Source organism: Arctopsyche grandis, chromosome 3 (assembly GCF_051622035.1).
Source record: "Arctopsyche grandis isolate Sample6627 chromosome 3, ASM5162203v2, whole genome shotgun sequence".
In the NCBI taxonomy this organism is placed as follows: Eukaryota; Metazoa; Arthropoda; class Insecta; order Trichoptera; family Hydropsychidae; genus Arctopsyche; species Arctopsyche grandis.
In genome coordinates this window covers 16035560-16179738 of record NC_135357.1, presented here as the reverse complement: position 1 = coordinate 16179738, position 144179 = coordinate 16035560, and the positions used below count along the sequence as shown (strand labels likewise).

Genomic DNA, 144179 nt, shown 5'->3' with positions numbered 1-144179 from the left:
TCTCAATTTCCCAGGTGCTAGATATAATTACTTTCTATTACACTAAGCACAGATTAAAAATCTACCAAGTATGCTATTGATATTAGGAAAAGTTTATATTACATTAATAAATTTGATGCTATGTTATTCTCAATACTATGACAGTAAAAATTGGGTAAAGATTCAGACATACAGAATCGTACATGCAAAAAAAAAATAATACGCTAGCATGCTTAGTCTATGCCGGTGCGATCTTCCAAAAACTAACCCTCTTAAGTGCTATCGGTGATATTTTATCCTTGTATTGACATATGTACATGCGTTTGACAGTGATCGATAACGGTGATTTCTCATATTTGAAGTAATGTAGGAGACACTTGTCGAAATAATAAGATCGTACGAATTAACAATGACTTGAAGAAACGCCCTTTCCAGTTGGTAACCACGAGTACGTGCATGCCGTGCAATTCAATGTGATTGCGCCTTAACGTTTCATTTTTCACAACTATTTACGAACATTTTATTTTCCCATTTTAGATCTTTTATACTTACATTCAATAGATATATTCTTATACTTTCACTCAAAACTAATGAAATCATATGTATACGTTTTTTGTCTAAATTTGATCTTAGATGTGCGACAATGGTTGACGTTGCCTTTTCAAAATCAAGCCGGTAATTGTGAGCGTCGAGACGCTTCCACGTAAATTAACGGCCGGAAAATGGATGCCGCCTTCCCTACTTAGTGCGGTCTGAACCGAATTAATCATGGCGGATTATTTAAAGAGAAAAACAGCACGTAAAAAATAAAATAAAATAAAGGAAACCAATTACGGCCGGTCATTAATAAACAACGGGCAATACCGGGCGAGGTCTCATTGTGTATTCGCGGCAACGATTGTTGGGAGGCCGCCGGCCTCCTCCGCTTTGCGCGGTTGAATAATTGAGCGTAGCGGTCGAGAATAGATAATAGTGAAAGAAAAAAAAGAAAAAGAACAAAAAAAAAAACGAAGAAAAACTTTCCAGCCGTGCAGATAAAGCGCAGTATTAGCCGCGTGGCAGTGAGCGAAGGGGAAACTTTGCGTATGTGTCGGTGTGTGTTTGTCTGTGTGGGTGCGTTTTTATATATGTATATGTACATATATGTATGTACATATAAGTATATATATGAGTGTGTAGGTGGCGCATTTATCTCAATTGCGGGTCGATTATTCCGCGCGGTGTAAGAGTGGGTCGGTAAAAACGACCCATAGAATTTATAGGCCACCTGTATATGAGCGACATTTGAACACTGTTATCCTCCTTTGAGTTGAAAATTTTTATAAAATATAATATTTAAATAATGGGCTCGGATATGTCAACGTATAAAGGTACGCTGCCTATCCAGTTCCGTTTAAAAATTTATCTTATTCTTTTGTATCATGATTCTAATTCTAAATTGACAACGAGTCAATATCATTTTATCAATATTACAATGAGAATACAACTTATTATTATTATTTATTTTTTATTCAATCAATTGTGTATGTACACTTATCTTACAGATCGCTCCAATGAGGGTACAATACAGATCAAGAAATATCAATTTTATAATTAAACACGACAACTATGGTCAAATAATGTACAGAAGTACAATTTACATTGTAAGCATTTATACAAGGAAAATACGATCAACATCCACATAGACATCTACGGAGAAATTTGCAGCATTTATGAAAACAGCGAAACGCTGAATATCTCGAAATTTGAGAGAGATATAGGGACAGGGATGCCAAATTTGCAGAAACCATTTCAATGAAAATCAGATAAGTTGGCAAACTCTGATAGTAAACGAATTAGAATGCATTAAATTTAGCTTGTAAAATAGTTTATATTTACATATGTACCAATAATAATGTATATATATATATATATATATATATATATATATATATATATATATATATATATATATATTCATCAGTTATCCTAATTCGGAACAACATCGGCGGGTATTTCCGCCGTGGTTTGGGTGCAAACTTATAGCTGATGTTCGTGCAAAATGGCTGTCTCATAGAAGATGGAAACGTAGCCAATCATTTTGTGACTATGAGAAATTCCGGACTCTTAGGAAGATCGTGAAACGTGGTGTGAGTGAGCGATATACTGTCTATCTTAATGAGATGGAGAGTGCTATTGCGGTTAATCCTAACCACTTTTTCAGATTTATTAAGAGTAAGCATATTTCACATGGTCTTGAGCATTCATTCTCATTTGGTAATAAAAGTTTTGACGGTCCTGAGATCGCCAATGCTTTTGCTTCATTTTTTAGCTCTGTCTTTGACCAGAGAAAACCATCCCTTAATGCTAGTTTGGCTTCACAAATTGGTACTGAGGGTGTCGGTATAGACATTCCGCGGGTATCGCTGGGAGATGTTAGGATGGCTATTATGAAGCTGAAGGGGTCTGTTGGGCCTGACGGTGTGCCCCCTGACGTATTAAAGGTATGCTGTAATTCGCTTTTAGAGCCTCTTCAGTTTATTTTTAACCTTATTCTTGCTTCTGGTAATTATCCTGAAAAATGGAAATTATCTAGAGTCATTCCTATTCATAAGAGTGGCTCTAAAAATGAGGTTGAAAATTATAGACCTATTGCTATTATCTCGGCTATTCCCAAAATTTTTGACATCATCCTTCACCGTTTGATTCTTGCGCAGTTTAAAAGATTATTGTGTGATGAGCAACATGGTTTTACACCCTGTCGTTCCACTACCACTAATCTCGCCTGCTTCACACATTTGATCATGTCTAAAGTTGACGTTGGTCAGCAAGTTGATGTAGCCTACTTTGACTTTCGTAAAGCCTTTGATCAAGTCAATAATGACGCTCTTTTGATCAGGTTAGCTGAAGTGGGTTTTTCAACGCGTCTTCTTAAACTCTTTGCTTCTTATCTTAGTGATAGGAAGCAATTTGTTAGATATGGTCTTTATGAATCTCCTTCATTTTTTACTCGATCTGGTGTTACTCAGGGGTCCACTTTAGGCCCATTACTATTTACAATTCTTATTAATAACCTCCCTAGAGTTTTATGTAATGCATCATGTCTCTTGTTTGCTGACGACGTTAAATTATTTTTTGCTGTCAAGGATGAGAGGCAAGCCTCTCTCCTTCAAGCTGATATTAACGCTGTCTTGGAGTTCAGTTCTAGTTTAGGCCTTGAACTTAATTTAAACAAATGTGCAATTATGAGCTATGGACGTGCACATTCACTCTATTGTCACGGATATTCCATTAGATCCGTCTTGTTGAAGCGTTTGGAATCTATTGTCGATTTGGGTATCACTTTTGATCCTCAGCTCACCTTTCACAACCATATCAAAAAAGTCGCTGACGTTTCCTTTCGTCGACTTGGATTTGTTTTGAGATATGCAAGATTATTCTCCAATCCTTTGTCTTCTCGCTTGCTTTTCAATTCGCTTGTGAGAAGTAAGCTAGAGTATAATGCGATTGTGTGGAATCCGCATGAAGCAAATTACTCTCTGATGATTGAGAAAGTGCAAAAAGCATTTCTTCGTTTCCTATATAGGAAAGAATATGGGTATTACCCATATCTCTACCCCACTCCTTTCCTTTTGGGCATGCTTGGGTATAATTCCCTTGAACTTCGGAGAAACTTCTCATTAATTCGTTTCGTTCTCCTGCTCTTACGTGGTAATACGTCATACCCGTTGTTGCTGGAGCAGTTGGGGCTTTATGTCCCTATTCACTATGTGCGTGGTAGACATCATCATTTGCTGGCTGTACCTCCTGCCCGCACAGTCCTTTTTCGAATGGCTCCTATTCCAAGAGCTATCCGACTTCTTAATGAAATCGTTGCTGCCGAGACTGAATGTGATATTTTCCACCTTAGTGAGCGTAAATTGTCGGAAATTACTCTAACCCATTTATCTGGTAGTCTGCGCTCATAATTGTTTTCATGATTGATTGTGATTTATGAGTGAAATTTTGATTAACTCTCTTCCATTTGGGCCTTACAGGGATGTTTTGTATTTGTAGTTGTTTCTTACATATTTATTGAAACTGGCTGTAGGTGCAAGGCATTCCTTATGCTATATTTTATTTGATATTTTTACTTTATCTGTTATTATAAATACTATTTTTTATGTATGTAGATGTATTTATGTTTATGTTTAATTGTTATTTTGTTTTTTTTGTTTTTTGTGTTATATTTTTTGACCATTGTGGCGCTTTAGGAATTCCTGTTATGCCACAATGGTCTGTTTAAAATAAATAAATAAATAAATATATATATATATATATATATATATATATATATATATATATATATATATATATATATATATATATATATATATATATATATATATATATATATATATATATATATATATTTACATATGTACCTATATGTATATATTTACATATGTCATATATGTATATATTGTACATACTGTACATATACGTATATATTTATATACAAACTGTACTAATGTACTTTTCAGTACAATATTTACTAAAATGAAATGTTTGAATGCTTTAATGTCGGGGCCTGAAACCCCCCCCCCCCCCATCGATGATTTATAATAATTAATTAGTTTAACAGTCCAAATTATAAATAATCTAAAATATCTTAACTACAATATTATAATCTGTGTATGAAGTATTATTATTATTATTTTTTTACATACAAATATTCCAGGAAGCCCTTCTAGGTAAACCTCAATGCGCCTTCCTGGCCAATTACAAACAATGCAGCATTTTTATTACACAAGTCAATGAATAACGAGACACTGAAAACTCGTAATTAAGGAGATTTATATGAATTGTACATTAATCATACTCGAATAGTGGTGACACAGTAGGTAGGAAGGTTTTTAGCCAATTTAATCGGGAACCGTTTCAACAATAAAAATCTTTTCAATCGAGGTCATCTCATAGGATCAAACCCGGCGCCTCTCAGTGCTAGGTAGAAGCTTAACGACCGAGCTATGCTGCTGGCTAAATTATTATTTTATTTTATTTAAATTGACGCGCATACATAATAATATATAAACAAGAAAGCAACATAGTGAGACAAAAAAATATTAAATACAAATAAAAATATTATATTCCATGTACAGTGGAGCACCACATGGTAATTATTATATATAATATATTATATTTATATTATTATATTATATAAAGTCTCGAAAGCTTGTTAAATTAATTCAAAAGTCTGAAATTCAGTCTAATGAATTTCGGATTATATTAAATAATTAAAATAAAGTGATTGTTCATTTCATAAGCATAATCTTATACGCAAGCAGATGTGTCATACGCATAATAAGACCCACGTGAAGTCTCTTGAGAAGGGTATGTCTGAGTACATGCGTACAGTGGATATCTTGCATCTCCATACATATGTACATATAACGGTATATCACTGCAATATGAAATGGATGTGGTGAACATATGTATGCATAAATATAATTTGGTGTTGGAGAATTATATTATAATATATGTATGAATATGTGTTGAGACATTTCAAAAATGTTTGGTGAGGAGAATTCGACCAATTTGTGATAAATTCGTACATGTACATCATCATCATTTAAAGCCATTCACCATCCACTGCTAGATGAAAGCCTTCCCAACATTATTCAATTCGTCTTTTTTTTGCGTAACTCTCATCCATTTCTCATCCCACACATTTTTGTAATTTCGTCTTCCCATCGTCATCTTTTTATCCTTTCCATACATTCATAGATACATTCCCTCGGGTACAATTCAAGCACTTATTTTATCTACATTTCGTCCATTCTTCTAGCTACACAACCTAATCATTCATTCAATTATATAATATCTTTACTAGTATTGAATGGTCATTAATTCAATCTCTTCTCGTTATGCCAAGCATACAACGTTCCATACTTCTTTGAGTGCATTGGACAGCGGCATTTTTTGATTTAAAAACGGCGTTCATTCGCTCAAATGCACTTAATATTAATTTCACATATCTATGTATTTAAAACATTCATCTCAACTTCGAAAACTCTATTAATATTTTAGATATTTTTATACTAACTTATATTCGTGTAATTCAAAAATTTTGGATAGTAAACATTGATTTTAATATGCACTGAAATTTAATTGAAAGGTGAAAATCTATATTGTTGGCGTTTTAAATATTTTCAATCACGGCTTTACAACACTACATACATTTAAAGTGAGAGCATTTTTTAGTTTAAATTTAAATTGAAAGATAAGCGCTGTAAGTAAACTTTGCAAAAGTTTACCTTGCTTTAATGAAAAAAGAAAATATTGAAAATTAAATTTCAGGTAAAGTTTTTATGGTCGAAATATTATATTTTGAAACGTTTTGGTACTTGAAAATGTATAATACGGTGATTTAATGAAATGTTTTCGTTAAAGTGATAATTTCAACTGTTTTTTCATTTAAATGCGTCGTTTTATATAGCTGTCAATTTTCAAGCAGAAACCATTTCTAATTGAAGAAAAAATATAAGGTTCTATATTTAATACATTGGAATTTAAATTGAAAGTTTGCAACCAAACAATGTTTTTCAATTAAAATTTTAAATACGTTTATCTTCGATGAGCATTTTCGTTCGTTTTCCTACATGATATAAAAAGCCTGAGGTAAAGTGTTGGTGGATGTTTGAACGCATATATTGTACGTATATATTGAGTAAATTCTGCGTATTCGTATGCGAGTGTCAAAGCACTCATTTCAGCGCGCGTTTCAGCATCACATCGTCGAGCATTTCCGGTGACAAGTTGCTCTCGCGCGCGTGACACTCGACTGACAATCGTAATAAGGTAAAAGCGAGCGAAAAAAATGATTTCCCGTCGGAGAAAAACAATTTTACTCATGGTGAAAACTCTCTCTTTTCCTCTATATCTCTCCGCGTCTCGACGGCAGAGCGACGCTCGAAAATTGACGATTTGCGGCGGGGCGGCTCTTAATTCTTCCAAGGACCCTCGAGGATGTCAAATCAAATCTCGAACGGAGATTTATCTTTGGGATTATCTTGTATGCGTTTTGACGTGTGATTGCTTACTATTCATTCCCCGAATCGAACATTCTTTCATCTGGTGATATAATAATAGATATATGTAGTATGTAATGTACATGCCCGGCCTGAGGGCATACATACGGCGCCCCTAGGCAGATTGGTTTTTAGCGCCCCCTCCACCTTGGTTATTTTTAATCAAGAAATTTTATAAACGGTTCATTTTGAAGAAATATATACATATAAAGAAAAAAACAAAATGAAATTTACAAATATTTGTTCAAAATAGGCATGTTAAATCTTCATTCTAATATATGTATATAATAATTTGGAAAGAGACTTTGCATATACATACATACATATGTATGTATGTATGTATGGATGTAAGTATGTAACTTTCGTTCGTCGTCGACAAATTCGATTTTTTTTTTTTTGATTCATAGGCGCCGATTCGATTTTTTTCGATTCAAAGTCCCCGGGGGCAAAGACCAAGGAGGCACAGCCACCGAGGGCGAAGCCCTAGGGGGCGAAGCCTCTGGAGGCGAAGGCTCCGGGGGCGCAGACGCCGGATTCTGGTATACAAATAATTTTGAAAGAGACAGTATATATGTTTGTTTGTTCGTGACAGTTAATTTAATGAAAAAAAAACATATGAGTATTCAAATAAATGTACGAGTATATAAAATAAAACTATTAAAATAAATTTAATTAAATGTTTACTGTTAGATAAGTCATTTTTAAGCGGTTTATAGTACAAATACCGAGCGAAGCCGGGTAAAACCACTAGTATATATTATTAAAAAATGAATAAAATAAAATTTTCCAAATGAATTTGTTATTATGGAACATATTTTAAAAACTACATAAAATTAAATTAGATTAAGATATAATAAAATATTAACGTAAAATAAAATATTCAAACACTATCAAAAAATGTTTTAAATAAAAGTTTCCTGGTTTTTGCTGATGCAAAATTGATTATAGATTTATTTATTTATTTAATACTTCCAATATTTCTTTTAACGTAATTTTTTGGCAGTATTTTACTAATATGAAATTCCAAATAACCATTTGTACCGACTACAGTTTATTATTTTATAGTTTTATTCGTTGATATTTGACTGTTGATTTCTTGCCTTGATCATAAATTATTATATTTTGTAGTCTGTATTGTGAGTATATAAATTAAATTGAATATAGAAGGTTTCATAAGTTTAATGGATGCCAATTTCTTTTTTCACTTTTATAATCAAAAATGAGGGTGCCTCACGGCGCCCCTTGGTTATTTTATTTTATTAATTGAAAAATCAACAGACAGGATGTACAGAGATAGGTATAAAAAACACAAAAAGTAAATAAATAATATATGTAACACCCGAGTCCAATAATAGATTTTTACAAAAATGAAAAAGATAAATATAAGGAAAACAAATTAAAAAGTAAAGAATAAAGGCATGACAAAATATGTAGTACATTGCATAATTAAACTATAGTATTAAAATATTTGGAAAAGGTTATAAGATAGAATATAAGAAGAAATTGAAATTTACAAATATAAAAAACAAATGAAAAAGGTAAATACAAAATAAACAAATGAAATGGAAAGGAATGAAAGCTATAATATGATTAAATAGCACATTACATAACTAAACTAAAGTATAAAAATAATGGAAATATTGGAAAAATAGAATAGAAGAAAAAATGAATCAATCGGTCAAGATTCTCTTGATGTTAGACCTGAATTGATGTAGGGAAATACCAAACAGATCAACCTCATTCAGCTCTCCGTTAAACATACGATAAACGCGCTGCAGATAAAAATATTTTTGGGAATTAGTATTGAAAGGATCAAGTGAAAAGAGTGTAACGCGTCTAGGGTATCGAACTGGGATTCTGAAATTAACCTTATTCAGTAAATCAGAACAATCAAGGAAACCATTTATGAGCTTAAAGAAGAATATAGCATCAGAATGTCGTCGCCTGACAGAAAGATTGTTAAAAGAAAGGATTTTTAAAATGTCGGAAACAGTAGAATGGGTATAGGTAGGAAAAAGGTAGCGTAAGGATTTAATAAATTTAAGTTGAACTTTCTCAATACAATTAATATGGGATAAATAAAAAGGTGACCAGATAATTGAGGCAAATTCAAGGTGAGACCTTACAAAGGAAAAATAAAGTAATTTTAGTACATAAGGATCATTAAAGGGTTTTGTTGAGCGGAGTAGGAATCCAAGAGATTTAAATGCTTTGTTGGTAATAAAAGAAATATGTTCAGAGAAATCTAGTTTATTATTGAGTATTACACCAAGATCCTTAATAGAAGATGACGTGTTAAGGATTGAATGATTTAATTGATATTGATTAGTAATAATTGACTTATTTCTAGTGAAATTTAAAATAGAGCATTTTTCTAGATTAATAAAAAGATCATTATTTAAACAATATATAGAGAATCTATCTAGATCTTCTTGTATCTTATGACAATCGTCTATGGTGTATATAGGTTTGTAAATTTTTAAATCATCAGCGTAAAGAAGTATAAAGGAATGTTTGAAGATGTATGAGATATCATTAATATAGAGTAAAAAGAATAAGGGACCTAAATGCGACCCTTGTGGGACACCGGAAGGAATATGTCTAAGTGATGATCTAAAACCATTGAGAATTATGATTTGGTGACGATTTAGTATATACGAAGAGATCCAACGAAATAAATTTCCTCGGATTCCAAGGGACCAAAGTTTATTGAGTAAAAGGTTGTGATTGATTTTATCAAAAGCTTTAGAGAAATCCGTATAAACGACGTCTATTTGGATTCGTTTGTCCATATAAGATGTGAGAGTACTAGTGAAATTAAGCAGGTTAGTCTCTACCGATCTCCCCTTAAAAAAACCATGTTGTTCAGGTATAATGTAGTTTTTGAAATTGGAGAAAAGGAAATTATAGATAATTTTTTCAAAGATTTTACTAATGACAGATAGTTTAGATATAGGACGGTAATTCTCAATAAGATTCTTATCACCTTTTTTAAAAATAGGGGTGATGTAAGATAATTTCCAATAGTCAGGAAATTTACCGTTCGACATAGAAAGATTGAAAAGGATTGTTATGGGAAGAGATAATGGGACAGCACATTTAACAAGGAAAAAAGAAGGCAAACCATCACAACCCGCACCAAGATTAACATTGAGAGAGTTGATGTGACTGAGTACAGTAGATAAGTCAAAATGAAAAGTAGATAAGTTACAAGAAGAAGTATCTGTATTAGAGATAGAAAGGTTAATGGTAGAATCACTATTGAAAGTGGAGTCAAAATAGTCAGCAAAAATGGTACAGATTTCAGAACCATGTGAAGCCGACTTATTTCCATAATACATTACGGAAGGATATGAAGAGGAGGTATTTTTTTTTGAATTTATATATGACCAAAATGATTTGGGATTAGTTTTAATATTATTTTGAATAAGAGAAATATAATTTCTAAAGCAGATTAAAGAATATTTTTTAATTCGAGCTCTTAATAGTGAAAAACTTTGATAATCTAAGGGATTTGAATAAATTTTAAATTTTTTATGGAATTTGTTTTTTTCTTTTATTATTTTAATAAGAGACGATGTAAACCAAGGGGGATATTTGGTACGCTTAGATTTAAGAGTAAAAGGGACGTGGCATTCAATAATATTTTGTAAGGTATCGTAAAATTTTTTACAAGCTAAATCAATATTTAAATTGGACAAAAGTGAATTCCAATTGATATCGCTTAAAATTGGAATAATTGTAGCATAGTCAGCTTTTCTAAAGAGGAAAGTTTTATTATAATTATAATTCAAGGGTGAAGATTTGTTGTAAATTATTGAGATGCAAAAGGATAAATGATGAGAATCTTCATGGATTAGCGTAGAGTCAGCACGAGAAATATATAAGGGGAAACTACTAATAGCTAGGTCAAGAATACGATTATTAGTATTTGACAAATAATTGTATTGATAAAGTTTATTATAAGATAAGAATTGAGTAAAGGAAAGGGAAGAAAAATTAATACAATTGGAAGGAAATAGATGCAGATTTGAGTCGTATTTTGTCCAATCAATAGTGGGAAGATTGTAATCACCGAGTAAAATGAATCGATCCTCTGGATAAATGGTTATTAGATCAGATACTTTATTTAAATGGGTAACTAATAGAGTTTGGTGAGAATTACCAGGAGGAATATAGACAGTACAGATATTTAGTTTAAAAAATTTAGTGGTAATAGTAATCCAAAGGTCTTCTGTGGAAGTTAACCAATTATTTTGAATGACAGAGGGTAGATTATTTTTCACAGCTATGATTACACCACCACCAAATATTTGGTTATGAAGAGAATAATCTCTGTCACGTCGAAACACCTGATATCTGGCATCAAAAAACTCACTATTATTGAATGAGTCATTTAGCCAAGTTTCTGATAGACAGATAATATCATAATTATTAACTAATACATTTTGAAGAAAAGAGTCAGATTTAGTTCGGAGACCTCTGACATTTTGATAATAAATGACAAGACGATTAGAAGACATTGTAAAAAAGGAAGTAGATAGAGCACGTACTGATATAAATATAAATATCCATATGCATAAATGAAAATAGATATATGCATATAAACATACACATAACTGCATACACAGATAAAGATATGGAATTATTAAGCAAACCATCCTTGGTGATACCAGTTGAAATGCAAAGGTATACATGGACACAAATATAAAAACGAACTCGTACCTTTTTTAGTTTATGAGTAAAATATATGTAAATAGCATAGTTATATAGTAATAATAAAAATAATAAATTATATAGCCATACGTACATAATTGTTTGCACATACATTATAATATGTGATGCAGACCAGTAGACAATAAATGCATAGATAATTATTAGGTTATTAAAATTTAATATTGCACTTAGTCATTTGATTTTGCAAAGATCTGATTCTTTTGAGATTTGTATGATATTGGAGCTCGCACTTTTTCTAATCATGATCTTGCAATCTTTAACCCACAAGTAGGCGTAGTTATATTCAGTTTTCAATTGGCGTGCTCGCTTCAATAATAATTTATTCGTTGGTGTAAGGTGATCCGTTACGTATAGGGTGGTGGGCGGGCCTGGAATATTGATGTCGTTGGTGGTGATGCCGCGGCGGGCGCGCACGGCCGCCATCAGCAGGTCCTTACGACGGCGCTGAGTGAACCGTACGACCACTGATGACGTGCGCACACTCACATCGCTGTTGCCCTCTCGCTGTTGCTGTTGCTGTGAACCTGCAACGCCCTGGGACGGGTACGGCCGCACACGGTGTATGGTGTCAATATCTGTGTCGCACAATTTGTGACCCACGACAGCACATAAGTCATATAATATAGACACTAGATTTTCACCCTTTTTCATAGGTATGCCGGATATTTCTACATTGTTTTTTCTAGAGAATTGATCTTGCAGATTGTTTTCTTGTTTCAGTTCAACAATAGTATTTTGCGCCTCAATTAAACCTTTATTTACATCAGAAAAGCAGGAAATTTTCTTTTCAGCAGTGGTTAGTCTCCCATCAAATTCATCAGACTTAGCCTCTATTGTGAATAATTTATTGTTTATGTCTGTGATTACAGATTTTATGTTTTCAAACTCATTTTTCATGGTATTAAAGTCTGCTCGAAAGCATTTAATTTCATTAAGTATATCAAATAAAGATGGCTGAGGACTGATGACTGAATCTTGAGAACTGAGCATTAGTGATGAGGACTGAGACGGCGGAAGGGGGTTAGGATGGATACGGCAAGAAACGCATCGCCATTTTTCCTTATTCTTTGACGTCATTTTTTTGTATTTTGTTTCCGAAATCCCCACACAATCATGGTGGAAAGGTTCTTCACAAAGCTCGCACAGCACATAATTAGTCAACAACACAACACTTTTGCATTTATAGCAAATCATTGTTAAGTATTATTAGTTATTAGCGTCACAATTTATAATTTAAATAAGAGAATATTCTCAAAATTTCGCACAAAAATATGTATGAAATAAATAGTTTTTTGTTTAACAATGTTGCATTATGCTGTAATATTGTAAATATGCTCTGGGTTCGAGAGTTAATATATAATTTCAGAAATCAGTTTGATCACGTTCGTTGCCAAACGAATATTATTTGAAGAAACAAAAGAACTTTTTTTTTTTTTTTTTTTTTTTTTCTTCTTCTTTTTTTTTTTTTTTTTTTCAAGTGAAAATTATCTTTAAAATATAACCTTAGAAATCAGTTTAACCACTGTATTTAATCACAATTGCAAAAATTTTAATCAAAAATTAAAGCAACACCAATAACTCTACACAATATGCAAAGCACGACACCATTAACCGACAATATTTACGAAAAAAGCATCCAAATAGCGGACGAGCAAAACAACGAACCAGCTAGTTATTATGCTACCTAGCAACTTATGGCGCCACATTAGGCACGTGCCTAATCTGCTGCCCTTTTGAGCCAAAAAAGAAAAGTATTTCGAATTTGAACTATGGCTCGGGGCGGAATTGAAAAGTTTTGTGTTCTTATTTAGTGATCAGGACGTGCTTGTGCGCTTCTGAGGTGATCTTTGCCCCGTGGCGGTCTCCTCAGGGTTAAGACACATGTCAAAAGCACAACGTTGAAGGCTCGCAGCAGGCTTTGCCGTCATAAAAGTTCTGGGATGCATTGAAATTTTATGCACCGCATGCAGTCAGTACTTGCAGCGCTGTTTCAATTTTCAATCTCGGTAATAGCTTTCCTGCGGTGCGGCCCATTTCTTTCAGAGGAGTGTGCTTAAAATCGATAGGGCGCGGTCCTGATGTGGTTCCAGATTTTTAGACGACAATTGATTAGCATACTTTTCATCTCCTCTCATTTAAGCGACTGTTGAAACTATTGAATTTATCAAATTATGCAAATCTGCTGATAGACTACAAATGTAACATCCCACCGAATTGCAATGAGTTCATAAGTTCAATGCTTTTTAACGACTACTTCATATTAGGGCTCGATATATTCATGATGTTAAATTCATTTAAGGTAGGGGTTTGGATATGAAATTGAGAGTATGGAGTGCTTATGAGCCGTTATATTTGAAAGTGGTGGAAGTCCAACTTTCAGTTCGAAAAAAGCTATTTCTATTTTACTTAATTTACAAATTGTTATCACTTATTTTAATACGATATGTCCAGAATCTCGAAACACTTGAAAAAACGCATTACAGGCCACCAGTATTTTTAAATATTGAAACACGAAAAACATTATATTTAATGTTTTGCGAGATATTTATCGTAATGAAGAATACGCAAATTTCACAATATAACGGCTCATATACACATGTATATGTTTCAATCCAAGTGTATGTACATTCCGTTCGTTAATAAATATATTAATTTGTTCATACACGAACAAATCTGGTCCGCTATGGTATACACAAAATAGCAAATTGAGAAGCGAACTAGTACATATATTTATGCACAAACTATCAGGCATACGTTTAAGTATTCTCAATCGTTTCTTCCATTCTCTATGTGTGTATATTTACCCTGGGTTGCAATATTTACAAAAAATAGTGGAATTATAGCAAAGTTTTAATGTGATTTTCACAGGATATTCCTATTAAATATTTGGCATTTTGAAATCTCAAATATTTTACAGCTTAAAAGTTTAGACAGCTAAAAGTTTCATGCGAGGCTATTTGAAGATAGCTTTTTATTTTTGGCATTTAGCTAAAATCAATGGTTCGTGTATGAACAAACTGCTATGATCATGAACAAACACTTCGACTGTAACATATATATCTTAAACAAAAAATGTATGTATGTGATAAATCTCCTTTTTTTTAAATTAACTGAAATCATCAAAATAAAGTCATTTTCTCAAATTATCAAAATAAAGTCAAGTTAGGGGGCGAAAGAAGGCGGAACATTCGGGCGGGAGTTTTATTTTGTTTGTATATATATATATATATATATATATATATATATATATATATATATATATACATATATATATATATATATATATATATATATATTATATATATATATATATATATATATATATATATATATATATATATATATATATATATATATACATATATATTTCAATAAGTTCATAGAAATTAGGTAGCCATATTTAACCATACAAACAAGGTTTTGCAAACTACCTGAAAAGGGTTAATAAATCCTATTTAATAAACATTCTGTGCCCCGTTTATTGCTCGTTTGATAGTATAAAGTATGTATATAGTTAAAGGTTTTGAAAAATTTATAAATTTATGGTAAATGTGTAATTGCGATGTTTGTAGACAAGGTCAAAGATGTGTTTCTGAAGTTTTGCTATTTTATTCACAACCTTTTACGCTTTTATGTCGATACATTTTCCTATACGAATATTTCTATTTCGGATATATTGAATCTGTATTCTTTTAAGCGTGAGAAAAAAATGGTTAAAGTAAAATTTATGAGTGCTCCGCGAAGATCGGGTTGGAAATCCCTGCACTGCGGCATGCGGCCCGTTCTCTCTCTCCGGGGTCAGATGGACCCCTCATTCCGGTTGAATTATTCACGGAGACAGCGCGTGACTGGTGATGTTGTTGCTTGAATATACTGGATTTCTATCACGCTTGTTTAACCCCCCACTCGCCGAATTAACAGCGTAATATTATATGCAGATCTACATACATATACATATTAATAAATATTTAATTATTTATTAATGACTACCGTGGGAATTATTTTAGGAACTTTCACATTAAATTATGCAATAACATAATATTGTAAATATAATATTCAGAATTGTAATAAATGCTTTAGACTTGTGTGTAGAAAATACACGGGGCTATATTTAGGACACTTATAAGCGAGTAGGTACTTTACAAACTTTGTTCATAAATGCCTACGAGGTAGCTCTTAAATCATTGAAGGTTTTGGTTTTGCAAAAACTTTGTATATATGTACTTTGTACAAACAAATGTATTGATTTGACCCACAAAAAAAAATCCATATTTGTTTGTTAGTATGTACATGTGTATCTATTTAAATGTGATTTGCAAATATAGTATGAAAAGTAGTGTAAAATTATTTTGTCTACGTAATCATCATCATCTACAGCCGTTCACCATCTACTGCTGGATGAAGGTCTCTCCAACACGCTTCCAGTCTTTTCTCTTTTGCACAACTCTCATCCATCTCACCCCATACATTTTTCTAATTTCGTCTACCCATATTCCCCGCGGTATTCTTTTGCATTATCTCTAGTACTTCTTCTGTCCACCTTTCGTCCATTATTCTGGCCACGTGGTCCGCCCATTGCCAATTCAATCTCTTCACTATATCCACTATTGTCGTATCTTCTCACCCACGTATGCCGTTTCCTGTCTTCGGTAAAAAGATCTTCGATCAATGTGTTTTGCCAGTGATGTCGTATGTATGTGAAACTTGAACATTGAACGCCAAGTTGTTACACTAAGTCCAATGCACTCAAAGAAGTATGGAGTGTTTTATGCTGTTTTAATGTTTATGTAATATAATTTATGTAATATAATATATGTTTTGAGCTTTTGGAATCTGATACATTTGCTCTGAAAAAGACGTTGTATTTAAATTTGGTTTCCGTATGGAGATGTTGACATGTGTTTGTTCTTTGAAACAATCCCTTGGAAAAAATTATGTTGAGTTGAATAAGGCATTAAATAATTCATAAATATCTACATATGTGTGTACATAATTTACAAAACTCAATACACCATGTCAAAAATGATGTAATTTACTCATATGTGTATACAAGCGCTTTTCATATGTATGTGTTTTAACAACACCGTTACATATTTTAAGTACGAAATATAGTTCCATCTTAAACTTATATTTAAATGACCGAAAATAAAGCCTTCAGACGTTCCATTTTATAAAGTAAAAATATAATAACATTTTTTTGTATTCTTTAGTAGGTAGCAAAATATGTACATACATTTCACATACATGAATTGATTCAACAAGAAAATAGACCAATGTGTGCTTAAGTCTACTTACTTACATCTATTCAAATAATAGTTTTAAAAAATAAAATGCAAAAAAAAACTCTTCATCGTTACAAAGAATATTTTCAATAGTCGATAAAAGCTTCGAGAGAAAAATTTAAAAATTGTATTTATATATGCATGCATGTTGGGAAAAGTTGAACTTTCTGTATTTGAAATGAAGTATCAAAAAGCTTTCTTTTTTCTTTTCTTTATTTTTTTTTTAAATTATATTTTCTTATTATGACATTACGGCTTGCCCCTGAACGACATCTATTTATGTATGGTATATATATTTATACATGATAAAATTTGAAAACATTTTTAAATAGTGGTGACAAATGGTCGGAAGGATGGTATTGTCTATGTTGAGGAACGGTTTCAACAATGAAATCTGATATTGACAAACTCTGATGGGCAGTGATCAACTTGAGAGTTACAAATATCCAAGTGTGACCAGCAGCACTGCAGAAATACTCTAACTAAATTAAAGTTAGTTTTATTAGTTATTTTTTAAAGCAAACGCTGGATTTTAACTCGAAAAGCACTAATATTTAATAGATTGTGACCCATATATGTATGTATTTACTATTTTCGTTGCATTTTCAAAATGCAATCATACAAATTGTATGACAAATAGAGTGACATACGTTGAGGCTTATTAGCGCTACTGTCATGGTACATATGTATGTATGTTGAAATGAAAAATCAGTTTTGCAATATCGTTCCTCTAACACTGCTGGTTTGTTCGAATTATTTATTAATTTCGTTCGCATAACCGAATTGAAAATCCCAAACCCGAAGCGTTGCGGTCGCTTATGTGAACGAATTTCTGCCGCATTCCCATTAGACCGTCTCTATTGAAAACAGTGCAGTGCCTTATGCATTTTGGATGCACAATCTTGAAGCGAACCAATTTCATACGATATGCGGTTTCGCTAAAGTATCGGATTATCGTTGTATGTAGTTGCAAAGTTATTGAATTAACCTTTCGATGCGCAGTTTTGCGGTGCGGCTGTCACTCGCAGCTGTAGATTTTCTTTCGAGTGCATGCGCAACACAAGATAATGTACATATGCTAATTCTGGATACAATGTAAAAACCAGCATTGCATATCTTCAAATGTAATACGAAGGAAAATTTGCGCTATGTACAAAGGGATGAAAAATAAATTGAATATTGAAGAGGCTGTTTTACCAATGGAACAAGAACGAATATACACACGCACATACTCACATACATATGTATGTATATGTATATATATATATATTTTTTCATTTTCACGCATTAAAAATAATATTTATGATTCAATTCCACTCGGTCGTGATGTAGTGCATTACTTATGGTACATACCTGTTTGCGCCGCTCATACGTATTTCGCAAAAAAAATGTATAAACCAACTTTCTTTTGATATATTATCATAATTTAATGAAAAATGCGATAATACTGAATTATTTTATATTGCGAATTTCACATATTAGTCTAGTCATGGAGTGGTTTTAATAGAATTCGTGATATTGTAATTGAATCGAATCTAATTTGTAATTGAAATCGAATAAATGAATTTTTCCCGTCTAAAATTGATGGTTAACTCTCTTAGTAATTTAATCCACGTACATTATGTACATATGTACATTATACATACATACATCATTAATAAGATGTATGTATGTATAATGTACATATATATGTTCAAATGGCTGAAATTTCGTATTTATATAAATGAAAGTCTAAGTTGCGTTTAATTAGTATTGCATAATGTTGAATTCATTCTAGTCTATTGAAATATTTAAAGTTTAAACTATTCTCTAAATATTTAAACAAGTCTATTGAAAATATTTAAAGAATAGTCAGTATACAAGTAATAGTTAATATACAAGTAATAGTTAATATACAAGAATAGTTAGTAATATGTACATTAAATAATTTTAAAATAGCTGTTTTAAAATTATTTAAAGAAACATTAAGTTAGAGTTCATAAAAGTTTTGTTGATAGAAATAGTCCAATTATCTGCAGCTATTGATATATTTCTTTAATTTTTCTTACGAGTATATCACATTTACTGGTATTCAAACGAGTTGCTATACATACATATGTAGATAAAAATGCTAATGTATAGAATATATTTTATTTTATATATATATTGTATATCAGGAAGGCTCGTCAAGAAGACCCCAATGCGCCTTCCGAGACAAACAATGCAGCATTTTTATTACATAAATCACTGTATTTCGAGAAGCTGAAGAACACAAAATTAACTAATTAATTAATTAATCCATTGAGACATCTATAGATTTTAGATTTGTACATAATTTTTACATTGAATACAGAAGATTAGTGACAGCGGGTAGGATGATTTTTTTCCAATTTTTTAGGAACCGTTTCCACAATGATCAGATAAAATTAGCAAACTATGATAAGAAACAATCGATTTGGAGCCACCAATATCCAAGTCTAACCAGCAGAATAGTGGGATCGAACCCAATAATCACTTGGCGCAAAAAATTCACGCTACCGCTGAGTCATACATGCACATATATAATTGAATACACATGTGCCTATAAATTGACAAAAACAATGCCTTTATGGATCATGTTTCATTCGTTTGAAATTTGCCTTTTTCAGTCAATTATATTCTGAGTTTTGTGGAAAATTTAATGAATGTAATTTGATGGAGGGTGACATTTTTGGGAAAATTAAGCAAAACCTTTACGTTAATAATTTGGCGTATGAAAAATATTGTGTGGCAAAAACAATACATTCAAATATTAATAAGATAGAAGACAATTCAATTTCAGCTTGATGTAATGCTTCCTACAATTTCTATACCTTAGAATTACATATAGAGTTATTAGCATAAAACAAGGTCTCAATATTTGAACACCGACAAATCTGACAGTCGTTTCAAACACTTCCAACTCACTTCACGAGAAAATGATTTTTGGAGTATCTCTATTGCTATAAAACTTTATTTCACCATTAAATTAAAGTAAAAATTACGAACTTGAATTGTCAGCGAGAATATAAGTCATGTTGGATAAATGAACAGGCAACATAGATCAGTGGCCGAGTATAATGGCATCACCTGAGGGGTCATGGGTTCATCAATTCCTGGCCCGGGTTTGCTGGCCAAACCTAAGATGTAGGAACATTTGTCGGTGTTCAAATATGTATGTATGTGGCTCCAGGTGGATCGTTTCCTAACAGAATTTGTCAATTTATCTGATTTCATTATTGAAACGGTTCCAAACAAATTAGCAATCCACCCTTAATTATCACCAATATGTGAATAATGATAATGTGAATAATGAACTTCAAATGCATAATAATAATGTTTATAAATTTATATAAGTACATACATATGTAAAAATTTCTCCATAGGTAATGTAACTATGGTAGATATAAAAATATATAAATACATATATGAATCATGCCTGATAGCATTTCATTAGATGATAAAATAGTAGAAGTAGTAAATAATAATAATAATTATTATAAGGAGAAATAAAGAGACGTATGAAATTAGGATGGATTGCATTTGGACGAATGAATGAAGAAAACGATATTCGATCAATACGTTTTGCCAGCGATGATGTATGGATGTGAAACTTGGACATTGAACGCCAAGATGCTACACAAAGTCCGATGCATTCAAGAAAGTATGGAACGCTGAATGCTTGGCATAACAAGGAAAGACAGGAAACGGAATACGTGGGTGAAAAGTATGACAAGAGTAGTGGATATAGTCTTCATTGAAATGGCAATGGGTGGGCCACGTGACTAGAAGAATGGACGAAAGGTGGACAAAAAAAGTACTAGAACGGTATCCGAGAGAATACAAAAGGGTAAAAGGAAGACCGCAGGGAAGATGGGTAGACGACATTAGGAAAATATGTGGGGTGAGATGGATGAGAGTTGCGCAAAACAGAGATGCTGAGTGGCTGTAGATGATGGTGATGATGATATAGTATCTATATATTTATAAATCAATTTATAGTACGTGAATATGTGTTGTTTTTCATTTAAAAATTAAACTATAAGACCGGGCTTTTATGATAGCTGTGTATTTTATTCGATGTATTCGATTATAGATTAAGACATATAACCAAATCTTTTATAATAAGTAGATATGTAAATAGAATCTTTTGTGTTTTTCACACTTGATACACTCTTTTAATGTTCGCCCATTTGCACCGTTTGCATCTGTCAGTCGAACGAAGGTGTCGTTTTTTGCCGTCAACCCTCAAATTTCCCGGGCACAAAGGACCCCGACCGATGATTGAGCGCGTTCTCTACCCAAAACTCACCCCCGTTTTCGGTCCACCCCGTGCCAAATTATTTCATTTATTACGGGCCACCCTAGCGATCCATCAACGGGAATTCAATTAATACCTTAAAAATATCGCCATCTTCACATCTTTTTGTTTCGGCCATGCGTTTCAAAAGCGAAATAATAATTAAACGTCAACGTGGTCATAATGAGAGTCTGGAGATTTTTCCGCTAATTTGCGTTCCCTCGTTTTGTCTGTGCGAAAAATGAATTCGGCGACCGATGAAATTTGGCGCGACACGAACTTGACCCTTTCGACACTATACATAGTGTGTAAACAACATATATTTTATGTAGTTGTGAGTATAATTTTTCTCGCATTTTCTCGCTATACATGTCCAACGTTAAACTAAGATGATTTATGTGGCGACAAATAATTTCTTTTAGTAGCGTCTAGTACATTTTCGCAATAGCTATTTTGTCGCATGCTCCTGTTTTTATTTTTTTGTTGAACGTCTTATCGAATTATTTTCCTCATTTATTTACCCAGAACTCTTCAGTCATGAAATTTCACATGGTAATTTTTTATATCTATCATTTCAATATACTAATTTAACGTACATTTGTAAGTACATATTAAAAATGGGCTCACATTTTTATATTGATTTTCTTATTATATAAGATTTATTGAAAACTTTTTACTGAATGAGAAAATTTGAACACCGAACAAATTACATAGAACCTAATGATTCTGTGACATGTGACGTTGAAGGAAATATATGGTTACATATAAATCAGTGATGCGAAATTGGAACCAATTGAAGTCTTACATTACATATATACATACATACATACATAAGTACATACATATACCCGTATTTTATGAAAATAAATTTTATCGACATAAAATTAATGCAGACAAGTTCGAATAGAATTTGAAAATATAATAAATACGGAACGAAGAAGCTTACAGTCACAAAACAAATCTTCAGAAATATTCAAAAACATTGCTGTAATTCTCCAAAGGAGTCTTCAAAATATCTCGGGAAACTGCGAGCGAGGAAACCCCCACACAAATGGAAACGGTTTTCCACCAATTCCATCATTTTATTTATCATAATAATTCTCCACGAGGTGTATTTAGATCGAGAAGATTATATCTCGAATGATAGTCATTTGCAATCCCTTTTATGATAACTAGTAATCGAAGAGTTTTCACGCAAGGCTTAACGTATCAATCGCGAACGCGCGGTTCGATGATTTCTCATCGGAAATACCCGGATTATGAGTAGATGATTATGGTGAGATAGTGCGCAGTGTTTCGAACGAGAATGATCCTAGGATACAATGGATTTAACCCCTAGTAGATCTCTCTAAATTATCGTGTCTGCTGTTGCATGAGGATATCGTGTATTGCGATTTCTCTCGACACAGCATTCGCATAAATATTGGTGAATTTCGATATTGTCGTAATCATTCGGCGTGGTTATTAAAATTCAGCGCTGGAACATTTCAGAAGACTATTTCAGGGGATGCACGCCATTTTATAGTCAAAACGATCGTTTACTGTATCGTTAAAGTGAACGTTTGAATGGTGTCGTTGCGCATATCATCGATTACAATTTATGGAATGTATAATATTACGTACAATGTATTTTATTATATGATACTTGTATTATAGGGCTTAGTGTTTGACTTAAGAATCAATTTAGTTTTTATTTCATTTCATATTTTTGTTACCTAATTCATAAACTATATAGACTGTTTGGTTTGTGTTTAAATATTATATTTATGTTTGTATATTTAATAGCAATTCATTTATTATTAATTAATTCTATTCGAATAGTCAAAAAATATTCTTTTAGCAATATAATAGCATTCGATGGAAAATGCATGCCATTTATTTACAGATACATCATATTATGATACTAAAGTTAGTAATGATATTAATTTATTCTTTTTATTGTGAATTTTTATAATGTACGTTGTACATACATATGTACATGTATATGTTTCAGTCGAAGTTTATTTTCAGTTGTTATACATATGTGCTATGTGTATATTCCAACTGACGTTTTAGGTCATTCATATTCGAATACAATTCAATTGTATTCGAATATGAATATAATTTCGAAATATAATTTCAACAATGTGCGCCAGTTGTAACGTAACAGTTGACATTTGATAGTTGTAATGTTTTTACTCATACTTTAAAATTCAATAATGCGTTAATATTTGCTAGGTATTTTGAATGATGGTAATGAGAATCGTATTGCGATTACTCTAAGAGTGTGTTCAAAACAAAAATGTGACGTCTAACTCAATTTAATAGTCGAATAGCGTTTTCACGAAAACCTAACCACGCCATCCTAATCTGGTACCAATTTATAGTAGAGCTGATTTTTCAGCTGTAATATACGTTGATTAGTGGGAATGTAGATATGTAATTCACTATATGAATCAGTTTCGCGTGGGTCCAACAAGTCAAACTATGTATAATTACTACATACAACTGAAAATACACTTCAATTAAACGGTAGTTGGTACCAGGTTAGATGAAATATATTCCAACTAGTCAAAATATATCACAACTGGAAGATGCACTTCAACTGTAATATACTGTACATACATTTCTGTAAAGTATATTACAGACGTTGCTTTTTATAGGAATTCACAAATTTATTTTGTTATCCTCGTTTATCGAAAATGTTTGCCTCCTCTAATTGCACTCCAATAATCAAAATTAGTCATTTAAAATTATATTTCACCTTTTGTGTTGAATGTCGAAATCATTGAAAAATTTTCTCGTATTATTTAACATACTTCAGACATTCACAAGTTTGAACCGATAGAAATTTGTGCAGATCGGGTGAAATCTGTATGTACCTGATTCTTACAAATACAATGTAAAGCTCCTTCAATTTTCTTTTTGAAGAAATGTAAAATGTAAATAAACGAAATTTTTTGCATTGCGAAACGATTTTATTTATTTTTTATAAAATATATACAAAAAAAATGTATACAAAAAAGGCTTTACATCAAAGAATCGATATGCCAGCTTTCATACGTTTTGTTTACACGAGGACGACACTCTCGTGCCAAGCATTTTCTCTTTATTTTTTGGTTATATACTGTGTACGGGGTTACTCGCACACCTACACAGATTCGTATACATTTATATTGTTCCGACTCTACGAAGGTACGGTATGTAGATGCGGCTACGGGCTACGGAGCAGTTGCCAAGTCGCTCTCACGGCGAGCAGACGCGTCGCTACCGATACGCTCGTACGCTGAACGCGCGTAACTTACGCGATTTTTCAAACTTCTAAAAAATATGTCACAACCTTTCGTCAAAATCTGCACAATATTCGCGAACATTATGCTCGCGGAAGGTAGTAGAAAAGCGGTCGAAAGTTAACTTTGACGATGCATCATCACGTTAAGAAACCATCACCGACGTCATTGAAGAGGTCAAAAGATCCTGCGAAGCAGCTGCGACATCCACCAAAAGTCATACAAGTCAACAGGGATGTTGCAACGATGGTCGATGAAGTTTCGCAGCAGAACGACATGCAAGATCTCAATAATAGCGACGAGCTGTCTTGGACACCCGAAAACGAGGTACCGCCACCTTTCAGACCCAGGACTTTTAGCGACGGGTTTTTGAGAAACAGCAGCGAAGAACTACTTCTGGGTGTTGGATGTGATGCTTGTGGCCAGCCTCCGTCACCTAGATACCGCTATCAAGAACATTGGAGTAAGAATTTTCCTTCGTTCAATAACATAGATCTTTTATGCAATTGTAATTCCAACTTGGCACAAACGTTGGCCCAAGACAAGAGCGACAATAAGCTGATCTGCGATTTGGATCGCAACAAGTTCAGACACTCTTATGTCAAAACTAATAATTCCTATCATAGAAGCTTGGATAGGAAGCATGTGAAGACGAAAAGTGCGAGCGTGGTCAGCTTTCTACCAAGGAACGTTTCATACGTAGATCCAAACTCTTCTTTAGTAAAAAAGATTAAAAAAAATTTATCGTCTTTGAAAAAGATTGGAGGAGATGCTTCAGCGAGAAAGAGTAATCATGGAGTACCTTTGAACGAAATGCCTCAAGAGCACCCTCAGCAAAAATACGATAGTTTAGCGAGGCGTTTGAAGAACGCAGATCGATCTTACAACAATCAAGCGTGCATTTTTTCGTCATCGGATTTTTCACACGGAATACAGACATCCGATTTCGTTAATTGCAACATATCTAGCAATTTCGAATATCCCATTGAGGCGGTCCACAAGCAAAATCAAAAAACCTCTGAAGAAGAGTGCAAAAAGCAAGCGAGCACGATGTTGAGTGAAAGCAGCAGGCCTAAAAATACGCCGAGGAGAATCATGTCGTACAGCGACATTTGGAAAGAGGGGATGATGTCCGGCTATAATGGATCTAATGAACCCTTTTTCACCGGATACGAAGGCAGAGGACCCACGATTGAGACTATAGAAGGCGGCTATATTTGCAGGGGTAGCAGAGGCGGCAGTTTCAAAAGGAACGAAGAATTGGAACGCGATATGATAATGCTGGAGACAAAACAAAACTTGGCCGGTTATCATCATTGCTTGTGCGAAAATCACACGAGGTGTATGGATAAGTCTCACACCACACCGTTCTTTCACACACAGGTGAGCTTTCAATATTTAATAGGGGCTAGTATAGGGGTACCATAACTTAATATAATTGCGCTCAATGCGGTCGTTAATTTGGCTAACGACTTCTTAACTAACTTTTCGGCAAATTCGAAGTTAATTTAAAATTTTTGAACGTTTGTTAAAATTCACACATTTTAAATATTTTAAAGTTTCTTTCGAGCGTAACTTATTTTCGGACTAAACTGAGGGAAACGCTCTGGAAAAAGTTTCACTTCTAGGAGAAATTCCCCCAAAGTTTGCCAATGCAAAAAAAGAGGGTAATTCTGCATCATAATCGCATACATATGTATATATTTAATATTAATAATTTTTTTATTTATTTTGCAAAACGCTTTACTGCTACATATGTATGTATGTATATATGAAGTATGTATGTACGTACATTTACATTTTAAATTATAAATACATATGTATATGTACATATACATATACCTCCATTGAAAACATGCTCTTTTATATTAACTTTTTTTAATTTTTATGCTAATCTACATAGTATGTATGTATATATTTATTTATTTGAGAATACTTATAGTAAGAATATTTATAATAAAGGTAGCAAAGTCGATAGACCCAAGGGATTTGATAAAACATACAGAAGTACAGAAATAAAAATATCAAACAAGATAATAAAACAAATAAAAAGCAAAATAAAAATAAAAATCACAAACAAAGAAAACCGAAAAGTACATATTAACAACTCAAAATAGACGAAATAAAATAAATAAGAGAAAATACAGACGATAAACTTACTATAAGACCCAGTTATTTTAAAGAAATCATTAAGTTTATTTTAAAAAGGTTTAAGTTACAAGAATTTACTAATTCATTGGATATACTTCAATTGGCAAAATCGGCTTAAAATGGTAAATCGGCAAAATTTTGCCATCGCCACCGGTAAATTTTTAAATTTACCGGTATTTACCGTTAACTATTTTATCGCGAATTAAGTACATATACAGGCATTTCATTGCATAATATTACATTAAAAAGCAATGCAAATGGCGTATTGTGGATTAGGTTGTCTGGAATTGGTTTAATCTAATCCACGATTTTTTTCTTTTCCCGGTAACAACCGGTGTACCGGTAGTAGGAAAAATCATTTACCGTTTACCAGTTTATGAAATTTGACGGTAAATTGCAATCCCTAGATAGACTATTCCAAACTTTAACCAACTTTATAATTTATTTAAATTACTTATGTACGAATTTAGAATTTGGAAGAATTTGTGATTCGTATTATTATAATCATATTATATTACTTTATAATTATTTTCGAAAACTTTATGAGTAAGCTTTGAACCAATTGCATCCGATTGTCTCATATTGACGTGTGCGAGTAAAATAAATCCATTTATTAAAAAAAAATGTCAATAATAAAAGCAGTGTTTTGATGCCAAACTCCATTTTTGAAATTGACAAATCTTTTGGTGTTTTTCTTATACATGTATATTTATGTGTGTACTAGTACATATATATGTTTTTATTTTATTATATAAGTATTTATTATATATATTTTTTAAATATTCATGCATAATTATTTTTTTTTTATTTATTTTCAATAGAAACGATGATGACAACTTATTCGACGTTTCATTTTATAATAATTTTAGCATATTAACTCCTACCCTTTGTTTTACTAAAGTGAATTTGAACAGCTCGATTATTCTTATTTTTTTTAATTAAAAATAAATTCAATGGGTTGAAAGCAAAATACAATACAACCGAACATAATGTATTGAAAATGGAATTGAAATTCGTTTAAAACGGACAATTTTCCCGCGTCACGTCACTTGCACATTTTTAACCCATCGACTCGCTAATTGCTTCCGTTGAAAACTTTTATTCATGGCAGAGCTGGCTGAGAGCAAAGTCAAAAAAACGAAAACTTTTTTTAGTATAATATAAATACATAAATACATATATGTATATCTACAGCTTAGTCATATCGGCAACTATTGATTGATGGAGCCCGCAACTCCATTATATTGATGAAATATTAACGAAACACTCAAAATTCCCGTCGGGTCGGTTCATTATTTATTATTAACGTTCGCGCGGATTAACGACGAGCCGTCGAAACGCGGTAATTGGTTAACGCCGAGTCGTTAACTTATTTAATTTCGTCGAGTGTTTCACTGAAATAAACCCGAACTAGAGGTTGAATTAGCATCCCTTAGATGTGCCGGTGAGGGAGAGCGAGCCTTGATTGTATCAGTGTTCCCCGAAGTCGTATCGATGGTTCATCTCTCGTAGAAAATTGCAGACTCTTTTTCTGAAAAAGCAACCGGACGGCGACTCGGAAATCCGATTGGAAAACCGAGACGTATCCGCTGAAAGCCTGAAACACAGAATAAACAAGTGTTTGATCCAAATGCACGGAAAATAGTTGGTATACTGAAAACACTCCTTTGAACTATCTATCTACGAAGAATTTTATATGTGAACTTCGTCCATTTTGTACAAGATGATGCCGTGAAATACCTATGTACGTATGTACATATATGTATATTGAATTTAAACATGAAAATTACAATATTCTGTGGTTATAAGAATTCTTCAATATACATACGCACTTTATATTATCATATAAAAATTCATTCGAGATGAGGTATTTTTCTGGTTTGGTGTCTTACCGTATATAACGCTATGAATTCGAAATGAATCTTCCAATGGAAGCGTATATTTTTCTAGACCAACAACTCATTTTCTTTTAAAATCAATTTTTGATTTTATAGTATTAAAAAAAAATTCCCATCCTGCGTTGAAACTAAAATATCGATTGAATGTATGAATACAATAATTTGAATCTTAAATAGGAAAAACCAAAATTCATCGGCTAATTTGATGTAAGTTAATTTTTTATAAACAATGGACAAAATTTAATTGGAATTCCTTCAGACAAATTGTAATTAACGTTTCAATATGTAAAATGTAAACGTTTATTATTTCATATTAATCTGTTTAAAATGAAAACTTGTGTAATACTATATTACATATGATATGTACATATAGTGTTTGTCTAAGATTTTTATGTGCCAATTTTAGTGCTACCATACATACATATTTTATTATGATTCATTATGTATGAAAATATGTGGGAAAATATATTTTTTTCATTTTTTAGTTACGGATTTATGCATGTGTGTAATTTGAAATTCATTTTTTTTATTTCAATTCATCTTTTCGACCAATCAATTTCGGTTTAACGCATAAAATACGTAATTACATTTATTTGTGGAGGGTAAAAATCTCTCTTTGTTAATTAATTACCAACCCGTGATTAATCTGTACAAATAATGTAACGAGCATGAATAATAAATGAATTTCGGAAGATGATATAACATTGTGTTATAATGTACGATTATACCTACATATATATGTATATATGTACATATATATATATATATATATATATATATATATATATATATATATATATACATATATATATATATATATATATATATATATATATATATATATATATATATATATATATATGTATATACGCGCTTATACTTCATATGTATATATATATATATATATATATATATATATATATATATATATATATATATATATATATACATATGAAGTATAAGCGCGTACGTCTCAATAAACATTTTTCATAGACGATGACAAGGCGAAAGCGTATGTATGGGGTCTTGTGACCGCGGCTCTAAATCAATCATGCTATTATATGGGTATTTGAGATATTTTTGCCGTGTCATTTCGTAATTTGGCTCTCAGATAATCCTACGACACGTTTACGACACTCGGTCCGGCTATAATTTAACGGATTGTCATTGTTTTGAGCTTAAATTACGGCGGTTGCACACGACAGTATAGCCGGATGATATTGGACATTGTATCTTTTGTGGGGGGTTTCTTTATTTCCCATAGGAATTTTTTAGTATCGCTTTAGCTTTACGATCGTTAACCTCGTTTTTCCCTCGCACTATTTTGTGTACTAACAATCTTTATAATGCTCTATGAAGTGTGTCGAACGATGCTGCGCTTTAGTACACGAAACATAAAATTAGCAATAGTAAAGAATAGCGGTAACTAGCCTTTTTCTGCTTGCCTGCTAAAAATCTAAAAATGGAGGTTGAAAAGGGTTTTGTGCCGTATAAAAATCATTACTTACTACTTAATACAGCAACACTTAACCTTTAAGTCAAGGACCAATACTGAAATAAATTAATTGCTTTATCATTTTTACAAACGACAAATGCTTTTCTAGAAATTTTTATTTTTATTTTTTAACACATTGATGCGGGAAACGGAGATCACAGTCTTCAGCGAATTGTTGCTTGACAGCGGGAGACTGCAATCTCCGTTTTTGTACCCATGATCTCCGACTGTGATTTCCGTGGACAGCGGTAGGTAACCAACCTTTTTTTATATAAACAATTTTTGAAGTGAGAAAAAAAGGTTGATTGGCCTAGTCAAAAAAATTTAATTATTTTATTAAATTTTAAAAAATTTTTAAAATTTTTAAAATTTTTTAACACTTTCAATGCTGAGCTAGAATCTGTTGTTTTCGTGCTATACTGATATTTTATAAAATAGCTCTGTCTCACAAATGTTTTGACAGTGGGGGGTCCCAGTGTCCCCTTCAGAAGGATATTTGTCCCAGTTTTCCATAGATATTATTTAAAAATATATCTTTCCGATAATATATAATTAAGTGGGTTTGCACAAGAAGCAGATGGTTATCACTCCTTCCAGCAATTACAAGGATACTAAGTATAATATGTGGGAGGCGTTGAAAGACTTTTTGTTGAAAGAAGAAAATGCTCCAAAAACGATAATTGATTTCTCTAAAAATCCTTTCTCAGAATTTTACACCATGTTTGTACACAGTCAAATTTTTTATTTGAAAAGCAAATTAAAAAGCTTGAGAAGGCTATTATAACTACAATAGAAGTAAAACATATTTTAGAAGATACAAAAAAACAATTAATGGAAAGATTAACTAGTAAATACATAGGTTTACAAGCAAAACAAACATACAACAAACTGAAGAAATGCAAAGAAATTACGATAAAACAATTAAAAGTGTTTGACGAAGAAGTGGATAATTTCTTTAAACTTGGAATTAAATATTTGGAACAGTGGTTTGTTCCAATCACGAAATATGCGTCACGGCAAAGGCGTCCAGGCGTCGGCGATGCACAAAACGTAATTCGTAATTCGTAATCACTTCGTAATTTGTCATTCTTAATTTCTAATTCCTGCATCAATTTCTTTCCGAAACCAGTCGTTTCAATTTCTTTAACTTTATTTTTATTCGTGTTTCAATTCCTTTTCGAAACCACCCGTTGAAATCAACGGACACAACACTAGTAATTTATATTATGTATAAATATGATGGGAGTTTTTTTAGATTTTTTTCTCACTTCAAAAATTATGTTGTATAAAATGGTCTTGAGTAAGCTTAAAAGTTTTGTTCAATTTACAAACATTTATAAAGATTTAAATTTTTTTGAAATTTTCCATAATTTGAAGAGAATATACATACATATCTGATTTGTGCCCGCTACACGGCAAGGGGAAATTACGATTTGACCCACAAGTGTTAAAAGTATTTTTTTATAATTATTATTTATGATGATTTCAAAATATTATTAAATAATAATTATTTTTATCAGAGTCATCTATGTATATATCAGTAAACAATTTAGTATGAATCCCTTTTTTCTACTACCACGTGTCCCATTAAATTTTACCTGGCGGTCCCGTTCGGACATAGTGTATAAACCCATATTTTCTCAATGGGCAATTTACTTAGGTCGGCTTAGTCCAGAAATGGACTAAGGTTTCTAACCTAACCTATTTTCTTGGGCCTCTTTACCGGGGTGGCGGGTCGGCCTATGGGTCACGAAAAATTGAACCCCCGGAACAAAACGCTTTACACTATATTGTCGTAATCTGGACGATGTTATTCTTAGGTTAGGCAAAACTAATAATTATTCTACGAAATGTTTGTGTATTTCCATGGGTTTCTCTTTGATCGTTGACTTCGGAAATGATGATTACAAAACGATGATTGAAGTATCTATTGTACATGTGTTGATTTGTAAAGATTTTACTGCATTGCAAGTAAATAGAAAATCTCAAAACTTTGATTAAAATTTGAAAATAAATTATATTATTAACATATTATAATATACATACATATATGTACCTATAATAAATTCATTTTGATTGACTTCTTTACCGAGAAGTCTACATTAGCTGAGCAACTTTTTTGTTGATTACTTCCCTTTATAAGCCTTCATTACTTCATATATAAAATCAGTATAGATATTCTAAATGTAAAATAAATAAAAACCTCGTGAAAATGATGTACACATTTTTGTATGTAGTATAAATCAAATAACATTCCCGTTAAAAAAAATCAAATCAAATGACATATGCGAATTTTTCGCAGTAAAATTTAGACATCGAGTTTGGTTCCGTGATTCTTAATTTATTTCACTGTAATTTGCTTTTATTATAAAAATATATTTTATACCGTATACGTATATTTATTTATTACATATTATGTTTGAATTTCATAATATTTCGATGAATGTACATATTTCTCTGAATTGATATGTGAGAAATGTCAGAATATTTGGAGATACATGCTATTGAACATAAACATGTTAAAGGTCAGAACAAATTCTAAAATTTATCTATCAAAAATATATGGAAATCGTTGAAATTTTATATCTGAAGTTATTACGAGTATTTTGTTGATTACATTTATTATTATTATTCATACACTTATTTCATGCTATTCTGTATACTGGATTAATAAAAAAAAAGTTTTTCCAGATCAATAGATGCGGCCTATTTGCGACATACACGTTAACATATAAGTAAATATATTCAAAGTTCTTTTACGAAAATAAAAAGAAGTAAAAACGGGATTCGTATCGTTTCGCGTTCAAATGAGCGAGCTTCATTTCGGATATTCCCGAGGACATTTGTCTTCTTCATTGTCGACTTTATCGGTTGGTTTTTTTTCGTCCTCTTTTTCCTTCGGGCTTTTCACCTTTGTTTTCTTGTGTGTCGTATCGCCGGGTAAAAGTGGCAAAACCGTGTACCAAAACGACATAAACAGAAAATTCGACGAGTGTGAAAATCCCACACTTATCAACGCTACGCGCGCATTGGCAACGTCCATTACAGCAATAGTGAAGACATTTTATTTTTATTGATATATATGATAATATTTTAATTTAAATGATTATATATACATTCTTAATACCAAATATTTCCTTATTTACCTACACAAGACTCATTGCTATTTTATATTTTAATAAAGATATTATAAATACAATGCATATCTACATTTGTAATATTGTAACTTTGTCAAATTTCATGGATGGTTTAATATTTAAATACTGTTTTTGGCACTGTCATAATAATCGATTCATATTTGAAAAAGTTATAGTAAAGATTGATTCTTGATTAATGTTATATGTACATAAATACATATCGCAAGCTCACTGAATCATGATTTAAATTTTTAAAAATTCCGTTGACGGTTTTGTAGCTGGAAAACTTGTTTGCGAGCGCGGCGTCATTAATTTAAAGTAAATGTAATTATCCTGGAATTGTTGGGATTATACTGTTAGGAGAAGTTTCGGCCGGATTTGCATAAATCCTCAATCATTTTGTGCGCGCGCTGGGGTGTTGAGCGAACGATTTTCGCATTCGCATCACGAACGGCCAAATTTTCATATTTATCACTTTGAATGTCGGTATAGCATTATATGTATATAGGTATACACGAAGCGTATTTATAATACGTGTCCGAAAATAATTTTTCAACACCTGTGTTTCCTACTTGGTACAATATTGTATACACGTGTACATACATACATATGTGAAATACGTGTGCTCGGACGAGTTTGTCTGAGTTTCGCTGATTACGTGTGTTCGTTTCTTGTGTTTTTGTTAACGAGTGGCGTAGTAGCCACGTAGCAATTAATCATGCAGACGTAGACTCAGCTACGAGATACTTAATAATCGCAAATGCACAGAATAGTTTACAAATAACAGCTGCAATTCACTTTGAATTTATGAATAGCAAATTTTTCACATCAATCACTCGAGTTGTATATTAAATTCCTTTTGATAAAGTGTGTACCTGTCTGCTTCATATTAAATGTAGCCTGCTTATTTTTTCCGCATACCTTTACATATAATATATGGTAATAAGATGGGAAAAAGCACGTATCAATGATTTCTAGTGTTGCCTTTTTGAAAAAGCAGACATACATAAATGAACGTATGGATACCAGCAACATAGCTCAGTGGTAAGCGTATAATGCTTACAGCTGAGGGGTCATGGGTTCATTCCCTGATCCTGTGTTGCCGGCCAGACCTTGGATATACATATGTATGAGACTTCAGGTCGATCATTTCCTATCGGAGTTTACTAATTTATTTGATTTCCTTGCTGAAACGGTTTCTATCAAATTGACCACCTACCTTAATTTCTTATCATTATTTCAATTTAATTTTAAATTAATAGTTTATAAATATGTTGGCCATAGGTATCGCCTTGGGGGCAATACCGTAATTACATACATTATCGTAAAAAAATAAGGAATTTTTCATAAATTTAATATTTTTTGTAAATTGGTAAATAATAATTTTAATCCGCTTTTTCTTTCCACTCAAAGTTTTCAGAAATATTTAAATTAAAATTAAAATTTCGATATGTTTTAAACATTACTATTATTTATGTAGATTTGGAATCCAACAGTTTATACTTAATAGTATTTATTTATTTATTTAACATATTAGCCACAGTGACATTACAGAGAGCTTTAACGCGTCACTGTGGCCAGTCATTCAATAATAATAACACGATAACAATAATAACACAACATCATTATAATCATAAAATCATAAAAATAACAATCATTCACATTAATAATTGGCAAAATCAACCACTGGCATTCTTCAACAACCACTCAACCAGATTAGCATATGTAGTTAATATTGAAGAGGTCAATTTTACGAGCAATCCGGTTGAGCAGATACATATATCGCTCTAGATATATGTACATACATAGGAGCCGTTGCCAACATATTTGTGCGAGCCACAGGAGGAACAAACAAATTACGATTCCTCAGGTCCCTGAATTTACAAGGTGCATAAAACCTAAATTCATTAAGAACCTGAGGATTGTGTATTATCCCATTCAACAGCTTAAAAAAGTGCCTTCCCAGTAACATATCCCGACGAGACTCCAATGAGTTGAAACCCAACGCCCCTAATAGGAATGCACTAGGATATAGCCAATGATAATAACCATACCGTTACATATAAAGATATCTGAGAAACCGTTTGTGGATTTTCTCAATCTTCAATGAGTGAGTTATATGGGTAGGATGTATGTATGTACATATGTACATACATGTGTGTACATACATACATGTATGTATGTATGTATTTAGTTTTATTTTTACTAAATTCTAATTTAATTTGTTGAAATTGATTGATACAGAATTTAAAACTAATTATATTTCAATTTTTTTCCACGGTAAGAATTAAAATGTAAAGTCAAGATTTATAAGGATAGCGTCTGTGTATTGTACGAAATAAGAATGAAATAATTTACCGAGAAAGAAAATCGAGTTTTAATTTATCACTTGAACCGTTATTTAAAAACGAATTCGCAGCGAAATTACTTTTTCGTACAAGAAACGAGATATTTGATGAATATTGGATTTCTGTTTACAAACGCGATTCGCGCACACACACAATAGTAAAAAATATATTCATATAAATTTCCACGAAACATTTCTAGGATGCGAATGAAATTTCGTCGGATGCAACAGGTCTCCTTTTATTTAAGAGCTTCGTCGTAATATATTCGAGCCATTAAGTTTTATGAAGCCCATTTCACGGAAACTGCATACGATAGTAATTTTTGTAGACACGACAGTTATGCAAATGCGTTCCTTGCACCGAAAATATAACGTTTAAGAGCTTTGGATACTCCCACTCACTGATTAGAATATTAAACGAATACAAAGTATAACAGTTCGCATGGTTATATTCGTAACAGCTTAATAGCGTATAACGTTGCTTTGGAAAGTTGCTATTAATATGCATATGTACAGTCATTTTGGATTATTGTAAACGTTCACAAGGTGTGTAAAACAATTAAGGAGCACACAAGACAGAATTATTGCACACTTAACTATAGATAGGGCTGGCTATGTGAAGCCATTATCACATTAGTACTGCGCATACATATAATGAATAATCATTCTATAGTATGGAGCTGAAACAAAAGGTCGGCATAAAGCTGTGGCTACCCTTCGATTCAATAGTGTAATCAGGGTGAAAATTTGCTTTGGTAAGCAAATCGTGGATGTACCTCATGCATTGTATACATAAATGTATGTCAAAACGTCACTGGTATGTAATTGGCCTGTAATTGACATGTACATAAATAGCAATTAAAATTCACATTTATGTATGTATGTATGTATGTGCATACATATGCATACATGGAGGTACATATGTACATATGTACCTTGATTCTAAAAGCTATTGATATTTTATATGTTATACGTATGTACATATGTACATATAGCCAGCAGCGTGGCTCGGTCGTTAAGCTTCTGCTTAACACTGAGAGGCGCCGAGTTCGATCCCTTGAGCTGACCTCGATTGAAAAAGAATTTTTCTGAGTATATCTGTAATGCTGCTGGTCAGACCAGGATTTGTGACTCCTGGTTGATCGTTTCCTATCAGAGTTTGCCAATTTTCTCTGATTTCATTGTTGAAACGATTCCCGATTAAAAATTGGCTAAAAATCCTTCCTACCCACTATGTCACCACTATTTGAGTATGATTAATGTAAATATTACAATAAAAATGTATGTACAATTCATAGATGTCTCGTTAATTGTCGAGTTTGTCAGTGTCTCGTAATTTAGCGACTTATGTATATAATAAAAAATGCTGTATTGCTTGTAATTTGGCCAGGAAGGCGCATTGGGGTTTACCTGTAATGCCTTCCTGGTATGAAATAAAATAAAATAAATATGTATGTATGTATAAAACCGACTTAATATGTACATAAGTAAGTATATTTTACTGGTGAATACAGGTGCACTGTAACATGTATTAGATTTAATATTTTCCGAAGTTTATTAATTGTATGTGCTAATTTGAAACTAAGCAGAAATTGATACTTCTGTTGGTATTTCGTATTTAATTTTTTTTAAATATGTATTACACTGGCGTAACCACGAGGTCAATGGCCCCCACCCTAGAGGACTATATAGTACTAGTGTAGGGCCCGTTGATTTCAACGGGTGGTTTCGAAAAGAAATTGAAACTCGAATAAAAATGAAATTAAAGATATGGAATCGACTGGTTTCGGAAAGACAAAGGCACAAAAAAATGAAAATTATGAAAAAAATGAAAAATATGAAAATTTGTTCCCCATACTGGTCGAAAGTCGATTGTCGACGAAAGCCGAAGATACGCGAATGATTGGTTCCCCATACTTCTAAAGGATAATCGAATATTAATTAATTTTAGAGCGTTTTTTCTGTCGAGGCCGTAGTCTAATGGCTAGCGTACCTGTTCTGGGTGAGGGGGCCTTAGTTCGATTCCGTGATTTGGAATTAATTTTATTTTTGAAATATCGCTAAAATATAAATTAATTTCAATAATTTCAATTAAAAATATATATTTAATTGTTTTATATGAAAAGAAAAAAAAATGGTTCAAAACCTCGCTAAATAAAATTATTATAATTACGTATTTTTATATGGCGAGAAGGAATATTTCAATTAATGTTTAAAAAAAAAAGGCGAAATAAAGAATTGGATTTGGCGTGATGCACGTGACCATTAGCTCAATTTAGACCCATATTCAGGCTATTTGGGGTGATCGGTTCGAGTCGCGACAAAGTCGTCTCGTCGAAAAATTAATTTATCGATTTTTATCGATTCATTCATTATGTTTGGTGAGAGTTCGGACACACACACACACACACACACACACACACAGATTACCGTCTTTATATATATGATTATACATTACACATAATAATTAAAATTCGCATTCGGCGTTTAAAAACACGATTCAAACGCTGCTTTTTGGTCCAAAAAGTAGCATTATCGAATTAGGGGTGTGAGCAGACCACTACCCTTCAGGTATAAAATATTATCATGTGCATATACAAACATGAATTTTAAATAATGACTATTATAACTAACTCGCCTTTACGAAATTCATTCTTATTTTATTTTAATTTAGTATTTTTCAAATCAATTGTTTGTCATTTTCATTTTTTCCTATATACATTGTAGGTAAGTGTAATTTTTTTTATATCTGTATATTTTTAATACACATGTATTTATGAAACAAATTTCGTTGAAATATTGCTTCACAAATTAATAAGCTTACATGACAATAAATGAATAATATAACTGAATATAATTCTTATTTTTGAAAAAAAATGTTTGTATGGCTCACACGCTGCAAATTTCCTGGATAGCCACTGGTAGATTATATCATCTGTGATACTCGAAATGTCTACAAGATTTATTCCAAACGGATGATTCCTTTGATTAATCGATGGACGCACACACACATACACTTTTTTTTCTTATTCCTGGTAAATAAATCATAATGGTAACCAATATAGAATATTCGAAATTGACGTACTTCTTCTACTGCAATTTGATTGAATTCACAGTTAATTCCAATCAATAACTTAATTATCTGTATATGTATTTAATTCAAATGAACTGTATGAAATGTATACATATATTTTTTCATTCCTAACCATTACAACATTTTTATCAAATATCTTATTAAATTATATTATAAGAATTTTAAGCGTTATATTAAATATTCCGACTGTGCACGACAGATCGTTGCTGATTCCTGGAAATTCCATATACATGATAGAAAAGTCCCATTTATGTATGTATGTACATGTATACTAAGCTACTTTTATACTAACTGGCTTATACGAAACGTATTTACGTATATAAAATATTCAAACACATATAAGAGGAATCGGGGGAATGTTCTTATTTATGTATTAAATATGAGTATTTTGCGTTGGTTTCAGGACGAGAAGATGTACCCGCCGGCTCCGGACGTGACGGGTTGGGCCGGCACAGGAGTACCCGTGAGTACGAGGGGCGCCGGCGCCCCCAAGGAGACTCCGCCCTGGCCCATACCCATCAGTCAAAGTTCCAGTGCCACAGCCAGCTCATCCAGTAAGTCTCTCCAAATTACGCAAGCCTTCTCTCAGCGGGTTCGTGGTCCCCCGAGACGCGTCGTGTGCAATTCTGAAAAATTTAGAGAAAATCCCTCTCCGTAGATTTGCGTCAGTGTTACATTTTCACCGATGTTCGAATTTCGACCTGTGATGTGAATATTGATAAAACGCACCGTAAAAGGTTCTACATTCGCTCGTGTGGATATTAGCTTGGCGTGCTTATGCTTTGAAAACATTTTTATTCTGATATGTAGTATGTATGTAGCTACGTCCAAAATTGCATAATTAACATACATATCTGCAAGTCAGCAGCGTTTGGAATAAAAGGACTGATTAATCATATATATGTATGTATATGTACAAAGCATGAAATTAGGGTTATCAATTTCAGCACACATTCTAAAGTAGATCGTTTGCAGAAAAAATGCATAAAAATAACTGTTATTGAGTGATGATTTTCTTCTAAATTGGCAAACGATAATAAATTGCATTTTATATTCAGTACATAAAATCTAATTGGATCGGTTAAAAGTCTATTTGTGTTTTCGTAATGATTTTCACGGTGAGTTTAAATAATGCGAGATAAGATTTATGTATGTACGATTTAACGGTGTATTTAAAAAAATAAATTTGTTCTTAAGAACGAATCATTTGAGCATTAGAATAATATAGATTGTGCACTTAATAAATATATTTCTGTTTAAAAAATGTTACGTTGAACAATATTTTATTTGTAGTATGAAATAAAAAAAAAGTTCTTTTAACTTTTAAATAACAATAAAAATGTTCGCAGTTAAACTTAAACAACTTGAAAAACTCGAATGATTTCAACTACAATAAACTTGCGGATGAATTCACAAATTCTTAACTCGCGAGTTATTATGGTTGAATTCACAAATTCTTAGCTCACGAATAATTAGTATAAATACATATATTAATTAAATGCAGAGTGGGCCAATTTTGACAATTACCGCTATATGCGATTATATCTTTGATATATATTTGGTATATATATATATATATATATATCTTTGATGCACATTTCATTCATTTTAGGTAGCTTAATATTTTTTCTGTTGTGAAAGTAAATCATCAAATGTCTAATTCACACAAATGCTATGAAATGCTTACGATAAATGCGCATTAAAATTGTCCCCTCATGAAATTTTATCAATAAATAAAAATGTAAAATGTACGTCGCTCAAATTTTCACTAGTGTATTTCTTTTCAAAAAGCTTAAAATGGTTCATAGAAAAGACTTCTAAATAAACCTTGTAAAAAACAAATAGATTATTGCTCTTCTTTCGGATTTCTTCACATAAATTTACTAACAGAAAATTTTTTATTTCTTCTTAAGATACTAATACCTTCGGTAAAATAGATCATCGGACAATAATCCTCCTTCACGTTCGTTGGATTTATTATTAAGACAAAATTGCGATACTAAACTTTTTGTAATATTGAATTTTATAATCTTTTAATTTTTTAATAATAAATTACACAATTAACAAATATAGCAACCCAACTTATCTGCTAAATCCTTAGCCTCGTTGTTAGATTCCGCTTCGGCAGTATTTTAATTTTAACGAGTTTTATTGTCAAATCCTCTTAGAGGAAATCTTTTTCGTGTAAAAAAAAGAATTCAAAAGACATTTGCAAAAGCCATCGCATGCTGCTACACATTTTGCCATTCTTTTGTTGTTACGTTTAAGCTTTCGCCATTTCCAGCAACGTTTGAACCGCACGAGACAACTGGATTGGTGGCTGTAAGTGGCATATTTTTTTGTAGGATTTAACCCGTCGTGGACTAAAACGGTAATGTTGGGGGGGGGGGGGGGGGGGTATCAAAACGGGTCTTTCGGCGCACCAACGGCCACTAGGGGTGTATTAGCGTGAACCCTCAGTCCATATAATAATATCCCATATATTTTCACTAGTGTTATAATTTTTCGCGGTCGTTTAAACGTATGCTGTTTTTTATTATATAATACATATATGTATGTATATATTTGAAAGGAGCGAGTGTGTGTTTGTGCATGGTTCGCGCTTTGGTGTAATCTCCCACATTATTCTGTGCGTGCACTGGATTATCTTTGCTTATTTATTTGTCATTTGGAACAACTACTTTATAGCTTCGTTGGCTGTTTATGTCCGTGTGTGTATTCACATTATTATTTTTACATCATATGAATTGCTTATTTCTGACAATTTTAATGTGTATATAATATACTAGCGAACTGGTGCACACATTTTTTGTGCACTTGATAAATAGTGTATTTTCGAAATAAAATCGATTCTTCTTATTTATGTATGTACATACACAAATGCGAACTCGAACAACGAACTGTTGAATATGGTGGCGTTAAAGAGAATAACAAAAAAAAATCCGTATGCCTACATATGTAGAATAGGATAAAATCATGTCATTGCATATGCATTGCTTGTCTGTGTGTGACAGCGTATGTGACTAAATATGCCTTTTATATATGTATTTATTTATTTTTAATTTATACTAGGAAGACCTAACAGGTAACCCCAATGCGCCAATGGCTAGAAAAATTGTTACAAGTACTATACAAAGTAAATTTACGTCAATTGACATCCATAGAGATATCTATAGTCAAATTTGTAAATTTGAAGCATTTTTTAAAACAATTCAGCGAAATGCAGTAAAAACATATCAACTAAAATCCTCAGAGACAGGTCAAATTTGTAAATTAGCAGCATTTTATACAATTCGAAATTCGAGATTGTTAAAAACTCGAGATTTGCGAGAAAATGAGAAAGGTTGCCAATTTGTTGGAACCGTTTCAATAAAAATCAGATAAATTGACAAACTCTGATAGGAAACAATCAACCTGGAGTCACAAATCCAAGGACTGGCCAGCAGAAACCAGTGGGATTTGAACCAGTTTTTATTAAACCTATTTTCATAAACTGTACTCTCATATTTGCAGCCCCTCCCTCTCCCAGCTGCGCTTGGAAAGTTTGTACATATTTAAATCTTCTCCGTACATGATTTATAGAAAAATCTGCAAGCATTTATTTAAAAGATAATATTTATGTAAATTTCAAAGGAATATTATGTAATCGTCGACATTAAATGAGAAATGCTCTATTTGAAATTGAAGAGCGCTTTGTTTCTGTTTATACAATAGATTCTACCTGTATAGCATAGATATTCCATTCGTAAATATTGGCTTTTATCATAGTCACAGATATAAAAAGCGAACGGGATATTTTCATCGCTTTTAATAATAGTCGATTCTATTCGGGAGTTTTTTTTCGAAATAATTTACGATTCGAGTCGACGGGCTTTGTCGGAGGTTTTATACGTAAAATCGACATTTAATTTATTCGTTATTCAATATTTAAATTTCATGGAGTGTAGTATAACGAGTGGACTTTTATTCAACGGCGCGGTTTATATACAGAAAAAAATAAAAACTTCGAAAGGCAGGCAGGTAATCGTCGTTAAATTTTTTTCGACTCTCCCGGAAAAGGCGACGAAAAAAACTAAACTCGATTTCAATCGACGGGTGTGGGTTTAAAAGGACGACGAAGTTTTAAATACTTTTTCGTTTCGTAAGTGTTCGAGTTTGGAATCGTTACCGTTGAGAACTGCCGCGAAACTCAGGTAGATATACATATGTACAAACATAGATATTGTAAAAGTGACTACAAAAGAAGACGAAATCACTTTGAAAATGCTCATCGTAACCGACTTTTTTTTTTTTTGAAAAGTCTATTCCCTTTATCGACCCGTGTACGAAATTAATTGTGTAAAATTTACGGACGTATTTTATTGCGCGCGCACTTTCAAGTTTTATTACCGGTTATTTATGGCGAAATTTTCACGTTTGAAAATAAAAATACGAATGTCGATTTTGTAACAAATATCACCCAAATTCATTTTTACGGCCTGATATTAAATGTAATGGTTTTTATTAGAGATAAGCTCATCTTTATCCTCAGGATTGTAGGAGATTTTGGATTTTTCGCGTACAGTGTGATTTAATGCATTGTAAAAGGGCGAGATTGAAACGATCTGCAATGTTTATACCTTTATAATTGTTTGGAAATTAATCATTCTTTTCCCGCGTTCACCGTTGATTACTACAAGCGAATGTATAACCATTTTTTCTCCCGATGGAATTTTGCCGGTAAATTTTGCGTGTTTGGATACTAATTTTGATTAACGAGTCGGCCGAGTATTTTTTTGACGTTTATTTTTCATTCCAACGTCAAAGTCGGATCTCTCCTCCCTCCCTTGTTGGCAGGACCTATATAATACAAACAAATGATGGGTGGTCGTTATAGGGTTGAGAATTCGAAAGGCGCTTAGCTGGATGTCAATTTAAAAAAAAAGAAAAAATATGTAACTTGAAATTGTTTAATGAAAAAAAGTTTTTTTGAAAAAAAGTTGAATTTGGCAATAGGTTTGCAGGGTCGTCTTTCAAAGTTGGCTTAGGTTCGACCGGGGAAGTTTCCCGGGGAATCCCGGATCGGATCTTTGTTGTTTCGAAAGTATATCGGAAGGAATTTTCATTATGCGCTATTTGTGCTTTTTGAAGAGGGCAGCTTTTGAATTTTCATAATGAATTCGAGTCTTTGAGTTTGCTAGTAAAATTCTGAGAAGCCTTTTGTGTCGTTCTGTTCATTGAAAAAATATTGATATGATATTTTGAAATATTTTCGTTCGGATACAATTTTTTTAACTTTGCAACTTTCCCAGTAATGTTTTCAAGACTCAAGTTTAAATAATGCAAACAAGCACATGCACAGACAAAATACGAGATTATTATAAATTTACTTAGATAAACTAGTTTAAAATAATTTTAGGTTCAACGTGGAGCAACTTTATAACCACTGTCATTTATGTTAAAAGTTGTCATTAGGTATACAATATGTATAAGTTTGTGCGTTTATTTACATTAGAATGAAACCCCTAGATTATATGTAGATACCAAATATTGTGAAAGTGACTTGTTGATCAGATATATATAAATTTCCTTAAATGCGATTCAACAATCTGCACACACATACACACACACGCGCGCTTTCAACAAAAGGCACAATCCGAAGGGATTCGCGATATCTACCCGTATTGATTTCACAATCACAAACTCCCCGATCTCCCATTAGGGTCAAATACGAGCGGGCAAATATTATAGATGCAAAAGATGAAGGTCTCAGGGTCCAAACACTGCCAGATGTCGTCCCGTCGGCGAACATTTTCCGATTTTCCGATCACTCCCCAGCTTACCCCGAAATTTTCCAACTCCCCCTCCGTTTCAGGTGGTCCTCAACATTTTATTCGCATCGTAAAACAGACGTAAGGGAAACGCTGATCTATGGAGCACGAATAAAAGTACGCGTATAGTCTTTCGTGATTCGTGAGTAGTGTTTTATGAGGTCTGTTTGAAAAAATAAGAGGCATAAAAATCTTTTTGTGCCTGTTCCTTTTTTGTACTTCGGCGAGCTTCAGATTCCTGTGGGACTCAATAACTGATATATGTACGCAGTAGTAAGACGTGAATATATATCTTAGGGATGTCGAAAACCAGAATTTATTTGAAAGATGATATATGTTATATATTATCCGAAATAAAATATGAGTACATAATTCCCACGTGAAATTCAGATTTTTTTTAGGTAAACCAAAAGAGACATAAAGATACATTAAAATGTATACATAAATACAATACATTTAAAACGCAGCATTTTCTTTATTTATGCTCCATGATTAAATTTTAAAGCTTTTAAGTAGTTGGGTAAAATCACTTCATATTTCAATATAAAGTAGATGTGTATAATCGTACATATGTACACTTATGCATATCAGTCGACACTTAATTTTTGGATACACACAAGTTTAAACAGCCTAAATTCAAGTTACGGAGTCGGAAATGTCACCTAAATCAGCAGATATTATTCCGAGAGCCAAGACTTAATTAAAACGGACAGAAAACGAATATGAAGTTATGGTTGATTTATTGTCTTTCAGCAAAGTTAGTAAGCGTTCGAACTCTCTACCTCGTATTGTTTATTTCGCAAATAGCTGTCAAGCTTTAACTAAAGCCGAGCTCGAATTTTCTGCATACCGAATAGTGAAGTTTTCCTCAATTTTCGATCAGCCGATTCAATCAGGCAATGTAATAAATTTTAAATTTAACTGCAAACCCTGCAGTTCGTATTATTCTATTGTACCTTTGTCTTCATACATATAACATTCTGTGTATTTCGTCGTTGAGTTTATATATACATATACACATATAGGAAACACATATAAAAATGTTTTATATGAATAAAATAAGTGAAATACTTATTTTACGAGATAAACATTTACTATTAAAAAAATATAGTTAAAATTGATTTTTAAACGTTTTTTTTTATATTTTAAAGGTGTGTTGATAGCTTAAAAACCAATGAATGATCACAATATCTCTCGTACATTAAAGATATTACATAATTGTGTACAAAAAACATTTTTGTAATCAATATACAAACTCGTATATAAGCCGACGAAAAGTTGAGGAAATGAGTCTTGAGATATTCCGAGTTGGTAGAACGGAGCGCACCGGAGAAAAAAAAACATATATTTTTACACAATTTGATCCAATAGTTGAATGAATATATATATATATATATATATATATATATATATATATATATATATATATATATATATATATATTTATATATATATATATATATATATATATATATATATATATATATATATATATATATATATATATATTTGAGTTGGGTGAATCGTAATATATATGGTAGAAAGCAAGTCATATCCAAATAATTTTTATTAGCTTAAAATAGTTCTCAATATTTGGTCATTAATTTCACATGAGAGAAGCTTAAGTTTCAATACGAAACAATAATCATATTAACAATCATTTCCAGTGGTAGATTTATGTAAGAAGTTTCGAGGCCCGTCGAAACTTTTCGCCGGCCGATTCGAAACTTTAAAATGAAACCCTCGAATCGTGTTCGATTTACGAAACGTTATTACTGAATGCCGTGCGAGTACCTACATATTACCACTCCAGTTAATACACATCAGTTAATATATGTACATATGTTTATATGTGTAGTATTGGATTTGGTTAATTAAACGTTTCGGCAGATGTATTCGCTAGTACACAATTGATACACTTCATAGCTGTTTCATAGGACTAATAAATACATATGTACACTTGAATTTATGTATCTATGCAGAGTATACGGATACTCTATTAAAATTAATACATATCTGAAATCGCTATGATATTTATAACATAACGCATAGATATGTATATATATTATAAATATATATATATATGTATGTACATACATACATTCGGAAAAATCTAAGAAAAGTTATCCGAGCACAACGGACGCTTGTCGTGGCCATTTGCTGTGTTTGACATACATATGTACATGCGTTGTACAGATGATCGTATTTCTAATATTTATATATAGTATTTGGTGTCAAATATCAGTATTATATACATATTTAAATTTATAGGTATTTTTACAAGGTTTTGTTAGTTTCGTTTCGTTACGTTGGCCAATTTATAAACTCTTCAGATCGCTTTGAAACTTTGCCATTGTGCGAAGTTTGGCCCCCGATGGACATTTCAATTGTTTCCGCTAAGTCGTGAATAAGAATTTTGTATAATAATATTAAATACAACTCATTCATAAAATGAGAAATTTAAAAGTGAAGCGAAAAACTTTGGAATTTAATAGTACATATTATGTTCATAGCTAGTAGCTATTTCTTGCGAAATAATTTCTCTGTGAATTAAAACTTATTTATTTATAAAAAAAAACCAGCATATTAATTAATGTAATTGTTTCTTATGAAATCAAAAAAACAACGAATATATTTATAGGTGTATGGACGTTTATTTTCTCTCGTGTTTTTATATAAGAAATGAAAGATAAATATTATATATACGGAAAAAATATTGTATAGTATTGAAGGTATTTAAAAATGAATATCGATTAAACGATATTCATTACGAGATACAAATATGTGTACTGATATACATACATAGGGATATATGTATGTATATATGTATATACATATGTTATGCCAATCATTTAATTCATGTAAATATATTAAAACATATGATTACGCACATTACACGCGTATCCTATATCCAGATTGCTTTGGCGTGTTTCATGCAAAAATTTTAATGTGAGAAATGTGCCCAGTTTTTCCAATTTCACCGGAAAAGCATTTCCCCTTTTATAAATTGAGACATTAACACTCGCATTTATGCCCGATTTTCGTGTATATATGTATATGTATTTATGTACGATACATATATGTATATATGTATATTTTATTCATTTATATCTGTATTTATTTCATACGAAGCGGATTAATAACAATCATATGACCGTTTGACGTTAATGTCGCAGTCGTAAATTTTTGGAATCGCGTTCGAAACAGTCGAAAGGGGTATTTATCGTTGGGGTTTATTTCGAAAACGAACCCATATACATTTATATTTATAAACATATAATAATATATTTATTTTGATCGTTAGAGAATATTTCCATCTTCTTTAGTTCATACAACGGTTTTTGTAACGATCTGGGGTATTTATAGATAAATAAATATACTGTCGACTAAATACATACATATTTAGCATTTATGAATATATGTATGTATGTATATATATATATGATATATATATATATATATATATATATATATATATATATATATATATATATATATATATATACATACATATATATATATATATATATATATATATATATATATATATATATATATATATACATACATATATATACATATACTCATAAGTGCATCAAATTTAAATGTACTTTTTTGTTGCTTATCGATTCGATTTCGGCAAGGGGTGATGCGCATGCAAAATTTTTGATAAATATACGCACCAATTTATTCCGCTTTTCATGGAAAGCTGTAAGTTGTCTGTCAGACTATCGGATGGTGAACACGTCTCACACCCCAACCCCCATACTACCAGTCTCCAATATCCGGAAAATCATAAATCCGGAAAAGAATCCATTATGTTTACCCACAAAAGCTCGAACCGTTGCCGAGGCACGTACGTATGTACGTACGTCGCAACTACAAAAATAACTATAACAGAAAATATTTGATTTGCAGTAATTTTATTTCATTTTTAATTAAAAACGCGTGGAGGAGTGCGTAAATAACTGGAGCGAGATTCAAATGCGACGCAAATTTTCATTTCGTTGAAATATATAAGGATTCGCGTCATTAAAAGGAAATTAACGCGAGATTTTATGTTGAAAACATAAATGTTAATTAAATTAAAATTTAACGGCGTTAACTGTGTACAGAAAAAAGAAGAATTATAATGGTTCTTTTTATTATTTTTCGGGGACGCAAAGAATGCTCTACGTCCCTGGTGCGAAAGTCGTTCGTTTGGCCTCTCGTACACTCTCGTATTGTTTCATTCTGCAGGGTTTATCAACATTTCTTTTTTTTCCATTCGTATAAATCACACAGTTATATTTCGCTATTTGAATTTTTAACCTCGAGCTCGTTTTGAAAACATGTATTAATCATGCGAATTGATGGGCTTTCACTTTCTCGGACATCTGTTCCATCATTCATTCGGAAAAACTTGTGCGAATGTTCGTGGGCGTTTTTGAAACTCATTGTTATTCCAAAATCCGATCGAGTTTGCCCTACAAATTGAATATCAGAATAAATGAATAATTTACCAAAGCGTCTATAAACATATTGTGTATTATTTTTGACGCCCTTCTTTCGTTTTATAAAAAAATGTATGTTTTTATTTTTCGCTCTTGTATCTCGTTGATTATTTGTAAACGTCTAAAAACAAACATGCAAAAAATTGATCAAAGCATTTTGTATATCACATTTTAAAGTGAACTTCTTATATTTCAAGCACATTCCTTATTTGATGAAAGTCAATTTAACGACTAAATAAGTCAATGGCGGCTATTGTCCAAAAATTCATTCCAGGAAAAAACAGTTAAGCTTGGGTAATTTTGAAAGTGGGAGAGGTGCATCGATGGGAATGTATCCACAACGTCTCACTTTAGTATCGTACTAGTTCTCAAACAGCGTGACATTGCATCAAAGTAATTCACCATATCGTCCTTATTTTGGTGAATATCATTATTTGGCAATTTTATTTTTGCCATGGTGCCATTACAGGTTGAATTTATATATGAGCCGTTATATTTGAAAGTGGCAAAGGTCACTTTTCTTAATTTCGAGAAATATTTCGCAAAACATTGTATTTAATGTTTTGCATTTAACAATATTTAAAAATACTGGTGGCCCGTAATAATTTTTTCAGCTTTTCCGAGACTCTGAACTTGTCGAATTAAAAGAAGTGATAACAATTTGTGAATTAAGTCAAACAGAAATAGTGTTTCTGGGACTGAAAATTATATTATATAATTATATTCAAATATTATATAATTATATAAAAAATTATATAATTATATTCAAATAATGATGAAAAATAGAGGGTAAGTAGCCAATTTGGTGACGAACCGTTTCAATAATGAAACGGTTAGATAAATTGGTAAACGATGCAATAATTAGATATTATCAAAAAGTTCAAAGATTGATTACAATTTTACTGAATTTAACTTCGTTCTAAAAATAAAGAATTTAATGATTTAACCACAAACTTAAAATCACTCGTTTTTCAATTTACAATATTTGTTTTATTTTATTATTTTACATACATATTTTCACATACATATATACAAATATACCAGGAAGGCTTAACAGGTAAACCCCAAATGCGCCTTCCTGGTCCACATAATTATTACATAGATACATGTAAATCTAAATATCTGACATCTATGGTCAGTATACATATATTACAAACATCGTATTAATACGATAAATAACGATGAATAACTTTCATGTAACAATACGAATTTTATATTCGATAAACAACCACAGAGACATCTATGGTGAGCAATATGGCGAAACCTAAGATATAACAATAACTAAAGGTTCGCAACAGAAAATTGGGAAGGAAACTCCAATTTTACAGGAATCGTTTCAATGAAAATCAGAAAAATTGGCAAATTCTGATAAGAAACGACGACCTAGACAAATCAAGGTCTGGCCAGCAACGAGACTTAGCGGGAATCGAACTCGTAACATCAAGTACGAAATAATTTTACATTCACCACTAGACCACGCTGCTGGTTGTTGTTTATTTATGTTGTTGTATGTTATTTGTCTTCATTATATGCAACTAATTTATAATTTATATATTAACCCGCCTTCGCTCGGTTCCACTTTTGACGATCTTTTCTGTTTTAGCACTGATTTAATAGAATTAGCTTGATATGGAAATACAGTCTAGTATTGAGAATAACCGTCAAACCATTAAAAAAATCTACATTTGTTTTTTTGTTAAATTTATATTTGAATCGAAAAAAAAAATAGATAATTTAACGACCAACCAATCACAAACGTATTTAACCAATCTAGCTAATCAGAAACAATTTTGACGACAGCCAATCAGAAATGAATTACAGACGCCGTTTTGGTTTCATATATAATATTCGTTACCCTGCAAACTCAATACAATACTAAATTCCATACCTGCAAACCAATTAGTTTCCATCGACACGGTAATTAACGAAAGTAATTATTCATACAGACAAATATAACAGTGTATTACGAACAATGACGACATTTTGTCCGTCCTATCGGGCCGGCAACTGGAAAAGCGATTTCGGTGAAAAGTTTTCAGCTAAAATCGAAGGGCCGGGAGGAGGAAGAGGGATCCGGAAGCTGGCCGTTTCGGTCACGCGATCCGCCGTTTAGTCACAATGAAGTGATTTAAGTTTTCATTCTGTATAGAACGCACGCGGTCAGGGTATATGGATGTGCGGGCCGCGGTCCTAATCCGAGCCCGGCACGCGGACACGAGTGATAAATGCGAACGCACCCTTATCTCAACATGGAAAATCCCGTGCGGGGGTGTTATCGCATGTCAGCATCTGTTACCGCCGTTTCGAAGGTCAGCTCAGCTCGTCATAATTTGAAAACTATTATTTTTTTCGACGCTGAAATCTCGAGACGCCGCATCTCATCGATTGTGTCCGAGTTTGACGTTCAAATCTTGATTGAATGGAATTTCTGCGGTGCTGCTAGTCACATTTGGATGTTTGCGACAACGCAGAGTTTGTCAATTTATCAGATTCAACTGTCGAAACGATCCTCAGAAATCGCCTAAAACCTATCCTACCTTTTATTATCGCCACTGTTTGATTATGACTTCAAATTTAAACACAATATCTTATATTATAATTGTCTAATGCATGCGTGTGTACCATGTATCAGCATTGAAATCAAATAAATTGACAAACTCGGATAGAAAACGATCGACCTGGATTCACATATATCTAAGGTTTGGCCAGCAAAACAGGATCATGGCTTGAACCTGTAACCCCTAATTTGTCAATATTATACGCTAACCACTGAGTTATGTTGCTAGTTAGATACATATTATATATAAATGTGTATAATATTATTAAGATTATTTGTAAATATTTACCCAATAGATTGAAATGTTCAAAATGAAAATTACAATAGATTAAGTGGATCATTTTAAAGATTATTCTAGAAGAAAGATACAATTTTTTTAGATTTATATTTGAGTCTCGCAAAACATCGGGAAGTCTCTGGAATACGTTAGAATATTGCAACTTTCTTTTGTAGTATAATATTATGTTCTGATATTATTTTTTTAAAAATATGTTTGTTTGCTTGTTCAAAAAAATATGCAAATTGTCGAATTATTTAATTTTATTTATTAAATTATACATCTTTTTGTGGTTATTACATTTATGAAGGTACACACACACATATGTATATTTTTATCGTATAACACACGGTATATTACAGGCGAAAAAAGAGTATCGTGCTATGTCTACAATAACAAAACTAATTCTAGAAAAACTTGTACAACATTATTAAGCTAATATTTCGCAATTTTCTCTTCTTATATACCGGCAAATGTTCCCTTTTACGACGCGGATATACGTGTAACGCTATTAAGAGAATATTACTCGTCTTGTTAACCGCCACAACATTTTTGAAACTTTTGTAGTGAAGATTTCCTTGAAAATTCTTTCAACTTTCATTTCATACGCCTTTTAGGGCTAATTTTTCGCCAAGGTCAATAACTTATCTCGAAAACTGTACCCGTATTTTAATCGATATAAAAATCGAACAACGGAATATGAAGATCAATACATATTTATGTACATATGCATGTATATTTGTATGTTACAGTCAAAGTGTATTTTCAATTGTTAATGTATTTTCAGTCCAACTGGTTTTTTCGGTTATTCAAATTCGAATACAATTCAACTAGTGAATTATATCTCTACAAGCTCAAATACACTTTCAACAATGTGCGCCAGTTGTATTATAACAGTTGAGTTTTTACATCTCTGACGTTTTTATGAATGATTTAGAATTCAATAATGCGTCAGTATTTGCTAAGGTAACGAATACTGTATCACGATAACTGTAAGAATGTGATTTTTTCAATGCAAAAATGTGACTTTCCAACTCAATTTACTAGTCGAGTGACGTTTTCATGAATACCTAACCCTTCCATCTAACTTGGTACCAACTTATACATAGTTGAACTGTATTTTCAGTTGTAATATATTTTGACCAGTTAGAATGTGATTCGCCATATGAATCAACTAACGTGGGGTAGACGGAATATATTCCAACTAGTCGAAATATATTACAACTGGAAGATACACTTCAAATGTAAGATATGTACATACATATATACCCAATAGCATATGGACATACATATGTATGTATGTGTGAGTACTATATATAATAATAAAAGTTTCGTCTGAAATTGGAAACCATTCCTCGATCAAGATTTACGATAGTATTTGACAGCCGGTCAACTCAATAAGTGAATACAATGCTGACAGTTACGAATCCAACAGTCGCAAGATATTGTTGTATGATACAGTAAAATATTGTAGAACATACAATATTTATTATTTTCAAATTATTGTGTTGAATATATTAATTTGTACACCGTGGGAATACATTGCTATCAAAACATTCGGTGATTTACCGAGAACATCTATGCAAAAAATTGCGGATACAAACAGATTAATTGATCATTGAAAATATTATGTTATGAAGCCAAAAACGTAGGGGTTCTTTTTTATTATTTAATGTTTTTGATAATTAAATCTTATATTTATATAACTGATTGGTTCATAATCATATCAATTATGAACCAATCTGGCCAGTTATAGTGGACACAAATTAACAAATTAATAAAAAATCTTTGTTCATGCACAAACTACATATTAGGCATAAGTCGAGTATTCTCAATCGTTTCAGGCTCAATTAGTCTTGGATTTCGTCGTCGCATTTTATTATCACCGTGCCATGTTCCTTGTACTAAGTGTAATTATCAATAATCCACCGATTCTCCCAGAATTCAGTTTTTATGTGAAAACTAGCATTTTCTTCAATTCTCCAATATATACAGAGCACAATATGCACAGCCAATGTTCAATTCTCCAATATATACATTTAACCATATACATACATAGGTAGCTGATCTTACGGATCTTGACATTTTATTAGCTCTTACAGCACATTGTTTTTTCTTGAATGTTATTAGTGTCTTCTTCTTTCATATGTATATTGTTTTTTTTTACTATTTTTACATTTCTATATGATAAAATGACATACATATATATTTACTTTTATCGATCGATTTTATTTTATTTTGTTATTATTCTTATGTAATTTTATTTTTCGCTGTATTTAAATGGATTTTTATTGTAAATAAATAAATATTGTTTATCCCATCCTCTATGTATGTACATATGTATGCTTACCCTGGCAATATTAAAAAAAAAACGATGGAAACGTTAATTATACCAACGTTGTATTGTATCTATGTATAGTTTGCATAAGATTTGCTTTAAATACTTGACGTTTTGATATCTCAAAGATTTTGACAACTCGAAAATTTTGACAGCTACAAGTTTCATGTACACCTGGTAGAGTCTATTTGACTGTTAGTACTTAAAATACAATAGTTCGTCTATAAACAAACTAGCATGTTCATGAACAAAACGGAGTGAACACTTATACCGTAACATATGTACATATACATATTTTACAACGCAGAAGCTGTAAAATTTTTCATCTGTATATACATATGTATGTATAAATTTCAATTTCAAATGTAGTGTGCCCGTTCAAAACACGATCATATTCCGATTCGCGTCACTCTCGCGTGCAAATCGTTACCCTGCCATTTCCTCGTGTCAATTTGCATTATATTTCCCTCTATTGATTGACACGTGTAATAGGCAACCATTGTTCGGGGTGCCGCATCAGGGGGGGCCGACCATGAATCTGAAATGGGCCGACTTTAATCCACAATAAAATTTGCATAAAAGGTATCGGGGCCGATAGTTTATCAGACCGGTGGGGTTTATTTTGTACCCGAACACGTCCTCTTCTGCGTATAATAACGCGGGCAGCACCGTTTGCAATTTCGCTTAAAATACGAGCCGAACGATATGGTCTTGGTGAAATTTTGAGCTAGTCCTAAACACACTGTCTTCCGCAATTTAGTGTCGTCCCGTGCTGAATTTGGGCACGTTGTACTTTATATTTAGACTGAGTGAAATACCTTATGGACGTTTTGATAGCTAAAAGCTAAAATTACACATACAATTATTTTAATATGCAAGTTGACATAAAAGTCACATGGTACAAGTTGCTTACTTTTGAATTGATGTACATACATATGTATGTATATAATCCGTTATAATTGAAAGTGGCATAAGTCCACCTTTCTTCATTTCGAGAAATATTTTGCAAAACATTGGATATATTATTTTGCGTTTAATAATATTAAAAAAAAAGATGTCATGTACTGTGTTTTTTCAGCTTTTCCAAGATTCTGAACATATCAAATTAAAATAAGTGATAAAAATTTGTGAATAAAGTCAAACGGAAACAGTGTTTTTGAACTGAAAATTTGATTTCCGCCACTTTCAAATATAACTTCTCAGATAATGACCCATTCAATTCGGGACAAACAGTGATATATGTAAGTCACACACGAAGACATGTGAAGGCACTCCAGGTGTACAGACTGATCCTCTCCTATTCGAAGAAAATTTACCTTAAAGTAACGAACAAACACACAGACATCCCAACAGAGAACGATTATTGATAACAAAAAACTGCTTTTTACTCTTGTGTCTCGGTGTGTTCTAATTTTGACGCATATTTATAAGTAAGTGTTTGATTTATTTAAATAATTCTGCACATTAATATTCAGACGTCGAAAAGCAACAGCGTAGTCTGCTAATTTACGTTGAAATAATCCTACAATTATTTGATATGCAGGATCGTGTTCTCTACCTAAGATTATCTCTTCATAGTTACATATGTATATAAATACTAAACTCACGCATTTGAGGTGAATTATAACCGGCTTAGTTGTTTTTGGAGTTGCGTGCAAAAGCTTCATTGTATTTGTACAAGTATTAGGTTACAAAAACCATAACGAATGCTTATTGCGGTGCTTTAATAAGATCGAACAGTACCTAATAAGCGAGCAAATACCTAAAGGAGATTCGTCAGCGCATCTAGAATGCACCGTTATTGGAAAATACTGCAGTTGTTAAAGTGAACGCTGATTTATTGAGGAATTAGTCTCTCGTGGAAAACTGTCTGCCTCAGCTGTAACAATTTTCTTCCCAATTATATTAAGAGCTGTTCCAACTAAACGAAATATGTTGCATAGATACATATAACTATTTTAATTTAGCACGTCAAATAAATCAATTTTGGAATGGGCTTGTTGACTATGACCTGTTTAATCTATTGTCCTAGGCCGTATTTTACGACAGTCACGGGCTTCAAAGGGTTAAACATGGGGACAGTCGGATTTTGGCACTATTGGCGTTATTAACGCGGACGGGCTAGGGGTCAAAGTTTGCGGGCGGACGCCTATTAAGGGGTTGGTTAATTGTTGTTTATGGGGTCGGTGTTACCCAGTGTAGTGGTGGGACGAGGATGGGGTTAACAACACCCGAGGCGCTTGAGACACCGCAACCGAAATATATTGTGTATATTTTACGCGTTCCTTCGGTTTATTTTATTTTATCGGCGATTGGTTTTAGTGCTGTTTGGCCAGGTGAAATGGTCTGAAGGTACGGAAAATAAGAAGAGGTGAATTGATGACGCTTAACCCCCCGTCGACCGGTAAATCAGAGCACTCTTAGCTTGAAATCCTCCGTTATAGTTTAAAGCGTGGCTGTTAGTAGTTGTTTTTGTGAAATGGTGGACAGATTTCAATCAAAGTTTACTTATGTTGTGAAGGTCGTATTTATTATTTACATTATTTATATGAATATTTAATCGTTAATATACGCTGGTTTTATATTACGCAAAAGCAAATATACATTTTTAGAAGCTATTTAGGAGGAAAGAAAAGCAGTGATATAAAATACATCTTGGTGAGATACATACAAATGTATTTATTTGACAGTTGAAGTGTTTTTTAAATTTTTATTTTATTTTATTACATGTTTTATTTACGTGCCTTATCTATTTACGGGCCAGAAAAATATTAAATTTGATTCTGGAGCTGTCAAATTTAAATAGACTTGAAAGTGGCATTTTTTTGACAACTTTTATGATTCTAAATAAAATTATTTATATCTCATATCTTATAAAATAATCAGGAATTGTTTTGTGACATTCTTCCTGGGATTAAAATAATTCAATTTAATTTCTTTAGCTTTGAAGATAAATAAATTCCAATTGAATTACGATCCAAGTTGAATTCCAACTGGAAACTTTCCTTTTAACTTATGTACATAGCGAATAGTATTTTTCTTAATTAGTACATCGTTCTTTTGTGTCGGGGGCTATGTATGTACATATGTACATATGTATAGTGATGAATGATGTGATAAAAAAAACTATTTCCATCAAATTTTTATTTACAACTCCGCTTAAATTTATTGAAAATTTAAGACAAATAATTTCAACAAACCGATCTTTTTCGCGAGCTTTAGTTAAAATCAGAAATAATAAAAATACATTCAAGTCTAGGTTTAAAAAACTCATCTCATATTATATGTATTAGATGTCTTAAAAGATTACAGCTATTTGATTTTAAATATTAAATATGGCAAATTAGTCAACTGTAAAACTGTTTTCTGATGTCTTTTCAAGAGTGAAGGAAAAATCAATGAAATATGAGAGCTTTCAGCCAACATATATATATATATAGCTTAATAATTTGGAAGAAATCAAGCATTAATTAATAACGAAATCGTAATAAATAAGTTTTGTTCATTTGGTATAATATTTTGGCTATGAACATTTTTTAAGATGCCAAAATTATGAATGCTTGGAGGTTGCCAATGAAAGGGATTGAATCGTGTCAGAGCTCTAGATGTTAATTGATTAAGGACATAGAATTTAAACTTCAATAAAAGTAATAAATTTAAAAAGTAGACGACTTTCATGATAATTTTATCGTTATCGCAAAATTTCATTCGATCATATGATTGATCTCACAACTCCATTGAATACGGACCTCGCTCAACGCTATCAAGATAAGGCCAGAACCTCCATAAATTTGCCGCTTAACATAATTTCAAGATCCGAAACTAACCTGAGCTTGGAGGTTCACGCTCGTTTGGTCGCTTTAAAGCATCGCCCAGTTCCAATTTCCGGCGTCAGGACGCTTTTCATGAAAAAGGGTCCCGAGCGTTTGTCAAGCGGTCTGGTCTGCGCGAACTGGGGCCCCGAGGCGCCATAAATTATGACGAGGTACCTTTATTCGGCAGTCAAAGGGGCCCTTAAGCTGTTTGCGAATCCGATCAATCTCGATGGCGTAATTTAAATCCGGACTCCGTTCCATCGAAAATCCACCCTCCACCACCCCCACTGCACTGAGCCGAACCAAGCTCGTTCAGATTCACTTAACATAGGTATAATGGCTTTTGATCGGTTAAATGATTCATACGCATAGTTCGATTGAATTAACCCTTTTAATACCGGCAATGTTATAAGGCTTTCTACTATAAGTTTACATACAGTTTAAAATTAATGTTTACTATTAAATTAGCTATGTTTAAGCCGTTTGTATTACAAATACCGAGAAAAGCTGGGTAAAACCACCAGTATAATATAATATGAAAGGACTTCAATCAAATTGTTTCCTTTGTTTTGACACAACCTATCTCCAATTTATTGCACACTTCTTTGTAGAGCCAATGGATTCATAATACATATTATTTGTGATTAATTAAATTTAATAACCTCATTATAAGGTATTTACTTCTGATCAAAGCATCAAAACAACAGACAGTCAAAACTCAACATCAAACGTCTTAAATTGTGTTACACATTCTGCTAATCTCAAGACTTTTCTAAAATTAAATGAACTACATAAATATAACTTAAATTTCTAGCAACATTTATGTGATATATAATATAATATAGTAATATATGCATTAATTGATATTTACAATCATTAGCGGTTACTAAAGTAAGATAAAAATAGTAACGCCATTGAAACTTTTCACTCTTCTCGGTGTACTTTTTGGACTATTTATTTTCCGTCGCAACGCGCAATTTAATGAAGTTAGATTTATGGCTTATGGCTTTTGAAATACGACGGCTCGCGGGATTACACTACACAACTTTGTGAATTATACTTTACTGAGAAAGAGGCCGAAATCTCCACCACATGGAAATCAAAAAAAAAAAAAACATGAAGAGGGGACGGAGAAAGTGCCCTCAAGTCATCTCTTGGCACCCCTCCTTTTTATCTCCCAGCACTTTCACTTTTCCGGTTACGAATAAATAATCGTGGACCAAGTTGGCGCCTTTGTTGCCGCTTCAATTTAAAAGTTTTGACGTAGAGGATGCGCCCTTGAACTGGATGACAATTAAGCCTTATAGGGAAGTCACGCGTCACATTCAGTGACTAATTTAAAAGAAAACTCCAAGATTATTCATTCTTGTTTGAGCCTAAAGCTTTAAAATGTAATTTAAATACAAAAAAAAATCGATAAAATAAAAACAGTGAGTGAAAGATAAGAGACTTGCAGAATTGAAACATGAATATTTCATTTTGGATTCGGTTATTCAATTAAATTTTTCCACCTTCCAAGTGAAAATTTCTCACGCCCTCATTCGCATGGGAATGCTCGGCGCGGCGCAATAAAATCGTAAACTGTCACCTGTGAATTGTAGCAGGTGTCCTCTATACACCCGGGAACTGTTCAAATTGTAAATTGGATTTTACAGAAGGTTTTTGCCGCGCGTGAAAACTTGTTAACATTCCATCGAAATCGATCCATCCGATTTTAACGTCAGAATAGATTTTTTCAGATTGTTGATAAATTTATCTGTAATTTTAAATTTCCAGAACTCTTGTTTGGGAATTCCCACACATTTGTCGTGAGTGTGGGGAAAATTGGTTAGCAATAGTCGAAGACTTTAAGCTTTGTATTCAAGTATTTACTAGATCGTCTTAGAAACGGTTCGAAGAGACAAAAATTTATGCACAACTGTCAAGCAAATAGATAATGTCATAATATGAAATGTATTTGTTCATTTATGAGTGCATTAAATGTAAAAATATGTGAATAGATAAAGTACATACATATATATGTACATATGTATGTACAAAGAAACAATCACTTCAAAACATCGATTTTTTGTTTGAACCAAAATTTTGATCAAAGTTGGATCAAAATTTACCGAATCCAACTCCGACCTGACTCCAAACTCCGACTCCAACTGGAACGATTTTAATAAGATGGACTATTTTTGCCAACGATAAAATTACACTGTTCGACACGAAAATTGGTTCAGAGACGAGATTTGACTTTTATTGTTTAAGAGCGCTTTGTTGTCCCGTCCGGACTTAGCTGCTTCTCTTGCTGCCGCTTCTCCTAAGACTGCTGTTCCTGCCGCCGTTCACAATGGAGCGTCGCATGCCAGCTTTCCATTACCTTCTCCATCACCTGCGTCAACTCCTGCAACACGGAAGGCTTCTCTGAGAGATGCAGTTTCTAAGTCTCTAATTCAGTCTCAACGGTCTCAGACGCAATCTTTTATCCGTTGCTCGGCTACTCACAATGGAGCGTCGCATGCCAGCCTTCCAATACCTTATCCATCACCTGCGTCAACTCCTGCACCACCGAAGGCTTCTCTGATAGATGCAGTTTCTAAGTCTCCAATTCAGTCTCAACGGTCTCAGAGGCAGTCTTTCATCCGTTGCTCGGGTATTGAAGATGAGCATCTAAAAGCTGTCTCCGATAAACGTTTTATTCATTTATTCTATCTGAAACGTGAGTCTACAGAAACTCAAATAAGGGATTATATATGTAGGAAGTTGGGACGAATTGATCAGAACTTCACAGTTCAATCACTATCAGCTAGGGGCAGTTATGCTTCATTCAAAATAGGAGTCTGCACAGCTGATTTTTCTGTGGTTTTTGATCCTGCTTTTTGGCCGCGGGGAGTCGGGTTGCGTCGGCGGCTTTTTCGGAAGACAAAGGCCGCAATTTAATAAGACCCGAAAGGAACGGGCGCGCCTTTGTGAGTCCTTAAATGTTTACTACCAAAATGTAAGGGGACTTAATTCAAAGACAGACATTTGTTTATCTGCTGTTCTTGCTCAAGATCATGACTTAATTGCTTTTTCTGAAACTTGGATTTGCGATTCTGTCTTAAATGGCGAACTTTTCGATGACCGCTATTTAGTTTTTCGAAGGGATCGTTGCAGCAGAGGCGGGGGAGTTCGTCTCGCTGTACGAGCTGCTAGTTTTCAATCTGTTCGCCTTTTTGATCAGCTCAATACCATCGGTGAACATATTTGGGTTGAACTTCGCTTAAAGAATTTTTCTATTTTAATATGTGTACTGTATTTTCCTCCGAATGAATCTCCTCTTATTATAAATTCATTTTTTTCAAATTTGCAAAATAATTTTAATGTTTTGGCTTGGCAGGAAAGTCATGATCTTGGGTGATTTTAATCCTAGAAGTTTGAATTATGTTCCTAATGAATTAATTTTTATGTCAGAACTATTTAATATGAGTCAATTGAACTCAATAACTAATTGTAATAATAATTTATTAGATTTAATTTTCACTAATTTAAATTTTATTTCTTGCAATGTATCTAGAAGCCTATTTCCTTTGCTGCCTGAGGATCCATACCATCCGGCGCTTGAGTTAGAAGTAAATACACTTGTTTCGGCTTCCTCTCATTTTCATTCTGTTAATATACCGGCTCCGGGTGGATGGTTGTTTGATGGTGTTGATTTCGTGATCCTCAATAGTATGTTTTTTGCTTGTAATTGGGATAAACTATATGAGTGCGTTGATGTTAATTCTGCCGTTGATTCCTTTTATAGTATCGTTAACTCTGTATTTGATAAATGTTTTATGAGAAAGCGTCAAATTAATGAAGCAAGGGTTTACCCAAAGTGGTATAATTCCCGAATAATTTCATTAATGCACAAGAAAAATAATGCACATAAAATATGGAAAAAATATAAAGATCCTACATTTTTTATTGATTTCTGCAACTTGCGTACTCTTTTTAAGCGGATCTCGACTTCCGCTTACGAGGAATACATTACTAATTGTGAAAATTCAATTGCTCAGAATCCGAAAATTTTTTGGAGCTTCATCAACAGCAAACGAATTATAGATTCAAAACTTACGAAAATGCACGATATGGATGAGGACTTTATTGGTCATGACAGCATCGCAAATGTCTTTGCTAACTATTTTCATTCGGTTTTTGATTCGACTACTGTTATGACTTCCCCTAGTTTAGATTCCTCCATGTTTCCATTATTGTCTGTTGACAAGTTCCATTTATCTGATTTGCGCTACGGTTTTGGTAAAATTAAAAATATTAAATCTTTTGGACCAGATTTCATTTTAAAGGGTAGTGAGCCTGGACTCTCGTCTCCATTGATTTTTATTTTTAATCTAATGCTGAAGACTTCAGTTTTTCCTATATCATGGAAGTGTTCGAAAGTAACTCCGATCCATAAAAAAGGTGATAAGTATTCCATTAGAAACTATTGCCCGGTTGCTATAATATCCTCTTCTGCAAAACTTTTTGAAATTATACTTCATAGGTATATTTTCAATCATTGCCAGAGTATGATTATTGATCAGCAACATGGATTTCGTCCACAACGTTCAACGACCACAAATTTGTTGTCATTTTCTGGTTTTGTAACAGGTTCCTTGGATGCTAATATTCAAACAGATACTGTTTACACGGATTTCGAAAAGGCTTACGACAAAGTAAATCACTCCATCCTTATCAATAAACTAATTGGTTATGGTTTCTCATATGGTCTCTCTCAGTTATTCACAAATTATCTCAAGGATCGACGTCAGTTTGTAAAATATGGAATTTATTCTTCTGTTGAATACCCAACCTGCTCTGGTGTTCCACAGGGTTCTAATCTCAGCCCCTTACTATTCATTTTATTTGTTAATGATATTAGGGAAATATTCCACAACTGCAACTTCTTATTATATGCAGATGATCTAAAACTTTTTAGGTGCGTTGAATCTTCTTCCGATGCTCTACTGCTACAGAGCGATTTAGATTCACTCGTTATTTGGTCACACTCAAATTGTCTTCCGATAAGCGTTGACAAGTGTCAGATTGTCTCTTTTTCCAGATCTCGATCATCAATTGAATTTGGTTACAATATTGATGGCTCTATTCTTGCCCGTCACACACATATCAAGGATTTGGGAATTACTTTTTCAAATATCTGGAATTTTAATTCTCATATCCAAGATGTGTGCAATAGGGCTACAAAAACTTTAGGCTTCGTCATCAGAAACTCACGCGCCTTTAATAGCACCAGAGTGACGCGTTTACTGTATACTACATTGGTGCGCAGTTTGCTTGAATCTGGTTCGGCCATATGGAGTCCTAATCATTTAAGGTACACGCTAATGTTAGAGAGGGTGCAAAGAAAATTTCTTCGCTATCTCTACATGAGAGAGTTTGGGCGCTATCCCTACTTATTTCCCAGTAAGTTTGTCATGGGCTCCTTGGGCTTTGACTCCTTAGCTTCACGTAGAAACAATCATCTTAGTAAGCTTTTTCTAAAAATTCTAAGGGGTGAATGTCATCTTCCTGAAGTTCTGTGTAATCTTAAACTTAGAGTACCTGAGAAACTGAGAGAATCTCGCTCCAGAACTCTATTCCTGCCTTTCTGGGAGCCTTGATGTTTTTACTTCATCATACAGTTCTGTCAGGCAGCATATTTTAAATGACTTCTAGCTACATACATATTTACACATGTTGTTTTCATTTTGTAATTTTATTATTTAGCATAATGTGTATGTATGTTGGTTTTATCTTTATTTATATATGTATGCTATTTTTCATTTATATATATATATATATATATATATATATATATATATATATATATATATATAATATATATATATATATATATATATATATATATATATATATATATATATATATATATATATATATATATATATATATATATATATATATATATATATATATATATATATATATATATATATATATATATATATATATATATATATGAGTAATTTATCTTTATTTATGTGTATTTATGTGTTTATGTGTATATGCATGTATAATGTTTGTATGTTTATGGATGTATGTAATGTATGTGTATGTGTATATGTATATGTGTATGTATGTATATGTGTATGTATGTATATGTGAATATATATATATATATATATATATATATATATATATATATATATATATATATATATATATATATATATATATATATATATATATATATATATGTGTAGGTGTGTATGTATGTATATGTATATATGTGTATTTTTATATTTATGAATGTATGTATGTGTATTTGTGTATACGTGTAAGAATTTGTGTATATATGGATGGTGTACATATATGTTTATATAATTGTCTTTGGCCAGGAAGGTGCATTGGGTTTACCTGTTAGGCCTTCTTGGTGTAAATTAAATAAAAAAATAAAAAATAAAATTATAGATCTGTTCCCAGTAAACACGAATCTGTTAATAAAAAATGTCGATTCGCTTGAGATTCGGAGATATATGTACATATGTATGTGTCTTTTGAATCGCGCGATTTTTCTACATATATCTTCGTGTTGTTCGGTCAAAATCTGTCCATTTTCTGTTCCAAATGAATATTGGAATCTAATGGTTGGGTATTTTATCTTTCATTTGTAGTATTTTTCAGCTTTCAAATCTCTCGTAGTAGTCGTCCACTTCTAATCAAAAGTCAAAAGTACGTATTTTCACTTGGGATTTTTTCCCACTGTTAATACTATTTTATATTGAGTATTTTATATTGAAAGATGTACATATATTGGTATAATTGTCTGGCTACACAATTTTTGTTTTCGTTTAAAAGGGTTAATTAGAAGTGTGCTGAATTTTAAATTGACAAAATTGCGAGCTAAGAGCTCGTACCAGTATTTACTCGTATTTACACGAATCTGAATTGAATTAATAGGGATAATATATTAAATTATCTTTATATGAGAATTAAATAAAGTTCCACTTAGAAAAATCATATTTCCACTATTCTTGTGGATTAATAACAAAAATTCGTTTATTTTATCGAGGTAAGCCAGTTATCAATAGAATTTTTGTTATTAATCCACAAGAATAGTTTGAAGTGCTCTGACTCCGCGATTAATATTTCGAATCCACAGCTCTGATTTGAACGATCGACTTCTTTATTTCATTTATTATATCAAAATATGTATGTATGTAGACAAAAAACAATTTTTTAATTTTTCCATTATTGAAACTGTGAAGTAAGATGTCAAATAATATTGCAGTTATGCTTCGCGATGTTTCTATCGGTAAATTTGAAAGTATCAGTCCTTCTGATTGGTATGAAGAAAAGGATGGGTATTCTTGAAAAAGTGATGAAACTTTTCGGTTGATTTCATTAATGATATATTAGGGGAGGGTATTATTGAAGAAATCGAGCCTTCGTCGACGTATTTTAATGGAAATTCCCCTGTTAACGGAATGACGACGGGAATAATAAGGCGTCCGTGTTCGGATCGGTGTAAAAGAGGTTCAAACTTTTAATTGATAACCGTGAATGGGAAAGTCGGGCTTGAGTTATTGGACCGACGGTCAAATTCACCTCTCTCCCTCCTGAACCCTACCCCTTCATCTCCCCGGCACTAATATCTTGGAAAACATCCCTTCATTGAAGGGCTGCAGCCCCAATCAATAAACGTGAATGAGGCTCTCGGCCAAGACCATTAATCAGCTTTCGTTTCGGTGTGTCGAGATGGATGATAAAATTGGATAATGCATTGGGCGTGATTATTTAAGCCTTTTTGTGTTCTTTCGCCAAAATAAGTTGTATTCTAAGGCTCTAATAAATTTACCATTAATAAATAATAAAATATAATTTATATTATTATATATTATTATTTATTATTATTAGACTTATTTATTATTATTTATTTATTATAATAATTATTATTATTATTTATTATTATTATTATTTATTATTAATATTATTTATTATCAGTAATATTTATATATTTACTTATGTATTTATTTATTTATTTTTTGTTTACTATTTTTCAATACTTTTTTTTTTTTTTTTTATTATCTATATATTATTTATATGGGCGTTGGGGATTGCACTATTCTCCTCATCGTCTGGAATAAAAGCTATTATTATTATTATTATTATTATTATATATTACGTACACGCAAAATCATTCAGAAACGTACGTACATGATAAATATATTTTGAAATTTGTATTCTACATATAGATTCAAAATTTCTCATTTCTTTCAGAGATACTCAAAAGGGATTTGAGATTCATTCGGAAAATGGAATTTTCCGCAGAAACTCAGACAGTTCAATTTCTGCGGGTAGGGCGCGTGAAAAAACTTTTTCAATATTAGAACCACAAGAAGTATCTAAAATAAATTTTTCACACAATTTCGAATTATAATCTGTTAGGTGAAGATAATAAATGAAGGAAAATTCGGGATCACTTGGGTGAAGCGTTTTTATCACAACATAAAACGTACAAGTGACAATAAATCGTTTCGGGTGCTCCCGTCGTGTATTCTCTTATACGATCAAAGTTTTTTTCGTAAGTGCGTAAGTTACACCCTCTGTCGCTGAAGTTTAGCACGTAATCGTCGGCACAGAGACAGTGACTAAAGGACTAAAGGGCCCGGTCATTATCGGCTAGACGTGTAGAAACTCGTAAAACACTCGAACCACCACTGGAAAGTAATTTTACTTTGAACTTAATTCCCAGCGGCGAGATGGAAGTGTTCACAAATTAAAAGAGTTTCCTTTGAATAAATTCATTTGAAATGCTTTTATATACATACATACATACAGTATTATATGTATATTGTGATTCTTAATGTTTTTGTAGTAATAATATATTAAACTAGTGTAGGGCCCGTTGATTTCAACGGGTGATTTCGAAAAGAAATTGAAACTTGAATAAAAATAAAGTTAAAGATATGGAATCGACTGGTTTCGAAAAGACAAAGGCACAAAAAAATGAAAATTATGAAAAAAATGAAAAAAATGAAAAAAAATGAAAAAACTGAAAATAATGAAAAAAAAAATGAAAAAATGGAAATAATGAAAAAGATGAAAAATTTGAAAAAAATGAAAAAAAATGAAAAAACTGAAAATAATAAAAATATGAAAAATATGAAAAAAAAAAATTTGTTCCCCATACTGGTTGATGGTTGATCATAAGAAATCGGAAATCGAAAAAGATTGTCGACGAAAGCCGAAGATACGCGAATGATTGGTTCCCCATACTTCTATAGGATAATCGAATATTAAGTAATTTTAGAGCGTTTTTTCTGTCGAGGCTGTAGTCAAATGGCTAGCGACCTGTTCTGGGCGAGGGGGCCTTAGTTCGATTCCGTGATTTGGAATTAATTTTATTTTTCAAATATCGCTAAAATAAAAATTAATTTCAATAATTTCAATTAAAAATATATATTTAATTGTTTTATATGAAAAGAAAAAAAATGGTTCAAAACCTCGCTAAATGAAATTATTAAAATTCCGTATTTTTATATGGCGAGAAGGAATATTTTAATTAATGTTTAAAAAAAAAAGGCGAAATGAAAAATTGGATTTGGCGTGATGTCCGAGACCATTAGCTCAATTAGAACCATATTCAGGCTATTTGGGGTGATCGGTTCGAGTCGCGACAAAGTCGTCTCGTCGAAAAATGAATTAATCGATTTTTATCGATTCGTTCATTATGTTCGGCGAGAGATAGGACACACACACACACACACCCACACACACACACACACACACAGATTACCGTCTTTATATACATATATGATTCGATATAAAAATGAGAACATAAGTCAAGTAGAATCAAAATACGTGATCAAAATATGAAATTCCGAGCATGTGTGTAAATAGAATTTTCTAATAAAGAATATTTTTTTTCATGTCGTCGAAATTTATATAAGAGATTTCTTTATTATGATTAAAGTGAAAGTTCGTGTCTTCAAAGAGCTCGATGTTTTCAACTCCGTGCCTTCCCCTTTTAAACCTGACTCGATATGCAAATAAGCAACTTTGCGCAAGCAATGTTTCGTTTATATTGGAGATTTCTCGCCGAAAGCCTACTGTTTATTTTTTTTCTGAAACAGAACGAAAAATAGGAATAATCATACTGAATGTATTTTTCTTTTGTAAATTTCAGGATTGAATGTTCGCAGTCGTCAGTGGTCATTGGTTATTGCTTTGGTTTTGGTTGCTGGGGCTGCTGGAGTGGCGGGTCCTTTGGCGCTGCGGGCCTCGGCGGGGGCGCCCCTGGCTGAGAGATTGGAATTAGCTGCTCGTCTTCTCCACGAAACACCTCTCATCGACGGCCATAACGATCTTCCTTGGAATATAAGAAAATTTCTCCACAACAGATTGAAAGATTTCAAGTGAGTATTTCTGTATTTCAATCTCATGCATCTATGCACATAAGTATATATGTATGTATGTACATACATACATACATATGTACATACGATTCTAGGAAATTTCATCGCGGGGACAACTCGCAAACAGATTTCATGCAACTATTTTTAATTATACTATACGGCGATAAAGATTTTCGAACAAAATATATAATTTATTGCTTTGTTGATAAAAGAAAGCTAGAAAGTTTTCAATTAATTTTATTGAAAAAGAGTATCTATGTATATATACTATGTATGATAAAAAAATCCAAATATTGAGAACCGTGCATTTGCATTGCAGACAAACAAACATTCTTCTTTATAAAGTAGATTTGTATATTAAAGATATTAGAAAATTAGAGGATGAAATATATAATTTTCTAATCCATACTTATTCTCTTTGTTTAAATATTCCATCATTTTAATGATCAAATTTAATCCTGAATTCAAATTGATTGTTTTTACAAAAAAGAATTAGGGTTTATGATTATCTCATCGTAATTTGAACGACGTTCATACAACATAAAGCTTCTTGCATATATTTTAATATAAATCACAGTGACATATTGAATTACATCTTTTTGAGTGAGTAATTTTATTTGAGAATATTTTTTTGAATAAAATAATAATAACCAAATTTACTTAATTAATATTCAATTCAGAAATCTGGCAACAGCGTTACGGGTTTTGGACATAAGTCCATATGTACATTCGTATGTATATATTAGTCCCTAAAGTTTGACGCATGAGACACAATATGCATAAAATACTATGATACATATCAATAGAAACGTGAGATATTATTTTTTACGTGTTCTGCAAAGTTTCGGAACTAAAATTGAACGTAGCGAGGAAATGTCAAGCCTCACTCAAACATAGCCTTATCAAAAGCTCACACTTTACCGACAGTAAACAGTAAACATGTGCACACATATTTAGATACAAGCGAGCCGTCAAATTTACGAATTCCGATCAATTTTTACACCACCAGCAGATTGTAACATTATACATATATAATATATAAAAAATAATAAAAAATCCAGGAAAATATTAAACGAAGCCCATCGCTGTGATGCGTCAACGACGCCGCTCGACGAACCCTTTTACCTTTTTAGATGTGGTGAGATGTAAACGTACTTTCAGAACGTTTTCCCACTTTGTTTGTGTCACACGCACGTATAATAAATGTATAAGTGGAGTTTTCCCGGACAGCGTGTGGGTGGAAAACCGCGTTTTCGGAAACGGCCATTTATCATTTCCCGACCTGTCAGATAAGAAATCTTCTAGGACCCAATCAAAATATGAACACCCGATGTATGGATGTTAATGTTATCTATCAATCCCTCGGAAATACACAACCGCGCCGAGACAAATCTCGGTACTACCATTTTATTATTAATTCATCAGAAATGATTCATTTGCAGCATAGATTTGGAAATTGTTTTAAACGCAAATTTCATCTTGATAAGCAATAATTTTTCAACCAAAATATGCTTAATATTTAAAAATATCTTTAATTTTAGTATATTTTTTTTTATTTCTTTACAATCTCTATTTTGTAACATTCATAACTTTACACTTATCGTGCATGGCCTTCTACAAACTTGTTTCTTTTCTTTGGTAAATAAAATGTATATAAAACAGTTGAAAAAATTCAGATGTTACCAAACCACGACTTCAATAAAAAAGAAAATTTGATAATCAAACATACATACACGTTCACACATACCGGCTATGAGACCATTTTTGATACAAATGTAGGGACACTTACACAAGACAAAAGTTGCACTTCCGGCTGTCGGATTTTATTCATTTTTTTTACTACATAAAATCACTATAAGTATTATATACATAAAATATTATGATAATAAAACAATTTAAAAGGTCAAAATAAAATAATGAAATATTGATTTAAAAAAAATTACTACTTCTGGTTACGAATTCTAGCTAAAACCTTATCAACTCTACATAAGTTAGTACATAAAAATACAAATATAAATTTTCAGCTTGATGTGTTGAGTGGTGTAGAAAAAATCGTGTGGTTGAGTAAAAGTACTACTTCCAGTTGAGGTAAAAATATTTAAAAACTATTAGTTTTTTCGCATGATCACAAAACTACATCTATTGTTACTACGTATGTACCTTTATATAGATAAAATAAAAATGGAAATAATAATTATTATTATACTATTCAGTCATCTAAACAATCCTCTGATTATTATTGTGGATATTACAATATACCATATTACAATATTTTCAAAGAACACTATGTATGTACATATGTACATATGTACGTATTTAATCCAAATATTAAATTAAATAAAGAAAAATGTAAAATACAGCAGTGAAAATATTGTGCGTAAAAAATTTTATAACTTTCCAAACACCTCGCTGAAATGAGGAATATTTTTTTAAATTAATGCTTTTTTTTAACCCCATAACCTCCACGTATTTGAACTCCGCGGTACGCACACGAAATATGCAAATATTTATCATCCTATTTCCACTGGTAAATAAATTACAGAGACCGTCATATTTTGTCTGAAGGGAAAAACTGAAAAAGCGTCGAAAAAATAAAATATTACATTTATAAATTGTATAAGACGGTATACGTACATATTATACAATATAATATGTACGTACGAAGCGGCAGCATTGTTCAAAGAAAACGGTTTCACTAACGACGGGGTCAGCTGCACCCCGCCGATATTATAATGACGACGATAGCAAAAAAGTAAATAATAATAAAAATAAATAAAAACGGCTGAAAAAAACCAACGGAGTAATGGCAGCAAGCTGTTGACACCGTTTCGACGCTTATGCAAATTATTCAGCTGAAAATATTGTGCAGCTGTAGAAATTCACCATTTGCCATTTTATATTTAATCATTTCATTTGTATTCACGTTTTGCACTTGTCAAACATATTGTTTGTACTGAATGTGTGGAAACCGATCATTTATAATATATCTACATATTAGAAATACATACATATGTATATACATATTATGTTTTGTATTGAAATCTACCTGCTTAATTCTAATTATATGATTTAAATTTCATTTACAGATTTGACGAAGATTTGAGAACTATTCCTCCATGGTCGACGAGTCCTTGGAGTCACACTGATTTACCGAGACTTAAACAAGGGCGAGTTTCAGCTCAGGTTTGTAACATGTGTAAACTGGACATAAAAAAATACTTAATTTAAAACATGTGACGCCATAATATTTCAATTTTACATACATACATATTATTTAAAAGTACTACATATGCATTCATATGTGTATGTAGGTACAATCATAGAAAGTGAAAATTCTATTTTTGATTTAAAATGCGTTACATAACACTTCTAACATTCCTTAAATCATCATTTAATGCTAAATTTATAGGTTTTTATATGATATGAAATTTTCTTTAAATTAAGATTATTAAATAAGAATTTATAGTTAAATAATTAAATTAATTAATTATTTAATTTATTTAGTGTAATTAAAATACAATATATGTATTGTTTTTCTTAAATTCAAAATCGTAAATCCACTTTTGGTATGTAATAACTAGAGGTAGGATAGTCACAGTGCTATCCATTGTTCGGCAAACCTTTAACAATGCATTTACAACCTTTGAACAATACACGGCCCCCTCAGGCTCCGGTGACTAGTAATAACTTAAGTAATGAGGTCAAATTGGTGATAAAGTTATATATAAACCGATAATCTAATATATAATTTCGAAAGAGACTTTGTATATATATGTATATGTATATGTATGTATGTATGTATGTATGTATGTAAGTATTTTTGGTGACAACGATTCGTTTGGTTGAATATTATTTTTTTTCGATTTAAATAAATTTAATAAAAAAAAAACGAATGAATTTTTACTATTAGATTCACCATGTTTAAGCGTTTATATTACAAATACTGAGAGAAGCCGGGTAAAACAATTTTTTAGCCTATTAGAATTATTAGGTTGGCACGCTTGAGTAGAATGAATGATGGGGATAGTAAAATGTAATGCGACCGACATATCGGTGTGGCGAATCTACTCTAATTTTGTTCTACCCCCAATGTCTCCTGACAACCAGATCCTTCATTTGGGCCGTTATATTTGAAAGTGGCGAAATTCCAATTTTCATTTACAATTACACTATTTCTGTTTGACTTAATTCACAAATTGTCATCACTTCTTTTGATTCGATATGTCCAGAATTTCGGAAAAGCAGAGTAAACGTATTACAGGCCACTAGTGCTTTTAAACATTTTTAAACGCAAAACATTATATTTAATGTTTTGTGAGATATTTCTCAAAATGAAGAAAAGTGGACTTATGCCAATTTCAATTATAATGGCTCATATGTACGGTAATTAAGCAATTGTCATTTCCAAAAAAAAATCTGAACAATATAGTGTTTCAGATAAAAGATATGATAATTTGTAAAAGGAAATAATATTTTCTTTATTAAAATGTCATATATTTTTTTTATATGTATTGTATTCATGATTATATAAAATAATTTATTTAATATAAATACATATTAGGAGTTCGATACGTGAACGCGTATAAATTATCGAGAAAAGCTTTTATTTGCGTTAAGTGATATATTCGTATAAGTTTCCCATTCGAAGTGTATCTTGTTATTTGTATTCTCGTAAATAGTATTCTTTTTCCACGTAATTTATTGTATTCACCGGATTGTTGTGCGGTCACCCCATCACATCGCTTCGGATCTTCGAGAACAACATTCAGTGGAGGATATCCCATCAGCGTTATGGTCAGATACAATTTATCGTGCAGTTCCATTGTGGAAGTTTCCCTTTGATGGGAAAATATGATTCTCATTAAGGACGCTAATAGTATCCTTTATATATATGAATGCGGAAGGATTTGCCGGTTCGTATAAATCACTGGAAGCTCTCGCTTTTGGCACACTATCTCTCTTTCTCTCTAATGCCCATCCCACTGACCCCCCCTGCAACAACATCCTAAATAATGCGCATACATACATATATTTAAATAAAAAAGTTTCATTCGGAAATTAAATTTTAGTGAAATTAGGTGAGAATTCTTCGCACTTAAAATTTGACTGTCAGTAGCTGCGCACGAGAAATAATTTCGAGTTCAATTTAATTTATTGGCAAACTTTGTCATAAAACTCACCCCCATAGCCAATATATGTATAGGTAGAATATCTGCGCTTGACAAAATCAAAGTTTACCCGTTGGTTCCGCTCAGATGGCTCTCCCGCGCAAACAATGGCTGTTTCTCGTTTTGTTGTAATACATATATATGTATATATCCAAGTACATATAAACATATGTATATATTAACAGAGTGGCAAAACAGACATATTGTTACTGATTTTTTTCTTATTATAAAAATATGATTTTTAATATTTAAAAAAGTGAATAATGATTTGGTTTAAATGTAGAATCTGTAACTTTTTTAAGTTGTTTGGGTAGAAAATATGTCGCGATCCTAATCAAAGCATATCCGTCATTCAATGTCTTGAAAGTCAGACACTTAAATTTTCAATTAAATTTTTAAAAATAAAAGCTTTTAGCGGTATAAAAAATAAAATCCAATCGGCCAACTTCACAACAATAATTACGAAACTTCAGCTATTCAATTTGGGCGAGCTTACGCTGCTGAAAAAAATATATACACGCAAAGTTTTCCCTTCCGGAAACAATAACAAATCTACCCCTTTTTTGCGCGAACTCACTTTGTGCGCGATTAATAGCCGAGTTTGTGCCATAAAATAGAAAAAAAACCAGTTTCATTCTCATGATCGAATCCAATCGAAAAAGGTTGCCTACCCCTGACTCCACCGCGCACCATTCGAGAGGCAGTTCATCTTAAATTAACAGTCGGAATTGATTTATTGCGGCTCGCTTAGAAAGCCATTTATTTTAAAGTAATTAAAACTGCAAAATTAATTCGATCATTCCTACCAAATATATTTTAATTCGAATATAAATCCATCACAAAGCCACTAACATACATATTATATTTTATCCATTAAAAATATACAACAGTAAGTTAAAATATGAATTGTAAACATTTGAACAATCAACGCTGTTAAAATGGACACATTCGCATGGGATGATTAATGAAAAAATACAATAAATTTAAGCGCCAGAAATTGGGCGATAACAAAATCTGACGTGATAACAATAAGCGGCGAACTTATTCTCCGCCTCCATATCCCCACTTTCACCTCCTCGACGCAGCCTCCCACATCGCATCTATTGTATATCGTTTTGTATTGATGCGTGTTTTGAGATCAAAAGCCTTCGAGACGTTAACAAGATGAATCGAAAATCTAGCACAAAGGAATGTTTCCTCTTCTTTTCATGTCGTCTCATTAATCTGGTGCTTCGTGCCAATTAAAACGGAAATTGCACGCAATTTTGGCGTATCAGACGAATGTTGCCCGAGCATTGTTTGTTCGATTGCATAGTTGAGTAGCGTAGATAAATAGGGAGATCACGTGCAGAGATATAACCGAGGCATATCTGTGGACCGTTTCAATGGAGCCAATTACAGGATGTCAGTTTCAGGAGATGAAGTTGCCACATGAACCGAAACAGCAAAAGACCCCCCCTTTCTGGTTGACGATTGCAACGTGCTCTAGTTTCTCTCGTGTAGTTGACAATAACATTTCCCATTAAACTATAAATATATGAACCCTTTATTATTCACGTTTCTAACATATGTAATTTCATACAATTTTAATTTAAATTGCCTTTATGTTCTTATTTTAATGTGGTACTACATATTGTTAGTAAATTTGTACAATATATGAATTTACTTACATATATTAAAATACATATAAATAATCCTACTTTAAAGATGGAAGAAGTCGACCAATAAATCCATCTAGATGAGGCTCATAATACATACATCTAATACATAATAGTAATTAAAGACTCTCTAAAGTCGATGACCAAAAGCAGATTGTGTTTAGGTAATCTGTGTTTATACCTGCAGGGTATAGACATTTTTTTGTAATCACCGAGACTCTTCACAAGTGTGTTAGTATGGTTATTAGTGTATCTGTCATAGAATCTATTGGTTATTTTGCTAGTAATTATTTTAATTTCCATATTCTTCATTGTTTTTACAAATCAATTAGTTTCCCCAAAATAAATATTTTTATATAAATATACACTTACATAAAATATATTCATTTTAAAGTAACATTTAAATATTTTGTTTCTGAAAAAAAATCGTTTTGTGCTATTATTTTCACCATAATTATTTTTAAATAATTATAAAATACAATATTATCTTATATTAAATTTCATTTTTACATGGTTTTTATTAGTTTCATTTCGCCAATTGGTCTGACAAACTTCCTACATTCTCCGATCGGTTTGAAACTTTGCCATTTTGCGAGGATTGGCCGCCGATACAGATTGGGTCGGTCCGCTTAGTCGATGGTGAAATATAATCGTAATAAGCACCTTCCAAGAATCCAATAATTTTGGAGAAAGTGATAGCTCACTCACTACCAATAGCCAGTAGCCTTGTTTGTTTGACTTTCCGCCCCACACACGTTCTGTCAGATTTTAATTGTTTATCTTCTTTTTTATCTTTCGTTCTGGTAAAATGATATTACTTAACAAAAGAAAAAAATTAAGATAAATAAATCATAATTTTCAGTTGTACACAATTTTTGAAATTAAAAGAAACCGAGAATATATTTTCAGAAATTAGCCTGAAGTGCATGAATGTCAAATCTTATATTAAATTTTTTTTTATCTTGTTTTTATTTTCTTTATAAAAATAATTCCTGACAATATTAATACTAGGTTATTTTCAGTTGCGTACGGTGGTGTTGATGTTGGGTGTGCTGTGCATGAGAAATTAGAAAAAAAGATTTTTTTTATTATTTATAAATTAATTCGATTCTTTGCTCTTTAGACATGAATTTTTCAATTACGCTTTCGTAAAATTATTTTATTATACACAGCACACCCAACATCAACACCACTGGTTATATGAGGGAAAAATTATAAAATTATATATTTTTTTATATAGGGGAGGGACAATTTTTTTCTGAGAAACCTGGGGGAGTCCTGAGAAACCTCTTACAAATAATAATTTTCGCCCTGCTGTTTACGTGCAGTTGCCTGCTGTTTACTTACAATATGAATATACCTTTATCCATTTCATCTCTGCAAGTTTTTGTAGACACCTTTATCGAATATATTTAAAAAAGATTTTTAAAATTTTTTTTTTCAACTTCATTAGTTTTAAAACCTATTCATTGATGTCATTTTAAAGAAACGGAAATTAATTTAGCTTCATTTAAGATGTAGTAGTGACTATGTGGCCACGGATGGGCGCGTGGCGATTACAAGCCTACCTCAAGTGCCCACCGGTGGGCGTACGGTGACGAAATGACTTTTGAAAAAAACAAAATGACAAATGAAAATTGGTTTGTTTTTATCTTTTCTCACTGTAGGAATTGTTCCTTAATAACTACTTTTAATTGAATTTATTAAAGCCTGGTCTTAATTCAATCTAAATGTATATGTATAGATCTGTATCTGTATTTCATTTCATGCAGGTAATAGGCGTTGAGATAAATACGCGTTTTCTATTAGCAAGCTAAGATTTATAGGAATTGTAGTTTGAATATTTCCTATTGCAAAGACCATTAAAATACAATGTTGTATATTTATTACATATATTTATTTATGTTTTATTTCGAAACATACATATCTAGAGCTCTATAGAAGGGTTGACTGCATTTTAAAATGTGATACTTTGGTATTTGGTTATATTTCATTGATGACACAAACGGATGTACGTGCATATGTATGTATTTTTCTTTAGAATTTGCATCAATATGTTTTTGCGTGTCTTTCATCTTCTGTTCACAAGCCTAGTCATTTCGCCGGCGGGCAGGGGTTAAAAATCGGTAGTAGTGCAAATCGGTCCAGGGTGCGATTTGATTCAATCCTCAACAGCGGCAAGGTTGCCTTTGATGCGGATCCCCGTTTATGGGGTCGTTAGAGTCACAGCTACGACCCAGACAATGGGGGATTCAGCGGGGGTGCAGGAAGCACCCTGAGAGCTGGCATTTTCACATCCATTGTGCCTCGAGCAGCCAGTTCCAATTTGTAATTCAAATTTTGTTGTTCGCCGAAGACGTCTAGTGGTTATAGACACACCAAACGATGCCGATGCGCCTTCAGCTATCTCTGTCTGTATTTCGCAGGCCCACTTTGAATATTGCCGTCCCGCTTGTGAGTCCCGCACGGGACACTTTGTGGGTGTCGAGTAGCACTCGACATTCGAGACGTTCTCCCTCTTTTGTTATATAAAAGAAAGTTTACAAATTGAAGCGTTTATTTTCTTTGCGCTTCAAGCTCTTCAACCTTAAAAAATAAACTCTTATATGTAGGTACAGAGCCCACCTTGAAAGATTATATTTATGTTTTTCGGTTCAAGATTCACAAGCTTACAATTTATGAAAAGTGTATTATGTTTCAATTCAAAAACTTATAATAATACTTCATTTCCATTCTAAGTTAAAAAAATTTGGATGTGACCAACGCACGACTTTAATTATCGAATTTTGTTTTGTAACCTTCTTATATTCTTCAAATACATAGATAAAACATACATATAAGTTCACAAATAGCGCAAACGTAGGAAAACTCACATAACATAAATTTCTACTTCAGGTTGTCGGATTTGGTTAATTTATTTTTTTATTTTTTATTACTTAATATCACTGTCATAAGTGTCGATAAGAATTTCAGTAACCGATATTAAGTGATCAAAAATCTTCAAAATTCAAAAATTCCACAGACACACATATACTTACATACATATATAAATAAAGTAAAAATTTGAATAACAACCAAGCCATTTATAATCATAATAATTTTTATAATTATACATATGTTTTGAAAAACATTAATCTAATGTTTAAAATTCTTAAATTTCTAGTACAAATACTATAAAAGTACTATATTTAAGAGGTTAAATTCAAATAATGCAAGTATATGCAAGTAATCTATTAAGTAAAATTTTAACCAGGAGTGAAAACTCAAAAAAAAATTTTTTTAATAAAATATCTTATATTCGATATTTTCAGTTCTGGGCTGCATATGTGCCATGCGATTCTCAACACAGGGATGCTGTACAATTGACGTTTGAACAGATTGATGTTATCAGAAGATTGACAGAGCAATACCAACCGACTTTGACATTGTGCACTTCGGCAGAAGGTATTTATTTATTTTGTGTTTTATTGTATGGCATGTTAGTTTTCAAATAATTGTAGACTATTTTTGTGGACAAAGGAGAATTTCATTTTATATAGAGACGAGGTAAAAAGCATACTTTGAGTCATTACAATGGCTGTAGTCCGAGCGCTATAATAACCGCAAATGTGGGTCTAACCCTGTGTAAAATGTTGCTGAACTGCAACCCTTAAAGTTTGAGAATTTTTCATTTATTCTACGTGCAAAGCGACGCTGTTTACATACTTTTCGTTTTAGTAAGATTTTAAAATGAAAATATAAAATTTGGTAAGTATGCTGTTATGAAATATGTCTTTGCGACAAAGTTTTATATTTATAATTCCGATTTGCGTTGCGCCGTAAAATGTAACTTTAGACGGTTTACATAAGTGAAAAGTAAAATATCAGAATATTATCTCGAAAATGGCTTATCGGACGAAAAGTTTGCAAATTACAGGGAAAAATTTATACTTCAACCTTATTGAGGAGAAATCTTGTAGATAATTGGAAGGAGTGACGGATATTATCCAAATGGTAAAGGCTAAATTCGAATGCAAAATAAACAATTCAATGGGTTGACAATGTCGAAAATTTTAACTAGAATTTCAAATTAAATTTTTGGAAAAAAATTGTATTATATCTATTGAACCCTTGAAAAGTCAATTTATTAAGTAAACGAATTGAGCTATGAGCTATATGCACAAAATCAAGTTATATTGCGTCTGAGTAAATAAATTCATAAACGAATAAATGCTTCTATTATGTTAAAAGCAATTCGGCACATTCCACTCGAATGGCTTCCGTGAAATGAGTCTTAAAAGTATGTACATTTACAGTGTAAACGTTATTATTGATTGAAAGAATGTTGAATTTTTGTTGGAAGTGCGGAAAACAGTGGAAAACTGTCGTTAACCCCGAGCGACTGGAAGTCGTAAACGCGGAAAAGCGGATAAGGCACACGGCACTGGCAAAATATGCTATCTGCAAAGAACTATTCCATTCTGCCACTACATTACAGAAACGGCAACTCGTGTATACTATACATACCTATCCTTATTTTAAGTGCGAAATCCAACTGAAGAAAGGGAGCAGCGCGAAAACAAACCCGGGCAAACAGAAATGATTTTTCTCGCGCGAGCGAGGCCGTAAAACTTTGCAGACTAATGAAAAATAAAAGTTTGCCATTCGAATGTGAACGCGGCTTATATTTGTCTTTGAAAGTGTTTGTGTGGGCATAAAACAGACGCCATTTACAGCCATCAATCTTGATATATCTAATTCAAATAAATTGCTCAGCCGCGTTTGGAAGATGAAACTATGTAAGTTGAACAATAATGCGAAAGGTAATTCAAAATAAAGATTCAATTGTTACAAAACTAGGCCAATTTCAAAGTGGACGTATTCATATATAAGAAAATTGGGCGCGTGCTGTTGCCGGGAGCACAGTGGCTTATCAAGTTTTCCTCCTTCTACGGGAAAATTGGGAACAAGCCAAATCGTTCTGATTAAAAAGTTTCCTCACCGACCATTGCGCTAACAGAATAATAAGCCTCGTGCAAAATCATCGAAATTTTCCTACTAATTGTTGTGTGTTATTCAGACGGATATTCCAACAAACTTTGTTCTGAACGGCACGGCGCGAGATCGCGTCTCGAGTTTTCCCCTTGAATATTAATACGAAAATGGAATATGGATTCGTTTCTCCGAGTTATTATTACGCCTAAAATAAGCTTTTGTTACATTATACCCGTATAAAATGTATATATGCTGTTCCATAACATCTAAATGTAACAAGAATATAACTGTATCATCACCGCCATACATATTGTAGACGTTAGTCCTCATTTCAAATTCGTATATATAAATTTTTCTATTGACTCTTTATATAAAAAAAAAATTTAGCAGTCTACAATAAACTGTAAATTCATACTATTTATAATTACATACTTTAATTATTCAAGGTTTGATATTGAATCAAATAGTTAATATACATATGTATGTATTATATTTTATATAATGGCTTATGCTTATTCGGAAAACCTATTGAAAAGCGTTATCGTTATATTGCATAAAACACGTACAGTGTGAGCCACATGGACTCACACATTTTTCAATTACAACTTTTTTCATCGGGCTTCCATCAAACCGTGCTGCGAGCTTGCGGCGTGTAATCATGTTTTGAATCTGATATATATATATATATATATATATATATATATATATATATATATATATATATATATATATATATATATATATGTATGTATATATATATATATATATATATATATATATATATATATATACATATATATATATATATATATATATATATATATATATATATATATATATATATATATATATATATATATATATATATATATATATATATATATATATATATATATATATATATATATATATATGTGTATATATATATATGTGTATGTATATATTTATATTAGAGAAATTTCATCCTTAGAATTTATTTGACCTTTGCACGCACACCGACGATAAAGCGAACGTAAACGTCGTAAATTAATTTGTCCGTTCCGGGATAAAATCAAGACAATTATTCAATGCGCGCATTCATTGGAGGCAAAGTCGCGATTACAAAACGGTTGCGTGAAAATCGTTTAACGTAGCGTTGATCGGAATTAATTGTTTACTTTCAATGGGTAGGGAATGATGTTGGTGTTCGTGTAGCGGCATTAATTGTTTGTTGTTTGCAGAGATCCGTTCCGCCCACGCCAGCCACCGCCTATGCTCTCTGGTAGGGGTGGAGGGTGGCCACGCACTTGGAGGATCGCTAGGAGTCTTACGAGCCCTATATACCCTCGGAGTCAGATATCTCACCCTTACGTCTACGTGCAATACACCATGGGCTGATTGTGCCCTCGCTGATACCAGATCTAAGCCTGAGCATGGAGGACTCACACATTTCGGAAAGGTACAAATTTAAAAATATATTACTTTTGCATCTAGGTACGAAAAAAAAATCGATGGAATTGGAGCGTCTGCCATACTCAGCATCTTTTCAAAATTTAAGTATATAATTTATAGTAATTTATAAATACAGCCAAAGTAAGCTGTATTTAGAAATTACTGTAAATTCGCATTGTAACTAGAGATTTCAAAAATTGCTACCGCTAATACTGCTACTACCGATACCGGGAGTACCAGTATCTACCGATTTTAAAGTTTAATTCATTACCAATAAAATATGAATATAACAATTTTTGGTTAATCATTAATTATTTTCTGCAATTAATTAAATATTTTTTTTATATTCTGAACTTTCTTAATGACAAAATAATATGTTAAGTCCATCTACACCATGCAATTTTCCAATCAGAGAGTTTAAAAAAAAGTGAATAAATTTCTGCGTGATCTTTGCCTTGAAGAATTTTTTGGAATTTTTCTGTGGAAGGGGGAAGTTTTAGATTTTCAATACTATTCATATATTGTATGTATTTAAATAGTTGTCAATTGAAAAAAATAGGTTTCCGAAACAATCTGAAGGTAACGAGGCTTCTCATTGTTAACAGTCAGTTATAAATTAATATACGTATTTGGACATAGTCAGGTATAAGCACAATATATTCGGCATACTTTATATTTGATACACTTACATATATGTACATACATATAGTGGCGTCTATGAATAGCAGGTCAAAAAGAATTTGAAAAAAAATAATGTTGACCAGTGGCGGCTCGTGATAATTTTTAGTGGCGGGGCTGCACTGAAAAAATGTCACCATAATTATTCTATCATGTCATAACAGGACGAAATAAGCACAATTTTTGGCGTACGACCACTTACATGTGGATTTAAGTATTATTGAAAAAAAAACTAGCAAAATTCACCAGCCATTAAAGGGGTGCGTCCAAATGCGATGAAGATTTCGAAAAATACGCTGGTACTCCAGTAAGATTGCTGCTACTTGCTGGTTTCGCGACGCGGATTAAAAAAAACCCCAAAACCTTTCAAAAACTTAACCCGCTAATTCGTAACGAAAAACATTAACCTGTTGATAATGCATCGATACATCGGTTGTTTCATCTGCCATAACAGCTAGATAAGTTGCTTTTTTTTACACACGTTCAAAATACAATCTAAAAGTTCATTTTGAATAGTTTTTGATGTCCCTTTAAAAACCGAAGAAGTTTGAAAATGTTTTTTTAAAGAATCGTCGAAATTTTGTGAATATTCTAGAAGCCCCCGAAAAACACCTGGATTTTTTGAATTATCTGTTTCATCGTGTCCCCTCATTGGCATTTCAAATTTACCGCAAAATTTAACGCAATCAATAATTTTAAATAAAACATCCCGATTTTTTTTGACATTTTCGTTATGCTTATCTATTTCCCGCCGACAAGCTTCGCTTAAAGGGGTTTTTATGTTAGCCGATCCCAAAATCGTGAGATTACACACATTTTTTAAGTGTTCGACACTTCCCTCGTGTTTTTAAATTTATCGTTTAAATGTTTTAAGTCAATAACTCCTATCTTCGTCCAAGATGCTTCGCCTGGCGACTCGCCTCCAAACAAAAGACACGGATAACAAAATAAGGCGTGTTTTTCTGTACATCTCGTTAACCAATTCTATTTTTTATAAATGTCTGGATTAAATTTTCGCGAGTAACTAAAAGATCTACTAGTTGCAGGCTGTGAAATAATTAAATTGGGCGTGAGGCAGCCTAATGCTTTTATAGCGACTTTTTCGGTAAGTTCTAGTCGCGAAAAGTGCAAATTTTGTAAATATTTTACTGAATTCTTTTGTTCTTCCATTTTTAAAAGAAAAAAAAATCTTAATATATTTAAATAAAAATTACGAGAAAAAGTTAAACAGATTTGAAAAAAGTTTGCTGTTATCAAAATGAAAACGACTCACGTCAAGATTTGATGAGGGCTCGTACACAACCAATTAAGAGTAACGAAAACGAATAAAGCTGTGATCGTGTTTCAAGTAATCAAATGTAAAATCAAGAAAATACAAAATAATCTGCAATTTTTTGTCCAATATGCTCGAATTATATGTATGTACATAAACTTATGTGTATCTATGATGACAATAATTTATATCATTACATATGTATATGTAAAATCATTAACTATTTCATTGATTAAACTTCATCTAATCTCGGATTTGTACAAGCTGAAATAAGATATATATATATATATATATATATATATATATATATATATATATATATATATATATATATATATATATATATATATATATATATATATATATATATATATATATATATATATATATATATATATATATATATATATATATATATATATATATATATATATATATATATATATGTATGTATTATATAATATATAGGATACGTATATCAACTATGTACATACATATGTATGTATTGTATAATATATAGGATACGTATATCAACTATGTACATACATATGTATGTATGAATTAGAATAGAATATAGGACGTCAAATTCAGCTTCGAACATTAGTTTCACATCGCAAACGTCTACATTCAGCGCAGGTACGTTTACGTCGCTGAAATCCCAAGAATTCCAATATAAGCGAGGAAATTCGTGGAAATTCGCGAATTTCCATGCCTTTCTTCAAACGTCCACCAAGACGACACTATGAGACGTCTTTAAGACACGACCCCCGAGTTGACGTTTCATTTTCTGCACACCCTCATATTGGGGTACGTGGGCTGCTGCAACGTTGAAAAATATGACGCTATATGCCAACCTCAGAAATTCTCAACATTTTTCGTCAAATAATTTGATTCAACGTTGACTCGCCATGAATTCATTTCTTTGAAATGTTACTTTACCGCCTTTGAATTTTCGACATTTAAATACATAAACCACAACCTTTAACACTTTTTTTTCGTACGAATAGGCAAAAGTTTTCCCTCGTCTTTACAAAAATAAACTTGTCAAGGGATTGAGTGTGTTACCAGTACGCTTTTCGCTGCTTGTTTATTTAAATATTTTCTTTCTCACACGTTTAGCTTGAGTTCGCATAAAATATCGGATTTTCTGCCTTTTTTCTTGCCTCATGTATCTTGAAAATATTAAGTTGTTTATAAAAAAATCTAATAGTATGTAAAATATAAGAAAGATTTTTTTTAAAGCATTGAGTGCTATTTAATGATTTATTTTGGGGTACCATTTATTGGTCCAGAAAAATAGCCCTATTTCCAGACAAATTAGGTATTTATCACGACATTATATGCAAATGACCATCTCTAAAACATTTCGCCCTGCAAATAAAGAGAGTGTCCCTTTCTAAAATAGCTCACACGACAGATTCGGTGTTTGCCTGGTAAATCAAACGTCAAATGTGTTGCCAGTAACAAAAATAAAATTTGAAAAAAAATAAATATCGACCCTAACAACCTAATCTTAAATGAAAAAAACCAACACTAAAGTGTTGGCTGCTAAGAAATTACAATGTCTGGACCACGAGAAGAGTGGGGATGGACAGTAGCGGGGCGACGCGCCATCATCCAACTGACAAAAATTATAAATTCACTGATAGAGGCCAGTGAAAATGCAATTGGATATGATTTCATTGAACTATATCCAGTGAAAATATAACTGGTTATGATTTCACTGACACGTCAAATTTAATTTTTGTTACTTGCAACCCATTTGGCGTTTGATTTGCCGGGCTGACGCCGAATCTGTCGTGCGAGCTATTTTAGAGATGTTAATTTGACAGTAAATGTCGTTTTGACATATGTATGTCGTGTAATTTATTTTACAGCCAAAACTTTTATAACTACATATATTTGCATCTAATCACTATGGCAGAAATTTGATTAAAGTTTAACATAAAAAAAATATAATAATAATAAATAAATATAAAACCTTGTTTTTATTTATGCATACAGTATCGACAATGCCTCGGTGCTTTATAAGGGTCAGATTTTCTCTCCTTTTCAAAAAAAAGGACAAAGTATTCTTAAGGCTATTTACGTGAATACCTTTCGATCCAATCTCTTTTATGGCTCCACGGTTTCGCCTATATTTATATCCCGTAATACGGGCATCGAGTTAATATATTGAAGATGGACTTTTTATCGAATGTCCCCACAAAATACCTTCGGGTATCACGATTCCGTCCCCTGGACAACACAGACTCCGACCCTGGTGCCGCAGATTGATGGTATTCATTGGCCCTTCGGTCGCTTTAGCATTTTTTTTCCCGCCCTGTTTTTTTTTCGGTTTTCCGGAAAGGGGTCCGGCTAACAAATGAAAATGTTGGTCATCACGGTGCCCGCGGGCTACTTTTTCCTCGGGTCCTTTTGTTTTTCACTGGACCGGATTTAGATTTACGGCCAGCTCGGTCAGACTTCGTTATTAAATACCTCACAGAGCGGACCCCGTTTTTAATACCCCTGAGTCGTGACCCGAGTTGTTGAATAGCGCTAAAAACTTTATTAGCTCCTTAAGAATATCGATACTGAATATTAAATGAAACACAAGAAAAACAAAATCGATACATCCCTTAAAACCATAATGACTCGTGGGCTTGTGGGCTTTTAAAATTAATTGAAATTATTTTTCCTAAATTTATCGACAAAGTGCGGGGAAGCAACGTCGCAGTAAATTTAGCATACTTATAATATTCTCGCAGCAGGAAAGGAACATTTGAAAATATTCATTGAGATTCAAAGGGTCACATTGCATTTGAAAGTGTCGTGAAATTTCGATTTTTCTCCAATTTTCACACGCACGAATCCAAATGAACGCGTTCTGCATACCAATATTCAAAAACGCGGTGAATTGTATACGGAAATTCGTTCAATTGAGATTGCAGTGATATTTGAATACTTAAATTCGCTCGGTGAGCTTTATCATTTATTTTAATAATATGTAAACTTAAGCTTGATTATGTTTGTATATACGAATATATTTTGTATATAATACACACACACTAAAGTGCCCCTGTAATTGTACAGATAACATGGAGCTTTTCCGATCCATTAATTACCGACTATAAGAGAAAAACTCGGTAAAATAAAGTTTTTCCTCGTTCAAGTTAATCCAATTGTCGGATAAGACAGCTAGCCAATACTTTCATCAGATTTAACGTTAAGACTTTTTTTATTATAAAATTAAACCTTAACATTTCCCTAAAACATTAAATGGAAACGTAATATGTGAAATCTCTTTTACACCAGTTTCAATTAAATATTCATATTTTTTAAAACAATTAAAAATAAATTAGTGTTCACATTAGTTAAAGAAGCGTATTTCTCCACATAAAAGTCTCCAACGATAAACTCAGTTTATGATTTTTTACTATTATTGTTCACTAATACAGTTTCAATCAACACATTCAAAATTTATCAAATAAAATGAATAAAACCGGCTTTCGAGAGATAACAACACAGTTCATATACATTGTGTATGTTCTATACAGGTGTTAGTAACTATTATAAGAGATGAAATCTTTTAAAAAATACCCTTAATCAAGCGACATTTTCTAATCAATTATTCAGGGGCACTTAAAAGGGTCTTAAAAATTGTTGGGTCGAAGTAGTAAAAAAGGTAGATATGTATGTATGTATGTACATACATACTATGTATATCCTATTCAACCTTTACCCAAAAATATCTTAGTATTTCCTCATACATAGTTAAAAATATTTTATCTTTGACGTCAAAATTGTTTTATTTTTATGGGAGATAATAAATCTGTATGTTTTACTCATTCCAATTCGAAAATAAATTAATCGTTAGTGGAAAATCCATATTTAAACGGTATTTTCCATATTTAATAAAATAAACAATCCACAAGCTTCAAAGAGCCTTATGTCCTTATTCATAGTATCATATTATATTTATTAAATTTTTTTTAATGATTATTATACCCAATAAATATTGGAGATCCTATATATGATAGTTTGCTGATTTCAATAATGTGATTGGCAATCAAAATATAGAATATCTACATTTTAATTGTTTTCATGTCGAATATTCGAATTCAGAATGTCAAAATAGTAAAACGCGTGAGGTAATCTCTGATTAATGATGATTTTAAACAGAGCAGGTTTTTATGTCGTGGTTTTATCTCAAAAATAAAGTAGAAAATGTTATATTTTAAAAAATCTATATCCGTCAGAATTTCATATACATATAATAAAGTCGTCATAAAATCTTGAAATAATTTACTGTTTAAGACGAAGTTTGTCGATGAATTCGACACCGCTGGGCAGACGGGAATTTGCAGGCTTCGTTTACACCGTTTATCCCTACCGTCTTCTCTCCCCTCTTTTCGGCCTTGTAAATACCAGATAAGACTCCAGTTCAGTTTGTGAGGATTTTCTCAAGGAAATGAAGTCACAGGCGACTTCCTTGCGTCTCACTATAGTTTTGAGAAAGATTTCGTGACGCGTTTATCTGCATAAAACCATTTTACTAAGAAATTTCATTTTGCGTAAGGAAAGCGTCACTTTTAATAATTGATTAGTAATATGAATTTTGGATATTTCTGACGGATTTGATTCCACTAAATATAACTTTTACTATACAGTCCCAGCCATATACATACATATGTATATTATTAATATGTTTAAGTTTTGTTTTTTCTCAGCACTAATCATTTGCAACAGGTGTGCATTTATAATGTAAAATTCAACATATTCAATATTGAACGCAGCCTAAATACTAAATATTTTTTGAGCTTAACGACCGAACTCATTTGCGCGATTCGCGTTCGCACGAATGCATAGATAATTTGAAATCGTTGCATTATGCATATCGAGCACATATGTATGTACATATGTACACATTTGTATGACCGATGCACATCCGCTATCACCGAGTCACGATAAGCGAGCAAACGTAAAACGTATTCAGGTTTCGACACAACGAGAAAATCGTCACGCCTATAGCGAACTACCATCAATAAAACTGTCGCGTCGAAATTTAAAATTTGATAAAATATTCATTGCGAAAGCGGGGGATTTCACGGCAAATTTGAAATGCAAATCGACAATCTGAAAATGGCTCCAGTGTCAATCAATAATACCTACGCTTATGAGTCGTTCGTTCTCTTTGACTGTCGTTCGTTCTCTTTGACTGTATATTAAAACACCCGTTATCAACAAATACAGGTATTATAAATAAATATGTTACATAGATTTTTTTATGTATTTGATCCTATGACAATATCTCTCCCACATCGTCTACGCATTTCGCAATTTGAATAAATAAAAGTACCATGAACATGGAGGCCTTTATGCTATTGGTACTTTAACGGCTTATTGGCTTGAGTTTCTCCACATTTTTGGTCACCACGTTCATATTGTTTATTTATTTAAAAATGCCAATTAATTCACATCATCTGATCGGATCAATTTCTCAAGGGATGAAGTCAAGCAAAAATTTACTTTCGATTTTTTATTTTTTTTGTACAGCTTCAGCCGGCAACTACACGTAAACTACAGTACGAAAAATATTATTTAGTACATTCTAAATGAACACATTCATATTTTCCGCAATGTGTATCCGAAACAGCAGTAACCTATACGATCTATACACATTAATCATCAGTACATGTCACCGAAATACATTAAGCAGAACCGGCTTTCTTCGCCCACTATGGAATTCATAGTGGCGAATGCACCAGTACTAACGCTAGTGTCGCCATATGCATACGAATACTTTCGGAGCAGGATATTGATTTGACGAGACGATACGAGCAATATTGCGCCGTATCTTCGCGCTCTGTAATGTATATGTAAGCCAATTTTGCCTTGCAGTCATCCAAAACAAGTATGAACGTGCCGAACGGGCGGTGCTGTATAGCAGAGAATCGCAACGTAGTGTCCGCGGAACTTCTAGTAGCGTATATTACTATATATGTAGAACTAACGCGTGCAAGCGAGATGCGTGTGAAGGTTTTGCGGCTCTGCTGTCTAATATGAATAAAAGTCTTTTCCGTGCAGTGTTGTACCGAGCTGTTGACTGACTTTAGATGTAAATTGGCTGATTTTTTTTTTAAATGAAATAAAGCTAACCTTTTTTATATTTTTGAAATAATAATATCTATTTAACATTTACTGCGCTGTGATGGATGGCGAGTGACCAGGACATATTTTATTTTATATCTCCAAATATGCTGAATACAGGGTCTTCATATTTTATGTATTCCTCGTAAAAACCTTTATAATTCGAATTATGTCATTTCGGAATAAAAACATTTATAAATACCAACAGAAATAATTATTTTCGCGAGAAGCCCCTTGTACACGTACCTCAAAGATGCGAGAGAGAGAAGGGGAATTCAATATGCCGCACTCAACGGTCAGTTTGAAAATGACATCCGCCTTGGAATGACAGCTCTACTTAAACCGTTATTTTTTCATTTCTTGCTCTTATTTTATATTATTCGACGTTTAATATATGATAAAATGATTTTTATAGATAATTAGAATAAATAACCTAGAAAATTTAGCATTATTTTAACTTAATGTACACATTTTTAACTGGATGCTTGGTGTCCAACACAGTGGCTAGCGGTTTTTTTTAGCAGAGTAAAGCAAAGTGTTATTAAATATGTATGTCTTTTACATGTTATATTTTTTAGAATTTTCCGAAATAATTTCAGAATGACTAATTTTTAAAAGATTTTGTATTGAAAATAGATTGACCGCAATTCTGTAAATATTTCACAAATTAAAACGAGGAAAAAATACAAGAAATGTCGCCTTGGGGGCATGTTTTGCTTTTCCTCTTTAGTTTTCTTCGTGGAAAATTGCTTCAACAAATATGTAAGCATACCTACTCCTAACGTATTTTGTTCAAGACGGAGTAGAAAATCTTGTTAAATTTTTCTTTAACTAAATATATTATTTAATTAAATAGTGTGACCTGAGTGCGGGCAAACTTTAACTGTCGCCGTGCGTCAGTCCCAAAACTTTCAACGCACACCCACTCACAAAGTATTATACATATATTTGTACATGGAGGTACATGGTATCCCATCCAACTACTTTAATTAGTTTAGACTTTAGAACGAATGAGCTTTGAATTAACGATCGCCCGTTGCACTGCGAAAGTTCCTGTTTGTTTTGTGCTTTGCGCTTTTTACGACCGGTTTCGATTCGTTGCAAAAGCACAATTTCAAAGCGTCACCTTTATTACGGAGATCGTATTTTTTACTGTAAATTAGACAGTTGAAAACTTCCAGTTTATGATCTACAAGTCTACAGCCATTTATTTTTTCAAGTAAAAAATTCCATCCCTTTACAGATTTGTAGCAATAATAGGCTTCTTTTATGGCGTTTGAAGTTAAATTTATTATAAATTGTTTTTTTTACTGCATTTCAGTTGATCGTCAAGGAAATGAATCGACTTGGTATAATAGTGGACTTGTCTCATGTCTCGATAAAGACCATGAAAGACGCCATAGCCGTATCGAAAGCTCCAGTGATATTTTCGCATTCTTCTGCACATGCATTATGCAATTCTTCGAGGAATGTACCAGATTCGATGTTGAGGAGAGTTGCAGCCAATAGAGGACTGGTTATGGTTAACTTTTATTCGAAATTTCTCACATGCAATTCTGTGGCAACCGTACAAGACGCTATAGGTAAGTAAAAACCAATTTATTTAATACGCAATATAAGATTTATTAGAATAAAATGTATTTTATTTATTTTTAAAGTTATTTACAAGCAACCAACAACAGAACTCATTTCTTAGTGTATAATTTTATCAACTGAGGGGTCACGAGTTTAATCCCTGGCTCAGTGTTGCTAGTCATACATTGGATATATGTGAATCCAAGTCGATCGTTTCCTATCAGAATGAAAAATAAAATATCCGACTATAAATTCTAATGTTCATTTTGAACAGGAAATTGACAGATTTTGAGACATCGACCGAACAACACCAAGATATAGAAAAATCACGCGATTTAAATAAAATATACATGTATCTCCGAATCTCGAGCCAATCAACATTTTTTATTATCAGACTCGTGTTCACTGGGCATACATCTATAAGAAAAGTCATATCTCGTCTCTGAACCCAAAAAAAAGTCGTCATTTGTCGAACAGTGTTATTAAGTATTAATTTGAAACTGAAACATTCACTTATCGAAACGCATCGAGAAACGGGAACGGGAACGGGAATTGCATGCGTTATTGTACAATGGAACGATGGAACTTTCAGGATTTATTGTATGCATGTCCGGAAAGCTTGCTGTGAAAAAACGTCCAAAAACGGGAATGAGTGATATTGCAACGCAATAATTTCTAATGTTTTTGCGTCGCGACCTGCGTTGTTAGGGTAAAATAAACAAATGTGTTCGTTGTCTGCGTTCTTCCGACACATAGACAATATTTGTTTGCGAGCCACAAAAATGCTGGGATTCTTACTAAGAGTTAGCAAACCTTTCCAGAGTACGTTGGTGCTTAAAATTCTTTATGAATCTTTAGTACGTAGTATTCTAGAATTTTCTTCTATTATATGGAATCCTACCCATATAACTCATTCATTGAAGATTGAGAGAATCCAAAAACGGTTTCTCAGATATCTTTATTTGAAACAGTATGGTTATTATCCTTGGCTATATCCTAGTGCATTCCTATTAGGGGCGTTAGGTTTCAACTCATTGGAGTCTCGTCGGAATATGTTACTGGGAAGGCACTTTTTTAAGCTGTTGAATGGGATAATTCACAATCCTCAGGTTCTAAATGAATTTAGGTTTAATGCACCTAGCAAATTCAGGGACTTGAGATATCGTGATTTGTTTGTTCCTCCTGTGGCTCGCACAAATATGTTGACAACGGCTCCTATATCTAGGGCTATATATCTGCTCAACCGGATTTCTGGTGAAATTGACCTCTTCAATATAAAATATACTAATCTGGTTGAGTGGTTGTTGAGGAATGCCAGTGGTTGATTTTGCCTATTATAAATATGAATGATTGTTATTACTTTATCTATGTTTTTTTTTATGATTTTATGATTTTAATGATGTTGTGTCAATATTGTTATTTTTATAAGTTATTATTACTGTTATGATGTTATTATTACTGAATGACCGGCCACAGTGACGCGTTGGAGATCTCTGTAATGTCACTTTGGCTAATATGTTAAATAAATAAATAAATAAATAAATAAATGGGAAAGGGATCGAGAACGGGAATGTAAATTGCATGCGTTATTGTGGCATTGCAACGCATACCAGGTTCAGCTAGTATTTATATAAAATTTTGACCATAGATGTCACCATAGGAGAAAAACCCGTAACGGCACAATGGTAAATATAAATAAAAAAAAATAAAAAAATTCTAATTTTCAAATAAATTAAAATCACAGAAGCCTACGCAATGTATACTTTATACGAGTATTTATACTATTTGTGTTGTAAAAATACGTGGTTCTTAATTTCGAATTTTTTTTTGCCAAAATAATTGGATTTATTCCGTCGCAATTTAATATACAGATATAATCTAATCGTGTAAAATTTTAATGTAAATAAATTTCGAGGCCACCGCTTATTTTTATTTATTTTTATTGCCGCGCATCTTCGTTATCTGCGTGGCCGAATTAAACGAGCGTGTGTTCGCTATTTGTGTCTCTTTCAAACGCGTGAGTGACGTCACGAGTGAGAGCGAGATGCAGACATTGAAAAGGGCGCTAGGCCGTTTAAAATTTAGCGTACTTTAAGGGCGCTTCTCACACGTTTCCGCAACTCTTCGCACTTATCTTAATTATTTGATACATAAATTCATGCATATAATATACATAGAGTATATTTCGACCAAGGGGCGCGTCGGCAAGATAAGGGAGAAAATTCTAATTAGAAAGTCGGCCGACTTTGTTTGTGGCGTGTTTGTTTAATTCGAGCATAAAGTCGAGGATACGCGGAAAAATAACGTTTTCTCGCGGGAGCTTTTCCGAACAGAATTATATATATTTTTTAATTTGAATTTCTGCCAACAGACAATGCGGTCGTAAAAAAATTTGTAACGTTTTACTACATTAACTATTTCGTGACATTCCCTTGATAAACTTTCGTGATTTTAATCAATATTTGAACATACTTCAGCTGACAGTTCTAATGTACGATCAATTTCAAACATCCACCTGAATTCGAATATCTACCGGCAACATTCAACATTATTTCCGTGATTGAGTCTGAATCTTGCGTTGACTTTAATCAAAACTATTGAAAACTATTATACCTAAATACTTATACATACGTACATTCATACATTTGTAAATACATCGAAGTATTCACACAACCTTATCAGCTGAGAGTGTGTCCAATTTATAATATTTAAAAAGGTGTATCGGAAGTTATGTGTCTCAAACGTATATTTCAGAATAGAGTGATTTTATGAAATGTATCTCGTGCAAATTTTTTAAAATCTGACCACGTGAAAAATTTTCATTATAACAGAAGAGTTAAATTTAGATTTAATTTAAAAATGATCACACTTGTTTGCGCCGGGAATTTCAACAATAATATTTTCTCTGTACGAAAGAAAACATGTAATAAAACCGGATGAGTGCAATGTTGAAAAAGCACTTCCGACTCTATAGTCATACAAAGCGAACCAATATGAGGAATATTGGCAAAAACGCAAAAGTATTTACCTCGCGCAAATACTAGTGTTTCAAATGAAAGCACTCAAGGAATTGTGTGTGATAATATCTCCAAGGGTTATCGTCTCTCCTTTTCATTGTATGTATTTATATACACATATTACACGAGAAAAAATACATGCATACATATGTATTTATGTAGATACCAAACAAAACATATTCTCAAAAAAAAAAATGCTCTATGGATTACACTAATTTTAAATACTTGAATTCTCTTTTTTTGCAGAATTTGCTTATATATCTTTGCTTTTTATATTTCTTATATGTAGAAGACATTTAAATTGTAAAATTAAATTGCTTTTAATGTATTTCTAAAGAATTCACACACAAAGTATTTTAATCATTTTTAAATGACAACAAAAATTCATCGAATCAAACAAAATCCAGTGTTATAAATCAATTAATAAGTTTTTAACTCAATTAAGTGGAACACTGCTTCGTTACTGTCCGAACGAATGGTCGAACAGAAATTAATTAAATTATCGATTTTTAAAGGCAGACCCAAAGGATTTATTCAAATAATATGTATGCTTATATAATATTTACACATCCTGCGGGGTAATAAATTTATACATATTATGATGTTTTAGAGGCAAACTTTCACCTTTTATCCTATGTAAATAATGTTCGATATTATTATTACCCGATTTGTATGTAAATATAAATTGAACTGCGAATTTAATTTTATAAATTATTTTTGCGATGTCGCACCGGAACGATCAAAGAGTTCTCCGAGGTACGATCAAATGTTAATTGTTACCTTATAGAGACGGGCTCAAACGTAGCTTTTATTACTTGATTATTGTTGAAAGCTTTAAAATGTTCGTGAAAACTTCAAACTTACTCAATGCAGATTGAAAGTATCAAAGGGGCGGATCTTGAGAGCGGATGTAAGGAAGAGGTGGATAAATAGAAAAGTTTTCCTAAAGTTTTCCACTCACATAAATAGCTCGTAGACGTTTTGAAAATTCGCGAGAAAAGAAATTAAACTTTGCTTCCTCGAACGTTGAAATATTTAACTAACTGGTTAAGGGTCGATTTGAGTGTCGACTTGACGACCAGAGGGTACAATCGTAGTCAAAAAGACTGGGAACGAAACAATTAGTCTCGCAATTTTATTGCTGTACGTGACGCCGATAATAATTTGCACGACTTCCCTTTCTTATACGCTCGTAAAAGATGGTTCAGATTAAATTTTACTATCTATAACGGTAAAAGTAAATTAAATACACATACATATCATAGATACAGATAATCTTGTAATAATACACGATATCATTATATACATATGTACATACATATACATATGTATGTAGGTATGTACATATGTCTGCTGATGTCAGCAACAGATCGTAAAGCCCTGGTATTTCTCATGAAAAGTGTGCAATAAAAGTGTTGTTATTGTATAAATTATTATTAATACATCTTTATATGTATGTACATATGTTAAGATATAGGAGTTTCGTGGAAACGTGCTATATGTTTGGAGAAAGGATGCGGAAGCGCTCTTGTGCGCATTTTACGACATATCAAAGGTTCTATTGCCCAAAACAGCAAAACCTCATATATTTGGCACGTGGTCATACGCGAAGTCGTTTTGGCCCTTACGTGTCTTTGTGTAGGTCGATCAAATTACCGGCACGGAAAACTCCACTGGGAGTTCTTAGGACGAGTCCTAAACGGATTTGATTATCTATTATGATTACTCTCACCTTGGAAATTAATGAATACTTTGTCTAATTGGATGAAGGATATTAATATGTTTCAGTTTATACAAATTCGTATAATTTGTTTTATTCATCTGAAAAATAGAAATTCGAATCGAAAGTATCGAATTCAACAAATTTTCAGAAAAAAGCCAAATCAACAACAAAATAATATATCGAAAAACAATTATTTTCAGCAAATCAACAACCCGGAGCTACTTTGTAAAATATACAATGTTGCATTAATTCACAAAAAAATGCACATACGATAAAAGCAAAGTTATCATCTCCAGTTTCCAGAAACCTGTGTTCAAAATTGAAAATTTCTAGAAGCGTGTTAAATATATCGATTGTGCTGTAAATGAACATACAAATTATATAATACTAGGTATAATTACATACTAGAAAAAAATAAAATAAAAATGTCAAATAGAAAATGATCAGTAGCTGTTAAAATATATAAACATATATGTAAGGTGTATTGCGAAAGTAATTTATTAATAATAAAAAGCATTTAAAATTCAAATCAAAATCAAATATATTCATAAATGTCTATGTATTATCATAAATGAGTTTTTAAATAAACGATAGTGAAATATTCTTGAGAAAATATACATATGTATACGTACCCATGTATCGTGTATGCATATCGAATGAGGGATTGCAATTGACCATCAATTGCAATTGACCATCAATTGCAATTGACCATCAATTGACCATTAATTTATAAACGGTAAATATTTTCTCCCACTACCGGCTTACTGGATTTTACCGGTAAATGAAAAAAAATCGTGGAATAGATAGAACTGAACGTGGTTACTTTTCCTAAAAATGTAAACCTTAATTGAACAATTAAAAATAAATCTCAGATTAATAATATCATACAAATACAGTAAGTCCATTCGTAATAAATAATAATCATAATTAAAACAACCGTCTTGTACGACTTGGTTGGTCTGTATTGCCAATCAAGCATTTATCGGTGTAGCGACTGTTAGGAATGCGTCGGTGGTGCTACAAGAGAACTGTCAAACGGACAGAATTCTCGCTACAACTCATTACGATGGGTTACTATTACTGTGTTACTACCGTACAAAACTTAAATATCTATGAGAAAAGAGAAATATGATGAGCTTTACATGCCGCTTATTATCCTGACCTATTATTTTTAGTCATTTTGGACATTCAATACTGAAAATAAACAAATTCTGGACTACTCGATCCATAATGTGGCATTTGGGTCGATTTTTAATGCAATAATATGACTGTATTTGGACAAAATTCTTCATAAAATAATTTACGGTAATAACCGATGGCGAAATTGTACAGATTTTCCGGTAAACCGGTAATGCAATCCCAATGTAAAATATTCATAATTGTTGTGTGTTCTTACATATATTTAATACAAATATAATGGGGATCTGGAGCTTGAATCTTTACTGTTCATTTATTACCCAAAATTATTTATAGTATAGCCACTTTTAATGGCCATAGATAAATGAGACTCAATTCTAGCGAACGTCGTCTGTAAAATAATCATTTATTTTTTATTATTATTGCTACTCACTCTTATGGAATGATGAATTTGGTTGAAAATTTGGTGTTTGCAAATAAAAATAGAGAAATAATTTTATTGTTGAAATCCTGCTGTTATAGAAACTTTATGATACCGCTGATTATGTACACATATGTAGCTTTTTCAGTTTTTGTATTTCTATTTGGGTATATTTTAAATTATGAATCTAATACAATAAAATATATACATAGGTACTTTTTTTTTAATAAGTAACGAGTTGGCAATCCCTTGCTCGAGAAGCATTTCGTAGTGACCTTAACCATGCCGTCTCCAGTGCTAATTACAATTCCAAACTTGTTTTCGTTACGTCGAGCCGTGTAAACACGTGCGTGAACGTTTCGCGGGGTTTCAGCTTATTTCCTTGTGGGCTTTGTTCGTGAAAAGGGAAAATCCGCAACCTAATTAAGAAGAAACCCTCGGCTATTTATCTGCAGGACTAAACGTTGAAAATGAGCCGACTGTGAGCAACATTTGAGGAAAACAAAACGCCAAAATCCTCTTTCGTATATAACAAATTTGATTTCATGTTATATTATACTTAAATGTTAAAGAAAAAAAATATAAGTTCACTAGCAGATAAAACCGACATCGCCCAAATATGTAAGAGCATGTTTGAAATGCCAATAAATATACAAGTAGTACAGTTATATAAGTTCTGTTTGTCATTGAAATAGTATGTAAACTCATACATACTAGGGCTTCCAAGCCGGTTTAACCTGAATCCGAAAAGCCGGATTTTTGACCATATTTCAAAAAACAGAAAAGGGGCTTTTTAAGGTTTCTTGAATTAATGCTTTTTTCTTCAAAATTAACGATTATGAATTTCAAATTTCTATGAAAGATCAAAATAAATGTATATATCTAAACTCTCTTAGGTAAAAGGCGTATATTTCTTTGAATATAAAAAAAAGGTACTTGGCGGTTTCTTTGAGATTTGTAATGGATGAAGATAAAATATTATTGAAAATATGTAATTTCAATGACCTACCCAACTTCATATATAAAACATTATTATCGTGTTTGTGATATGCCGTTTCTAATGAATTTGTTTCTGAAATTTGGTTTGTAAATCTTAATTTTCTAAAACCGGTTAAAGCCAACCAACCGGCTTTTTATTTATAAAAAAAACGAAAACCGGCTTTTTTTTCGGGCGATTTTTTGGAACCCCTACATATATACATGCAATTTTAAATAAATCATAAATTTTAAATAGTTTTCTAGGATTATGATGGATCCATTTATTTATAATGTATGTATATAAAATCACATTTTTAAAAAAACTTTTTCAGCTATGGGTGCATTAGAGTTGATAACGACGTTGACTTCAACTTGAAGAATGAATCCAAAGCAATTTATTGTTTATTTTAAGCGTGTCACTTACTCTGATGTATAATTAATGTCACGATAATTACACGTCTATTCGGAATGAACATGTTCGTTGAAGAATTGATATTAACTTAAGACTAGGTGAATACTTTACATGAAAAGCTTCCAACGAAAGAGGCCCTTGGGGAAAGTTTTCCGGTAACTTTCATGCAATTTAAGAAAACGAAATTTAAAGAAAAAAAATGAACCACGAGGTTTTTTTATATTTCGTATTATATTAAAAAAGTATTTTAAATTTAAATGTGTCTATATAATAACACGGTCATGTATAATCTTATTAAGTTTATAACTGTTAATAATTACATGTACATACATATATGTACATAGTTAAATACGTTTGAATATTCCAATTTTTATTTTGAAGAAATATGTATAAATGTATTTAATCGCATTTCGTGGGAGTGTTTTCAGTCGAATTTCCCGGAAACGTCCCCTCGAAAAGGTCGTGAATAATTATTGTGTGAGGGTTTCCCCAATAATTTATTCCGGTCGCTTCATATATCGCTAATGGGGATGAAATTTCCGCAGGGTGGTTTTACTTCCTCAATTTTTCCTCCCTGTCGAGAAGAACACATTGTATCTGCGGACCCAACCGACCTTTTCGCCAAATTGAGAAGTCAAATATATGCAAAACGTATTTTTAAAGCATTTCACCTTTGTCCTTATAAAAATAATTGCACCATAAAAGCCGTCCTCGCAAAAAAATATACAACCTAAAAACAATTACGACACAAACGATGAACTTTTTAGTTTTATTAAACGTACGGCGTTTTTAAATATATGACAAACCAATAATTTTATTTTGCGTAAAATATGCAAATATAAAGCTTCCATCAGACGTCTTCCAATGGTTTGCCAAGAAAATTTTTAATTTGATTCTCTTTTCACTTCTCCAGCTAGCTCAAAAAGTTCGTTTTTGAGCTTTCGAAAGACATGGCCGTTAAAATGAGATCTTGACACAGTGTCTTCCTGCTTATTCTTCTCGTTTTTTATTTGATTTTATATAGGACCAATCTAACTATATCTATTTAATGTCATTTGGATGGTAGAACGCGATACTTTGTATTGTTTGGAATTTTTTATATATCCCGACCCTTTAAAAATGTATTAAAATAATCTGGGCAATGTTACATTCGCTTGACTCCCATATTTTTAGCATTTTTCAATAAAAGAAGATATTGAAAAATGCTAAAAATATGATAAAAGATGCTTTGAATTAAAAAAAAAAAAAAAAAAGAAAAATATCAAAAACGGAAACGATATACTACTCTCGATACACTGATTTGCGTATAATGGAAAATTTCGTTTTTTTTTTTTGTTTTTAAATAATCCAAGTTAGGGAAATTATGATTAAACAATAGAACAATTCTAAGTATGATGCGATGCAGGTAGTGGCTGTTTCAAATACTTTATTTTCGATTCAAAGCATTTTCGACAAATGCCTAATACATTTAACCACGATTGTATATGCTATAGATCTTTCTATATATATACATACATACATATGTATGTATATGTATGTATGTCATTTTAAATGAATGACTCCCAGATCATATCGGGAGTGGGTAATGTCTTTACGCATTGAAAAAAATTCGCACAGCTCTGCTTGATGGCATTATTGAGTTCAGATATTAAAGAATTGGGACCGTGACGAGTTTGCGGTTTGATTGATGCAGATAGTTTGTTTCCGGACTAAGCTGGTTTTCCATTAAGCGAGCGCCCTTTTTCTTTTTTTTTGTTTGAGATTTTTGAAGAAAGGCATTGTGAGTTCGTTTCCTCTTTTTATGCGTGATGGATGTGAAGGGTGTGAAGAATGGTCGCGAAATAAATTTATATAATACATTTTATATACATATTTATAATGCGAAATTTACGGTCGACTTGGTATCTTTTTTACAGCACACATCAACCACATACGAGAGGTGGCAGGGGTTGACAACGTTGGCCTAGGAGCCGGTTATGATGGCATCAACTAGTGAGTATCGTGACTAATAATATCATGGAATAATTCAAATCCTATTATTTTTTTTTATATCTTGTGTTATAATTTTGTGAAAATTTTAAAATTTCAGCACTCCGAGAGGTTTGGATGACGTTTCTTCATATCCTTTGCTTTTCGCCGAATTAATGGCAAATGGATGGTCAGTGGATGAACTTAAAAAGCTCGCCGGTTTGAATCTGCTAAGAGTCATGGAGGCTGTTGAGAAAGTGAGCGATGAACAAAAAGCTGCCGGACTGACGCCGTACGAAGACACCATACAACCGAAGCCGCCAGATCCGTACAATTGCTCAAGTCAAGATTTGTTCTAATAAATTATACATTACATTTATTAAAATGAAAAAAAAAACAAGGGATCAACTTATTATCTGCACGCGTAAGCGATGAGATTAATCTGAAATAACACGTAGAAATTCTATTGTGAAGTTTGCTTTGATGACTGATTTATAATACATTGTATAACCTAACAGTGAATTTAACCCGTCAACTGGCAGTCTTTCAATAAAATTAGGCACGCGTAAGAGTCAAAATAAACGTAAAAAACTATTAAAATAAACAGTTTTCACTCTTGTATGTGTTGATATTATTAAAGTAATATAAAAATATGCCTTCGAAAATTTCAAGAATCATTTTGTCATTTTGACAATAAAAATTTGATGTTGATTAAACACGGCGATTATAAATTAAAATTAGTAAGAAACATATCAAACTGTTTTTGTAATCGATTCCTTTTTAACATTTATCTTTATTTATTTGAATATAAATTATCAAGAAATATACTCATAGTTACGAGAATGCGTAAATATGCTTTTCTAACAAAAGTTTGCTTATAACATTTATGCGAATACTTTTTAATATTATCGTATAATTTTATAAGCTTTTACATAAAAGCTTATAAAATTATACGATTACAGAATATAAAATATTAGTATTACATAATACTAATATTTTAGTATTACTAATATTTTTGATATTTAATTTATTTTCTTTTACAAATAAAAACAGATATTAATTCTGTTTTCGTTATTTGTTAATGATTTTGTTAATTGAAAAAGGTACATAATTTAATATATTCACAATTAATAGTCAATCTTATTAAAAATTCTTACAAATAGAAAATTTATGTATATTCAATTATTGCTGAATTTTGATGTTGATGCTTATTTTAAAATAATTAATATAATATAACAAAAACGCTGTGCATATTAAGGCGCAGTTTGATTTAACGATAATTTATCTAAATTTACAATAAATTATTTCACATATCAATATCAAACTACCTACTATATTCATAGCGAGAATACAATAAAAGGCGTTATAGACGTTTTTATAAAACCATTATCGGACCAATCCTTTTAAACCTTACTTTAACTAAAATAATAAAAAAAAATCAATATTTATATGTATAGTGCCAAATTTTCCCCATAGAAATATACGATTATTTAGCCTATTTCGATTTGGAAATTCGTCAAATTATAAGGCTCAATAATTTGCGAAACTTGATAACGAATTGTCATATGTGTAATAATCGTTCAATGCTTTTCAATCATAACATTCCTTAAAAAAATACACCCATGTAATTTTATATAAATTTAGATAATTCGGCTTAAATTAGAAACACCCTGTAGCCAATATTTGGCGATACTCGTATTCAATTTTCGAGTACATTAGATAACGCTGTTCCTTTAAAAATTTGTATATATTTACATACAATATGTATAGAAATAGTTTCAATTTCATTATTTAGCGTGGAAGTTTTCAATGAAATGAAGGCAATTATTAGAAACGCACACAAATGATTTATCTAAATGAAATGTTGAAGTTTTATATAAGAATTTAAAAGTTTCAATTTGTTACGAAAGAAATGTATGCTTCTCGCATTACCGTACAATATGTTTATATGTATGTATGATATATAAGACGAGTGTGAATAATTGATTAAATTAAGAAACGACTGAGACATGTAATCGTATTTTAATTCATCCTATTTTCCTTTACCTTCCAACCTTTCACACTTTCATCTATGTAGACACATACTGCGTATACAATGCGGTGTATTCGTTTCATATATTGTAACACAACAAAAGGAATAAATTCACAAAGAGTTTTCAACCTGAAAATGTTGTTTATTTCCAAGAAGCTTTTTCAGAATGACGTTGCGGGTGAGATATAACACGCAAAGGTAAAATACGCAACAAATTAGGCGGAAGAATTTCGGAACATTCCCTTTAAATTGTACCAGCTTTTCGAGACAGTAGAATTAAGCTGTCCGTTTATCAAAGAATCCACGTATTTATTCATATATAAATTTATCAATGGATTTTTTTTTTATAAAACGTTCTTGAAATTTTAATAAGAATTTAAATAAAGAAAGTTTATCGATAATAGTTTCAATAGATAATACATATATATGTACATTATTATTACGTTGCCTTATAATCGCATCGCATCAATATATGAATGTTAATGTTGGATAAATGAAAATTAAATAAAAATTGAGACATCTATAGATTTTTATCCAGAGCTTATGCTAAATGCTTATCAACAGTGTTCACATCATTTTATTAGCAAAGAAAACCACAGAAAACATTGAAAAACACCAAAAGCTTTTCCAAAAAATAACGATATTTGTAATAAGAATAAAATAAAATTCAAAATTAATGCATAAAATAATTTTTTTGAACACTTAATGACTTTCATCATTGATCAAATGAACAGATGTAAAAATCATCATATATGTAATGAGAGGAACGAAAATCCGTTTGGTGCGATCTCTGGTGATCCCCATTGCATTATATGACATCGCGACATCTACGATTAAAAGCGAAAGGTCCATGTTCAATGCCTTCGAAATGTGGTACTGGAGACGGATGCTGAGCGTTTCATGGACAGCGCGAAGATCTCCATCTTTAAAGAACAGTTTTAAAGAGACTCCACAACATTCAACAACAAAGTAAAAAATAGCTCTTAAAAAGGATATTTTCCTACTTCAGCCATATTGCCAGGAAAATGTGGAAAGTCTAGAGAAGCTGGCCACCGGAACACAAGAAGAGGTCGGTCTCCAAATAAATGGTCAGACTAAATTAAACGACTGACGGGATCATCCTTTAACTCTGATTTCAACTTTGTATAGGACCGGGGGGGGGGGGGAGAGGAGGCGGATCATCCATCGGATTCCTGATGATTCAAATGACCACGACGCTTAGCAATGAGCAAACGAGAATGAAGTATTAGTAAAAAAAATCTGCTTAGCCCAGCCTCTTCTCTCCACTCCCCTAAGATCAATTTCTAGTCGATACGCTGATATGAATATAAACGTATTACTAAATATATTGTATACAGTCTATACAATACAAATGTGTCAGGTAAATATTATCTTATTCAATGTATGGCATTATTATGGACTATCCCAGTATTATGGTCAAAAAAGATTTTTCCCATACCGGGAATCGAACCCGAGCCTCCTGGGTGAAAGCCAGGTATCCTAGCCACTAGACCATATGGGATATGCATACATACATAGATGGAGTAGAAATAATCTTCCAAAATTTTAGATGAGAATGCATAATTTTATGAAAAAAAATTACACTAGAACACGTCAAGTATGATAAACCAAGATATAAAATATTTATATTTAATTTTTCAAAATTAAATCAAACCTGTTAAAAGAATTGAAGAACAGGTAGTCAACAACGTTTTTGAAATGGTATTCCAAATGCCATCAATATTCTTTTCAGCCGTTTGTTATATAATATGTATCTAAAAAATTTGTAACAATATACATTCTTTCAGATTTAAATTTACTTTATAAAATCCTCTTTGGATATTTCACTCAACTTCGTAAGCTTAAATGTTCTAAATTTTGAATTCACTATTTTATAATATCGATAGATGTCATTGTCAACTCCTATGCAATGTTGTAAAATATACATAAATAAAATCAGCGTGTTATATGTACATATGTATATAGCTTTTGAAAAGTATAATTTTGAATATACATACATATATATATTTGAATATACATATATAACAAGTTCGGTGCAGACATTATATAACAAAAAATATTATTTTTAAACAAAAAAAATTATACGCAAACTTGTCAAGTATCTCATCCTTCTTCTTCGGTTTTTGTCCATTTACGTATGCACTTTCATGTTGAGTTATAAAATATTTTATGAAAACATGCCAAAGGGATACTGAATGTAAATTTTTTATCACAGTTTGTAGTTTTGAGTCTTCAATTTTAGACATTTGGTATTTTAGTTGAGAATTTATTTATCGAATTCTACGGTCTTTCGTTTGAATATGTGATGCTTTAAATTAAACTGATGCGTCATCTCGTTGACCGGATTATGTCGCTACTTTGAACGAGACTAAAGGGGTTGAATTTATATAGTGGTGACTCCATTGTGTTGCCACAGAAAACAACCCTTAACGAAGTGATTTATGGAGTCGGTCACGTTTTGCAGTGATTCTCCACAGGTGGAATGTATCCTCTTTTAATTGTTGGCGTGCAGCACGCGACATTCATCCGTAAGTTTAGAACATTAAGTTGGTCCCTAAAAGGTATGTCTATCAATTTTTTACGCTCAATTAAACCTTAAAGTATTTTTGAATGGTCCTTTTTTTCTTTTCTTTAGTAAATGTTGCATTAATACATATTTCAGCCGTATACCAATATATTTATGTATATGTAAATTCGTTCAGACGTCATTCGCAGAACTTCCTGTCTGAATAATTGACAAGAGCTTTTGTGCGAACACCATTCGTGCTACTTCCAAAGCTGTAAATTAAATCAGAGAATAAATGTCTTCAATTCCACTATAATTCGAATACTTTTTTTTTTATTTGGAGAACCTTTAGGACAATTGAATTTTATATAATGAAACTAGATACACTCTTTATTCGAAGTTCACATCATCCCCATTGGCTTAGTGTGATTTCCAATATAGATTTTCCTCAATTTTCTAGCTTATACGTAGGTTTCAACTTACCTCCCGAGAACATCGATTATCACCAATTTGAAGATAGTTTTACGCGTGAGAAATTCACACTGAACGTACAAAATGGGCTGATTGACACGTGCTTAAATTTCTCACGTGCGAAAATGAAACCCTTATAATACCTTTTCGAATGTTCCATATCCATCATGTAGTAATTTTGACCGACAACACGCATACATTTATAGCCACAAGATACTATACTATTTTACATATTTGTTCCTATATAATTTTCCACAATTAGCGAATATTTTAAAGATAAAATTTTTACGCCTTTTTTCATTTTATACGTACATATACGAACGTGTGATAAGCTGTGAATCACGTGTATAGTCAAATATTCCAGACAGTAAATCAAGATTTATGTATGTACTTTAAGTCTGTATACGCATAAATTTTTCGGTTGCGATTGCTCGAGCGCTGGTAATTAAGTTCTGAATTCTTCATAGGAATTCTATATAAGCCCCTGTTGGCCAATGGAATTTTAGAAACGGCTGTGTATGTATGTACATATGTTGCTATGGAGAATGAATGAAATTGCGTCATTTCACAAAATCTCGCTTGCGTCTACGCAAAATTTGAATCGAATGAAAATTTCCGCTGTGTTTTGTTAATAGTACTTCAGCTGCGTAACAATGCCACGTTCTGCTCTTTTTAATAGAGTGGAAACGTGTCGTTTTTTTGCCATTCTGGTTATTCGCTTCGCCGCTCTGCTTGAAAATGAGAAAAAGTTTTTATGGACGGCAAATATAATATTCACAATTGTATTCCATAGATAATATTTTCTTATGTATTTCTTGGTACAGCTTTCAAATATTGACTGTTCTTAATGAAATACATGTATTTTTTTACTTAAAATTCAAAACCATCAACGTTTGAAATTATTTTGTTACGACTCCTTATATATGTACACAATGAAATATAATTTAATTATATTTGAAGAACATCATACGTCATTCAAAAATACATTTAGTGTAAATACGATTTAATAAAAAGAGCTTTTTCATTCGCATGCTTGTTATTAATGTAAATAGATTTATTATTAGTTCAGGCCTACGCTTATTTTGCACGAAGTTTTTAGTTGTTTTCCACTTCGTAATCTAAATGATAGCTATTGTTTTACAATTTTAATTCGTGCAGTGTATTTTCAACGATGGAATTTTAAACTTTTTTACTTCTCTACACTTTACCTTCTTGAATAAACATGAAAATTTTACAATTTCAAAAGGTTTTATCTTACGATACAAAAGAACGATTTAGAAACAAGCGAAACAAAAGTCTTTTATAATATTTGTATGAAAATACTGTGTATGTACATAAATTTACATTTATTTCATATAAACGATTTTTTGAAAACATTTTATTTTTTATTTACTTTTTAATTTAAGTAGATTAAATCAAATCAAATTTTCAAATCATTTACAGTATTTCTATTATAATTCAATATATACTTTCTTTCTGTTTTTGTCAACCGTTTTTTTATGTGATATTTATATCTAGGGCTTCCAAGCCGGTTTAAACCGAAACCAAAAAGCCGGCTTTTTGACAATTTTGCAAAAATCCGAAAACTGGCTTAGCTCGATCAACCGGCTTTTTAAGGTTTTCTTCATTTATGTTTTTTTCCTCAAAACTAAAAATTTTGAATTTCAAATTTCTATTAAAGATCAAAATAAATGTGTATATTCCAACTTTCTTCTTGAATAGGCGTATATTTCTTTGAACAACAAAAGGCACAGCACTAATGGTGGCTTTGAGATTTAGTTATGGACGAAAACCAGGTAATAAACCAATAAAATATTATTGAAAGTAGTTTCAACAATCTACACGAGGCCTTTCAAAATTTGGGAAAAATTGGGTTTTCCATAATTTCTAGTTTTTGCGTGTTCAGGTATAAAATTATAGAAATTGTTATCAAAGTAAGAATTCGTTATTGTTTTAAGCTAAAACAGATGTGTAAAATAACTTTGAAAGATGGAAATATTTCATATTTAATTACGTTTTCGAACACAAATTCATTTCAGCCTATTCAATAAATCATTTAATTATTTGTGCGTATTCAGGACGGTGTCACGACAAATCACTCACGGACTTCACACTCAATATAAAGCATTGTCAATTTTTTTCAATATAAAGCATTGTCAAAAAAATTAATATGAGTAATACACTCTGTTGTCGCCACTAGGGATTACAATCCCAAAAGTACCGATACCGGTGGTATCAGTATTTGACCGAAAACAAGTTTTTGGTACTACCGGTACTATAAACAAAATAAAAGCTTTTGAAAATCCGCAGATTTATCAAAAAAAATTGATCTGACTTTTACAAACGATTGCTGTGATCATAATTTACACATTAATTTGAACTCTATATGATTTGATACATGTGTCATTGCATCGATCAAAAACTATAAACCGTTGAGTGTAAAATCCGTGAGTGATTTGAAATTTTCAATAAAAACAAAACAAACAAATTTTCTCTCTTTAAGATTTTTTTAAGTCACGTGTGTATACATATCCTATATATTATTATTTTGAATGCAAATTTTGCATTTGGATTCGTTGTAAATTTGATTAATAACAAAAACAATCTTCATTATAAACTTCAAATAAAAATGTACGTTCTTCAGATGAAAAAAAATACATTTGAATTTTCTTTGTACATTTTTGAGCCATTGCGAAAACACGCAGAAATTCTTTGTATTCGAAATTAATTTCGGAAGAAATAAAACTTTTCTTAAATTAAAATCAACATATTATTAATATCAACTATAGTAACTTCTTAGCTGAAGCAACACATAATTACTGATTTCTGAAAATAGATATATTTTTTCGCTTACGTTTTCAAATGAACTCGAGCACTGCTTCACATTTAAAAAAATCTTAAAACAATTTTCTCAAGTCGACCCACGTGAAATAAAATGAAAAATACTATAAATAAAAGACCTCTTCGAAGACTTCGAAAATTGTGTGGATATTCGAGTATTTTACATTTCATGAATATTTGACGCAGAGCATGAAAATTCGTTTTGCTGAAAACTTATCGTCGATACCCTTACTTAGAATTTATAATTAATATTCTACGACAATTTATGTCACTTCATATTTACCCCATCTGTTTGTATGAATTAATTTATACATTTTTTGATAATTTTTGGATGAGTACACACACGACGATTAAAGCCAAAAGTAATTCTTTTTGATTAAAAATGACCACAGTAAATGATTCAGCAAGGATTGTAAATAGGTTTTTGAGCTCTTTTTCCTATTATGCTTTAGATTAACATTAGAATAATATAATACTGTGATTACTAACCAAATTAAATTAAAATTGTAAAATAGAAAATGATCAGTAGATCAGTAGCTATTAAAATAGATATAAGATGTATTGTGAACATAATTTCGTAATAATAAAAAGCATTTAAAAATCAAAATCAAATGATTCAGCAACGTAAGCGAAAATCAATAGTTATCAGGTTGAAATTAAACATTTCATTAATATCGCATTTAAAGTTTTATTTATAATATTATCGATACCGTAAAATATTTCTACGTTTTACTTCAAATTTCTGATTGTTTGTACCTTTTATTGAAGTACTCGTATATATGTAATATTGATTCCAAGAGGGAAACCTTTAAGGATAAAACGGGCTGGATTTACAGCTGGCATAGGTCAAACATCAACAATACATGAAATAGAAAGGTTAAGAGAAAATACTTTCAACTCTGTGATTTGTTTCTTAAAAAATAACTAAAATCACTCGGATAGAGGGAGAATTCTATACATGCGTTTATATTCAAATTATTATTATTTTTTTTTTGGGAATTAGATGATTTAAACGTACAAAAACAAATGACCAAGTATGTATGCATGTATCTACTATGTACATAAATCAGAACAACAATATTTTTATAAAAATCTCATAATTTATTAATATATGTATGTACTTAAGTATGTAAAATTGTAAACAACATCTTGAATATACATATGTATCTAGGATATGACATTTCCATTAAATATAATCGTAGAGTACCGAAAATAGACGGATTCATATATGTAAATACATACATAAATAGCTATGTAATCTATTTATAGCTATGTAAATTTTGAAGATAAGACGAGTAGAGTTATTCATTCCAAAGTTCAGTAATGTCACTTAATTATCATTGCGGACAAATTGGTTGGCAAGTCTGTCGAATCGATTAAATTACAATATTAAGGTCACCCTTACTGAGTTGTAAATTTGGCGATTTTCCAATTACTAGTGGATTACTAGTGGTTAGACCCGGCTTCGCTCGGTATTTGAAACATAATTTGTAATATAAACATGGCAAAACAATGTAATAGTTATTATTCATTTGCTTTTTTTTTTATTAAATTTATTTGAATCGAAAAAAAAATAATATTCCATGGTATCGATATCGTCGTCATAGAAACTATGATTTGTTTTCGATGTTCCCAGCAAACCTTACATACAAAGTCTCTTTCGAAATTATACATATACGTATGTATTGGACTAGCTGAATTTCCCAACGTTACTTCGGTTGATGAAAGTTGGGAAATAATTAAAAACTACGTACATAGATAAAGTAAAAATACGGATGAGAGCAACCCATGACTTTATCTATGTATTTGAGGAATATAAGAAGATTAAAAAACAAAATTCGATAATTAAACATACGTATATACATTCACACATACCGTTTATGAGAGGGTTTTCGATACAAATTCAGCGCAAATATAGTTAAACTTACACAAGACTTTTACTTCCGTTTTTATAAATTTCTACTTCCGGTTGTATAAAATTTATAATTTCTATTAAAGGTAAAAAAAAATCAATCCGATTCGGTTAGCGGCTTGGGAGATAATTAAATTCAAAAACTTAAAAAAGAGGATACTACACAGACACACACAATTAAAAAAATAGTTGAAGAAAAATCGAACAAGAGTAAACTGCCACTTCCGGTTGACGGATGCTTATCAAATTTTATACATAACTTGATATTAAGCTTAAATAACTAGATATGAGTAAAACTACTACTTCCGGTTCAGGTAAAAATATTCAAAAAATATAAGGTTATAAAAATATCAGTAACCAATATTAAATTTCAGTTCCATAGGACTAACAGTGTTTGAAAAATCCCAGACAGACAAAATACACACACAAACACACAGACACACACACATACAGTTTTTCTAGATCATGAAAAAGAGATCAGTGATCGATTCTGAGTTCGAATCAGTCAAAATATCGAGTTCGAATTTTTGCATGATCACAAAACTTCATCTATTGTTACTACGTACATAGATAAAGTAACTACATAGTGTACAAGTTAGAAAACGCACACATTCGTCGGCTCTTAGTTAAAAACATCATCTCCATATGCATATGGATGTGCAAAAACATATTGCAATTTTCAGCCTCACGCCTAGGAGTTCGGCCGCCTGTATGCAAACTTAAATCGGCCGATCTATAATTTTATCAGCATTTGTATAAATCATATTAATAAAAAAAATTTATTGCATGCGATTAATGTAAAAATCTTACTTTCTGATAAATATTGTGTGAAAAAATTTAATTTTGAAAATGTTAATCACAATAAAAATTAACCAGAAAAACAAAACATTTAGTTCTGAACACCAGATGACAAAAGAGACTGAACATTTTCGAGCTCAATTTAGAGCCGTAGCAATGTTTTTGGCGCCCTTGGAAAATATCTATTTGGCCCCCCTTTATTTTAATTTTGTTAAATATAATGAAAAATTTCTACAAAAAATCATATTTATTAAAATATAAAAATTAACACTCAAAACAAAATAACAAGACCTAAAAAACAATACTTTTTTATTACAAATTGTAAAACCTTATACCTGGTAGTGTAGTGTTAAAAAAATAAGTGCCAGTACGCTGAAATTATCCCCTTAAAATTTAAACTAGATAGAATTGATTTTTCAAAACTTTTTTACCTTTTTTTTAAAAAGTTTTTGTGAAATAAATTTATATTATCCAATATAAAGTAAATTTATATTGGATAACATAAAGGTGTAAAAATAGACGAGGGTGCGTAAGGCACCCCTCGGATCCAAATCCCTTGGCAATCGCCCCGTTGCCAATTCGCCCCGTTGCTACGGCACTCTGTTAATTCATGAAAATAAAGTGTTTTTAACCCCAATCCCACATCTACATAGGATATTTTTATTTCAATGATAAACCAATATTTAACATGCTTGAAGAAATACATCTGGCAGTCGCAAAGATAATAGAACATAAAATACCTACCTCTATGCGGACCGAAGCGATACCTGCTATCCCGTTATTTCCTCGAATTATAGTTCGGGTGTGTTTCAAGTTTTAATTTGCAACAGCAATCTACAAGTATACAACAAGACAACCTAAATGAATTTTAAAAAGTTCGATGTCTTGTTTCGTATTTTTTAAGGAATACAATTTTGTCGGCTCTCGTTTTTTTCGGCCGTCTTTATATTTCGGCCGCCTGTGTGCGTTACACACATTTGTACATATGGTATGCGTGGGCCTGAAAATTTTAAGCAAACATAAAGGTCTTTTTATATTTTACAGCACTGCACATCAACAGCTCGGCACAACCGTACACGGAAATTACTACTTCTATTCATACTATACAGCACGATCCGTTTACAAGTTTATACTTGTTTTGTATGAGTGCACTGCAAATCGGCTTACATATACATATGCACATTACAAATGGCAACGATACATATCGTCATATCGTCGAGTCAATATTGTCACAATATGACGTTTCCGAAAATATTTATACGCGCATGCACACTTTTGTTAGTACGTGTGCATTCGCCACGGTAAAGTCACGTCCACGTGAATCTTCACAGGCAAAAAAACCCGGTTCTGCTTGATCAGTGACATGCTGTATAATATGAACATATGAATGTGTCTATATAGAATGTGATAAGAATATTCATGTGCTGCTGTTTACGTGCAGTTGCCAGTCTGTGTTGTGCTATTATAAATGACCCTTAGGGCGAAAACACACTGAGTGGTACGCGGTACGTCTTTTTTTTTTTGATACTTTTAAATATGCAAAAAAACGCAGCACTCCTAAGCCATATACATACATGGTACACAGTCCCAAATATCACCCCCTGGATTTTTTTTCGGTGATGTAGGAGAAACTTGTCAGTTGCTATGGATATGTATACACATGTGACCTCCCAAACATATGCATTCTGCACGTGCAACTATGTACATCCGAATTCGGTTTGGGGAATATCCACTGTTTACGGCCACGGAACAGCCACTGTTTACAAGCCAAGAACGTGACGACCCGTACTATTCAGTGTGTTTTCGCCCTTAAATGTCTATTCATATTATCACATCACGTACCGGCATCTGCACGTAACCAGCAAGTACGGAAAGTATTGTTTATACTTGGTTCCTTCTATATGGATGCATTCACATATTTCATTGGCGCATGCGCATTCATGCATCCACATAGAAGGTACCAAAGAATACTTTTCGTACTTGCTGATAACGTGCAGTTGTCGGTACGTGTTGTACCAATATAAATATACCTTGAATAGTTTTTAATAACTCTTAAACGCGCTTTCACTATCATATATCGATGGCATAGTGCACAAATATTGTATGTCTATTTTTCAATTTGTATCGAATTTTAAGTTTATATTGAATTTTAATTTTTATCGAATTTAAGTTTGAAGTTTCTGGAAGCATTCAGATTTTTTCCTTTCAAGGTAATTTATGTATACCACAGAAATTACCTTGAAAGGAAAAATCTGAATTATTCCAGCTTCTATAAACTTAAAATTCGATACAAATTCAAAAATGGACATACAATATCTGTGCACTAACCCATCAATATGTAATACTAGTGTTGTGCCCGTTGATTTCGGAAGGAATTGATACATGATTTAAAATAAAGTTACAATACGTTACAATACAATTAATCGGAATCGGAACTAAAATATAAATTGGGAATCGGAACTGAAACAGGGATCGGTATCCGGAATTGAAAATGGAGCCCATATCCGAAACAAAAAGGAATCCGGAATCCGGCGGCCCCCCTGGCGCCCCCTGCCGCCGCCGCCCCTAGACGGCGTGGCTAGGAAATCGAAACGCCCCAGGGGGTCGAATATTACACCAAATTAATATCGCCATATTATTATTCTATAAATATTAAATCAGACCAAAAAAAAAATGGGATGGTGTAATCCTTGCATAAATGTATGTTTTAAAAGACAACTAGGATCACCCGACAATTTTAGCATGTGATAAACCGCCACGTCTGACAAGTTACTAAAATCTTGTCTCGGACACATTTCTACATGCCTCAAGGCTCCAAAAAAACTATGAATACGCCGAAATACCAGGAAAAGAACCCTAATTGACGAGATAAAATGGATTTAAAGAAGAATAGACCTGTGGAAGACACAAATCCTCTGATTTACCTTTTTAATAAAAGTGTTTGAAAAGACGTACATATGTATGTAGTACCTATGTACATATGTATAGGTACATAGCATTACCGTATAATATAAAATACGGTCACCTGCTTATCGGTTAGATTTCCCCATTATACACGGGGACATCTCATACCCCAAATTCTCAAATTGTGGTCCACGTTAACATCCCCTTCCCGAAATTTCATCGAGGCGGGGCTTCAAAGCAGGGGTGGCGCCAACACTGTGCGTGCCTCAGTCGTCAAGTTGCTTCGCGTTCATCTGCACGAATACGTCGCAAAATTACGGCCATTTTTGCGACAGAAACCGTCGAAAGTTCGCAATGAAAGCTCCAACTTTGTTTACGAAATACATATGTACATGTACATACGTATGTATTTACTAGTGATGACGCTGTAAGTTCCGTTTAAATTTAAATATCGTAGAATAGACATAGCTATTTGTATCAATAATGTAATCAGCTTTTCTGTAAATCGTTTTTATGTGCCAGAATGCGCATTTTTATGGTTTGCTTATGTATGAGATGTTTGTTCACTTCTTTCGTTTTAAACTTTCAATTGTAAATGAACGAAAGGCAGAGAAGCTTTCGGGATTGTAAAGTAGATTTATTGTTTATACTTAGGATTTGCTGGGGAGTTTCAACAGTCTCTCTTTGTCTGCAAGTTTAAGTTCTTTGTATACTCTTTCGGTAACTTGTTTGTTATTTATGTATGTACATTAATGTTTGTAATATAAATTATTATGAGTTTTCTTGTCCGGTTTTTATGATGGCTATACGAAAATATCATTGAATAATTGAGGTCTTGAACTCAATTTTTTTTTGATGAAAAAATATCCGTCTAATAATAAACTGAAATTTCAAGATAGTAAAAATGAAAACGAACATTCAACCTGCTTATTCTTTTCAGAACGATAAAATTTTCGTATTCAAGATGAGTTTATATGTTTAACGCTAATCTCAAAGTAAATCAAAATGGATTTTAAAAATTACTTTGCATACAGCGAAAAAAGACAAAATGAAAGTTTCCACGAGAAAACGCCTCTGCCATTAATTTTAGATCTTACAATACACAACAACAACAACAATGAACTTGAAATCTCGACATCACAAAATTTTCCGGCGATCGAGGAAGAAGAATACATTTTCGATAGGACTGACATTAGAGGAATTTTCATTACTTTGTATACGATTGTGTTCTGCTGTTGTTTTTTCGGTATGTAAAATTTCAACAATCTTAATCCTTTTTAACACAAATTTTCTGAAAATAATTCATATGAACACCCACAACATATAAATATTTCACTATAATATTCCATTAGCTTTTCATATCAGTGAATATTCTCGTGTTCATGTTTTTGCATTCATGTTTCTCATTAAGTCAAAAAAATTCGAGAAGACATCTCCATATAATGTCTTACGCTTAAAATGGTCACCTTTATAACTAAAACACGATGCTTTGAAATTTAAACATTCTCAAAATGTATTCAATATTTAAAATTGTTTCGTAAAGATCTCATATCACAATTAATTTTTACACATCGGATTATTTCCATTTTTAATTATGTACATATAATTTTCTTTTAGGGAATTTATTAGTTATTTTGGTGGTTACACTATCGAGAAGACTTCGATCAATAACAAATTTTTTCCTGGCAAATTTGGCAGTTGCTGACCTTTGTGTCGGAATTTTCTGTGTTTTTCAAAATCTATCAATCTACCTAATCCCAAGGTAAGTGATATCCACATATTCGATAATATTTCATTTCAAACGTTTAAAAATAATACTTCTATAATAAATTATTTCAATTTGATGTTTAAAATAAATTTAATTCGCCAACAAAACATTGCGAAGGAACTATTTAAACAAGAAATTGTTTTGAAAGCATTTCATTGATTTAAAGTTATCTTTTATTCGACTACCTTTGTGGTTACCGTTCTCGCGATGCACTCCACTCACATCAAATAAAACAGAGCATGTTTGCTTTCTTTCGTGCGCATTACAGTCACTAAAAATTTTAATTGAAGTTCAGTACAAAATGGAACAACTCAATTAGTTTTAAAGTAAAATCGGTTAATTAATGAAAAGTTTGAGAAGCTTTCTTATCATCCGAAATAGTTTAATTCCTATAATATATGTGTATATGATTATATCGAAAAATTAATGTGACTATCTATTCTTTGTAATATGTAATAAACAATAATAGTCACTATTGAGGACTTACTATCATTTGAGCTGTTATATTTGAAAGTGGCATTAGTCCACATTTATTCATTTTTAGAAATATTTCGCAAAACATTAAATATAATGTTTTGCGTTTAACAATATTTAAAAAAAATTCGGGTGTGACCAACCCACGACTTTATCTATGTATTTGAAGAATATAAGAAGGTAACAAAACAAAATTCGATATTGAACCGTACAAACAGATTATGAAATACTAATAACTATGACAGCGATACAAATTGAGCGCAAATGTATGGAAACTTGCACAAGACAAAAGTTCTACTTTCGGTTGTCAGATTTCATTCAATTTTTTTTATTACTTAAAATCACTATCAGTATTATATTCATTAAATATCAAGAAAATAAAAATAATTTAAAAGGTCATAATAAAATAATGAAATATTGTTTTAAAAAAAATACTACTTCCGGTTTACGAATTCTGACCAAAACCTTAGTAGCTCTAAGTTAGTACATAAAGAATAGAAATACAAATTTTCAGCTTAATACGTTTAGGGGTGTGGACAGTGGGCACAACATTTTTGACCTTTCTAAGAGGAAGAAATCCCACTTCCGGTTTATTAAATTTAGTATTTTTTTTTCATAACATTGATACAAGAATTATACTTGAATTTTTTCGAGAAGAACGCACATGTTTAAGGGGTCGAAAAAAATAGTGGAAGAAAAATCGAACACGAGTAAACTGCCATTTCCATTTGAGGGATGCTGACCAAATTTTTTACATAACTTGGTATTAAGCTTAAACTTGTACATATGAAATTTCAGTTTAATAAACCAAAAGATTTCTGAGAACAACATAAAAAACCACGTAAAAGTAAAAGAACTACTTCCGGTTCAGATAAAAATATTTAAAAAATATAAGGTTATAAAAATTATGATTTCTAAAAATTATGACTTTTGCTCCCGTATTAATGTGCGCGCGCAGAATACGGGAAGAAAAGCCGGTTCCTCTAGTTCCTGTTGTACCCTGCTCGCGCGAATTAAGTGAGTATGTACGTGAGTATGTACCGTTTACCATGCACCCTTTTTTTTGATCTTTCGACATAAGATCTTTCGATTTTCGATCTTTGCCTTCCGATATTTGTGTTTTCTGTAATTTAACATTCGGGCTCGTCACGTAGACCCGTATCACAGATGTATTGGGCTTTCATTTAATATACACTGTATTTCATTTTGGATTTCTTGATAAAAAAAATAAAACTTTCAAGAGAATACATACAATATCACAACCTTAAATATCAAATAAAACAATTCTGATACTTGGAACAATTACAAAGAATAAAATATTGACGATAGTTACAATACGTAGATTAAAGAGGATTATTTCTCTGTGACGGACCAATCTATTGATAGCACAATTAATACGAGTCAAAGAATTATTTATTTTGACTAAAGGATGATTGACTACATTTTTCGAGTGTATAATAATCTTCATGTCTTTAAAGTTTATAGTTGAAATATTTATGGAAAATCACAAGCTCAATTTTATTTTCGAACTGTTATTATCAATTTAAAATATACCTATTTCAAAACTGAAAATGATTCAATACTGATAATATAATTTTTACCAAATAATATTTTTGATTTGTTATCAGCTGGGTGTTCGGAGATTTTCTATGCAAGATGTATCAGTTTGTACACTCGCTCAGCTATACAGCCTCTATTTTCATATTAGTAGTAATATGTACCGAAAGGTACTTCGCTATAATACACCCTATCACTTGCAAGCAGATACTCACGTCTTCGGGACTCAAGGTAAGGATTATCGTATTACTACTCAACCGAAAACCGTAAAATACATACTTAACGTCAATAATGAACCAATGCTAAAGAAAATCAATGTTTTCTAAGAAAAATATACACATATGTATGTATGTACATATGTATGTATCTATAAATGCTTTATTTATATAAGCTTAAATAAAAATACCTGTACGTACATATTATGTAAGCATGCATGTATGTACATACCTATACATACATACATTTGTTCCTGCACGTTATCAATTTGAATTTACTCTCATTAGAAAATTATAAATCAAATTTAATCCTTTAATTAAATACACACAAACTGGATATCCAATTACGTATATTCATAGAAACGTTAAACAATTTTCGTATTTAACACTTTATTCAAAACAAATCGGTCTGTGGTAAGAATATTGACTATTTATTCATACCGTTTCATTTTACAAACAAAACAAAAATTTATTGGAACGTGAATTTCATTTATATTCAAAGGAAACAATGAAAAAAGTGAACAGTTAAAAATTAAAATTGCACAAAAATAAAAGGCATTTTTTTGAATCGCGAAAATTAAATTTACCAATTCTTTTACAAATTGACCATTTAACGAATTTTCAGCTACGGCAAAAACCCAATCGTCCTAAAAACGTTTCAAATTGGTTTCATTCAATAATGAAATATTTCAAAAAGTCCTCCCTCCCAACTTCTTCGGCCTTTCTTCGTCCATTCGCACGTGAAAGTTATCCTTTTATGTCAGATTAACGCAAATTGAATATTTCTCTTCCGGCTGATTTGATGAGTGTTGAGCCTCGCTTTCAATGTTATCAATTAGTTACGAAAAATTGCGTTTTTCCAGTTTGTTATAGTTGGAGTGTGGGTAACGAGCGCCTTGTACAGCGCTCCCAAATTCATCTGGGTCCAAACGATAACGAACGAGCTTGGAAATAACGAGACTGAAACCATTTGCATTTCCCATAGGAAAAAATACGATTCGGAACTATTTGACATCATCAATTTCTGTTTTCTCTATTTAACACCGCTCTGCATCATGTCGGTGAGTATTTTAATTTTTTTTTCAAACTTTCTCTATGTCGAAATCATCAATACTGAAACTACAAAATAATATCCATATACCGTAGCTAATTTGATTGTTTTATGTACTTTAGACGGAATAATTTATATTTTTTGTATAGGAATATACTCTGAAACAAAATAATTTTTATTAATAAAAGATATTAAAAAGTTTCCGTTTAATCAAACTTTCACGATAAAAGAGAATGATTTTTACATTGTATAGTATTGTCCAATATATAATACAAAATTTCCTCGTTTATTCGATGGATCAGTTCGAGTTTTATCATCAGTAAAAAATTGTATTCTCCTCCTTTTTAATATTTTTACGTATACGTACATACATTATATTGGTATTATATGTATAACATCTGTATTTCGGGAAATGAATTTTCAATCCGGAGCGATCCAACAAAATTATATATTTTTTAATTTTCCGAATAGCGATATCTAAAGCAATAAACGGTATCCTATTAAGCATCATCTGCCGTAGTTATTTGAAGGTAATATTTCAGAAGCTTAAGCACACACACTGCTGTAAAAATATCAAATTAATTCATAGCAATATGCGGAAATACAATTTATTTCGATACGATTTATATTAAAAAAAACACAAATATCTCCCGCAATTGTAAATACTGTGTTCTTGCGTCGAAAAATTCAATTTTTTTCCTGAAATAAATTTCGATGTCATTTTTTTTCCATTTCTTTCAATATAATTTCTTCCTATCAACGTATAATTCAAAATCGGAAACGCACATTATTCATCGCCCGAGGCCGTTATATAAATCTGTTCAAATCTGCTAATTATTCATGGGCATGACGCGTTTGCGGATTTATGAAATTCAATTTACTTTATTTATTCGATATAAAAATATAATTTATTGTTTTGAAGTTCATACATACATATAATACGTATATAAGCACTTTATTGCTTATCGACCGGATTTACGTAACGGATTTTTGCAATTGCATTTTCATTTTTTACATCGAAATATGAGAAATAGCCCGTACCTTCAAATATTTAATCCTTTCGTGATTTAAGTGTTTCGGTTTATTTTGTTTTTCAAAGGTTTTATACACAAGAATTGCCGTAGGGTTATGGCAAAGCTCCCAAGGGTTATCAAACACGACTACTAGACAGAATATAGTTTGTGGAAATTCCCAATGCCCGCGACATTATACCCAAAGGACCACAATGGGCAATCAGGTAATTGAATATGCGATCGGTAAATTTAATTATTCCAGATTTTGATACCCAGACTCGTGAATTTGTGAATACATAAATACATTCAAAGCATTCTGTTGTCAAATTTCATTGCAGTATTCCATTTTTTTTTTATTTTTTATTTAAAGATATTGAAAGTAGAGAAGAATTCTATGACAGTTGCTGATTGGAGACAGAGACGAGGTCCGTGTCATTTTCAACAATTCAGTCATCTTTCGCAAAACGTTATTAGGGCGAGGAGGCGAGTCATCAGGATGCTGATTGTAGTAGTGCTCACTTTTGCCGTTTGCAATTTGCCATTTCACGCTCGGAAGATGTGGCAATATTGGTCATCAAACTATCAAGGGGGAAGTGATTTCAGCACTTTATTCACACCTTTGACCTTTCTCATAACCTACTTTAACTCGGCTGTTAATCCACTGTTGTACGCCTTCTTGTCCAGAAACTTTAGAAGAGGAATGAGGGAGTTGATCTTCTGCAATTTTAGAGCATCGCAGAAGAAGCAAAGGCAGCTTCTTCTGAAGCAAAATTCTAATAATCAGCTGCCAACACTTTTGCGATGTAGCTCAACGCGTTCTACGAGAGCTGGTTGTAGCTCAGTAGGACCTACGAGCTCCGATACATACACTGGATGAAAAATACCATTATTTTAATTTATAATAGAACGCTCAAAATATTGCATCTAAAAATACCTACTGAGAAATTATTTAAATATTCCTATCATATCACGTCCTCGTTTTATTTATTTACATTTAAAACCATATGAACTGTATAAGAGGTAAGTAAAAAATCCAAATAAATTAGGTTTAAAACGACCAAATACATAAATTGACACTACTATTAGTGTATATACCTATATAATAATATAAATGATACAAAAATACTACGTAATACTAATGAATATCGAGCTCTCTATATTATTACCAATTATATTTTTCAAATATTCAAAAGTGAAAAACTACATATATTTACGTATAACTAACTATGTATATATAAATAATTTCATACTCATTAATATAAAAACCTCTAATTACGATTAAGTAAATATTTAGATTACAAATATATTTATTAACATGTAGATTTTATGAAATGGTCGTGTTCAAAATGCTGTAAATAATTTTAAAAAGTATGCGTTGTATGTGGTTGTGCATTTAGTACCTGTCTTTTATAATTTATCTATAACATATGTATATTTATATAATAATGGCTTATATATAAAAATATACAATTATGTAAATTTATATACGTAATAATAATCTGTTAACCCGGAAAATATGTAAATTTTCTCAGTAAATAAGCAGTATACCTACCTAATAAATAAAAATCTGCTTAATAAAAATTATGAGTTTTTATTTATATCGTTGATACCTATGTATATATATCCAACAGAAAATATTTCCTTTCATACTCTCAAGAATCAATATAACAACATGTTTTTTGACGTGAAGTTTTTAATTAAATATATACAAAATCCAATTCTCTACTTAAGTATAGCCACTTAATTTGGTACAGGCAAATCTATTTCAGTATTTATTTGACTCTTCAAAAATGCTCATTATTAATCGATTTAATGAAAATTGCGCGGTAAAATAATTTCCAATCGTATTCTCACATACATATGTATATAATTGCTCATATTTTAAATTTTACGTGAAATATAAAAATTTGATATCACATACATACATATGTATGTATAGCCAGTATTATTATTTTATTCATATCGTTATTATTTATTATTAATTTGTTTGTCATAAAATCAGAACAAATCCAATAGTTCCATTGAATTTTTTGTTTAAGTATTAATCCAAGTAAAATATTCACCAGCGCATTGATGACAAGCCTAAACGAGTGGTACATATGTGTGTGTGTGTGTTTATTTAGCGGAGAGTTTGAACTTCTCAAAAATGTGTTCAAGCGGAAACGAGCTTTCCCCCAGGAGAATCGATCACATCATTAATGTGATCGTTCGATAGAACCAAATTAAAAATTTACATATATCAGCAATAAATCATAAGATATTTTTAATTTCACCACATTTACATACATACATACATTCATACGTATATATATTCAAGGCTTTTTGAGTGTCGAAATACGAGATATTTGTAAGTTAAAAAAGTCTTTTTCAATTCATATTTTTTATGCAATTGTGATATGTGACTTTTCTGTGATAGATTGAAACTTTATTTAATTTAAACCTTTCACATGCATGTGTGTATGTACTGTTCTTATAAAGAAATTTTTTCCTCCGGAAGCCATTCTAGTCAGAGAGCGTGGAAAATGTTCAGCCTTTTCTTTTCATTCACCTTATTTTGACGTCTTTGTTACGGTTCGCGTTTCACTCTTGTGCTTTTTGTTCTCTGTTCAGATTTAAGAGAAACAACGACCATTAATTCAATACAGCAGATTTTCACAATAATTTTCTAATTAATTTCATCTCGAATGTTCTTATTTTGTGTTCAATAAGAGCTTACATTTTTATAAATTCGTAAAGCTCAAATTTCTTACGACATTTTCTTAGATTAATCTATATTATTTGAAACAAGGATTCTACCAAAAGTATTTTTTTTGTATCGTGAATAAAATTACACCTTACCGTATAGAAACGTAATTTTTTTCTTTCTATATACATCGAAAGAAAAAAAATACGTTTAGCCAGCAGCATAGCTCGGTCGTTAAGCTTCTGCTTAGCGTCGAGAGGCGCCGGGTTCGATCCTATGAGCTGACCTCGATTGAAAAGAATTTTTCTGAGTATATCTGTAGTGATGCTGGTCAGACCTGGATATTTGTGACTCCAGATCGATCGTTTTCTATCAGAGTTTGCCAATTTTCTCTGATTTCATTGTTGAAACGGTTCCCGGTAAAATTGGCTAAATATCCTTCCTACCTACTATGTCACCACTATTTGGGATTGATTAAGTTACAATAAAATTTTATGTACAATTCATAGATGTCTCGTTAATTTGCGAGTTTTTCAGTGTCTCGTAATTGAGCGACTTGTATATTAAAAAAAATCTTTAATGTTTGTAATTGGCCAGGAAGGCGCATTGGGGCTACCTGTAAGGCCTTCCTGGTATATACATATGTTTAAAAAAATAAAAAAAACATGTACAATATACATATATATGTACACATGTAAAATGTATTATGAACATTTCTAAGAATTTTATTTCGGTGTTTGGTAATTTTATTTATATTATTTTTTTAACTTTAACATTAAAATAACCATAAACACAAACAAAGAAAAAAGTCCCCAAAATACACAGAAACACATACTAATACACACACATTTTTTTCTAGATCATGAAAACGATCAGTGATTGATTCTGAGCTTCAAATCAATCAAAATTTCGAGTTTCGCATGATCACAAAACTTCATCTATTGTTACTACGTACTGGGCCGCCGAGAGGGGGGGGGAGCTGGGATTAAAGTTCCAGGGCCCGGACTACTTGAGGGGACGTTCGATTGATCGATATTGATATTTTATATCATTCTACATACATAAAAATACATAAATTTCATTAATGCTAAATGTTTATTATTTTTCGATCGTACGTCCAAGTCATGTGAAATCGTACATGTTATATCAAATTTATTCGAATATTTCAATTTTCATGCTGGCAAAGTGATTTGTGCTTACATTTAAATGAATTAAATATTAAACTGCAAGGTGTTAACAAAACAATTATTGTTATATTTGATTTAAACAAAGAATTTCAAGCTAAATTACAAATTTTCGTTCGTGACATTGTATTTAACACCTTCAAATATTTTCCAGATACAAAAAAAAAAAAATTGCAGAAGAAAAGCAAAATCAAATCAAATTAACACGAGAATTTTCTGTAGTTATTCAATAGATAATCAACGAGTTTTCTTCAAGATTCAAACAATTCAGGAGATTTTAAAAGACATCAAAATTTATTTTACATCCAGAAATAAAGCTGATGACCTCAATTTGGAGATTTTCGAGTAACTAAATCTGGAAGACATTGAAATGCAATTTATCGAATTTCAATCGGGTTTGATATGGAAACAAAAATTTGTTGATTTGAGAAATGATTTGAAAATAATCGGAATTGATCGATTAACGAACATATTTAATAAAATGCAGAAGAACAAATAATGAGAACTTGGAACGCCATTCCATCGCCATCAATTTTCTCTTCCAAATTAGAATTTTAAATTAGAATTTTATAAAATCTAGTTTAAGAAATAGAATGACTGATGAATCCAGTTGGTCGTGTGTATTACTAAAAATGACGAAATACGAACCAGATATTAAGAATTTGTCATCGAATATACAACAGCAAAAATCTCATTAATTAATAACTGGTGTGTATTTTTATTGATTATGACTTCATTTTTATTGATTATGACTGTATTGTAATTTTTAAGCTTGTAATTCATTTACAAGCTTAAAAATTCATAAAAAAAAATCAATTTTTAATTTTTTCTATTTTGTTAATTTTTTTTACTCCACGCCACACAATCGAGACATAATATTTGAGGATTTTTGGCATGCGGACCCAAAAAGGTTCGCCATTCCTGTCTTAGGGTATGGAGTTATTTTCCCAGGGCCCGTGATTCCTCTTCCCGCGGCTCTGAGTATGTATGTACATACATAGATAAAGTTAAAAGACGTTTTAAATAGATAATGATATCCGGATATATTATGTACATAATAATGTAATATAACATATGAGTACACATAATAAACACTAACTTTAGTTTTTATTTGCAACATTTAGAACCTTTACACATTTAAAAACATTCATTGCACATAGCATCAATTAAAAGAAACGCTGTAAAATTTTCAATCGTCGTGGAACTGCTTCAGTTCGAGCACGAAAAAGCGAATTCCGTGAAATTGGAAAATCGCCATATAATCCAGGATTATCTCCGATCGAATAAATAAATCCCTATTGTGGTATACGGAATATTATTTCGATTGAGGGGAAATAAAAATGAAAATTCTGTTTTCTAAATTGTAATTTTAATTTGACAATTCAATCTTTATTCAAATGCAAAAATTGATGCAATATATGTATGTATGCACATATGTATGTACGTAAGTACGCCCATAATAATTTGTTTTGAATGTGATCGTAAAAAAGTATTTATCTTCATATGAGCCATATCTCATGAAAAAAAAACTTTTTTTTAGAAATGTCTCATATATGTATGTATGTATAGGTACATACATACATACATACATATTTTATTTTATTTTATTTTTTATTTTTTATTTTACATATATACCAGGAAGGCCTTACAGGAAAATCCCAATGCGCCTTCCTGGCCAATTACAAATACAAATGCAGCATTTTTTATTATAATTCGTTGAATTGCGAGACACTGAAAAAACTCGCAAATTAACGAGACATCTATGAATTGTACATAAATTCTTATTGTACATCCATCAAATTTCAAATAGTGGTGACATAGTAGGTAGGAAGGATTTTTAGCCAATTTTTTTTCCGGGAACCGTTTCAACAATGAAATCAGAGAAAATTGGCAAACTCTGATAGGAAACGATCAACCTGGAGTCACAAATCCAGGTCTGACCAACAGCATACTCTGAAAAATTCATTTTCATTCAGGGATAGAACCCGGCACCTTCTTGACGGTAAGCAGAAGCTTAACGTCCGAGCTATGCTGCTGGCTAAATAAATAAATCGGCAGTATCAAATCGACATATCAACCCCAAAATTGCGAGGCACCAGCAGTCATAAAATATTGTTACGTGAAAACCAATACATTCATAAAATATAACCAATTCATTCAGTTCATAAAACACATAAATAATTGACATCGATTAATTTGGCAGAATTTTTGTAAAAGAATTATACAGAATATACAGAATATATATGTATATATATATATATATATATATATATATATATATATATATATATATATATATATATATATATATATATATATATATATATATATATATATATATATATATATATCATCATCATCATCATCATCATTTACAGCCATTCGCCATCCACTGCTGGATGAAGGCCTCTCCAACACGCTTCCACTCGTCTCTGTTTTGCGCAACACTCATCCATCTCATTCCGCACATTTTCCTAATTTCGTTCACCCATCTTCCTTGCGGTCTTCCTTTTACTCTTTTGCCTTCTCTCGGGTACCATTCAAGCACTTCTTTTGTCCACCTTTCGTCCATCCTCCTAGCTACGTGACCCGCCCATTGCCATTTCAATCTCTTCACTCTATCCACTATGTCCACTACCCTTGTCATATTTCTCACCCACGTGTTCCGCTTCCTGTCTTTCCTCGTTATGCCAAGCATACAGCGTTCCATACTTCTTTGAGTGCATTGGATTTTATTTTGCATCTTGGCGTTCAGTGTCCAAGTTTCACATCCATACGTCATCACTGGCAAAACGCATTGATCAAAGATCCTTTTCTTCAGGCAGAGTGGCATTTTTGATTTAAAAACAGCATTCATCCGTCCAAATGCACTCCACCCTAATTTCATACGTCTCTTTATCTCTTCATTTTTACTACCAGACATGTCAATTATTTGACCTAAATATAAATAATTATTTACTACTTCTACTGGTTTATCATCTAAGGGGATGCTATCAGGCATGCAATAACTATTGAACATTAGTTTAGTCTTATCTACGTTAATTTTTAATCCTACTTTTCTACTTTCCCTGTCCAGCTGTGTTAGTCTGATAAGTAGGTCAGCTGAATCACGAGCTACTAAAACTATATCGTCTGCGAACCGAAGGTGACTCAAAAAGCGACCATTGATGCTTACTCCGGCTGTATCCCAATCCAATTTCCTGAAAACTCCCTCAAGCACCGCATTGAATAACTTGGGCGAGATTGTATCTCCTTGTCTTACTCCTTTTCCTATGCTAAATCTATCTGTACCTGAAAAAATTTTAACCGAAGCTGTGGCATTCTTATATATTGCAGCTAACAGTCCCACATAGGGTTCCGGCACTCCCTGTGTTTGTAGAGCGTTAAGTACTGCATTATGACTAACTGTATCGAAGGCTTTCTCATAATCGACGAAACCTAGGCACAATGGCCGTTGATATTCGTTGGCGCGCTCGATTAGTTCGCCAACTACTTGGAGGTGGTCCATTGTGCTGAAATTTGCCCTAAACCCTGCCTGCTCTATAGGTTGGTTCTCGTCGAGGATATTCTTCAGCCTTTCTGTAATAATCTTCGTGAAGAGCTTGTAGACCGCTGAAAGTAGACTAATGGGTCGGTAGTTCTTGATATCGCTTTTGTCGCCTTTTTTGTGTATTAAAATGATAGTTGCGTTATTCCATCCTTCTGGTATAGCTTGGTTCTGGATGCATTTGCTGAAAAGCCTAGCTAAGATATTAATTAGGGGGGGGCCGCCACATTTTAGTAAGTCAATGGGAATATTATCTTCCCCTGGGGTTTTACCGTTCTTTGCAGTTTTTAGCGCGGCCTCTACTTCGCTAGGCAATACTGCAGGAACCCTTTGGCCGTGTGTCGATTCCAGAGCGGGGAATTGGCCGTTGTCGTTCTCGTATAGTTTTGCATAGAACGTGTAAACTCTGTCTATGATTTCTTCTCTATTCCTAATTATTACTCCGCTCTCTGATCTGATTGCGATCATTTGGTTTTTGCCTAAGAAAAGATCCTGTTTGCACTTTTTCAGGCTACGGTTATTCTTAATGGTATTTTCTATTAGCTTGCTGTTAAAATCCCTGACATCCCTGACTATTCTCTTTTTAATTTCCTTATTTACTAGATTGTATTCTTGCTTATTATTATCCCTATCTAAATTCCTTTTATGCTTAATTAGGTTTTTTGTTTCCGCTGAAATTTTGCTTAATTTAATCTGTTTCCTGAATCCACCTAATTTCTTACCTGTTGAGGTTAGAACCGAACTAATTACAGTGTTCAATTCTTCGATGTCTGCTTCTGGGTTTAATTTCCCGTATCGATTTCCAAGTTCGAGTTCGAATTCCTTTTTCCTAGACCTTAGTTGAGCGAAATCTGGAGAGTTACTGCATCCTTTTATTAATTTCCTACGTTCGCAATTTATATTAATGGCCATCTTGGCACGGACTAATCTGTGATCGCTACCTATATCTACTTTACTTAAAACACTAACGTCTTTAACGGAGTGCAGGGCATTTGTTAGGATGAAATCGATCTCGTTTCTGTCTCCTTTAGGACTCTCCCAAGTCCACTTATTGTTGGTGTTTTTCCTGAAAAATGAATTAGTGATAAAGAGCCTGTTGTGTTCTGCGAATTCTATGAGGCGATCGCCTCTGTCGTTTCTTTGGCCGGTACCAAAATTGCCTACTGCTCTTTCTGTATTTGCCTTTTGTCCTATTTTTGCGTTAAAGTCGCCCACGATTATTTTAAAGTGGTGACGGCTATTATCGTATGCGTCCTGTATTTTTTCGTAGAAGTCTTCTATTTCCTCGTCTGGGTGGCTAGATGTGGGGGCGTACACTTGGAAGATTTGACAAGTGTACCTGCTCGAGATTCTTAATACTATATAGCATATACGTTCCGATATGTCGCTTATTTCTATAATATTTCTTTCTATTCTCTTATTGATAAGAAACCCTACTCCTCCTATTCTACCATTTGGTAGCCCTCTCCAGTAGAGACAGTTACCACTTTTTAGGATTATTTGGTTTTGCTGTTTTCGTCTTACTTCACTAAGTCCTACTATATCCCATTTGATATTTTCTAATTCATTCTCTAATGCAAGCACACTTCCTTCACTCGATAACGTTCTTACATTGTACGTGGCTAAATACAGGTTTCTATTAGCTAAGCTATCATCCATCGTCACTCTTACCTTGTTGGAGGTTTGGATATTATTTTTCTCGCATTTATCCAAGATGTGTTGAGAAAAAGGCGGTACTTGAGAGAGATTTCCATTCAAGGAGTGAGTTCTTACCGCCATAGACTCTTCTCTGTGGTCAGCTTTGACAGATAGTCATCCTAGGTATCACTTGGATCACTTATGAGTTATTACATGCCATTTAACAGGGTTACTTTGTAAGTGAAAGTAGTTAGTTATGATAATAATAGATTAGCAATTGTTATACTACTTTTTTACAGATCTTTATCGTGAGACGCCTCTTTGGAGACAACGGATTTATATATGTGAGTGCGGTTTGCAATTTAATATTTTAATAATAACTTTAGTAAAGAATATAAAATTACACGAATTACTTTAATATAATTTAAATATGAAAAAGAACTGATAGACAGTTGGGAAACACCGTTTCTGTTTGCTATTATTCTATTAAGTAAAGTTCGTTAAAGATTTTGGCTGGAAGCAATTATGTGGAAGATTTATTGCTTCTGTGGGACCGACTTGACTGACGAAGGACCCTTTTTTTGTATTCAGGTAAGGAGATGTATCTCGTTCGTATATTCTTTTGCTCAGATTTGACACAAAAATTAGCACAAAATTTTTCGAAATAACTGATATAAAACCGCTTTTTACGACCGATTTGCTGTTTATTTTTACACTTAAATTATACTAGGATGCAATTAGTAAAATAAGTGATTAGATGGTTAAGTTTTTAGATTAAATTTCGTGCAATAGCCGGGTTTAAGCGAGTAATAGCGGGAAGAACGCAGAAGCACGTCTTCCCCGCATGACACGAAAGACCGAACTCCATATATATATATATATATATATATATATATATATATATATATATATATATATATATATATATATATATATATATATATATATATATATACAAATTCTCTTTCGAAATTATATATTAGATTACAGGAATTACATTTTATTTTAAATGCAACAATTCATACAATCATAACATTTTTACTAAAAGTTTTTTCCTAGCCTTTAGCTTGTTTCAAAATATATATGCCAGCTTTGCTACGGTTTTTAATAATAATCTGTTTCTATCCTTTCTCCATGTTGTACTCATTAGACTAAATATTCTTTCGCAAATTGCAGTGGAATGTAGTATTGGGAAGATGTGGGCCACAATCTTACAAAGTATTGCAAGCGAAATGATTTTTAAAAAATATTATCCATTTTTCATGCAAAATTTGTTTTATAAACGACATTCGTATAGAAAGTCAACATTGCAAATAATATTAAATAATTTTGTTAATTCTTCAATTGAAGAAAATACGATTTTCATATTTCGTTTAAAAACAACACTTTAATGGATTGAAATTTGCAAGTCGGGATTTTCAGAGGCAATGCGGGACTCGGGATTTGTCTGTTGAACTTGGGATAGTCCAGCTCAAATAGGAATAACTTCCTCTATTACCCTGGTTGAGCGTAACAGAGGAAGAGGACAATCCTCAATAAGATGGAGTGGCCAGTTCATAGCTATCACTGGGAAAACGATTGCTTAATCACTGGGAGCTGCGGGATGTCGAGGATGCTGGAGCACCATGACGGGCCGCATTTTTGAAATTATAAAGCAGGAAAGACACGACCCTCAGACATGATGATAGTGACCGGAAATACATAATGTACAAAGTTGTACATGTTTGTCGCTTGGGACAGTCTCGCAACGACACCATTGTAAAAATAAGAAATTTTACTTTAAAAATTTCATCAATTTTAAAGAACGCGCTGTGCCTCCTACTAGTAACTCGATTATAAAAATAAATTTTTCATTTTTCGCTTCGGCTTGGTTACGACGATATTCAGATTCTTAAATACTAAAATATATGTATGTAATATGATTTATAAACAACGGTATATTTACATATAATGAGCCATCGCACCCACGCGAGTGATTGACATTTTCAACATATTAAATTTTAAATCCATTCAGAGTAGGTAGGTACTGTCTTCAAGTACAAAATTGAAAAAGTCGGATTTCGTAAAATCTCGTTAGAAAGGTTACCTGACTTCTTTCAAACCCCACATTCCACTAATTTATTTGTGTTAAAAAATACTTGAATCCAGTTAACGATAACGATAATAAGCTTTCGCTATGGCGTAGCGTCGAAGGCTCAGCTTACGAGCATTGTGTCTCGGAACTTTCTAATATTAATGTTGGCATTAAAATTCCCAGGTAGCACGAACTTATTATGTTTATGCGCATGAAACGGTGGTATGTTTTTAAGCGATAACGTTTGCGACAATTCAATGCATTTTCCTAACCATGCATACACGAAATGCATACATAACGTACAAAAATAAAACATATGAATGTCAGTTCTTACGCAATATAAAAAAAAATATGCATGCATTTCGAAATTTTGAATTTGAAAAAATAAGGGATTATGGATATTAAACTTTGTATGTGACTTTAATTTTCTTTGCGTTTCAATTTCAATTCTAAAATTTGTCATTGTGATGGAATACACAATGGACAAAATGATACTCGGTATCGTTTCATCTGAACGTATCGTCTCACATCTAATCGATGATTCGGATGCAGGAATGAAATTCGCATGGTCTATAGTTTCATTTTCTGACATTCGAAAATAAATTAGACCATAGACGAGACGTGGTTAGGTTATTTCTGTGAACGCGTGTGAATTGTAATAATACAGTATGGGCCGGAAATAATAAGACGATTGTAATCTTAAAAATTAGCAAATTTGTTCAAAAGTTAATATTTATTAGCTACATAAAATAATTTGTGATATTTGAGATACACTATCTTTAATTAAAAAAATGTAACTGTTACAACTTTTCAACTATGTATGTATGTACATATGTAGGTTGTAAAGCTATCTAGAGGAGGCTACCAGGTGTATCTAAACTCTTCAATTTTGATGATTTCGCTAATGATTAAATTCTTCTAGCGTAATGATGGAGACATTTTCTCACTTTAATTGAAGCTAACCTTCTGTCGGTAAAATATCAAAGCGATCGGAAGAGTGGAAGTGGTTGAAAATCACTCACAAATATTGCAAATAGTGAAACAAATATAAAAGCTTGTTAAAATGACTTGAGTGGTTTAAAGCTGTACAATGTCGTTTGGTTTTATTTGGGTTGAAATTATTAACTTTTCATTTAAATGTTTATATTTAAGATAACAATTATCTTATTGTTTCCATCCCACCCTGTATGTATGAATGTGTTGAGAGCCTTTCAACAATTTCATATTATTACAAGCTTCCTTTTATTATTAGGTAATATTACGTTAACAGAATAGCAATGTAACGTTACACGACAAGAGTTGAATCGTAAATAAATATAAGACCTAATAAATTGTAAATAGAAGTTGTTTAAAATAATTTCGAAGACCATATATTAATACGAAATGCCAATTTAGAAATTGCATACCGCATGTGTAGTATACATACATATTTATATAAATAGACAGCTTCTAAATGACTAAAATCGTTTCTCCTTACACAAAACTGACCGCATTACAAAATCCCGTGCATGAGTGAGATCTTCCAAAATGAAACTTAGGAAGTATACTACGGTTCATAGGAAAAACCGCAGTAGACGGATATTTGGCGATCGATATTCGATTCTGAGAGCCAATTCTATACATAAAGCTCGAGTACAGTACATTATACATATATACACAGAAATACTAAATATATGTACATATATATTTAGTATTTTGAATACACATTATACATAAAAAGTATTTATAACTTGAGGGCATATGATAAAGGCACATAGTAATTAATAATCTTATTATCATTATTAATTACTATGTGCGTTAAGCTTAAAAAGGTCTTCTTTAAGCTGTATTTATTAAGGTTAGAAAATTATGGGCACGATTTTGGGAAGGAATTAGTTTCCTTAATAAAAATACATTTCGATTTTTCCCAAATAATGTTCTAAAATGCACATGTAAAATTATTATTTTTCCAAAATTTTATTTCATTTAACAATTTGATAGTTCAATTTTTCTTTAACGGAAATTTTTCATTCGGAAAATTCACATTTTTCAATAAAAAAAAGCCAATATTTCATTCACTTCTTATAGAACGTATGTATGTACATGTGCATAATAAAAGGATGAAATCTCAAGCACATGTTGATGACAATTTTGTCTTGTATGAAAAAAAGTTTTATTGACACTTGAGTGAGTAAAAAAAATCTTTTTTCCCTCACATAAAATAGAATCCGGAAATTAAATAAAATTCCAACATATCTTTTTTGGAATAGTACATAAATCAATAAAAGTTACACTCGCTTTATTAATATTTTATATACGACGAAAAAAATCATAAAATTTTAAGACCCCGAGTAAATTTGTTACCAAATATAAACATACATATATTCGCACATATGTATTATATGTTCATATGTACATACATACATACAAAATAATTTCATATCACATTATTTATGCACAGGTTTATTAAAAACACCGAGTGTGGCCGAGATAAGTTGTCCGACCCATGCTAGGCTTACTTAACTTTTTAAAAGATCAACATTGACTATGACTTAATTTTTTTTATTATACTTGCTCTCCTTTAGAAATCGATAAAAAAGCTCGCTCTCCTTTAAAAATCATAATTTTACCGGCATACTAACCATTTTGAAAAAGATTAATTAAGATAAATGTATCGAGAAAGTGCCTGGCTATTGTCATATAATATAACATATAATCCTAGCAATCAATAAAGAAACAAAATACTTTTCGAAAACAAAATTAAATAATTGTTGGGAAGTTATTTGAGGCCACTTAAATTACGAAAGTGTGTTAAACACACTATTTTTATAACCTTAATTCCACAGAATCAAATTTCTTAAATGTCACAGACAATAAAAAATATTTATCAACGTGGGTGGCTGGAAACTTACTTTGCCAATATCGATCAGAATTAAAGATTGTATTAACAACTTTAATTCTGATTTAATTTTATTGCAAAAAAACTTAAATTCATAAAAGTTCATATATTGTTACTTAGCTTTTAAATGGCTGCAGTTTGAAAAACTTTTTAAAAGTTGCTCTTTCTGAGTTTGGGTGCGATAAAAGAAAAGTTCGGTACGAATTCTAAATAATTTGGCGTCTTTAAAAAATACATTAAAAAAAACATTCGGAAGATAACGCGATCTACTGCGAATTTTCCATTGAAACTTTTAATCTTGTAAGTGAATTTTCAAATTCAATAAAACTGTACACGTCTCAGTCGAGATTAATCATTCAGGCAATGGAAGATTCGAGATATTTGCTTATTTAAGGTGAAAGTCTACTAAAAACATCCCTAAAAGGTTTTACGGGATATTTGATTCGACGTTGTATAATATAAATTATTAACTCAACAACTTATTATAACATTTGGCATATCTAAATGCTTTATTATCATTCATGAAACAGTATGATATTGATATTGAGAATAATAAGTTAAAAAGATAATTGATATTGCTTTTTAACTTATTGGATACGAAAAATGGATACGAAATATACATATTTTCATAGTAATAAATATGAAAAAAATCATTTTATATACTTTTATGTGCCGTATTTTTCGGAAAAAAATTTTTTGACAAAGTATTGGATTGTATATTTTCTTTGAATTAATTACTGTTATCTATACGTATCACATTTTAATTGAACAATAAATATTTCGTTTTGTATTTTACAACACGTGTCAAATAAATAAGCTATTACGTCATAATTATTTTAATTAACTTGAAAAACTAATGGATTTGAAATTAATGGGTCCAAAAGCTATTCATATCAAAGATTTAACATCATAGCAATAACAGAAGAAAATAAAATCATCATGGAATGTAAGAAATCAAAACCCAATGTTGATTTTACCATACATGTATATAATATTCATATATGTATGTACGTTTGTCCCTATATATAGATTCAGCTCAGCAAACTTGATATTAATTATTCGTGTGTACATTGAAGAGTCAAAAACGTTTGCAAGTTTAGACCGTGAAATTCTTCAACAGTACTTTACCAATATTGTTTAAACGGAACAGAGAACCCTTCTATGTAAAGTTCTATAGTAATATATTCTGGAGAACACGGATACTGAATAAAGCGAATATATGATAAATTTATATCACAAATAATTGTATGCAGTATATACATATATGAAATAGTTTATATTAGGCCTATACAGGGCCGGCTCAAAGGTTCAGCAGTCTTGGCACGTGCTTAGAGGCACCATAGCCAAGTGGCGCCCCGAGGTGTCCTCATTTTTCCTATTAAAACATCTCGATTTGGAAAAATTGATTACAAAATTTGGAACAGCAAAAACTAAAAAAAACTTTTATTTGAAATATTTTTAAAATAGAAAATAAATAAAATATCACTTAATCTATTTTTTAAAATGTGTTCCAATAAAATGTTCCTTTCGCAAATTTTGTTTAATTAATTAAAATTAATAAACATAAAACGTGCCTTTTTCAATAAACAATTCTAGATCAAATTTTAAGTTTTTTCTTAATAAAAACAAAAAATTTTCAACAACTTTTAAAACATCTATGTCGGCAGTATGGCTTAATGGTAGCATGTATATTTAGCACCAATTGACCAGTGGATTCGATACGTCATACTGGTCGTTAGATTTGGGGGTATTTGTGACTCCAAATCGATTGTTTCTTTTCAGAGTTTGCCAATTTTATCTGATCATTGTTTAAACAGTTCCTCAAAATTGGCAAAAAGTCATCTTTGCTGTTCTCACAAATCTTCTATATTAATTGTGTGTATAATTTGTAAAAAATATGTCCAAAATCTAAATCCATAGATGTATCAATGGATCAATTCTGTAATGAATGAATTAATTAATTGTTATTTCATGTTCTTCAGCTTCTGGAAATACAGTGATTTATGTAATAATAAAAGGCTGCATTGTTTATAATTAATTGTCCAGGAAGGCACATTGGGGTCTTCCTGTTAAGCCTTCCTGGCATATACATACATATATATGTATGTATGTATGTAAAAAATAAAAAAAAAATTAAGGGGGGCGCTGACAATCAATCTGCCTAGGGGCATCATATATCCTCGGGCCAGGCCTGGTCCTATATTAAATTTGATATGATCAAATTTGATAAAATCGAAATTTTATTGCTTTCCCGAGAGGAACGTACTGTTCTGCTACGTAAATTCGCGTATCTGTAATGAATAAATACTAACTAACGAGCTCTCACGGCTTCTTCTCTTTGACAATACACCTATTTTGCTGAACACGTAAATCATTCGTATTTATATATTTGTGTGTATGTGTGCCTTTATTTAACAGAACCAGCTTTTAGGGGTTATTCCGCTTCAGTACAAATGCAAAGGATTCAATTAACTCGAGCTTCAACTCTTCAACTGATATTATCATTATCATTTACATACATACATATGTATGTACATATATATATATATATATATATATATATATATATATATATATATATATATAATTTATAATATAACAAATTCACTTATTTGGATTAAATTTTTGTTTGACGACAGACTTTTTACCACCCCGATGAAAGTAGCACATCTTTTCCGGGAGATAGTAGAGTAAAAGCTCTAAATTTCATCTTAAGCTCTTGCCGAACATGCGGCCACCCATATACATACACACAGACACACATGGAAGATTTATGACTATAAAATGTATGAGAAAATATACAAAGCGAGCGCGAGAAATGTTTTCATATAACATCAGCTTAAAAAATGTGATATATAGACGCCATCTAACGTGTATTTAAAGATTAAATAACCAAAGGTAGATGAGCGCCCGTTTTATCTGTTTTCATAAGGAAATAAGTATAATTTATTTTCGCGGTCTCCCGTTTAGCATTTGAACGCTCATTGAAAATGTTGAAGCGTACACGTACACACTTAAGCTAAACTTTTCACCGAAAACAATTTGTTATATTCCTGCCATAAAAGCGAAAAGCTTGGTAGCCGCCAACGGCAATAAAAACTCACTGATTTTTCCACACACGAATGGAGAAAATTGCACTTTTTCGGGCTAAAGTGCTCATATTCCATTTCGGGTAAGTGAAATAGTACAAAAACTCTAACGTATAAATCCTTCGAACACAAGAAGTTACCCGCTTACTCACACCTTTTGATGTCTTTTACACCGCTTAAACATACTCGGCAGTCTTTTGTCGATCATTCGGTCGTTGACTCGATCAATATGAAAAATTGTGCTCGCCATTAGCAATGGATAAGTAGAATGAATCACTCACCTATGTTGTTGTTCATCATTGTTGCAGCAGATCAAAATTTCAATTCCTATTTCTATCCTTCATAATCGTCTGAAATAATGAACGATTACAAACAAAGGAAAATAAATGACACGTAATTACGATTCAGACTTTTAGGGTATTTTTCTTTGAATACTTACTGTATAAATACGAATAAGGAAAACTTCAATAACAAATTAATACACTTACGTAAATACATTTTAAATAAGTTTTGTTTTGTTTCATTTACACTTTGAATTATAATTTAATAAAAATAATACCTACAGCGAAAAATTATTTCAAAATACTCAATGAACATATGTATACGTATTTTAAAATGCGCATAATTTCAGTTTTTATTTTTATCAATACAATCTTCAAATTTGCATATTGAACATATTATATTTTGAGTTGCACACATGTTATTAAAGAATATAACATTTTTTTGCATATACTTGCAGTAATTACAAATACGCGCGTTTAAAATATTAATTTATTTTGGTAATATTTGATTTATTATTTATGTACAAAATTCAATGGAGAAAATTGTAATAATTTTCTAGATGTATCAAGAATTATCCGATACTCTTGTGGTCGTAAATCATAATTAATGTAGAATTCTCCGCTCGTACACAAAGAGCGTTTCAAATTATTCAATTTATGTACAGTCTACATACATATGTATATGGTATTCAGGAGAATAATTATATCCATCTGAATTTTTAATTAATGCTTGTTCTTCTTTTATACCTACTCTTCAGATTTTTATCAGGTTGAAAAGGTGTATTTTTTTCCTTTATTAAACTGTGAACTCATTAAATAATTCGCTTCCGTGACCGAAAAACCTACTTAGACAAATTTTTTTCCCAGTAGATTTAGAGTTCTATATATGTATGTACATACCTACTTATAAAATATGTACATATTTTAAATTTTTGTCAAAGTAATATTACAAAGTTGTTCAAAGTTGTCAATATGGCTTAACAAAAAAATAAAAAGAGGATACAAAATAGTAAGAAAAATAAAACATAATAAAAAACAAAATAAAAATTAGCATAATAACAAAAAAATCAAAAATAAATACAATGAACACGCTATCATTTCAAATTAAACAATTCCTAAGCCAGATCAGCATATTTCAGATTAAACAAATCCAAGTTAACAGAAATCTGGTTGAAGAATTGATGCCCCTTGCAACAGGTGACGAATCCATCAAATTGGTACGTGCCACAGTAGAAGAGAACAAAGAGCGGGATCTAATGTATGTACCTGAGTTGGCTGGAAATATTGAAGCTTAATTCTGCAAGAATTTGAGGATTGCTAACCAAACCAACCAGTAACTTACAGAAATGCTTCCCAAAATATACTCTGCGTCGTGACTCGAGGGAATTAATTATGCACATATGTATAAACTAATGTTCCCAGCAGGGAGACACCGTGCGCAAACCTTTGGCTGAATGGACACTTGGCTGACGGATTCTTGACCGAACGGACATTAGGCCAACGGACTTTTGGCTTTAGGAACGGATTTTGTATCGAAACTACTCAAAACTCAATGTAAAGAAATTAATTATTTTAAAATCACCTCGGTTTCATTAAAATTTGATATTTTTGATAAATGTAAACAATTAAAAATTTTATTACTTCAACTGCCCGTCGGCCTAATGTCCTTTCGGCCAAGTGTCCGTTCGATCAATTGTACGTTCAGCTAAGCGTCCGTCGGCCAAGTGACCGTAAACTATCCTGTAAGTATATCACAAATTTGCTCTCTACGGGCTCAATTCTCAAGCAACGGACTCTGTCACTAGGGCCATATAGCAGAATGGCTCGTTGGTTGCGTATATGTTAAACAGCTAGAGGTTATCAGGCTCGGTCCCGTGCTAATCTTTAATTCTGCTGGTCAGACTTGGATATTTGTGATCCAAGTCGATCATTTTCTATAAGAGTTTGCCAATTTATCTGATTTCATGGTTGAAACGGTTCCTCTATCAAATTGGAAAAATTCATCCTACCCACAATGTCACCAATATCTGAATTTTATTTACGTACAATATGTAAAAATGTATGTACAAGTCTAAATCCATAGATGTCTCTATGTATTATTTAATTATTAATAGTTAATTTCGTGTTCTTCTATATCTCGAAATTCAGCGATTGTGTAATAAAAAATGCTGCAATGTTTGTGATTGGCTAGGAAGGCACATTGGGGTATAACTGTTAGGTCTTATACCTGGTATATATCTATGTAAAAATAAAATAAAAATATAATATAAGAAAACTAGCGAATCATATAAATACTATGTACTATGTATGTAGGATTCGAAGTACTAATGCACTCTGGAAAGGTTTACTTATACGCATAAAACCTAAAACTCTTGAGCAAATATCATCAATGTATCGTCCAAAATCGAAATTTGCGCAAAATAAGAATGTATGTATTTTTCACAATGCTATGTATTAAGATAACCTTTAAAAAAAAGCATAAACAATATCCTGTACAAAAGCAATTTCTCTTGAAAAATAGCACAGAATATTGACTGTTTCATTTATTGAAGTGAAAACCTTTTATATACACGGTAGGGTGAATTGGATTTATGCAGCTGAACGTGTCAAGAAACGTTGTTCCCCTCATTTATTTTCACCGTTGTACATAGTGGGAGGCAGAGAAGACGCCCACTCATCCCCCTATTTTAAAAAAATATTGATATACCGGAAGGTGCGTATGCGTCTTATAAAAATGTTACGGAGTTGAATCATCAATATGACACGACCATTAAAATTTAATCATAACATTTTATATATTGTATTTAAACTAAAATGTATATTCAAAGCGAAGTTATCGCGTTATATGATCTTGCTTTTAAATTCTACATATCTTTCTTTCTAAAGTTAGCTCGAAAGGATAAAAAATCTACGCATATACAAACGTCACTCTATTTTGTCTAAAGATTCTCTAAAGTGTAATTTGAAGATCTTAAAAAAGTTTTTAAAAGTTTTCACGTCATCATACCATTTATTAAGCCGTTTTTTAGTTCGAGTGCACGATTTAAAAAAAAAAACAATTAATACTTGAATTTTAAGAATTAAAATAAACTTTTATAGGTAGATTTATTTTTATATTATTTCGTATAAAATTTGATTTTTTTCTAAAAATTAAATTTGATAGACCTAACCTAAAAAGACCTAAAAATCAAAATTAGACCTAACAGGTATATTATTTAATTAATAACCATGTTTCACGCGAAACAAATATAAGTCCAGAGACTTCCAAATTATAAATAGTTGTGTGAAGATATTTGCAAAGTCTCAAGTATCTCATTAGTGCTCTGAAAACTAATATGTTAGTATGTATGTATGTATTATCAATAGGATCAAAGAAAAGGAAACAGGTATAATTATTAAACGAATATTAATATATTTAAGTATGTGCAAATGATTTATTATCCAAATTTTTAATATAATATAATATATAAACATATTATAGGTTTTTTAATAGTAATTTTATAAATTCGATTCACACGATCCCTATGTAGATACATATTTATATATATACGTATATAATTTCTATTAATTTTATATGAATTTTGTACGATATGATTTACATTAATATAACTATCTTTATACTATTTTAGGTTTCAATATTTTAAACACTTTATTTTTCTACAATTTTCCCATAATAATTTAAATTTCTCATTAATACACAATATAAATATGTAAAAATAACACATGTTCATGAACATGAAATACATTTTATAAATAAACAAATACACAACATATTAATTAAAATCTATATTCATATACTCATTTAACATTACATTATAATATTATTTATAATAAAATTTGTTTTAATTCTCTGATGTACATAATATCACAAATTTTTTGATGGCAACGCTACATTTTTTTCAACTAACTTTTATAAAATATTATTAGTTTTACATACATACATTGATAATATATGAAATATATGGATCGTAGGCCAAACACCATAAAATTGAGGGAAGGAAAATATATGTTCCGACTATTATTGAAAATTTCCACAATAAATCTTAAGCATGGGTTAAATTATAGCACAACTTTTGAGAACTAGCGTTCTCGGTTACATTCAACTAAATTTATGTACAAAGCCGACAATAAAAAAACACTCGACCACCACTTCCATCATTCACTGATATTATATTATAAAATAAATTGACTAGAGAATCGATGATGCATAGCAAAGATTACACCGATTATAGCTAGCTTTCGTCTATTTCGAACTTATAAGTCATCTTCTGTAAGTTTCAGGTATCCGTTACATTAGTAGCCATCGTAGCGGTGCTGCAAGGAGCTCTCGTAGATCGAGTCGAGCTACGACGTAGCACAGAGGGCTGCTGACTGGACTGGTGAGTGTAAAGTAAATTACCCTGACTCTTTTGCGTCCGTTTGCAACTGCAAAAGATTAGTTCCCGCATACCTTTCCTAAAGTTCCTCGAGAGGAATGCATACAAGAAGGGGTTGATGCCAGAGTTGAAGTAAGTTATGAGAAACGTGAGAGGAGTTAGCAATGTGCTGAAATCGCTGCCTCCGTGGTAGTTGCTGGACCAATGTTGCCACATCTTACGTGCGTGGAAAGGTAAATTGCACAAAGCAAACGTAAGAACTACCACTATGAGCATACGGATGACACCTCTCCGGGCACGTAAAACCTTCTGGGACAGGTGGCTGAAGTGGCTGTCGTGCGCGTTCGAGTGCGTACTTCGTGCTCGCCATGTTGTCACTAGAGGTGAGTAGTTGTTGGATACATCCACGGATACCTGTTACATAAAAAATCTATATATTATCTGTCAAAGAAAGTTGAGATGTTTAAACGTTCAGTTTTACTTTAGGTGACAGTGACAAGCATAAAGGCGTCAACAAACAAGCGAACAAAGCGAACAAAAGTTTATCCTGTAAAATAAACGACTAAAATACCGAAAATAAACATAAACAATTTTATGATGCATATTTAAATTCACGATAAATTATATATTAATACTACGTATGTACATATATGTATACTATGTAGAAAAAAATAAAAATGCTTGGCTTATCGTAGGAAGAGCTTATTGTTACCGACGGAGAGGATTGGCACACTGAGTCGTGTTTAGATCTTATTTACGCTCCTATAGCTTTAATGATCTTTACATAATTTAAATTTCCACACCTTACTCAATAGAATGCCTGTTGAGTTTTCCTGTCTATATATGCCTTTATTTATGTTTTCATCCCTTTTCATTGTAATTTATTATTATAGACATTCTTGGTTCGGTTCAGTATTGAGTCTAGGGTTTCGAAAAGTATTGAAATTTGTCATTTGTCAATATAATTTCCAACTACCGGTAGTACCGATATGTACTGATATTTATTTATTCAAGCAGTTAGTGCAGTTAAATTATATTATTTGCCCGTAAAATATAAATTCACTATCTGTAGGTTAATTTTCAATTGGTTTATATACTATATACTTTATTTATATACTATAAGCAACAAAAAAAAATCGGGTGTGACCAACCCATGACTTTATTTATGTATTTGAGGAATATAAGAAAGTCACAAAACAAAATTCTATATTGAACCGTACAGACAAATTCACAGATACCGGCAGAATAATGAAATACTAATAGCTAAGACAGCATTTTCGATACAAATTGAGCGCAAATGTACAAGACAAAATTTCTACTTCTGGTTGTCAGGTTTTATTCAATGTTACTTAAAATCACTATAATTATTATACACATTAAATATCAAGAAAATAAAAATAATTTAAAAGGTCAAAATAAAATAATGAAATATTAAAAAAAAAAAAAAAATACTACTTCTGGTTTACGAATTCTGACCGAAGCCTTATCAACTCTAAGTTAGTACAAAAAAAATACAAAAATAAATTTTCAGATTGATACATCCAGGGGTGTGGACTGAATCGTGGGCATAACATTTTTGGCCTTTCTAAGAGGACAAAATCCCACTTCCGGTTTATTAAATTTAGTGAATTATTTTTATTTTAATCATATTATTATACTTGAATTTTTTCGTAAAGAGCAGAGATGTTTTAGGGTGCAAAAAAATAGTGGAAGAAAAATCGAACAAGAGTAAACTGCCACTTCCGGTTGACGGATGCTTACCAAATGTTATATGTAACTTAGTATTAAGCTTAAACTTTTAGATATTAAATTTCAGTTCAATTAACCAAAAGATTTCTGAGAAAAACATAAAAAACCTCGATTCTCTAGAGCAGCGGTATCCAAACTGGGAGGCGCGCCTCCCTGGGGAGG

The 144179-nt window shown here is 31.8% G+C and overlaps 3 protein-coding genes and 1 non-coding gene across 4 annotated transcripts; 2 read left to right on the top strand and 2 right to left on the bottom strand.

Annotated features, from left to right (window-relative positions):
- Positions 1 to 8289: 8289 nt before the first annotated feature.
- Positions 8290 to 13457, bottom strand: LOC143923145 (uncharacterized). The gene is made up of 2 exons (XM_077446679.1): positions 11839 to 13457; positions 8290 to 8800 (listed from the first exon to the last, which is right to left on the bottom strand). The coding sequence occupies exon 1, from the start codon at positions 12957 to 12959 to the stop codon at positions 11937 to 11939; it is 1023 nt and encodes a 340-aa protein (XP_077302805.1). The 5' UTR covers positions 12960 to 13457; the 3' UTR covers positions 8290 to 8800; positions 11839 to 11936.
- An 11097-nt stretch (positions 13458 to 24554) lies between these two features.
- Positions 24555 to 101336, top strand: LOC143909393 (uncharacterized). The gene is made up of 9 exons (XM_077427356.1): positions 24555 to 25996; positions 39139 to 39289; positions 68182 to 68410; positions 71497 to 71593; positions 78548 to 78680; positions 81431 to 81648; positions 91046 to 91307; positions 100904 to 100979; positions 101077 to 101336. The coding sequence occupies exons 1-9, from the start codon at positions 24746 to 24748 to the stop codon at positions 101312 to 101314; spliced, it is 2655 nt and encodes an 884-aa protein (XP_077283482.1). The 5' UTR covers positions 24555 to 24745; the 3' UTR covers positions 101315 to 101336.
- Positions 101337 to 104437: 3101 nt separating this feature from the next.
- Positions 104438 to 104509, bottom strand: TRNAE-UUC (transfer RNA glutamic acid (anticodon UUC)). The gene has a single exon. It is a non-coding gene; the product is annotated as a tRNA-Glu (tRNA).
- Positions 104510 to 115445: 10936 nt separating this feature from the next.
- LOC143909132 (trissin receptor-like) lies at positions 115446 to 121395 on the top strand. Its single transcript, XM_077427033.1, is given in 6 exon segments — positions 115446 to 115686; positions 116058 to 116202; positions 118311 to 118470; positions 119318 to 119515; positions 120605 to 120701; positions 120902 to 121395. Coding segments are annotated over 6 exon segments (1335 nt in total).
- The last annotated feature ends 22784 nt before the right edge of the window (positions 121396 to 144179 follow it).

Bases quoted from the DNA above. Each gene is read 5' to 3' on its own strand.
- LOC143923145 (XM_077446679.1), bottom strand. From the start codon at position 12,959: ATGATTTGCTATAAATGCAAAAGTGTTGTGTTGTTGACTAATTATGTG.
- LOC143909393 (XM_077427356.1), top strand. From the start codon at position 24,746: ATGCATCATCACGTTAAGAAACCATCACCGACGTCATTGAAGAGGTCA. The intron at 25,997-39,138 runs GTGAGCTTTCAA...CGTTGGTTTCAG, and splicing joins CACCGTTCTTTCACACACAG to GACGAGAAGATGTACCCGCC. The intron at 68,411-71,496 runs GTGAGTATTTCT...TTTCATTTACAG, and splicing joins AACAGATTGAAAGATTTCAA to ATTTGACGAAGATTTGAGAA.